Genomic DNA, 144179 nt, shown 5'->3' on the forward strand with positions numbered 1-144179 from the left:
TCTTTTTTAATAGCAATTTAGATTTTATTCTTTTCCTTTTTCTCCCCAAAGCCCCCCAGTACATAGTTGTATATTCTTCGTTGTGAGTCCTTCTAGTTGTGGCATGTGAGACGCTGCCTCAGCGTGGTCTGATGAGCAGTGCCATGTCCGCGCCCAGGATTCAAACCAACGAAACACTGGGCCGCCTGCAGCAGAGCGTGAGAACTTAACCACTCAGCCACGGGGCCAGCCCCAAAAGTCATATATTTTAAGTGAATTTAGTCTTAAAGAAAAACATGTGACATTCAACTTGATAGACTTTGAAATTGCTTAGAATTTCCCACATGAATCTCCACAAACTTCCATCTACTTCTGTTATTCTCCTTTAATGAAAATACTTTATCCTTCAACAACCAGAATTCATGGTAACTTTTTAAACTCTCATTCAAATTTTCTCTTTATTTCTGCTATTATCATCATATTGTTTCCACTGAATTACATTGAAAACACATAAGTTTTAGCAGCAACATCAGATAAAATTGGTATTTGTTTACTATACTCTGTAACATAATCAGTATTCAAAATACTGTTTCTGTGAATAATCTGTTTGATTTTTTTACAAAAATCTTTTTCGAATTTGGAATCCCCCGCTGTTATGAAACACTGAATAAATTAACAGGAAACTGAAATAAACAGTTTAAAAACAATCTTAAAAATAGGTCAATGAAGAAAAACAGATACCTGAAATAATATGAACTCAACATTTCCATTCAAAGATCTTCTCTTAGATAATCACCAGTTTGTTCATCAAAGTTAACATTTTACCAGCGGTGAGCAAGTTTCCCCCATGATTAGAAGCATCTAAAGCTGAGCAGCACTCTGGCATATCTCTAAATTATATGCCATTTATTTAGCAGTCACTGTGTAATTAGTGTGTCTTAATTTGAGTGTTAAAAATGTATTGAGTTTTACATGCGGCATTCATAATTGCAAGATCGATTTGTGGTTAACTGATTTCACTGCTAAGATTTTTGTACCTGGAATATTTATATGCACTTCCAAAAAATTGCCACAGTAGAGAATTTTGTGTTGGCATGTACTTCAATAAAAAGAAATCACTTGTATTTTACGGTGGATTAATATCAAAGCATGCAATATGCAAAACCCATGAAACAATCAATAATGCACTAGAAAGAAATGATTACATAGGCAATCATATATACATGTATATATATTTGTGTGTATACATACATATACACACACACACATGATCATATCAGATTAAAATAACCTATTTAGGAAGAATAAAATCTTTGTTGGAGCTTGATTTGTATTATTCCAAAACCAAGCATTTTAAACTGGTATGACTTTTTTTTTAATATCCTGTTTTATGACCTCCAGGAGTGATGTTTTGAAAATCTTCCTGTATTTTACATCTGTGTTGGCAGAAACATTGAGTCTCATACTCTATGCGAGTTCCTATGCCGCTTAAACTTAAGAATGACACGAGCTTGACCCCTCTCAGAATCAAGCATGAACACGGTTGACTTAGTAGATTGTGTCATGATATATACGTGTTTATTCTTTCACTAAAGTTGATAAACCAATTTTCCAAGGAAAAAAAACAAAAGTTTCAGAGTGCCATTGCTTGGAGTTGCAGGACATTAAGGAGCTATTTAAGAGCATACATCTGGAGCGAACCACAATCTGCTAGAAGAAAGCATAATTAGATACTTAGTTTGGTGTGCAAAATTTTGCATGAATGACCTTGTTAAATTATTTCCTCTTAAATCGAAACAAAAAATGCCGTAAAGACTCATCTCAAAAGTGCAGCTTCAGCAAAGTTGATGTACAGTGCATTTGGGATTTTAAAAGAAGCACTGGGTTACCAATTTGGGCATCAAAGAAGAAAGTATACAGGAACAAAAACCAAAAATTGGAAAAGAAAAGGAAGATTTAACTGGAGAGCTTGAAAACAAAATCAAAACAATAAAAGATGTGTATGAAACAATAAAATATTTAATATTTACCACGAGATATATTTTTAGAAATTGATATAAAATTTGAAAATTAATATAATATATAACTGAAAATTAATATAACACAATGTAATTAACATACTTTACATTGATATACTAGTATAATTTATATGTAAATTAATGTAATTTCAAAACGAAGTGGGAAATCTGGGGAAAATATTAAAAAAGGTATAAATTTCGCAGAGCATTAGTGGTATATATTTAACTGATGGGCTAGTTGCTTTGTCTGCAGACTGGTCTTTCACTCAACGTCACTCACCTTTGCTGAGAAATGTTATTGATTGACCTTCTACCCAAAGAAGCAGTCGTTTAAAGTGAAATTATATTTTCTTTCTGGAATTGCTCCAGAAAGAAAGGCAGAAAGACAGGTAGACACATGTCACAATCTGGCTAATTCTATTTCCATTTCTAAGGGATTTGAAACATGAAATGGAGAGAAAGAAAGAATGAGAGACACAGAGAGAAGGGAGAGAGGGAGGGAGGATGGGAGAGAGCGAGAGAGAAAGGAAGATGAAAAACTGGAGAGAAGGGGAGAGAGAGACAGAGAGAGCAAGAGACAGAGAGAGATCCAGACACATAGAAAGATGAATCAAGAGAAGTCTGTCTTTAGTGCCAATAGAACAACATAATGTACCTCAGTGTCTATTCTGCCAGCTGTACTGAGAAGTAGAAGACACTTCCTGCAGCAAGAGTGAAGAATGCACTGGAAATGCATAGAGAAAAAAATGGAAGAAATGCTGTCTTGATGGCATGTGATACCTAGTTTGCAGTAGATTCTAATACAGTAGCCCCCTCTTATCTGTGGTTTTGCTTTCTATAGTTTTAGTTACCTATAGTCAACCACAGTCAGAAAATATTAAATGGAAAATTCCAGAAATAAACAATTGAAAAATTTTAAATGACACACCATTCTGAGCAGTGTGAAGAAATCTCTGGCCCTTTTGCTCTGTCCTACCTGTGAGATGAGTCACCCCTTGTCCAGCATATCCACGCTGTATACACTACCCAGGCCCTCTCAGTTATCAGATCGACTGACGTGGTGTCAAAGTGCTCGTGTTCAAGTAACCTTTATTTTACTTAATAATGGCCCCAAAGCACAAGAATAGTGATACGCATGATTCAGATATGCCAAAGAGAGGCCATAAAGTGCTTCCTTTAAGTGAAAAGGTGAAAGTTCTCAACTTAAAGAAAGAAGCAAAATCGTTTGCTGAAGTTGCTAAGACCTATGGTAACTTTTAATATAGTGTATTACTATAATTGTTCGATTTAATTATTATTATTTTTAATCTCTCACTGTGCCTAATTTATAAATTAAACTTTATCATATGCATGTTTGTATGTACGTATGTATATGATAAAACATTTTATATATAGGGTTCAGGCATCCACTGGGGGGTCTTAGAACATATCCCCAGAGGATAAGGGGGGACTACTGTATGAATTTTATCCTTGTCTTAAGTTCTTTGAGACACACTAAATTTTTTCAACTTAAGCAAGTTGGGTGGGCTTCTGTTACATGCAACACAAAGAATCCTCATTTTTGTGAAATAAAATTAGGTAAGAGAGAGTGATAATCGTAGAATAAATGTTCTGAAAAGTAATTTAGGAGTAAAGTTTATAGTGAATAAAGCAACACTAAATTAGAAAACACCAAGTAGTTATGATTTAGATATATTCATGTAAATATTTCATATCAAGAGAAATTTTATCTATAGAGGAAGACCCCAGATAGACATTCCTGGCTAAGACAGTAAGCTAGAGTAGACAATTAGGTATGACAATTCAAAACTGTTTAGAATTTATAGTTGTTCATCCATCTCTAATTTACCATAGAGCACTCTTGTAGGTAGAGTCACTGTTGTAAATGATGGGCTGTCAGGAATTGGATTAGTGAGATTTAGCATTTTTCAATCCATTTTCTCATAATGACATCCCATCCACTTGTAATTTCAATCTGCATGTGCTATCTATATTTGTTTTATATTAATGGTCTGGCACAATTTCATGTTGCAATAAAAATCTTTATTGATAACTTCTCCCCAAGAGCTTTTGGATAAGAATGCTATTTTGATTAATAAGAGCTCAGGTCTCTGTTAAATGTCCCTATTAATAATACACTGAAGGTGCTCAAAGGTGAGTGTCGGTAGTTCTTTGGCCAGCACTTGATCTTACACATATCTCTGACCTCCACACGCACAGAGATACACAAACATCAGCTATGCACCAAGACAGCAGTCAAATACCTGTCCTTAGTGAGCAGAGAACAATGCAAAAGGTACATATGCAGTTTAGAAAGAAAATAGAACTTGTTACATGCTGAAGAAAACAGTAAACTACTGACTGGCCATGATTAGAATTTATCAGAGAAGCAATAAGAATAGCTCTTTTATTTTTGCTACAGGTTTGATCTTGGTTAAATAAGTAAAAAAAAAAAAAAGACAATTAATTTAATCTTTCTGCTTGCTTGAAGCTTTGAGGAAGAAAAGCAGTCTAAATGCAAAATTTCATTACTTCTATTGTTTCTATATTTTAGAAGGAAAGAGCAGCAATCTACTCCCACATACCTCAGTTATTCCCCTTTCCTCTCAACATCCATATGTCTTATCCAGGTTGAGTTTATAAAATGTAGCAGAGGATTAATTGATCATTAAATGAATCTAAAAAATATTGTGGGGCTTTCATCATAATTTTTAAACAATTAACATAAATTGATTATCTCTACTACTTGGACTCTTGGCTTGGTTAAAAGTAGTTCATCTTTGCTAAAAATATGTTTTAAGGTGAACTTTACACTCTACCAATATAGCTAACACTGCATCAAATCAAATGTATAAATATATTTCTCATCTTTACTAGTTTTCCCATTTTTTCCTTTCCGTAGGTGTGAATCTTACTGAATGGTAGGCCCCACCTTTGTTCCTTTTGTATGCTTTCCCCAAAGAATTTATGTTACACGAAGCCACTGACTACTGTATCAGTACAGACGACACACATCCTGTTTGGAGCATGCCTCTACTTTTACTCTTCATTATAAAATTAGAGATATTTAATTTGGGGAATTACATAACTCTAAAACTACTTAGAGGCTGTATTCTTTACTTCTTTTAGATTACAAGGGAGTAAATTATGACAAAATAGCTTATCTGATGTGACAAAAGAGAAGCAGAACTAAATGGAAATCTGTGCTCCTGTTCTGTTGCTCATTTTAAATTTGCACATGAAGTTACACTATATCATAAAATAATCCTTTTTATCATCAAATATTTAAAAGCAGTGAGGTGAAATACATTTTTAAATCAAATGTCACCTTTTTAATTCACTCAGTAGTCTAAGATTTATACAATTTTTTGTTGCTTGGAAATTGTTTACCAATATATAGAACTTTTTGATTAATGCAATTGGAACCCATAGTTGAAAATTAAATTGACATTAGAAATAAAAATCACAACAGATTACTTCAAACATCTATAGTAATATCTACTAAAATCTGGATGAAGGAAATACTTTTAGAAAATTAGAGTTTTTTTAAGAATGCATGAAAAATAGAAAATGTAAGAGGTAAGTAAGAAAGGATGAAATGGACGGAATAAGCAACATGATAATTTTCATAAAAGTCCAGGCTGAGAAAATTGCAGGGTGAATTCAAGTTAAAATTTAATCCAGTCTAGGCATAAATGATTTTTATATAGCCAGCATATCACTAATATCAAAGTCTGACAAAAATAAACATTAAAACAGTAAAATTTAGGGGGCCAACCCTGTGTTTGAGTGCTTACGTTTGGCATGCTCTGCTTCAGTGACTTGGGTTTGGTTCCCAGACACAGACCTACACCACTCATTGGTGGCCATGCTGTGGTGGCAACCCACATACAGAATAGAGGAAGATTGGCATGGACGTTAACTCAGGGCAAATCTTCCTCAAGCAAAAAAAAAGTAAAAAATAAATTTAACTTATGGATGTTTGACTTCATAAAATATTAACAAATATAATTCAGCAGTACATTAAAGACAAGTGAGTTCATTCCAGAAAAGTAAGAATAGATTATTCATTCTAAATTCATTAATGCAATTCAACTTATTAATAGAGAAAACAGGCAAATGCCGTAGAGAGGCAGTTCACAAAAGAAAACAACAAAAACAACAAACATTATATAGGAAAAAGAGAGAGATAAGTGGACCTCTCCAGAAATCAATGAAATATGTATCTAAACACTAAAATAACATTTCACCTTCAATTTATTAAAGATTAAATCAATTATAATTAGTGACATTGAGGTTCAAATAAACAAGTACTTTATTTTAACCTTTTTTTAGGACAATTTAATATACATACGTAAATTTTGTGTGCGAAAATTCTCACTGAGCTAACACATGTTCCAATCTTCTATTTTATATGGGATGCCATCACAGTGTGGCTTGACCAGCGGTGCTAGGTCTGTGCCCAGGATCCGAACCTGCAAACCCTGCGCCACCAAAGCAGAGTGTGCAAACTGAACCACTATGCCACCAGGCAGGTGCCTATATATATATATATATTTTTAAAGAGTGTATTTTTTGTTAAGAAATTCTATTGCTAGAAACTTATCCTATGGAAATAATTGTTAATATACTCAAATATTTAACTACAATAATATTGAAAGCATTTTAAAATAATACGATAGAAGATTGGTTAAATAAACAAAATTGATTGCATACTTTATATAATTTAATGATGCTGTTTAAGAATAATATACTAATCATTATAATGTGCTCAGTAAAAAATAAAATCAATTTACAAAGCAATATGCTTCCACGTCTCTTAGGCAAAGGGCTTATAACCCTACACACACACACTCACACACACACACCAATGCTCACACACACAAATGTTGGGAAGAAATTACACATATGTGCATTATTCTGAGAGGAAGGTCTATAAATTTCATCAGATTTTCAAAGGCAATTATAATCTCCAAACATTCAAAAGAATGTTATATAATAATCAGGAAGGTCTTGCAATTTAGAGAGCACTGGTGATTTTAATGTTTTATTAGATGTTTAATTAATTTTATGGTGTTTAAAATTAAGAGTATATTATCACTATTAATGAATAGCTTACATAAACAATGCATACACATTGAAACCAAATAGTTATAAAAATAAACTTTAGACTAATGTTAGAGGCTGTTATAAAAATTCCTTCAGTGCACAATCTTCTTTGTATTCACAAGTAACTTTTTGACATGCCTTAAAAACCTGTTGAAACACATTTACTGATCCTTTTCTTATGAGTTTCCTTGGAAGCATTCCTGATTGTGCTCTGAAAATAATTAACAGAAATTAGTGGTACATGATAGGCCATACAATGTGTTTTAGCCCAGTTCCCCTGAGAAGCAAACACCAAGACACGATTCAATATGTAAGGATTGTGTTAGAGGAACTGGCTATGGGAGAGAAAGTAAGGGGGCTGGACAGGCTGAGAGGGCAATGCAAGTCTGACCTTGAGTGCAAGAGAGGGAAAAAAGTTGGATGGAAACATCCTAGACTCCCGCTCAGTGTAAGGCATGTTTGGCACAGCCTTGGGGAGCCTTCAAGCCAAAGATGGTCATGAGAGAAGATTGGTTTTTACCAGAAGCACATTTGCCTTAGCATCCCTGTTGTATTGAGTCTTGGCTGGGAGCACCCCATGGAGTATGTGTGCCTGCAAAAATGTGGTGAGGGATTTCAAAGTGCAACAGCTGGCTCATCCATTAATTATACCATCAAGGCTGCCACAATTACTATATCTTAATACTTACTCTAAAATTATTTATATAATTTATTATATATTAATTTTCCATTTATTTTCTCATATTTATTTTACATAATTATTTGTTTCTATGTACGCTCATGGTATACATTGTATATATGTATATTACATACACAAATACATAGAAACAAATAATTATTCATATATAAATATATAGTATATACATTCTTCTCAGATACAACATTTACTTAAACTTCTGCCTGAAAACTTCAAAGAACAGTATATCATTATCTATGACTAATTACAGGTTTCAGAATATAACAACATTTTATATACTGTGTAAAGTTCACAATAGATAAAATGGTTACTATCTCACATACTTTAGAAATTCAAATTTTCTAGAAATTAATGATTATAAAGATCAGCAGTATAAGAAATAGGAAAATATGTCCATGTTAGCGTGCAGAATAGTAGTAGATTGGGAGACAAGCTCTTAATTACTAAAAAAATTTAGTGGCATGTAAGTCCATACGAGTTGCAAGTTTCTATTTATTCTTTCTCTAGTTTTGGCATTTCATTTGTAATAAATGTATTCATTTCAATTAACCAAATTTGTTGACACAAATTTCATAACATTGTGTTTTAAACCCCTGTTTTATCAATAATTTTATCCTCCTTCATTCTGTACTTCTGTTCATCAGTCACACCGAAACAGCACATCTTCCTTTCAACTACATTTTCTTGCCCTTCAATTTTTGCTATTGTTTTTGTTTTTTATTTTATTGATTTCTATCTTTATTTCCTCTCTTATTTCTTTGATTTTTATCTCGCTCTTTTTCCAATTTCTTCAGGTGTTTTATTCTTTTTTCTTCTTTTCCGGAGACTGAAAGTTAAGTTTTCTAAATGTTAATTGATATTCACAGTTTTCATGTGATCACTGTATGTTTGCATGTTCACAGACTGGAGTGACCACATAAAAAATTTGTCTAGCTGAACATTGGGGAATACTTTTTGGTCTTTTAAATTAATGGAAGATAGAACATGGTCCATTGATGGCCTTTCCCTGGCCCTTACTCACCCCTCTCAGCTTGTGAGGAGTAAGTCAGAGAAAGTGTACGGCTTTTATGGTAAGTGGGCCTGGATAGTTTTTGATCATCATTGATGCAGTTGAGAGGTCAGTCTGTCCAGTGGATGCTGCGGATAATTAAGATTGATATGAACAGTATTTTTAGCATGCTCAGCATATACAAACCAGCTGACGTGTTCAGACTGTTAACATACTTTCAACGTGTTCAGATATGTTTTGCTATAGGAATAATGAAAATGGAAAAACTCCCCAAGCTAAAATAAAAGAAGTATTAAGTTAATGAATTTAAATTGTCCATATTTTGGGTCTGGGTCTTTATTACATTGTCTAGAAAAAAACCCACTTCTTTTTTGTAACCTGACATTCTTATTTAGGTAGTAAATGCAAATGTCTTTAAAATCAAGAGTTTATTGGTTCAGCTGATGGGAATGCCATTGGCTCAAAAACAACTCAGAAATATTTTATTATTTCTGGCAGTTTTTTCTTAAAACTTATTTCTTAACCTTAACAATTTCCTTCTCATCCTGTGCTTCAAGGAGTCAGCGCAACTGCAGCCTGTCGTTGCCAGGATACATGTGCAGACACTGTCTGATGAAAGAGCAGTGTAACAGCTTGATTTGTCATCAAAATGGAGTCATCTTGAGGGAAAAGTGATTTGGTGAGTGGCAACTAGAATTTGCAAATGCTGATTCTCCTCTAAGTTAACAAAACAAAATTTGTAGCAAGTTGATACCATGAGCACGTGTGTGTGTGTGTGTGTGTGTGTATCTGTATATGGAAATATAGATGTATGGATATGTATTTCTAATTTGAAAGCCACATGAGAAAAAAATGACAATTTATAATTGATATGAGGTTAAGTAGTTGTATTTCCTATATAGAATCAGCAGATAATGAAATCACATTATTTCCAGTATTAGCTTGTCATACCTGCTTAGTCTTATCAAACCAATAGTGTCGTAACAATTGACTTGTTTTTCATAGTTAATAAACATTACCCTTAAAGAATTTCCAGAAGAATCTTAAATAACCTATGATTGCTGAATTCACCATTTGCTATTTCCACATCATTTCCAAAACGAACATCATTTCGAAAGACTATTTACTAAAGAGTGTCTCTAAATGAATTTCAGCATTGTGACCAACCCTACGACAATGCTCTTCGAAATGTCCACTGGTAAGAGTTCTCCAGGAGATGGAGTTCTCTGCAGTCCTAAAAGATAGTTCAAAGACTTGCATAATATTTCTCTGTGGAAGCACGATATTTTTAGAAATTTTTAAATTATTTCCTACTCGATTAACGCTATGCAGAAAAACTTGTATGTAGTAAACTAAAATACCAAAATAGTATTTTCTCATTATAACTTGATTAATTGTGTTGCATAGAATCCTTCTTAATTTTATAGTTATATGCAGTTATTTTTTTACCTATTAACTTTTAATGGAATGAAAGTGATCAAAGATGATTCATAAAGAGGGCTAAAAATGAGAGGGAAAAAGAGATTCAACTTTTCAGTGTACTAGGAAATTAAAATCATAAAGGAGTTGTGACGTGACTTATGGCTCATTTACTGTTTAAAAATTGCAAACATTCTGTAAATTAAATTCCCTCAGTGCTCCACACTCACCATATTTTCAAAAAGGGCAAATATACAGATCTTATCTTTTCTAAGATAGAAAAACTCTTAAAGAAATTTCAAGTTGTAAGAAATTTCTGTGTCAAAATCTTACGTAACATATAGACATTTAATTGAGGATATTAATTTCTGTACTCTAGATGCTGACACATAATCATTTAACATTCATGTCAGTGACAGATATTTATTTCACCCTGCAAGCTATAACATATAAAAATTTAATTATGGATATTCATTTCCTTCTTTTAGCCTTGATATATACCCATTTAACTATCACATCATAGATACATATATTTTCACCAATGCAAGCTGTGAAATGTTAAAATTAAACTGCAGACAGCCATTGCCTTGTTCTAGTTCCAGGCACATAAAAACCAGGCACCAAATTATAGACAAACAGATATTTTACTGTCAGATACTTTTATTAAATGATATTTTCAATCATTAGTAAGTGAATATTTAATCTTTCAAAGGATAACTATAACTATAAATTTATATATGATGAATTATTGAACAAACAAATGAAACAAAAATGATTTAATACATCAAAAATAAAGCTTAAAATAGATTAACTTTTTGTAAAAATGAAGCATGTGTTATAAAATGTCAAGCCATAGACAAAAGCACACAAAGTTAAAACTTCACACCAAAATTCTAATACTTGAAGATAGTCTCTGACAAAATTCACTTATGTTTTAAAGAATATCTCTCTACTGCACATAAAGAGATGCAAAGATAGAGATAGGTAGATGGTAGATAGATAGATAGGTAGATGATAGATGGTAGATAGATAGATAGAAGCAGAGAAACATATAGATATAGAAAAACAAAAAAACTACTGCTTTAGAAAAAAATGATTAAAATGCCATTGAGTTTAAACAAAAAAAATGAAGCTGAAGACAAAGTGCAGAAATTAATGAATTTCAGATAAATCTTGTTTTACACAAGGATATAGTTACTATAAACTCTATTTAAATGTAGAAAACACATCCAAACTGTGTGGCTGCTCATTGGCTCACCAGAGAGCGCGTTATAATTACTGATGCCTGAGTCTCACTTCCATAGGTTCTGATTTAATTGGTCTAAGAGGACGCAGCTGGATTATCAGGAGTTTTAAACGTGATTCTAAAGTGAAGGCAGAGTTGAGAAACACTGCTCTAAAGCAGGGAAAGCTATAGTGAAAATCTGGAGTTACGTAAAGTTAGAAAAAGTTGTAAATCTTGTAATTTTAAACACCTTTCAACAGTATTAAATTATACAACAACATAAAAGAAAAGAAATTAGCAGATTTACCCTTCTATTATTAATTTCTCACCTCCCAAGTATTTTTTTACTTTATTGACTAGGAATGAAATATATGTATATAATCAAAGAATTCCTATAGTTGTTTAATCTTAGTTATTTGAATTGGTTCAATGACACAAAAATCCTTTCAGTATGGTTTCCTCTTCCCCCTTTGCTTTTAATCATATCTTGAATGGCTGAATTTAATTGTTGTTTTCTTTCCATCCTTACATCTATTCATGCAACCATTTATATATTTATCTCATGTATTTATGCTATAGTTTCTTAAGTTAGAGTTCTTGGAAATAAAATTCTTGGTTTACACTGTTTATCAAAACATTGTAGGTTTTACTTTACAGTTTACATTATAACCTTTGAATATTGCTGTAGAGAAATATGAAGTAAACCAGAATTTTTCCTGTTTTGAGTGACCTTTTTTTGCCTGTTCATATGTTCATAAATCTTCTTTCTTCATTAAGGTCTAGAACCTTAATCTCATGATGTTTATAATCATGTTCTTTTTTCTGGTAAATGATACTTCAGTATGACGTGTCTCAAGTATTTATTTCAACCAATGTTTCTTTTTTAATTCCTTGTGTGTTTGTGTCTGTATGTTTCTATTTTGTTTTGCTTTCCATTGTAACCAATTATGCACATAATGAATTTCATTTGTCTTCAATATCTATAATTTTAAAAGAGATTCTTGCTTCTTTGTGAAGCAAAGAATAAGCAAAAGAGCTTGCGTGGAAAACAATAGAGGAATGACAAGCAATAACTCCTTCTACTCAGGCCAATAAGTGGAATTTCCTAGAATCTAAGAAGCTCTCTGAGAGCTTCCTTTGTATTCCCCTATTGCAAGGTAATCATTATCCTGAATATTATGTTAAATTCATTAAATTTCTCTATAGGATTATTATATATATTTTCATTCCTAAGCACTATATAAAAATTAACTATGTAAATAAATTCATTCCAGATATATTCATTTATGATGTTTCTTTTGCTCAAAGTTATGTTTTTGAGATGAAGGTATGCTAACAAATGTACTTTATCTATTGTGTAAATATTTCACATATTTTTAAAATATGTTTACCTCATGATGGACATTCCAATTTTTTCCAAATATTTTAGAAGAAGGCTGTTATAAACTTTCTCACATATATTTTCTGGGCCATGTATATGAATCATTAAGGGTAAACATAACATAATAATATATGATGATGTTCACTTTACTGAGTAATGTCAAATTTTTTAAAACAGTCTTTTAAAATTTTTACTCCCCCAAACAGGAGATAAGAATTACATATATATCATATATCATATATCTTATATATCCTCACCTACATTTTACTTTCTCTAACTTTTTTTTTAACAATCTGGTACATGTAACATAATATAAAATTATGGATTTAGTTTTCCTCTTGGGTTACTAATTTTACTAAAATTATCTTGTTTTGTTTTGATTAAAATACCACAACTTACCTATTTCCATTGCAAAGTAAGTTTGTATGTATGTATGAGTTTGTTGCTAGGTTCTGTATGCTATTGTTTTGGTCATTTTATAGTCCTGTATCATTACCAACTTCGTTAGATTTGTCCTTATATATTTATACTTTTAAACAATTATAAAAGCTGAAAGCAAATAATAAGGCCTTGAATAAAATTATAAGGACTTCAAGTCCTTACCTGAGATGATAGGAAATTATTTGAGGGTTTTACGGAGAGGAATGATAATCTGATTTAAATTTTAAAACAATTTAGAATAGACTAAATCTCTTCTAACTCACAAAAAAGGGAGAATAGAATTACAGGGAGTCAGGGAAGAAGCATGAAAAGTATGGAGTCTGATTTAAAAGTTTTGAAAATAACTCAGACAGAAAAATACAGAATGACTCTTGTTGGTAAAGACAGTGGGATTTTTTTGAAAGAAAAAAATTGAGCATAGTCCCAATTTTTCACTTTTTTTCTTATTTATTTATTTATTGCCTAAGTAATTAGAAATATTAGGTTACCATTTTCTGAGATAAAGGAGAGTCCATGAAGATAAAGTTGAAATGAAGGAAATCTAAGTTTAATTTTGGATCTCTTAAGTACGAGGTGTTTATTTTATATACACATGGCTGTGTTGAGTAATCAGATGTTCAAGTCTGAAGCCTAGTGATAGATGCTGGCTTAAAATATAAATTTGGAAATAACCAGAGAATGAAAGATATTAATGTTCTAGTACTGATGAGGTCAACAAAATAGCAAAAAAAGTACATCTGAAGAGTAGTTTTGGAGCCTGTCAACACTGATAGTTCTAGACATGGAATAGCCATCAGTAGAGACTGAGAAAGAATACTCACAAAGCAAGAGGAGAACCAGGAGTATGTGATCTCCTGGCTGACAAAAAAAAGAAAGTGCTGCAACGGGGAAGGAGGGATCTACTGGGGTCAATGCTGCTAAGTAACATTAAATCTGACAAGTGACCTTTGAATTTGTTAGGACACAGATCATTGATGGTCATCATTACAGCTGTGTTAGTGGAGGCAAAAGCCTGGATGGAGTAAGTACAAGGGAAAACTGAAGAAGAAAAGACAGAGAAAATGTGTGTAAAAAATTCTTTTGAGTAGTAATGTTATAAAGAGGAGGTAAGAAGTTGGATGTAAGCTAATGGGGGAATTAGGATCAAAAGATGCTTTTAGTTTGTCGGTGTTTTTAAACACGGTAGAAATGATCACATGTTTGCTTGCTTATTGAAAGATAAGAATAGAGAAACTCCGAAGATGCAGTAGATAAAGGCAATAACAGAAGGAGTGGTGCCTTTGATTAGTCAAGAAGAGATGGAATCTAGTGTGCAAGTGCAAAGTTTGGCCTTTCCTGGGACTCATCACCATTCATCCACAGTAACACGGGCACAGGCAGAGAATGTGGGTACAGTGCAAGGAGATGAGAGCATGGGAATTTGTAGAAATTGTGTTCTTCTCCCTTCCATTCACTATCTAAAAGAAAACAAGTACTTCAGTTGTAAGTGACAATAGGGGAGGATTTGTATGTATATAAAAAAAATAAAATTATAGTACGCAATCACCTAAGACACTAGAATAGTTAATATTTTCTCAAAATATATGTCTTCTGGGCAATGCTCGGGGTTGTTTGGATGACCACCTCTTCACTCTGTTGCATAGGGAGGGATTCCTGCCCTAAATAGGATGAGAGGGTTGAACATAGAACATCTGACCCTGCATGGACAAGGTTAACAGCAGTTTATTAGTCACTTTTACTCGTAGGCTGGGGGAAGACCAGGAGACATGCGGGCTACACAGGGGTTACACTGAGGAACAGAGTAAACAAGCAGGGGTTGTGGGAGGCTGGCTTTGTAGTAACAAGAGGGTGGGTGACACCTGGTTCCTGCAGGAAGATGTGACTGGCTTGTTTGAATAATTTCATGAACTAGTGGGAAAGTGAAACACATTAGGTTGAGGATGATCTGGCTGATAGTGGAACTAGCTGAGTGGAGAGCCTTTTGCCGATGGATAGAGGGCATATTTGGTGAAAGTGGGTAACTTGTGGCTGAGACTTTGAGGCTCTGTGATGCTCAAAGATGTCAAGATAGCACTAAATATTGAATCTTAATTTTTGGACTTATACCACAATGGCCACAGTGGTTAGCAGTGAATTTAATATCATACTAGTCAAAATATTTGCACACTTTTTGTTCCACCAGCTGTATTTATTTCTCTTATATTGTCATCTTTAAATGCCCATGACTATTCCTTAGACTTTTTAAGAGGAACATTTTATCTAAAATATCTATGAAATTATCTGTAACTTTTTCATTACAGTCTTGTTGTGTTTCTACGGATAATTTTCCCCAAATTCCTTCCTGATTCTTCTCACTCTGCTCATCCCCCGCAGTCCACAAGATGCCTTTGTTTTGATTGGTATCTTTGAAAGAGTTCTATATACTTCATCAAATAGTGTTGGTTTGGAAGGAGGAGGAAGTAGGCTGGGATGGCCCACAACCTCTGCTTTCTCATGTTCTTTCAAACACGTACTTGCCAAGTCTATTATTGCTTTAGGGATACGCCTTCCCCTCAGTTTTTATGATTTTGCAAGTCTATTTTACTCACAGCAATGAGCAATATCATATGTGTCACAGCCGTTTATATAGTAATGGAGCCCATTCACTCAATCACCACACTTTTCACAAAAGGCAAAAGACTAGGGAGAGATAATAGAGACGTTAAGTATAATATAATAAGCATAGAGTCCCCTTCAGTTCCAACTCCTCTATTACCTTGCAGTTTGAATTGAGCCTCTCTGCACCTGGGGAACCTGGTCCATAGCCCTAGGCTCATCCTCCTAATCAAAGGATCAGTGAGAGAAATTTATGTTGGTGAAAATTTCAAGAAAATTAGAATCCTTTTAGAGGCATAGGTCACATATGTTAACTCTTAAGTTGCTGACTCACTTTGGTATAGACACAGTATGTGGCTATGGCAATGTCTTTGCTCCGTCACAAATTGTGTTTTTCCCTTTCTCTCTTTTTTTCATCTGTTCTCATTGGTGTTTATGGAAGAAGAATGGGAAAGGTATTTCTATACTCCTCTCTTTAACTGGAGATGAATTTCTATCTACGGATAAAATTTGTTTTAAATTGTGAATGAAAACAATTTAAGTGGAAACTAAAGGTGGAGAAAGAGTTAAACTTTTTTTAAATGTCTATAACTTTCTAGGTACTGTCAAGAATGGCCCTCAGCAATGTCAGCAAAACTGGCAGAGTAAGGATTTCCAAAATCTCTTCTTCATAAAAGCAATAAGAAAACTGGCAAACATTGTCACAATAAATTATTACATAATGCTAGAAATTCACCAAAGACTTAGAGCAACCCAGGGAGCATTTATTTAAGAAAAACAGCTTAATCTCTGTAAGAAGAGTGAACTTTGTGGTGCTTTAACTTTCAATACTCCCTATGCTTGCTCTCCAGTTCCATGATAGCCTAGGAAACTAACAGGCATTCACAGTGAAAACCAGCACCTGGAAGCCACTGGTGGGAGCAGAACAAGATTAGAGCTCCTTTAAAGCCTCATTCTGAGAGAATTAATAATATTTGACTTTTCTGGTGGGTTCCCTGGAAGACCTCACTTGCAAGGATGTGTGAATTTGACATAACTCCAAGCTTTCCCAGTGTGAAAAGCCTTTTTCTTGGGAAGAAGGGGCATTAAAAACAATTAAAGGTAATTGTTTAACTTTGTGGCTTCCTGAGGTGGTGAATAAAGTTGGAGGAAACAATAGACTAATCAAAATGTTAAAAGGAAAAGTTGGGAAATAAGACATACAGAATGTCTTTGAAAAACTCTGACATATTCCTTGGAATCTGAAAGGCCATACACGTGCATAGGGCTGTGAGCAAGCATGCCCAAGGCTGTGCACAGACTTAAGAAAGGCCTGAGAATGAGGCTCTGCACAAGTAGGAAGTGAAGGTTAAGACATTGTTGTCAATTCCCTGGCTGAGTGTTGGAGGCATGCTCCAGTATATATGTAGAGCCTTTTAGCAAGCTCTGGGGGATTTATTGGTACTAGGCGTTTATGGAAATCTCTGTCCAATAATTATATTACTGTTAAGCTACCCAAGCAGAGACTTCAGGCCACACACAACAAAAAAATACTGACTTTACAAAATTAGATAAGAAAAATTATGGTAATTAAACTATGTATTATTGGCACAAGAATAGACATGTAAATCAATGCAGTAAAATTGAGAGTCTAGAAATAAACCCATATATCCCTGGTCAAGTGATTTTTGACAAGGATGCTAAGAAAATTCTATGGGAGAAAGTACAGTCTTTTTAACAAGTGGTGCTGAAACTGGATATTCACATGCAAAATGAATAATTTGTACCTCTACCTGACATTATATAAAATTTTAACTCAAAATGGATCAAAGAGCTAAAACTATAAAAGCCTTATAAGAAAACCAAAATGTAAATCTTCATAGATGCAAATCTTTAGAACTGTGGAGTGGGCAATGGTTTCTTAGATATGACACTGACACATAAAACACAAGCAACCAAAGAAGAAATAGATAAAGTGGACTTCATAAAAATTAAAAACTTTTTTCCTATGAAGAACATTATCAAGAAAGTAAAAAGACAACTCAAAAAATGGGAGAAATATTTGAAAATCATACATCTCATGAGCATCTAGTATCTTGAATATATACATAATTCTTACAGTTCAACAAGAAAATAACAAATAACTTGATTTTTTTAAATGTACAAAGGATTTGGATAAGAATTTTTCCAAATAAGATGTACCAATGGCAAGTAAACACGTGAAAAGATGCTTAACATCATTAAGAAATTGTAAATCAACAAATAATATATCACTCACAGCCACTAGGTTGGCTATAATGAAAAAAGACATATGATAACAAGTGTTGGAGAGCATGTGGAAAAATTTGAATCCTTACACATTACTGGAGAGAATATAAAATGGATGTCCACCTGGAAAAGAGTTTGACAGTTTCTCCAAAAGTTAAACATAGGGATATCATATGGCACAGCAATTCTACTACTAAATATATACCCAAAGGAATTGAAAGTATATGTTCACTAAATAAAACTTGCATATGAATGTCCACAGCTGCATTATTCATAATTAATAAAATCGGAAACAACCCTAATGTCCATCAACTGGTCAACGAATTAAAAAAGTGTGACATATCCACGCAATGGAATATTTGCCAGCCATAAAAGTGAATGAAGTACTGAAATGTGCTCCAAAACAAGTGAATACTAAGCTAAGTGAAGAAGTCAAACACAAAAGACCACGTTTTATGAGCCATTCTTATGAAATATCCAGAATAAACAAATTCATAAAGACAGAAAACAGATTAGGGATTGCTAGGGGCTGGAAGGAAGATGGAATTGGGAATGATTGCCAATGGATATAGATTTTCTTTTTGTATAATATAAATGTTCTGGAATTAGATAGTGGGGATGGTCACAGAGCCCTGCGACTATACCAAAAACCATTGGACTGTACACTTTAAAAGGCTGAATTTTTACGGCATGTGAATTATATCCTAAATGAACAATAAAATAATGCATCCAGATAAAATCAATGCCTACTAAAACTATGAGGTGAAAGGTTAATGAGGAATTTTTTAATAGATGGATCTGTCTGACAATCTCTGAACATTATTCAAAGTAGGACAGACACTTGACTCTGAGTGACAATGGGCTCTTGGGATTCATAATACTATTTCTTCCCCTTTCATGTATGTTTTAAAATTTCCATAATACAGAAGTTTTATTAAAAAATAAACATAATACTCAGCAGCAATGGGTTAATATTAGTAAGTTCATCTACTGATCTGGGACTCTTTAACTGGAGAAGGCATTACTGATTCAGTAGGAAGATTTGGGGCTTTGAGTCAGAAAGCCCTAGGTCTGAATATGACTCTGTCACGTATAAGCACTATTACCTTGGGCAAGGTACTTACTGTTCTGCATCTGTTTTCCCATCTGTGAACAAGGATAGGATTACCTACTTCAGAAGGGTTTTGGAGGAACAAGTGAAATGTTATATATAAAAGGGTCATCACTTTATAGTGCCTGGCGTAGAATAAATGCTCTATAAATGTCAACTACCTTAAACCTGGCCGTGAAAGCAGTGACCTCTACTGAACCTGATTTCTAAAAAGAAGTTATGTTTGTTTTCAATTCTATGTTAATTCTCACAAAAGAAGGCCAATTAATAGTCATTCCCTAAGTCCTCATGCATCTCCGTACTGTATTCGGGAAACCAAAATATCTAATTCACAATATTTGAAAGTAAATTAATTTCCAATGGTTACAAGTTCTTAAAGGGGCTGCTTGATAAAAGATATGCCTATTTCGAACAAAATCATTGATGGTAAAAATGCCAAGAAGCTTATTTCTGAAGAAGAAAAGCATGCATTTTAAGATACTTGAGAGGAAAGAAATAAAACTCAAACTCTTATATTCATTAACGGTAAACTCAAGACAGATTTTTGCAAATGTGTTCCTGTATGAGATTAGCTCTCTTTCAACTAAATTCCAGACACTATACCTAAACTTTTATAAGCATTCTTACTTTACTTCAACTTCCTTGTTCCCAACTTTGAATCATTTATCACATTGTTTCCAAGAGCCAGGAGCCATTCAGATAGTTTTTATTTTAAAACTATGAATCATTTTCTTACATATAGATTGCATTTCTCACTGTAGAGGATAAAGAGAAGGGACGTGATCCCAAGATTCAAATTGTATAATCTCCTCTTCTTTATGGCTTGCTATTATCTTTGTCAATGATTGTCACTCTATTTTCTTCGTAATCAATAACATACATAGTTTTATATTTCCCAAGTCTTTACAGCTCTATTTCTGTTTATTTTCCTCTAATATTTGACAGAAAGTTGGAATATATTCCTTGTGGAAAAAAGCAGTCTTCAACAATTTTTTATGTGTATACTTTCTTTATCTTTACATATTTGCTAGCAAATGTCATGACTTTTGTGATTTCTCTGAGGAAAAATATTTTCCCTGGTACACTTCTGCTTCTCATATTTTGGGAGCCTAACTGAATAAATCATGGAAGTTCAGCTTATAACTGGGGAAACTAAATTGATTTAAGCATTCCATTAGTCCTTATCCTGACCCTGAAATTACTTAGTAATATAAAATTAAATACACTTAAACTAAATATAGTTTCAAATCAGTTTTCTGTTTATTATAAAATTAATAGAAGCTAATCATAAAAAATGAAATAAAATCATTTAGACTGAAACAACAAAAGAAAATAGAATAAAAGCTACATTTTCCTTACCAACTCCTCAATCTTTTCAACCAGAAATGTGTATGTGTGTTATTTTAAAGCAAAATGCTATATGTATTATTGTACCACCTGCTTTCCATTAACAGCATACTTTAGTGATATTTCCATATCAGGACAGATAGATGTGAATCATTTGCTTTAAAGGCTCTACAGTATTCCAATTTAAAACTGTACTATGATTAATTAGACCTATTTAGATAAGTTTATTTTTATTCACAGATTGATGATATTGAAGACAATGCGACCATAAATATCCTTCGATTTATTTCATGGCAAAGTAGTGTATCTTCTTAGATTGATGGATTGCTAATGTAAACATTATATTTATGTCCAAATCTGCTTCCAAGATGTTTGCCCCAGTTGACAGTAACACCAGCAAAAGTACCAGTATCTGCTTTCTCATATCTTAGCAAACACTTGGTTTTATGAAATGTATGCAAATTTTATTTTACTCTGATAGGTAAAAGTATTTTGGAACTTTATTTCATATATTTTTCAGATTATAAGTGAGATAAAGCATTTTCACATATTTGAGGGATATTTATTTTTATTTTAATTTTGTAATTTTTCTGTGTCCTGCCTATTAATGTCTTTTTCGCATTTTTTCTTTCAGTTATTTTTTTCTAATGGATTTATATAACAACAAAGTTGAAGGAATTAGCCTGTTTTTTCTAGGAGGTATTGCAATTATTCCCTCCAGATTGTCATTTCAATACTGAATTTATTTATCAGATTTCTTTCATATTTGAAGTCTGTTTTTGTTTTTAAATATTTTTTGAGTTGTTTGTGTGCAACTTTTGTCTAATTTATTAAAGCTGTTAGGTCCTATGTAGAATAAATGGCCTTGTTCATTAACGGTTGTTTTAAAAATTAAAAGTTCAGTCAAATTTAATCTTATTACTTTTTTGGCTTCATTTAAAATTTTTTCTGAAATGTTCCTCATTGCAAGAATATTTTTAAATGTTGCCATATTAATTCTGGTACTTCTCTGCTTTAAAAAGAAAGTTTCCAAAGAACTAGATATTTTTCATAAATTACATTACTAAATATGTTTATGTCTATTTCTGTATTCTCCATATTGTTTCATTTAGCTATATGTCTATTCTGTGCAGACACTTCACTGTTTTAATTACTGTGGATTTAGAATAGATTTTAATATTTTCTAATGCTGTTTTGCTTTCATTGTCTTCCTTTTGCACAAGTTACTTGGCTTTTCTCTTGTGCTTATATTTCCAAGTGTGCTAAAGCAGCAGTTGGCAAACTTGAGGACAAAACTTGGAAAATGATCTACCAAGGCAGATTTTTAGGGACCAAAATCCCAGAGAGAAGAAAGCATAGTTGAGTGACCCTGAGATTTAGTACTGCTTTTAACTTTATTTTTTTTAATTAATTTTTTATTGAGGTAACATTATTTTATAACGTTATGTAAATTTCAGGTGTACATCATTATATTTTGATTTCGGTGTAGACTACATCATGTTCATCACCCAAAGACTAATTACCCTCCATCACCTTACCCGTGTGCCCAGTCATCCCTTTCATTCTACCCCCTCTCCTCCGGTAACCACCAATCTAATCTCTGTATCAATCTGTTTGTTTATTGTTGTTGTTTTTATCCCCTATTTATGAGTGAGATCATATGATACTTGAGTTTTTCTTTCTAACATTTCACTTGGCATAATACCCTCAAGGTCCATCCATGTTGTCACAAATAGCAAGATTTCATCTTTTTTTATAGGTGAGTGGTATTCCCTTGTGTATCTATACCACATCTTCTTTATCCATTCATCCCTTAATGGGCCCTTAGGTTTCCAAGTCTTGGTTACTGTGAGCAATGCTGCAATGAACACAGGAGTGCATATATCTTTATGCATTCATGTATTCATGTTCTTTGGATAAATACTCAGCAGTGGAATAGCTGGATCATATGGTAGGTCTATTCTTAATTTTTTGAGGACACTCCAAGCTGTTTTCCATAGTAGCTTCACAAGTTTGCACTCCCACCCGCAGTGTATGACAGTTCTCTTTTCTCCACATCCTCTCCAACACTTTTTGTTTTCTGTCTTGTTAATTATAGCCATTCTGATCGGAGTGAGGTGATATCTTATTGTAGTTTTGATTTCCATTTCCCCAATAAATAGTGATGTTGAACATGTTTCGATGTGAGTGTTGGCCATCTGTATATATTTTATGGAGAAATGTCTGTTCAGATCTTTTTCTAATTTTTTAATTGGGCTGTTTGTATTTTTGTTATTGAGATGTACGAGTTCTTCATATATATTAGATATTAATGCCTTTTCATATATTTGGTTTGAAAATATCTTCTCCCAATTGTTAGGCTGTCTTTTTGTTTTGTCGATGGTTTCCTTTATTGTGCAGAAGATTTTTAGTCTGATGTAGTCCCATTTGTTTATTTTTTCTTTTGTTTCCTTTGCCTGGTCAGACACAGTATTTGAAAATATGCTGCTAAGATCGATGTTGAAGAAGAGACATGATATTCAGAAGATATTCCTAAGACTGATGTCAAAAGATGTACTGCCTACATTTTCTTCTAGAGTTTTATGGTTTCAGGTCATACATTCAAATTCTTAATCCATTTTGTGTTTTTTTTGCATATGGTGTAAGATAACGGTCTACTTTTATGCTTTCGCATGTGGATGTCCAGTTTTCCCCACATCATTTATTGAAGAGACTTTCCTTTCTCCATTGTATGTTCTTGCTCTCTGTCAAAAATTAGCTGTCCATAGATGTGTGAGTTTATTTCTGGTATCTGGATTCTGTTCCATTGATCTGTGTGTCTATTTGTGCCAGTATTATGCTCTTTTGATTACTATAGCTTTGCAGTATATTTTGAAATCAGCAGGTGTGATACATCCAGCTTTGTTCTTTTTTCTCAGGATTGCTTTGTCTAATCGAGGTCTTTTGTTGTTCCATATAAATTTTAGGATTCTCTGTTCTATTTCTGTGAAAAACATCACTGGAACTTAGATAATGAGTGCGTTGAATCTGTAGATTGCTTTAGGAAGTATGGACGTTTTAACCATGTTAATTCTTCCAATCCAAGAGCATGGAATATCTTTCCATTTCTTTGTGTCTTATTCAATTACTATCAACAGTGTTTTATAGTTTTGAGTATACAGGTCTTTCAGCTCTTTGGATAAATTTATTCCTGGGTATTTTATTCTTTTTTTTTGCAATTGTAAATGGGATTATATTCTTAATTTCTCTTTCTGTTAGTTCGTTTTTAGTATATACAAATGCAACTGATTTTTGTATGTTTATTTTGTATCCTGCAACCTTACTATATTCATTTACTATTTCTAAAAGGTTTTTGGTGAATTCTTTAGGGTTTTCTATATATAAAATCATGTCATCTGCAAATAATGAAAGTTCCACTTCTTCCTTTCCAATTTGGATCCATTTTATTTATTTTTCTTGCCTGATTGCTCTGGCTAGGATTTCCAATCCTATGTTAAAAAACAGTAGCAAAAGTGGACATCCCTATCTGGTTCTTGTTCTTACAGGGAGAGATTTCAGCTTTTCTCAGTTTAGTATGATATTAACTGTGGGTTAGTTCATATATGGATGGCCATTATTATCTTGAGATACTTTCCATCTAAACCTATTTTATTCAGAGTTTTTGTCATAACTGGATGTTGCATCTTGTCAAATGCTTCTCTGCATCTATTGAGATAATCATGTGATTTTTATTCTTCATTTTGTTAATGTAGTATATCACATTAATTGATTTGCAAATGTTTAACCATCTCTGCATCCCTGGAATAAATCCCACTTGATCATGGTTTATGATCTTTTTAATGTATTGTATTCGATTTGCTAGTATTTTGGGGGTGATTTTTGCATTAATGTTCATCAGTGATATTGGCCTGTAATTTTCTGTTTCTGTGTTGTCCTTATCTAGTTTTGGTATCAGGGTAATGTTAACCTCATAGAATGAGATAGTAAGCGTCCCTTCCTCTTCAAATTTTAGAAAAGTTTGAGAAGGATAGGTACTAAGTCTTCTTTGAATGTTTGGTGGAATTCTCCAGGGAAGCCATCTGGTCATGGACTTTTATTTTTGCAGAGGTTTTTGATTGCTATTTTGATCTGCTTGCTGGTGATTGGTCAATTCAACTTCTCTATTTCTCCTTGATTCTGTTTTGGAACGTTGTTTGATTCTAGGAATTTATCCATTTCTTCTAGATTATCTAATTTGTTGGCATATAGCTTTTTGTAGTATTCTCTTATAATCTTTTGTATTTCTGAAGTGTCCGTTTTAATTTCTCCTCTTTCATTTCTGATTTTATTTATTAGAGTCTTCTCTCTTTTTTCTTGCTGAGTCTAGCTAAAGGTTTTTCAATTTTGTTTATCTTTTCAAAGAACCACCTCTTAATTTCATTGATTTTTTCTATTTTTTTTTAGTCTCTATTTCGTTTATTTCGGCTTTGATTTTCATTATTTCCATCCTCTACTGATTTTTGGCTTTGTTTGCTCTTCTTTTTTTTGTTCCTTTAGGCACACTCTTAGATTGTTTGAGGTTCTTCTCATTTGTTGAGGTAGGCCTGTATTGCTATAAACTTCCCTCTTGAACCACTTTTGCTGTATCCCATATATTTTAGCATGTTGTATTTTGGATTTCATTTGTCTCCAGGTATTTTTTTATTTATCCTTTGATTTTTTTTATTGACCCAATAATTGCTCAGTAGCATTTTGTTTAATCTCCACATATTTGTGGCTTTTCTTCCTGTAGTTGAATTCTAGTTTCATACCATTGTTGTCAGAAATGATGCCTGGTGTTATTTAAATCTTTTTAAATTTATTGAGGTTTGTTTTGTGGCCTAATATGTGATCTATCCTGGAGAATGCTGCATCTACATTTAAAAAGATTCTGTATTCTGTGCGATTTGGATGGAATGTTCTGTATGTATCTGCTAAGTCCATCTGGACTAATGTGTCCTTTAAGCCCAATGTCTCCTTATTGATCTTCTGTTTGGATGATCTATCCATTGGTGTAAGTGGAATGTTAAAGTCCCCTACTATTATTGTGTTACTGTGTATTTCTCCTTTTATGTCTGTTAATAATTGCTTTATATATTCAGGTGCTCCTATGTTGGGTGCATAGAGATTTACTAGTGTTATATTTTCTTGTTGGATTGTTCCCTTTATTATTATGTAGTGCTCTTCTTTGTCTCTTGTTTCAGTTTTTTTTTTAAGTCTATTTTGTCTGATATAAATATTGCTATCCCAGCTTTCTTTTCATTGTCATTTGCATGGAGTATCTTTTTCTATCCCTTCACTTTCTGTTTGTGAGTGTTTTTAGGTCTGAAGTATGTCTTTTATATGCAGCATATATACAGGTCTTGTATTTTTATCTGATCAGCCATGTCTTTTGATTGGAGCATTTCATCCATTGACATTTTTTTTTCTTTTTCTCCCCAAAGCCCACCAGTACATAGTTGCATATTTTTAGTTGCGGCTCCTTCTAGTTATGGTATGTGGGATGTCACCTCATCATGGCTTGGTGAGTGGTGCCATATCCGTGCCCAGGATCTGAACCAGCAAAATCCTGGGCCACCAAAGTGGAGTTCACACACCTAACCACTTGGCCATGGGACCGGCCCCAGTCCATTGACTTTTAAAGTAGCTACTGATACGTATGTACTTATTGCCATTTTGTTACTTTTTTTCTGGGTGTTTTAATAGTTCTCTGTTCTTTTCTTCTCTTGCTCTCTTCCCTTGTAGTTAAATGGCTTTCTTTAGTATTATGTTTGGGTTCCTTTCACTTAATTTTTTGTGTATTTATTATGGGTTTCTGGTTTGTGATGAGCGTGAAGTTCATATATAATAACCTACATAAATGGCAATCTATATTAAGTTGACGGCCTTTTAAGTTTCTCCTCTTTCTAAAAGCTCCACTCTTTACTCCCATCCTCCCACATTTTATGTTTTTGATATCGTATTTAACCTATCTTCTTGTGTGTGTATCCACTAACCTCTTATCATGGAAACATATAGTTTTAGTACTTCTGTCTTTTGACCATATTAGTTTTACAGGCGATTGATCTGCTACCTTTACTGTATATTTGCCTTTACTGGTGATTTTAATTTTTTTTGATAATTTTCTCCTTATTTGTCATCTTTTCTTTCCATTTAAATACGTCTCTTTAGCATTTCTTGTAAGACTGGTTTCTTGGTGATAAAGTCCTTTAGTTTTGCTTGTCTGGAAAACTAGTTTTTTTCTCCTTCCATTCTGAATGATAACCTTGCCAGGTAGAGCATTCCTGGCTGTAGATTTCTTCTGTTAAGCACTTTAAATATATTGTGCCCCTCCTTTCTAGACTGTACAATTTCTGATGAGAAGTCAGCTGATAGTATTATGTAGTTTTCTTTATATGTAACATGTTGCTTTTCTCTTGCAGCTTTTAGGATTCTCTCTTTGTCCTTAATTCTTGACATTTTATTTATAATGTGTCTTGGTGTAGGCCTCTTTGAGTTCATCTTGTTTGGTGCTCATCTCCTACATATCCAATAATTCAATCCATGGGTGATGTAGCTTTTTAAAAAATTTATTTATTTATTTATTTATTTGTGAGGCAGATTAGCCCTGAGCTAACATCTACTGCTAATCCTCCTCTTTTTGCTGAGGAAGACTGGCCCTGAGCTAGCATCCATGCCCATCTTCCTCCTCTTTATATGTGGGATACCTACCACAGCATGGATTTTGCCAACCAGTGCCATCTCCACACCCGGATCCAAACCAGCAACCCTGGGCTGTCGAAGTGGAACGTGCAAACTTAACCACTGTGCCACTGGGCTGGCCCTGAAAGATTAAATGATTTAATAGAGGAAAAGTCCTTAGTGCTAAACACATAGAAAAGTTCAGTAAGTAAGCTGCTACTATTATGAGGAAAAATAAAAAAATGTGACCATCGCTTAGAGAAACTTGGTAAATTAATTTAATTTAACACAAACTGTTAGAAACAAAAGAGCTAAATTACAAAGTAAATATATTACTCAAAATGTAGATTTATCCTAATAAATATTAGACATCAAAGTGAAATAGAGTAATATCCACAGAGTTTTGAGGTCACCTAAATATAATAGTTATATAGGTCACCTATTAATAGCTCTATTCTAACTAATAGGTCTTTTATGTATGAATGTAGTAGAAATACAGCCTCAGATTACTTTTTAAAAAATCATGTGTACTTTTTCTAAATGGGATGCATGGGGTATGACTTGCTAAAGAACATATTCAAACTCCTACAAAGTAATCAAAACAGAGAACTAGAATTTTTTAAAAATCATACTAATTATTTTTATGAAAATACTTAAATACAAATTACATCATAAATAAAAATGTGCTCTAAACTTGCAAGATTAATAAAAAAAATTAAAAATACATGTAGCAAAAGTAAGAAAACAAATAAGTAAAGAAACAGAAGAAGTCAGCTTATAGAAATAATAATCAGCCAATCTATAATGACATAAAGATTAATGAGCTCTTTAAGATTGGAAACCCTACTCAATTCTTTCATATGCTATTTATCAAGAAGAAATCACTCAATATAAGCAAAGATAAGCAAGGAAAATGTAAGCATAAAATAAGCAGATATTTTAATATCAATATAGAACATACAATAGAATGCAATAGCATCACTTGAAATGAGTGGTGTTGTTTTATTGAAGAAATGTTCAATCCACAATGGAAAGTATTTATTTTCAGTCTCAAGTTATACAAAACATATATCACTAATTACAATGAAGAAGTAGACAGAATCAAAATATAATTGGAATTTCCTGAATGTCTTTCTCATTCTGGATAGATTAGACCCAGGAATAAAAACATAGAGAATATAAATATTTAAACTTCATTTAAAAGATTGATGTCAAAATTCACATCTTATAAATAATAGCTTTCTTTATAAGAACTCATGTAATAATAGTAAATGTTACTATGTATCGGAAAGTTATAAGTAGTGGTCATTTTAGGATAAATGTTTGATGAAGATATAGTTAAAAATGTAATTACGTGTGTGATTGATAAATGAAAGTGAATTTAAAACTTTATGGAACTGTTATAATTTATGGAAGACAAACAATAGGATCATAGCAATATAGATAGAATATGCTTGTGTTCGTGTGTATATGTAAGTCCATATACTTATTTATGTCAGAGGCATTTAAAAAGTATGCACCATTCAACCAGACAATATTATCTTTAGGAATTTGTCCATAATGGAAAAGTTTAAAATTACATAAAAAAATACAAAGATAATTATCACTACAGATTTACAATGGCAGTAAATTAGAAGCAATCTGTGTCCACTTATGTGGTATTTCTTAAATAACTCTCATATAGTCTTATAATGCAACCCATGTAGAAAACAGAGTCAATACGTATTTGAAAATGTAGTAGAGAAAATATCTATCATTGATACCTTTACTTTTGATTTTTAAAATTGCAACTAAAATTGAATAGCTTCTAAGAGACAAAAAGATTAAAATAAACAATAATTTCAAGGATATTATAAGCATTGTCATATATTACTCATGAAAAATAGTTTCAGCCTTATTGCAAGTGGATATAAGTATCTAAATTGCAGATAATTGGAGCATTCCAATTCTTAAAACTTTTTTTCAGTGATTTTTGAACAGATTTGCACTCATATACATACAAGGGTGCCTTTTGAGCATTGTCTAATAGTCAAAAGTAGAAGCAGCCTATTGGACTATCATTTAAGGTTAGTTTAATATTATTTTAAATCCTTACCTTAAAAAAGTATGATTCACTTTAAAATTCATACATATTTAGCTCCATACGTATGAATATGTATTTAGCTTCAAATTCAGATGAATTTAGCTTCATATTTGATCAATAAATGAAAAATATATTGCTAACTAGTATGAGCAGGGGCATGTACCACTAGAGAAAGAAAGAGAGAGAGAGGATATTAGTAAGTTTATGTACCAAAACATTGGTGATGTTTATCTTTGATGTTAGGATTTGGGGTACATTTTTCCTCTCCATCTAAAGTGAAAAATGGCAGAGATTTATAAATATTGCCCTAAAGAAATATTCAGAATAAACAGTTACATTTTTTAAACACAAGAAGGGTAGTAGATCTATATGTATATGCGTTTATATTTATATGTGTATGCATGTGTGTATATATACATATGTGTGAATGTATGTATATGCATGTTATCTATCTATTTTATTTACATATTATAGCTGGAAGGCTTTACCACAAATGTTGAAAGTCATAAATCTTGAAAGAATGAATTGAATATTTTGGTTTTTTTTATTTGTCTGTGATTATATATTCATTCATGGCTTATTTTCATTGTCTAATTTTTTATTAAAATTAATTATTTTTAATTTAAACAACTTAAAATGGAAAATAAATAGCATCTTGACAGACCTCAAAGTGTATTGTATATTCTTATTATTCTCTAAGTGTTAGATATAGAATTATAAGCAAACATCTTTGTAATGTAACAAGTCAAGATAGATAGTGTAAATTGTTTTACAAAAGTATTACCTAGAGTAAAATTATCTTTCTACATAAAATACTGTCCAGGGAGTTTATTTTGTTTTGATATTTTTCCTTAGTTCTCAGTGGAATATAATGTTTATCTTATGAAGAATGAAAAGAGATAGCATTGCAGTAATAGGAAAGTATACAACACATTTTTCTCTTTCCTCCTTTCCGTGCATTAATATTCTTAATACTGCTGATAATCAAATTTGTAAATAATGCCACCAAGTCTAAAGGTAATAATAAAAATAAAAGATGAATCTGAAGGGAGTTCAATGTGTTTAAAATCCATGTAAGTCTCTACCATACATTTAATACCACTTGTTTTATCAGGCCTCATGTTCTTGAACATACATGGGAATAAAATGTATTTTATTGGAAAGCCTGTTCCATTTATTAAAGTTATAGTGATTTATAATTATGAGCAAATCATGATTTTTCATATGCTTTGAATGAAAAAACCAAGCTATGATGAGTTTGGGCATTTCCCCTAAGATTCAACAATTAGTCATGCCTACCTCTAGTTAACATCACCTTTCATAATACATACTCTAATTCTACTTATTTTAGAAAACTACGTTATCATCATCATCATGATCATCCATTTTATTTTGTTGAATGTCTTGTAGTAAATCATGTCTTGTATATGGGCTTATGTGTAAATTTCAGAAAGGGAATGTAAAATAAATAAGATTGAGTTATTTAACCTAGATAGCATATTGGTTAATAAAATACATATGTAAATATGTTACAATTCCCTGTCCAAATGTCCAAATATAGCCTCTGCAAAGAACCACATCTGTAACCCCTCCTTCCCAAGAAAGAAGCTTGAAATGAAAATGAGGGCATAGAGATAACAAATGCAAACATAAAATGAGCCAAAATAGAAACATTAATTTACATAACATAAAAAAGAATTTAAGAAGAAAAGGAGCAAAAAGAGGTATTTGAGAATGACATAAAACTCAGTTTAACTTGCTAAAGTCTTGTCATAGTAGTTGAGTAGTTTAAACTCTAGTTCTGGCACTAAAAATAGTGTATCCTTGACCAATTATTATCCCCTTTAACCTCCATTTTTTACTCTATAAAAAATAAGTACCATAACTCCCTCTTCATTGTAAACTTCAGGGGATTGAATGAATTAATCTGACAAAGAAATTCACAATATGGCAGTTGGCAAATATTAAGCAGTTAATAGATAAACTGTCTATGATAATAATTATTCTATTACATATTATACATTATAATGTATTACCTTTTATTACATAATGCAATGGAGAATAATAGGTAATATATTATATATAACATATCATATACATTATATTGTTTTATGAAAACAAAATTTGCATAAAATATTATAAACCCAATGTATACCAAACAGCATGGCAATAGAATTCTTAAAGGCAAAACTTCTAGAAGTAGACAAAAACTTTATTTTCTCTCCATATTTCTATCTATAAATTGTAGCTGTTTTATTTTATAAACAGAAAAGAATTTGTTCCTGAACATTTATAAAAGATACATGGAATTATATGTACAAAATCCTCAACAACTACTAACAAATTGAATCCAACTCTGTATAAAAATAATTATACACCGTGATTAAGTGGCATTTACCCCATATATGCAAACCTGATTCAACATTCAAATATCAATTAATTTAATTCATCACATCAACAGACTGAAAAAAAATCACATTTTCATATTAATAGATGCAGAAAAAACATTTGGCAAGATCCAACACCCATTCATTATAAAAACTCTTAATAAACTATAAGTAGAGAGAAACTTCTTCAACTTGATAAAGAATATCTACAAAAAACCTACAGCCAACATTATTTTTAATAATAGAAACTTGAAGCTTTCCTACTAACATCAGGTACAAGACATTCTTGACTCTCATCTCTCTTACCACTGCTTTTCAATAATGTACTGGAAGTTCTGGCTAATGCAACAGGAAAAGAAAAGGAGATCAAAGGTATACAGATTAAGAAGGACACATAAAGCTGCCTTTGTTTATAAATGACATGATCATCTATGTGGAAAATCCATAAGAATCAACCGAAAAGCTCCAGGAACTAATAAGTGGAATAGTAAGGTTTCAGAGTACAAGGTTAATGTGCAAAGTCAATTATTTTTCTATATATCATCAATTAACAAGTAGAATTTGAAATTAAAAACACAATACCATTTACATTACCACATCCCCCAAAATACATAAATTATAAATCTAACAAAATATGTACAAGATCTATATGAGGAAAACTGGAAAACTCTGGTGAATGAAATCAAAGAAGCACTGAATAAATGGACAGATATTTCATATTTTTGTATAGAAAAACTCAATATTGTCAAATGTCAGTTCTTCCCAACTTGATCAATAGGTTCAATGCACTTCTAGTCAAAATCTCAGCAAGTTACTTTGTGATATCAATAAAGTGATTCTAAAGTTTTTATAGAGAGGCAAAACCTCAATATAACCAACTCAACATTGGAGGAGAAGAACAAAGTTGGGTTACTGATGGTATCCAACTTCAAGACTTACTATAAAGCTAGAGCACTCAAGACAGTGTGGTATCAGTGAAAAAATACACATATAGATTAATGGAACAGAATAAAGAGCCCAGATACAGACCTCCCATAAATATAGTCAACTGATCTTTAACAAAGGAGCAAAAGCAATAAAATGGATCAAAAATAGTCTCTTTTAAAAATGCTACTGGAACAACTGGACATTCAATGCAAAAAAATGAATCTAGACACAGATCCTATATCCTCAGAAAAATTGACTCAAAATGAATCACAGATACAAATTTAAAAAGCCAAACTATGAAACTCCTAGAAGATAGAGTAGAAAACCTAGATGATCTTGAGTATGACCATAGCTGTTTAGATACAATCCTAAGCAAAAAGTAGTTGATAAATGAGTCTTCATTAAAATTAAAAACTTCTGCACGGCAAAAGACAATGTCAAGACAAGAAGAAGACAAACCACAAACTAGGAGAAAGTATTGCAAAAGACACATCCGATAAAGGACTGTTATACAAAATAAATAATGAACTCTTAAAACTAAACAAGAAGCAAATGCACAATCTGATTTAAAAAAATAAGCCAAAGACTTTAACAGATATCTCATTAAAGAAGTTATACACAAATGGTAAATAGGCGTATGAAAAGATTTTCCACATCTTACATCATCAGGAAAGTACAAGTTAAAACAATGGGATATCACTACACACCTATTAGAATGGCCAAAATCTGAAATACTGTCCACACCAAATACTGTTGATAATGTGGAGCAACAGGAACTCTCATTCATTGTTGGTGGGAATACAAAATGATAGCCACATTAAAAGACAGTTTGATGGTTTCTTACAAAACTAAACATACTCTTACTATACAATCCAGCAATTCCACTACTTGGTTTTTACCCAAAGAAGTTGAAACTTTATGACAGACGGAAACATATATATGGTTGTTTATAGCAGTTCTATTCATAATTACCAAAACTGGGAAGAAATTAAGATGTATTTTGGTAGATGAATAGATAAATATACTGTGGTACAGCCAGACAATGAAATATTATTCAATGGTAAGAAGAACTAAGCAGTCAAGCCATGAAAAGAGATGAAGGAAACTTAAATACATATTACTAAGTGAAAGAATCAAATCTGAAAAGACTACATACTGTATGATTCCAACTATATGACATTTGGTAAAAGGCAAAACTATAGAGACAGTAAAAAGATTAGTGGTTGCCAGAGGTTGGAGGTGTGTGGGAGGAATAAATAGGTGAAAAACAGGATTTTTAGGGCATTAAAAATACTCTGTATGATATCATAATAATGGACGTGTCATCATACACTTGTCCAAACACATGGAATGTAGAATGTACAACATCAAGATTGAACCATAATAATATCATAGTAAACTATGGACTTTGAGTGATTATGATGTGTCAGTTCATCAATTTTAGCAAATATGTCACCTTGGTGGGGGCACGTCAATAATGGTGGAGGATATACATGTGTTGGAGGGGTTATATGGGAAATTTCTGTACCTTTCCCTCCATTTTGATATGAAACTAAAACTGCTAAGAAAAAAGAAGAAGTCTCGTTCTCTCTCTTTCTCATATGTATATATATATATGTATATATATTTAAATATATATATAATAAAGGTAGTAGATCAATCACTTATAAAACAAGCATGGAAGTTAAAAGATAAAAGTAGTAAAATCAACTAAAAAATAGTTAAGGGATGCATAAAATAAAAGTATGTAAAATGTGTAATCAAAAATATAAAACATGAGGGGGGCAGTAAAAAAGTAAAGCTCTGGAATGTGTTCAGATTTAAGCTGCTATCAGCTTAAAACCTACTGCTATTTATATAAAATGCTATGTGTAACCACAAGGAAAAACCTTATAGTAAACACAAAAGAAAAATGAGAAAGGAAAGTTCACTAAATAAAGCCATCAAACCATGAGAAAAAAAATAAAGATAAGAAGGAAGGAACAGAGAAGAGCTACAAAAACAGCCAGAAAACAATCAACAAAATGTCAATAAGTACATAATTATCAATAATTACTTTAAATGTAAATGGACTAAATTTGCCAATTGAAAGACATAGAGTAGCTGAATGGATAAAAACAATAAGATCTATCTATGTGTTGTCTATAACAGACTCACTTCAGAAGTAAAGACTCACATAGATTGGCAGTGAAGGGATAGAAAAAGATATTCCACACCATTGGGAATTAAAAGAAAACTGGAGTAACTATAGTCATTTCAGACAAAATAGACTTTAAACAAAGACTGTAATAAAAGATAGAAGGGCATTAGATAATGAAAAGGAGTCAATCCAGCAAGATGATGCAACATTTATAAATATGCAGCCAACATAGGGGCACCAAAATATTTAAAATAAATATTAACAAACCTAAAGGGGTAAACTGAAAGCAACACAATAACAGTAGGGGACTTTAACACCCCATTTACATCAATAATAGATTATCCAAACAGAAAATCAATAAGGAAACATCAGCCTTAAATGACACTTTAGACCAAATGGACTTAATAGATATATACAAAACATTCCATCCAAAAGTAGCAGAATGCACATTCTTCTCAAGTGCATATGGAACATTCTGCAGAACAGATTACATATTAGGTCACAAAATAAGCTTCAATAAATTCAAGATTGAAATCATGTCAAGAATCTTTTGTGACCACAGTGATATAAAACTAGAAATCAATAATAAGAAGAAAATGGGAATAAAACACAAAAACATGAAAAGCAAACAACATGCTGCTGAGCAACCAATGGATCCTTGAAGAAATCCAAAGAGAAATGAAAAATACCTAGAGGCAAATGAAAACAGAAATATGACATGCCAAAATCTATGGGATACAGCAAAAGTGGTTTAAAGAAGGAAGTTCATAGCAATACAGGCTTACCTCAAAAGACAAGAAAAACCTCAAATAATCAATCTAACATTACACCTAAAGGAACTGGAAAGCCCAAAATTAGCAGAAGAAAAGAAATAACAAAAAAGATCAGAGCAGAAATAAATGATATAGAGACTAAAAAAGCAATAGAAAAGATGAATGAAACTAAGAGGTTATTCTTTGAAAAGATAAAAAAAATCCACAAACCATTTTCTAGATTCACCAAGAAAACAAAGAGAGAGGGTTCAAATAAATAAAATCAGAAATGAAGGAGGAGAAGTTACAATTCATTACACAGAAACAGAAAGGATCGTAAGAGAATACGATGAACAATTATATGCCAACAAACTGGACAACCTAGAAGAAATTGATAAATTCCTAGAAATTTACAATATTCCAAGACTGAATCATGAAGAGAAAGAAAATTTGAATGGAATGATTATGTAAGGAGATTGAAAGAGTAATTAAAAACCTCCCAACAAACAAAAGTCCAAGACCAGACAGCTTCACTGGGGAATCCTATCGAACATTCAAAAAAGATTTAATACTATCCTTCTCAAACTCTTTCAAACAATTGAAGAGGAAGGAAAGCTTCTAAACAATTTCTATGAAGCCAGCATCACCCTAATAACAAAACCAGACAAGGACATCACAGAAAAAAGGAAATTACAGCCCAATATCCTTGATGAACATAGGTGCAAAAATCCGCAACAAAATATTAGCAAACTGAACCCAACAATATATTAAAAGGATCATACACAATGATAAAGTAGGATTTATTCTGGGAATGCAAGGATAGTTCAACATCTACAAATCAACCAACATGATATATCACATTAACAAAATGAAGACTAAAAATCATATGATTATCTCAATGGGTGCAGAAAAAGCATTTGACAAAATTCAATATCCGTTTATGATAAAAGCAAAACAAAGTGCATATAAAGGGAACATACTTCACCATAATAAAGGCCATATTTGACAAGCCCACAGCTAGCATGACTCTCAATGGTGAAAAGCTGAAAGCTTTTCCTCTAAGATCAGGAAGAAGACAAAGATGCCCACCCTCACCACTTTTATTCAACATAATGTTGTAAGTCCTAACCAGAGCAATTAAGTAAGAAAAAGAAATAAAAGATATCCAAATTGGAAAAAAAGAAGTAAAATTGTGACTATTTGCATACGACGAGGCAATATATAGAAAAACCTCAAGGCTCCACCAAAAAAGTTACAACTAATAAATGAATTCACTAAAGTTGCATGATACAAAATCAATATATGGACATTTATGGCATTTTTTATTCACTAATAAAAAACTATCAGAAGGAGAAATTAAGGAAACAATCCCACTTACAATTGCATTCAAAAAAGAATAAAATACCTAGGAATAAATTTAGGAAGTGAAAGACCTGTGCACTGAAAACTGTAAAACACTGATGAAAGAAATTGTAAAAGACACAAATAAAAGAATAGATATTTCATGCTCATGAATTGGAAGAATTAATGTTGTTAAAATGTCCATACTATCCAAAGAAATCTACAGATTCAATGCAATCCCTATCAAAATTCCAACAGCATACTTTACAGAGCTAGAATAAATATTTCTAAAATTTTATGGAACCACAAAAGATCCTGAATAGCCAAAGGAATCTGAAGAAAAAAGAACAAAGCTGGAGGTATCATGGTCTCTGATTTCTAACTTACTACAAAGCTATAGCAATCAAAACAGTATGGTATTGGGACAAAAACAAACACACAGATCAATGGAACAGTATAGACAACCCAGAAATAAATTCACATATATATGGATAATTCATCTACAACAAAGGACCCAAGAACATACAATGGAGAAAGGACAGTCCTTTCAATAAATGATGTTGGGAAAACTGGACAGCCATATGCAAAAGAATGAAACTAGAGCACTGTCTTACACCATACATAAAAATCAACTCCAATGGATTAAAGACTTGAATGTAAGACCCAAAACCATAAAATTTCTGGAAAAGAATAAAGGCAGTAAGATCCTTGATGTCACTTGTAGAGACGTATGTGTGGATCTGACACCAAAAGCAAGGGAAACAACAGCAAAATTAAACAAATGGGACTACATCAAACTAAAAAGTCTCTACACAGTGAAGGAAAGCATCATAAAAATGAAAAGGCAACCTACCGAATGGGAGAAGATATTTGCAAACCGTATATTCAATAAGGGGATAATATCCAAAATATATAAAGAATTCATACAACCCAACAACAACAAAAAACTCAATTAAAAAAATGGACAGAGATTCTGAATAGACATTTTTCCAAGGAATATACAGATGAGCAACAGGCGTATGAAAAGATGTTCAACATCACCAATTATTGGGGAAATGCAAATCAAAACCACAATGAGATATTGCCTCACATAAAAAGACAAGAAGTAAAAAATATTGGTGAGGATGGGGAGAAAAGGAAACCCTCATACACTGTTGGTGGGATTAAAGTATAATTTGTGCAGCCACTATGGAAAATATTATGGAGAGTCCTCAAAAAAATAAGAATAGGAGTGGGCGGAGCAAAATGGCGGGGTGAGCTGACCCGGGATTCTCTCCCCTCCAAAATACAATAAAAGACTGGAAGAACTGAATTTCAGAGAATAAACATAATGCCAGCTCGTTAGAGACCTACTATACCAAGAAGGTGGAGATCATAAACCTTGCAGACAGCCTCGGAGGTGCTGGAACGATAGAAGAGAACATCGCTCCCTCCCCTAGAGTCTGCGATCGCTGCGGCGCGGGTCGGGAAGGAGCGGGGGAGGGGCCGCACGACCGGGGGATCATCCAGGACTTCTGCCGCTTGTTCAGTGGAAACCCAGTGACGGGGGGGAAAGCTTCCACCATGGGGACCCTATAAATCAAGGGCCTTGGGAGACCGGAGAACAGAACTGATCTGAACCCAGACTGGCGCGTGTGAGTAACAGCCCCTCCCTGCCAACAAAGCCAATGGGCGCAGCCATCTTGCCCCAAGGCGGAGAGCTAACACGCCACTCTCGACCCCCATCTAGTGGTGACAGGCTGTAACTGCAACTGAATTCTACCACCATGAGAAAAAACCACTCCTCTACCATCCAGCAATTTATAAAAGCCCCAGACCAGAAGGAAAACAATAAAAACAGAGAATTAAGTCCTGAGGACTTGGAATTAGGTAAACTAAGTGATAATGAATTCAGAGCAGCTGTAATCAAAAAACTCAATGAGGTAGAGAGAAAGATAGAGAAACAAGCCGAGTTCTGGAATTACTTCACAAAAGATATTGAAATCATAAAGAATCAAACAGAATTACTTGAGATGAAAAACACAATGGACCAGATAAAACAGAATACGGATTCCCTGAATGCCCGTGTAGACCACATAGAGGAGCAAATCAGCATAATCGAGGACAGACAGGCTGAATGGTGCCAGACAGAGGAAGAAAGAGAACTAAGAATTAAAAAAAATAAGGAAAATCTCAGAGAGATAATGGATTCAATGAGGAGTAAGAACATAAGGATCATAGGAATTCCTGAGAATATGGAAAAGGAAAATAGAGCAGAAAGTGTGCTTAACGAAATTATTGAAGAGAACTTACCAAATCTAGGGATCAACAGAGAAACGTGTGTAGAGGGGGGTTTTAGATCTCCTAGATTTGTCAATGTAAAAAGACCCACCACAAGGCACATAATAGTAAACTTGGCAAATAAGAATGATAAGGAAAGAATACTCAGGGAAGTAAGAAAAAAAAAGGAGAATAACCTATAAAGGAGCCCCTATCAGACTGTCAGCGGATTTCTCTACAGAAACCCTACAAGCTAGGAGAGAATGGAGTGATATATTCAAAGCTTTAAAGGATAAAAACCTTCAGCCAAGAATACTCTATCTAGCAAGAATTTCCTTCAGATACGAGGGAGAAATTAAATCTTTTCCAGACAAACAAAAGTTAAGGGATTTGTAACTAAAAGCCCTCCATTACAAGAAATCCTCAAGAAGGCTCTCATACTTGAAAAAAGAAAAAAGGTAGAAAGGGGACACAATCCACAGACTAGGGAGACCGATGGATAGAACCAGAACAGGATAGCAAATATTCAACTATAGCATTAGGGTAAAAGTAAGGAAACTACCAAAACAAGGATGATCTTATCACTCTAACTACAAATTAATAAGACGAGTTGGAATAAAAAATGAAAATAATTATTTAGGAGGGGAAGAGCAAAGGGTCTAAATCAGTATTGGTCGAGTAAGTAAGAGACCACCAGAGAATAGACTATATTATACACGAGATTCTAAATACAAACTTCAAGGTAGACACTAAAATAAAGTACAGAACAGAGTCACAAATCATAGATAAGGAAAAATCTAAGAAACCCAGCATAAGAAATTGTAGTATTAAATGGGTAGTCTAAAGCACACAGGAAAAGAAACACAGGAAAACAAGATAATGAGCGACAGATTGACAGCATTAAGTCAACATGCATCAATAATCACTCTCAATGTGAACGGATTGAACTCCCCAATAAAAAGACACAGAGTGGCAAAATGGATTAAAGAACAAGATCCAACAATTTGTTGCCTCCAGGAAACACACCTCAGCCCCAAGGACAAACACAGACTCAGGGTGAAGGGATGGAGGACAATACTTCAAGCAAATAGCAAGGAAAAAAAGGCAGGTGTTGCAATTCTTATATCAGACAAAGTGGATTTCAAAATAAGACAGGTAAAGAGAGACACAGAGGGACAATATATAATGATCAAAGGGACACTTCATCAAGAAGAAATAACGCTTATAAATATCTGTGCACCCAACACAGGAGCACCAAGATTCATAAAGCAACTATTGACAGACCTAAAGGAAGATGTTAAAAACAACACAATAATAGTAGGGGACCTCAACACCCCACTCACATCAATGGACAGATCATCCAGACAGAAAATCAACAAGGAAATAGTGGAGCTGAATGAAAAACTAAAACAATTGGACTTAATAGACATATATAGATCACTTCACCCTGAAGGAGCTGAATACACATTCTTCTCAAGTGCACATGGAACATTCTCTAGGATAGACCATATGTTGGGAAACAAGGCAAGCCTCTACAAATTTAAAAAAATGAAATAATAATAAGCATCTTCTCAGATCATAGTGCTATAAGGCTAGAAATTAATTACAAGAAAAAAGCTGAGAAAGGCACAAAGATGTGGAGACTAAACAACACACTACTGAACAAGCAATGGATCATTGAAGAAATTAAAGAAGAAATAAAAAAATACCTGGAAACAAATGAAAACGATAGCATGCCATACCAACTCATATGGGATACAGCAAAAGCTGTATTAAGAGGAAAATTCATCGCAATACAGGCACATCTTAATAAACAAGAAAAATCCCAAATAAGCAATCTTAAAGCACACCTAACTGAACTAGAGAAAAAAGAACAAATGAAGCCCAGAGTCAGCAGAAGGACAGAAATAATAAAAATCAGAGCAGAAATAAATACTATTGAAACAAAAAAGGCAGTAGAAAGGATAAATGAGACAAGAAGCTGGTTTTTTGAGAAGATAAATAAAATTGACAAACCACTAGCCAGACTTACAAAGAAAAAAAGGGAGAAAGCTCAAATGAACAAAATCAGAAATGAGCGAGGAGAAATAACAACAGACTCTGCAGAAATACAATGGATTATAAGAGAATACTATGAAAAACTATATGCCAACAGAATGGATAACCTAGAGGAAATGGATAAATTCTTGGACTCCTACAATCTCCCAAAGCTCACTCAAGAAGAGGCAGACAATTTGAACAGACTAATCACAAGGAAAGAGATTGAAACAGCAATCAAAAACATCCCAAAGAATAAAACCCCAGGACCAGATGGCTTTCCTGGGGAATTCTACCAAGCTTTCAGAGAGGATTTAATACCTATCCTTTTCAAGCTATTCCAAAAAATTATGGAAGATGGAACACTTCCTAACACATTCTATGAGGCCAACATCACGCTGATACCAAAACCTGACAAGGACACCACGAAATAAGAGAACTACAGGCCAATATCACTGATGAACATAGATGCAAAAATTCTAAACAAAATTTTGGCAACCAGAATTCAGCAATTCATCAAAAGAATCATACATCAGGATCAGGTGGGATTCATACCAGGGACACAGAGATGGTTCAACATCCGCAAATCAATCAACGTGATACACCACATCAACAAACTGAGGAATAAAAACCACATGATCATCTCAATAGATGCAGAGAAGGCATTTGACAAGATCCAACAGCCATTTATGATAAAAACTCTGAACAAAATGGGCATAGAAGGAAACTACCTCAACATAATAAAGGCCATATATGACAAACCCACAGCCAACATCATACTCAATGGGCAAAAACTGAACCCCATCCCCCTGAAAACAGGAATGAAACCAGGATGCCCTCTATCACCACTCTTATTTAACATAGTACTGGAGGTCCTGGCCAGAGCAATCAGGCAAGAAAAAGGAATAAAAGGAATCCAAATAGGGAGGGAAGAAGTGAAACTCTAGGTGTTTGCAGACAACATGATCTTATATATAGAAAACCCCAAAGAATCCATTGGAAAACTGTTAGAAGTAATCAACAACTACAGCAAAGTTGCAGGGTATAAAATCAATTTGCATAAATCAGTAGCATTTCTATACTCCAGTAATGAACCAACAGAAAAAGAACTCAAGAATACAATACCATTCAAAATCGCAACAAAAAGAATAAAATACCTTGGGGTAAATTTCACTAAGGAAGTGAAGGACCTATATAATGAAAATTACAAGGCCTTTTTGAGAGAATTGGTTGACGACATAAGGAGATGGAAAGACATTCCATGTACATGGATTGGAAGAATAAACATAGTTAAAATGTCCATTCTACCTAAAGCAATCTACAGATTCAACGCCATCCCAATCAGAATCCCAGTGACATTCTTTACAGAATTAGAACAAAGAATCCTAAAATTCATATGGGGCAACAAAAGACCCCGAATTGCTAAAGCAATCCTGAGAAAAAAGAACAAAACGGGAGGCATCACAATCCCTGACTTCAAAACATACTACAAAGCTACAGTAATCAAAACAGCATGGTACTGGTACAAAAACAGGTGCACAGATCAATGGAACAGAATTGAAAGCCCAGAAATAAAACCACACATCTATGGACAGCTTATCTTTGACAAAGGAGCTGAGGGCATACAATGGAGAAAAGAAAGTCTTTTCAACAAATGGTGCTGGGAAAACTGGAAAGCCACATGTAAAAGAATGAAAATTGACCATTCTTTTTCACCATTCACCAAAATAAACTCAAAATGGATTAAAGACCTAAAGGTGAGACCTGAAACCATAAGGCTTCTGGAAGAAAACGTAGGCAGTACACTCTGACATCAGTATTAAAAGGATCTTTTCGGACACCATGCCTTCTCAGAGAAGGGAAACAATAGAAAGAATAAACAAATGGGACTTCATCAGATTAAAGAGCTTCTTCAAGGCAAATGAAAACAGGATTGAAACAAAAAAACAACCCACTAACTGGGAAAAAATATTTGCAAGTCATATATCTGACAAAGGCTTAATATCCTTAATATATAAAGAACTCTCACAACTCAACCACAAAACATTAAACAACCCAATCAAAAAATAGGCTGGAGACATGAACAGACATTTCTCCAAAGAAGATATACTGAATGCCAATAGGCATATGAAAAAATGCTCATCATCGCTGATCATCAGGGAAATGCAAATCAAAACTACACTAAGATATCACCTTACACCCATTAGAATGACAAAAATATCTAAAACAAATAGCAACAAATGTTGGAGAGGTTGCGGAGAAAAAGGAACCCTCATACACTGCTGGTGGGAATGCAAACTGGTGCAGCCACTATGGAAAACAGTATGGAGATTCCTCAAAAAACTAAAAATAGAACTACCATACGATCCAGTCATCCCACTACTGGGTATTTATCCAAAGAGCCTGAAGTCAGCAATCCCAAGAGTCCTGTGCACCCCAATGTTTATTGCAGCACTGTTTACAATAGCCAAGACGTGGAAGCAACCTAAGTGCCCATCAACAGACGAATGGATAAAGAAGATGTGGTACATATATATAATGGAATACTACTCAGCTGCAAAACAGAACAAAATCATTCCATTTGCAATAACATGGATGGACCTTGAGAGAATTATGTTAAGTGAAATAAGCCAGCGAGAGAAAGATAATCTGTGTATGACTCCACTCATATGAGGAATTTAAAACTATGGACCAAGAACAGTTTAGTGGATACCAGGGGAAAGGTGGGGTGGGGGGTGGGCACAAAGGGTGAAGTGGTGCACCTACAACATGACTGACAAACATTAATGTACAATTGAAATTTCACAAGATTGTAACCTATCAATAACTCAATAAAAAAAATAAGAATAAAACTGTCATATGACCCAGCTATTCCATTTCTGCATATTTATTGGAAAAATATGAAAATACTAATTCAAAAAGATATATGTACCCCTATGTTCACTGCAGCATTATTTACAACAGCCAAGATGTGGAAACAACCTAAGTATCTATTGATGGATGGATGGATAAAGAAAATGTAAAGTGTGTGTGTGTGCACACACACGTATATATATATATATATATATATATACACACACGGACAATGCAATAGTACTCAACCATAAAAAAGAATGAAATATTGCCATTTGCAACAACATGGATGGACCTTGAATGCATTACACTAAGTGAAATAAGTCAGACAGAGAAAGACAAATACTCATATGTTGAATCTAAAAAGAATAACAAAATATCAAAGAAAAGAAAACATAAACAAACTCATAGATACAGAAACAGATTACCGGTTACTAGAGTAGAAAACGTTTGGGGGGTGGGCAAAATAGGTGAAGGGGGTCAGTGGTATGATGATGGATGATAACTAGACTGTGGTGGTGAGCATTTGGTAGTGTATACAGACATCGGATTATAATGCTGTACACCTTAAACATATAATGATAATGATAATAATAATAAGAGGTAAATAGAACTGAAGAAAACTTCTGACAAATCCAGAGTTATAGTTTAAGACTTCAACAGCATTGAGCAATTGACAGAAAAAGTAGAACAAAAATCAATAAACGTATAAAAGCTTAAACAGTATTACAAACCAATAAAAAATGGCCAAAAGAATTATACCTGCATTTCAAAAATGTAGATATGTGAATGACCAATAAGCCAATGAGAAAACACATATATTTTTAGTTATTAGGGAAATGAAATTAAAATCGTCCTGAGATTCTGATACACAAAAACTAGAATACTAAAATTAGAAAGATTGACAGCAAAAAACAAACAAAAAATATATATATAAAGGAATGTGGAACAACTGGGACATATTTTGCCAGTGGGCATGTAAGACTATACAACTACTATGGACATCTTTCTAGCAATATCTGTTACTATTAACCTTATACTCACTCTGTGATCCAGATCTTTACTTCTATGTATTTCTCTAAGAGAAATTGGAACATGTGTTCACCAAAATATTTGAATAAGAATGTCAAAGCAGTTTAATCATAGTATTAAAAATGGAAACAAGGAATGTCCATCAATAGGAAAATTTATAGTCATGTTACAAAAATACAATGGAACACTCCTCAGTGATTTTTTTAAAAGGGAATGATATAACAGGTACAAACAACAACATAGCTGAACCTCAGAATATTATGCTAAGTGAAAGGAGCCAGACGCAAATAGATAACATGCTTACGAATTCCATTTACATGAAGTTCTAGAATAGGTAAAATTAATCATAACAGTGTTTGTCTCTGTGCTAGAACATGTAGCAGATATTTACTGGGAAGAGACTTAGGAAATTTTTCTGGAGTGTTGGAAATATTCAGTATCTTGACAACAGTGCATATCACGTGGCTATATGGAATTGTCAAAATTCATGTAACTATGCACTTCAGATCTGTATATTTTGTGGCATGTACATTATACCACACTCTACAAAATAGATAAAATGAAAGTATAAACTATGAATGAGAAAATTTTAAAACTTAATGACATTAAATAACAAATCTAAATACTAAATTTCTTAATCACTGTTAAAAAATAGAAATCTCAAAGTAACAAAGGCCACCAGACAAAATTGAAAAATCATACAGCCTACTGTTTTGTTATTATATCCAAGAGAGGCAAGAGTGAAGTAGGAAGTTCAGATAAGATGTTATTAGTTGTTTCCATCTTTAACTTTAAATAATATAAATAAAACCAAGATTGTTTGTTTCCGGAAAGTATGATCCATGTGATTCATAAAACTGTTTGGTGCAAATGCCTTTTAAAGCATAGTACTCTCATATTTTTAAGTTAATATTTCTGGGGCAGCGATATAGTCTGTATTATTCATAGCAATAGAACTTTTGAATGAATTAATTAGTAAAATTTTGTATGACAATTACACTTTTATGAATTAATTATTATAATTTATTCATTAGACTACATCTATTAGACTGACATTTCTGATTCCTCTTTTTTTGCTTTTTATGTTAATTTTTTTTTTTTTTTACATTTCTTTCGTCATGGATTTCACAACAATTTTTGGTTCATAGCAAAATTAACCAAATGATCCTCTGAATTCCCTGACCATTAAATTTTTCTGGTCTTAATTATTTTTTCTTTTTTTTTCAAGATTTTATTTTTTTCCTTTTTCTCCCCAAAGCCGCCAGGTACATAGTTGTATGTTCTTCGTTGTGGGTCCTTCTTGTTGTGGCATGTGGGACGCTGCCCCAGCCTGGCTTGATGAGCAGTGCCATGTCCACGCCCAGGACTCGAAACAACGAAACACTGTGCCGCCTGCAGTGGAGCACGCGAACTTAACCACTCTGCCATGAGGCCAGCCCCCTTAATTTTTTTTTTTACTTAATTATGGTCAAGTATTAGAAATGGACTTTTTCAGTTGAGTATCTCAAGCAGATAAAAATGTGTAAAGCTATCTATCATATAAGAAAACATTGTACTGCTTTATATATTGTTTTAGATTTAGAAAGATCAATAATATGTGAAAATATAAGACATAAAGTGATTAAAACACTGCTGAAGAGATGACGCATATGCTAAGCAAAATACGTCACATGGAGAAAGACGAATGCCATATGATTTCACTCATACGTGGAGGCTAAAACAACAACACTACCACCAAACAAACACATAATACAGAGAACAGATTGGTGGTTACCGGAGGGAGGGAAACGGAGGGGAAGAGCAAAAGGGGTAAAGGGGGACATTTGTACTGTGATGGATAGAAACTAGACTGTTGGTGGTGAAAGTGATGTAGTCTACACAGAAGTCAAAACATAATGATGTTCACCTAAAATTTATATAATGTTATAAACCAATGTGACCTCAATAAAAACAAAACAAAACAAAGGCATGGTTGCCACGTGATTTAGTTTTAAAGGCAATTTTCTCCACCTTATAATTTAGTGACCCATAGGCAGAAGCATGAGAGTATTTGCTGAAATTTTCTGCCGCACAAAATGAGAAGCCTGAAAATGAAGTGAGAAGAGGTAATATAAGTCAGTGTGTTCTGAAGAATAAAGAGCTGGAGATAGAAGAGCAAATGGTTCTCTTGAGAGATAAGATGAAACTGAGGATATTAATATTTAGTGCAATAAACACTCATATTTTGAGAGCGTGAAATATTATAGAATAGGGAGGGAAGACAATTTAGCTTATTATTACAGTGTCAAAAACATATGTAGGATATTAAAGAAATACTTAATGCTTCTATAAAGATAGGTGTTTGGGGTGTATATGAAAGAAAAGCTTTGCTATTATATATTCTTTATAATTTTGTCGTTGGAGGTGATATTGTTGTTGAATGCGTACACAGAAATATCATTCCAGGGAATTACTTTGGAGCAAAAAGAAAAAAAAATACGTATCTATAAAAGCAGTCTTTAAGTCAATTACAATTTTTTATATGACACTAAGTAACACAACTTTTTAAAAACGCAATAGGTAGGTAGTTCAACAAACACATGGCCAATTTACTTTTGATATTTTCCTTTCAGTTTATTAGTCTGTAATTATTTGGTACTGTATATCTCTGATCTTAATATCTAGTTTATAACTAATATGAAATCTAAGAACTTAATCAAATTTACAAAAATTCATTGTATAATTTTTTACTGTCTCCATAGTATTTGTCTTTGTCTGTCTGGCTTATTTTGCTTAGCATACTGTCCTCGAGGTTCATCCATACTGTCACAAATGAAAAAATTTCCCTCTTTCTCATGGCTGAATAATATACCATTATATATATATGCCACATCTTTATCCATTCATCTACCATGACAGTCCATTTTGATTATATTTATATCAAAACAAAATAATTTAACAATCAGAGGAAAAATTAACTAATAGAAAAGATTTTGTCTAGATATAAACTTTAATATAAAATTATAGAAAATAATTGAAAATTATCTGATTACCACATGTTTACAGAATAAATGCACTCTAGCATTTGACTGTGGAAGTGAGTTTTGCGCATCAGAAAATAAAAGATTACAAAATATATTTCTACTTTACAAAAAAATTATTCATTCCATATAGAACATATATTTATCAGGTGTTTATAACTTCATAATCAAATGAAAAAAATCCTCATTTCCACAGACACACCAGTGTCAAGACCATCATTTGTTTATGGTTGCAACAGAATTCCTCCCTCCAGGATTTTTACATCATTCTCTGGCTCAGAAAGTAGAAAACAACATTTTGTTATTTCTTTTTGCTAGCAGTAGTTGTTTGCTTAAATATTTTATTTATACTCCTTGAATGTGACATTTATTTCTTTGATGTATAGCTGAAAAAAATGACTCAGAATGCACTTAGATGGATAGTGAAAATATAGCTTATTTGATAAAATTGTTCCAGTTTTCCTTATGAGCTGAAGCAAGGAGAAAACAAAAATAAGAGTTTGCACTAAGATATTTTCAGGCCAATCTCTTATCTCTTTAGATTCTTAATATGTTTTGGTTAAGTGTTCAGTTTTTGCAATATTCTCTGTAAACTCTTTCTCTTACCCAAAATAGTTTCTATGTTCATAAAGGATGGTGGCTGATTTCAAGGTATCCATGCGACCTCACTGCACAGGAAATTAGAAAGACAGACATACAATCACCTCCATCCTAGTGGATGACAGATGCCAAAGGAGAATAGGTTTGGTCCAGAATCGGAAGCTGAACCAACAGTTAAAGTAATTTGTTCTCTTTTGGAAACATTCTCAGACTTTCAGACCTCATCCCACTCACCGTTCTTCCCCTCGTTGATATCTAAGGGGTAAGGGAGGCTTGCCAATCTCCTTTCTCAATCCCCAAGTCCATTGCCTAGTGATGAGGATGGGAGATAGAGAATGACAAGATTTAGCTTAGTTTATTAATGTCAATCTATCCTCAAAATGTGAATATTTAAATAAGGTTTTTTTGTGCCCAAATGCCTTAGTTTTCATGTCTGTGAGTGTCCTCTTGCTACTGGCTGCTCTAGTCATGACAAAGTCTCTTGATTAAATCCTCATTCTTTATTCTGATGGCATTCATGTCATAACTTTTCACGCTGTTTAAGCGTTTAGCTTGACTATTAGGATAAATTCAGCATTGAGATGGATATGTATATTATGCAGTCTGGGCTCTCTCCGATTTGGTCAGGGCCTATGCCACTCTGGTCAATCTGGTTCCCTTTTACATCTTAGTAGCACTGTGGATACCTCAAAGTCTCAATCATGTTCTCCATCCAGTCCCTGAGAGAGTCCCCCAAGCCCCTTCTGTGGAGTCACCATGATCCTTGCTGTATCAGAGCCCAAGGAGGACTTCTCTCAACTTAGTGTCATAATGCACAGAAATGAAGGCTAGCTTGGGTGGCAAAACAGGCCCTAGCTCTGCCTGATCTTGCTGTTCATGTTTGCATGCATTCTGGGTCCACCCTGTTGATGAAGGGCCACCATTCTGCTGGACGTCCACCAGGCTTTCCAACAGAGTGGAGCAAATAACTCTTCATTATGAGCTTTAAAACTCAGAAATATTATGGCCATGGCATGAATCTTGCTATATTCCTTTCTTATCTCTCTCTTCTTTCCTTACAGGAAACTCTGGGAATGAAGAAGGAGTCTTTCTTTTACTTTTTTTTGTCACCTTGTATGCTTGATTCTTTCTAATTTTTATTGAGATATAATTCACATAATATAAAACTTCACAGAACTTAAATTCACCATTTTAAAGCATAGAATTCAGTAACTTTTAGTATATTCACAAGGTTGTGCAACTATCACCACTATTCAATTCCAGAATATTTTTGTAACCCAAAAAGAAATCCCATAACTACTAGCAGTCACTCCTAACTCCATCTTCCCACTAATCTACTTTCTGTCTCTATGGATCTGTCTACTCCGGACATTTCAGATAAATAGAATCATACAAAACATGGCCTTTTGTGTCTGGCTTCTTTCACGTAGCATAATTTTTCAAAGTTTATCCATATTTTGCATGTTTCACACCCATTAGGAAGGCTATAATTAAAACAATGAAAAATAAATGTTGGAGAAGATGTGGAGAAACTGGATGCCTCCTACTTGGCTGGTGGGAATATAAAGCAGTGTGGCTATTGTAGAAAACAGTTTGGTAACACGCAGTTACCACCTCACCCAGCAATTTTACTCCTTGGTGTATACCCCAATTAACTGAAAACATATTCATGCAAAACTTGCACACACATATCCACTGTAGATTATTCATAAAAGCAAAAAAAGTTGAAACAACTCAATTGTCCACTAACTGATGAATAGATAAATAAAATATGGTCTGGCCATAAAATGGAACATTATTCAGCAACAAAAAGGAATTTAATAATCTTTTTTTAAAAATATTATGTTATGTCCTCTTTTTATTAAGATAATTTTTTCACCCTTTCCTAAAACAAATGATAGATATGGATAAGTAGACACATATTATATTACTAATAAGACATATATAAATCAAGGAATACTTTTGAAAATATTAAATGCTGTGTTTGTTGGAACAATTCTGATTGCCAGTAACAAAAAACCAAACTCAAGGCAGCTTAAAAGACAGAGGAGTTTCACTGACTTACATTGCAGAGGAATTCCAGAATAAATATGGCGATCAGGAAGGTTCGATCAAGTTTCCAGCTTCATTTCACACAGATTCTAATTTTTTTTGTCCTCTTCTGTATGTTAACTTCAAACCCAGCTTCACAGTAAGCTGGCCTTATGTCAGCTGAATGGAGACTCTGTGTCAGAATGAGATTTCTTTATTGATTTAATTTAATAAAAGCTTAGGTTAGCTAATTTAGTTGAATGATATGAGTTAATTTTTGAGAAATTCAGGCAAGCCTAAAACATCTTGTGGAGGAGCAGACAAAATAGCAAGAAAGAGATGAAGAATGTTCACATTCTTATGACATTTTAATAATATTTTTGTGATATGGTCTGAATTTGACCGATTAAAATTGAGGAAAACCAACTGAGACAGAAGTCTTTTCACTACTCTGAGTTGCCTTGGAAATGGAAGTTCTTGTGATAATCACAATAGCTACATGAAAACAAAATATAGAGCAATTAAGATGGAGCAGAAAGGGATCTAGACAGAGCTACTTTGGGGGATGTTGAAAGGAAGAATTTGGAAAGGATGGTGCAGAAACTAAAAGGTAGATCACTGAAAACTTTGGATTGATTATAAAAACATTAAACAAGACTTACGTATTTGAAATTGTTTTTAAATTGTGAACTCAGCCCATTGACTATCCAGCTGACTTTGGTTGAAATTAATGTAAGTAATAAGCTAAATATAAATCTAAGCTGCTTCAGTGTAACAAATCCTAGATGGGATAGAATAGGTAAGGAAACAGCATCTCCATATGAAATTGTCCAGATGAAAACAGAATTTTTTCCTGAAGTTCTTCATAAATGCAAGAGAAAACCCCAAAATATTTTTATGCTTCTTGACCTGCATTAGGTCAATATCCATTCCTCAATCTATTTCTACAGCCAGAAAATGTAATATGTTGATAGTATTAGGTTTACTAATATCAAAATCAATGTATCATTATGACACAGAAGGTGACTGACTTGAAGAATTAGCCAGAACCTCCTACACCCCAAAATCTGGAGTTGTTCCTCCAGGTCTTGGTATAAAGCGTATGTGGAGGAGATTATAAAATGGCCACTAATTACTTTGCATAAAATATTTTTAAATAGTTATCATATACTTGACAATGTAATAGACAGTGCTCATACAATAATGGGCAAAGTCCTCTGTATCAAGTAACTGACAGGCTAATATGAGAGATACGTAAATATTTTTTGTTTTGTTTTATCACATGATTTATTTTCTTTTAATTCTTTTAGTTGAGTTCATAATAGTTTATATCACTGTGAAATTTCAGTTGTACATTATTTGTTGTCTGTCACCACATAGATGTTCCCACTCACCCCCTGTGCCCACCCCCCAGCCCCCTTCCCTGGGTAACCACTGAACTGTTTTCTTTGTCCATGTGCTTGCTTATATTCTACGTATGAGTCAAATCATCTGGTGTTTGTCTTTCTCAGTCTGGCTTATTTTGCTAAGCATAATTCCTTCCAGGTCCATCCTTGTTGTTGCAAATGGGATGGTTCTGTCTTTTTTATGGCTGAGTAGTATTCCATTGTGTGTGTGTGTATGTGTGTGTGTGTGTGTGTGTGTGTGTGTGTGTGTGTATACCACATCTTCTTTATCAAATCATCAGTCGATGGGTACTTGGGTTGTTTCCATGTCTTGGCTATTGTGAACAGTGCTGCAGTGAACATAGGAGTACATATGTTACTTTGGATTGTTGATTTCAAGTTGTTTGGGTAGATACCCAGTAGTGGGATAGCTGGGTCATATGGTAGTTCTATTTTTAGTTTTTTGAGGAATCTCCATACTGCTTTCCATAGTGGTTGCATCAGTTTGCATTCCCACCAGCAGTGTATGAGGGTTCCCTTCTCTCCATATTCTCTCCAACATTTGTTATTTTTAGTCTTAGTGATTATAGCAATTTTAACAGCCATAAAATGTTATCTTAGTGGAGTTTTGATTCACATTTCTCTGCTAATTAGTGATGTTGAACATCTTTCCACACGTTTATTGGCCATCTGTATATCTTCTTTGGAAAAATGTCTGTTTGTATCCTCTGCCCCTTTTTTTTTTTCCTTATTCTCCCCAAAGCCCCCCGGTACATAGTATATTCTTCGTTGTGGGTCCTTCTAGTTGTAGCATGTGGGACGCTGCCTCAGCGTGGCTTGACGAGCAGTGCCATGTCCTCGCCCAGGATTCGAACCAACGAAACACTGGGTTGCCTGCAGCAGAGTGCGCGAACCCAATCACCTGGCCACGGGGCCAGCCCCTTCTCTGCCCCTTTTTTTGATAGGGCTATTTGTTTTTTTGTTGTTCAGTTGTGTGAGTTCCTTATATATTACGGAGATTAACCGCTTATCGGATATATGATCTGCAAAAATTTTCTCCCATTTCTTGGGTTGTCTTTTGACCCTAGTTTCTTTTGATCCTAGTTTATTTTGCCTTGCAGAAAATCTGTAGTCTGATGAACTCCTACTTGTTTATTTTTTCTTTTGTTACCCTCGTCTGAGAAGATCTGGTATTCAAAAGATCCTTTTAAGGTCGATGTCAAAGAATGTGCTGCCTAAATTATCTTCCAGGAGTATTATGGTTTCAAGACTTATCTCCAAGTCTTTGATCCATTTTATTTTTGTGTATTGTGTGAGATATTGATCTACTTTCATTCTTTTGCATGTGGCTCTCCAGTTTTCCCAACACCATTTGTTGAAGAGACTGTTCTCCATTGTATGTTCTTGGCACCTTTGTCGAAGATTAGCTGTGCATATAGTGTGGTTTTATTTCTGGGCTTTGAGTTCTGTTCCATTGGTCTGTGTGCTTGTTTTTGTACCAGTACCATGATATTTTGATTGCTATGGCTTTGTAGTACATTTTGAAGTCAGGGATTGTGATGCCTCTAGCTTTGTTCTTTTTACTCAGCATTGCATTTAAAATTCAGGCTCTTTGGTTGCCCCATATGAATTTTAGGATTCTTTGTTCTGTTTCTGTGAAGAATGTTATTGGGATTTTGATTGGGATTGCATTGAATCAGTAGATTTCTTTGGGTAGTATGGACATTTTAACTATCTTTGTTCTTTCAATCCATGCGTATGGAATCCCTTTCCATCTCTTTATGTCATTATCTATTTCTTTCAGTAACGTCTTATAGTTTTTATTGTATAAGTCCTTCACCTCCTTGGTTAAATTTATTCCTAGGTATTTTATTATTTTAGTTGTGATTGTAAATGAGATTGTATTCCTGAGTTCTCTTTCTGGAAGCTAGTTATTAGAGTACCTAAATGCAACTGATTTTTGTACATTGATTTTGTACCTGGAAACTGTACCATAGTTGTTAATTATTTCTAATAGTTTTCTGATGGATTCTTTAGGATTTTCTATATATAAGATCATGTCATTTGCAAACAGCAAAAGTTTCACTTCTTCACTGCCTATTTGGATTCCTTTTATTCCTTTCTCTTGTCTAATTTCTCTGGCCAAAACCCCCAGTACTGTGTTGAATAAGAGTGGTGAGAGTGGTCATCCTTGTCTTGTTCCTGTTCTCAGAAGGATGGTGTTCAGTTTTTCCCCATTGAGTATGATGTTGGCTGTAGGTTTGTCATATATAGCCTTAATTATTGAGGCAATTTCCTTCTATCCCCATTTTGTTAAGAGTTTTTATCATAAATGGCTGTTGGATCTTGTCAAATGCTTTCTCTACATCTATTGAGATGATCATGTGGTTTTTATTCTTCATTTTGTTAATATGGTGTATCACATTCATTGATTTGCTGATGTTGAACCATCTCTGTGTCCCTGGTATAAATCCCACTTGACCACGATGTATGATCCTTTCGATGTATTGCTGTATTTGGGTTGACAATATTTTGTTGAGGATTTTTGTATCTATGTTCATCAGCAACATTGGCCTGTAGTTTTCCTTTTTTGCGTTGTCCTTGTCAGGCTTTGGTATCACAGTGATGTTGGCCTAGTAGAATGTTTTAGGAAGTGTTCCATCTTCCCTAATTTTTGGAATAGCTTGAGAAGGATAGGTATTAAATCTTCTCTGAAAGTTTGGCACAATTCTCCAGGGAAGCTGTCTGGTCCAGAGCTTTTATTCTTTGGGATGCTTTTGATGACTGTTTGAATCTTTTTCCTTGTGATTGGTCTACTCGGATTCTCTATTTCTTCTTGATTCAGCTTTGGGAGGTTGTAAGAGTCTAAGAATTTATCCATTTCCTCTAGATTGCCCATTTTGTTGGCATATAGTTTTTCGTAGTCTTCTCTTATAATCCGTTGTATTTCTGTGGTATCCATTATTTCTCTTTTGTTCTTTGTAACTCTGGCTAGAAGTTTGTCAGTTTTACTTATCTTCTCAAAGATGAGAGATATGTAAATACGTAATTCAAAATTATGTGAAAAATCATACTCTACCTGAAAGCAGAGTGTCAGGCAAGATACTATGTAAAAGGTGACCTTCATGTACTTTGAAAATGCATAATTATTTATGAGGGAATGTTAGGAAAGGGGCTGGTATTCAAGGCAAGGAGGAAGACCACCTGCAAATAAACTGAGGCATGAAAGAACTTGTGGCTGAGTTATGGGAAATGAGACTCGACAGCGTTCAGGGACAAATCCAATGTAGTCTTGTAGACTAAGGGAATGTAAGTTTTATTACACAAGCTGTGGCAAAACTTTTGCCTAATTAGATGTATAATTTACTATCCATTCTCACATCTGTGTGAAAAATTGTGTATGGGACAAGGAAAAGGGTAGAATAGAGAAAAAGAAGGCTATTTATATGTTAAGTTAAAGACATGTGAAGTATCTAGATGGACAGAATCCAATACTAAAGTTCAGAAAAAGATCTGGACTCTCAACATAGATTTAGTATTCAACCATTGTTTATTAATTATGGGAGCAATTGTTGCAGAATACAATTATATTACTTCGTCAGATTCACATATGCACACCATCACATACACTATTTGGGTCCATTGGATATTCAGCTTGAACCATTCAGAATTTCAGTGTGTAGAGGAGGAATTTAGAGTCAAAATATCTATAAACGCTTAAATATTCATAGAAATTTTCCTCTGGAATTTTTTAAACCAAATGGAAGTTTCAATGTTATTGAAATGAAAGCTTAATACCTAAGATTGTAAGCATTGTGTGTTATTTAAAATATAAAGTACTTATGTGAGTTTAATTGGCTGTAGACTTTTGTTATTTTCTTGATAACAGCATTAGGCCCTAGAAGTACTACTTGTGTACTGTCATTCCACAGAAATAATGATTCCTCTGAAAATTTTAGTTAGGACCATTCTATTTTGATCTATATTTTTGTTACCCTTGGGCCTAGAATTTAAATCTGTTGAATTGCAGTTATTCCATTTCATTGGGGATGCTTAACCATTTTGGCCAGCATTTATATACTATTAATGCCTTACCACAGTTAATTTGCATGTCTATTTTACATTCAATATTAACTCTTTTGGATGTGTGAGATTCTCCTGAAAGAATTCATTGATGTATAATTCATTAGCATTCATTTGGAAGCTCCTGCTCTTAACGGATTCTAGAGGAGATAACTACTAGAATTGAAAGACGGCTTTTTGTATATCTGCTATATTAGGAAATATGCTTTACATTAAAAACTCATCAAATATGCATAGTACCTTATTAAGACCATTATTATTATTTACTGAACAAATATATAGAGTTGACTCCCTCTGAGTGGTACAATATACACATATTCAAGGTATAAGGCTAAGTCCATTGATACCACATTGCAGATGTTTCACTTTATAAAGTGGTATTGTAAATGATTTTGCTGATTAGGGTTTTAAAGAATATAGAAGGGAATTAGGGGGATAATATAAGAAAAAGACTAATGGCCTCATTAAAATCTGTTTTGCAGAAACTGCATGCACTACAATGCACACAGTAGCAACAATTAGTTGAGAGAATGGGCAATGAGTCCTGATTCTCCTACCTCACCAGTAAATTCTGTCAGTATGTAGTTTGTGAGGCATAACATTACCTGCTAATGACTCTATGATACAGTTCACATAGATTTTTACAAGAGGAATCAATAACTTCAGAAAGCATTTAGGTTTTACTCAGATTCCTAAAATGATTAAGTGAGGAGGAAAAAGACATCTATAATTTCATTAAACCTTTGTCTTACTGGAATAATGACTGTTTTATTAAATAAATTTGCCGTGTTTTCCATCCCAAAGAAGAGTTTAACAATTTTTCCAATGATTACATTGTGATGGCTGTCCACATCTCTTTTACTTATTTGTAATGATCACAAATGTATTGCTAAATATATTGCTAAAGGACATAACATCTACAGTGAGCAAGCCATGACGAATATAGCTTCCACTTGGAGGAGATATACTGTAGTTGCATAATACAATTTTAACTACATTTTTCCCCGAGTACACAACGCTGCACTCTATGTTACTGCAAAGTCTTGGTGCACACATTTGCAGTCTTGTGGAACGCCCTTTGCCTGAGCTGTGCTGGCGAATCTTAGGTTTCCTCAGGCTTACTTGCTTCCAACAGAGATTTGACTTAAGATTCTCGAATGGAATTTCAGATGGAGCCAGGCAAAGGAAGTGAAAACTCAATGGTGTAAATTATGTTTTAGCTTTGAATTTGAATTTCTTGACTTTTGCTGGTTTGAATTACAACTTTACTACCAGTTACATGCAGATTTGGCGGCCCCATGTATGATGAATGTATACATGTCTTTAAGTACTTTTAACTGCTTCTGATCCAACTCAGAGTTTACTGCTGTCTTTTTAAAAAATTCATCTGTATTTCTGCTTACACATCCAGCAAAAAAAAACATTTTGTATAGACTAGCTATTCTTTTCTCTATACGTTTTTATAGACTTAATTGGAGTTCAAAGACACCAATATAAACTATTGTCTTAACCATAAATCTTACAGTCTTTTTCACAGCTTTGCACTTTGAAGTTCCACCCTTAAATTTATCTTGTAATGATTGGTGCTTCCTTCATTCAGTTCCCTGGAAATCATTCAGTGAAGCAAATTGCCAACTTCATAATATATTAGCCTTAGTGGGGTACTTTTTAGACATACAGGGGAAAGTGACACATGTCCTTGATTTTACTTATCTAGTTTATGTGATTCATTCATTCACTTATTTATTTCACAATTGTTTATTTGACTAAGTCTATAGTCACTGATGGGTTTGATGTTATGGAGACCACAGAGAGAGCTAGACGTAATCCTCCCCTTTTAGCAGCATGGAATTTTATTGTACTCACTTTAAAGGAAAACTAAAGCATTTGATCATCTTTAATGAAAGCTAAATACTTCCTTTTTCTCAGAAAGTAAATTACCTGATGCTGCTTTCCTAAATCTTTAGAAAATATTAATATCAGTCCACTACTCATTCAGCACATGTTTATTGAGCACTCACCATGTTTTGGCACTTTTCTAAGATCAGGTAAGAAAATGATTAAGAAAAATTCCCTGCTCTATGGACACCTCCTTAGGATCAAACAGAAGTAAAACAAGATGAGACAGCTAAAATATGGTGTGATGGGTGTAAAGGAAGCATAGATAATATGGGATAATGTGGGAGGATCCTCCAACCAAGGCTAGACTTGGTCTGAACTAGACTAGGGTTTTGGACTATTCTAGAATAAATGATACCTAAGTAGAGACCTATATTATAAGTACTAGGTGAATGGGTTCAGAGAAAGGGGCATTTTAGAGAAAGGAAACAGCATGTGCCTTTCACCAGGGTGAAATAGTGGCATGTTTCAATAACTGTAGGTGTTAAATGTGCAAGAACGGATCAGTGAGAGATGAGACGGAAAGGTAAATAGGAGGCAGATCATGCCATATCTGGATGTCAGCAGATAACTAATGGGGTGCCTGTGAAAGACTTTTTAAATAAAGAGCAATCCAATCAAATGTATGTTTTTGGAGGCATCACTCTGTGCACAGTGTAGAAACTGAATTGGGGAGACTGAGTTGGAGGGAGACTGTTGAATAATTCAAATGAAGGATGACAATTACCTGAACTAGTAGAGTTGTTGAAAACCAGAGAACTATTTAGCAAAAGAAATGTATAGAACTTGTTTATCGAAGGGAAAGAAGGAGAGATGGAAGTCAAAGATGACTGCCAGAATTTTGTGTATTTTTTTTTGTTTAGGTGGATGGGATAACCATCAGTGTGCTTGGGAAATACATTGGGAGGAGAAGATTTGTTAGACAAGATAATGAGCTTTCTTTTAGATAGATTAAGTTTAAGGTAGTCATGGGGCATCCAAGTGAAGATGATTAATACATTTAGAGGGAAATGTATAGTCAAAATGTACTGAAATTATGGGCTTAGAAGAAATTTACCAAGGAAAGTCTACATCAGAAGAGAAAAGAAAGGAGTGAGAGAAAAACCATGAAGGACAGAAAGAAGGAACTGCTAGAAAAATGTCAAGTGAAGCAGGAAAACTTAGTTATTATCAAACATGGGTGTGAGAATATTCTAAGAGTTGTCAATGCTGTTGAGAATTTGAGAAAGATAACAATTGAAGAGTCCATTGGATGTAGTAACAACAAAATTACGGTTACCTTGCAAGAACATTTTTAGGAGATGTAGTAGGTATAGTAGCCAAATTCGAAAAGGTGGTTCAGTAAGTGGGAGGTGAGCAGGAAGAAAATGCAAATTTGAATTGACACAACCCTACCTGAGAGTTTGGCTGTTAAGAGAATTAGCAATATAAGAGAAAGTAGAAGTGACTAGAATCACTGGGAGCAATTAGCTTTATGTAAATCCTCCTTCTACTCAATTTCCTTTTCCTCTAGCTGTCTTCTCAGGAGGGATTATCTTTACACATCCTCCAACTAAATATTATCAACAGTAGATCTTCTTTGCCTCCAGGTAGTCTGAAATACAGTAGCGATTAGACGTGTGTTAAAAGATAATCAACTAAGATTGACCCTATCGGTATTTAGAATACTACCTCAGCCACTTTCCCTGAATGGGAATGACAAAGGATCCAGAGAAAATTTGAAGCACTACTCTACTATGAAAATCTAACTGGTTTTGTGTCCCAGAGCTCTATTCTACTATACAAAGGCACTTCCCTAATAGCTAGGCCTTTAGGGCTTGGCCGGAATGTTTTCTAAGCATGTGAAGGATGTCCCTTATGAACACCCCCCACCTCCAATTTCTCTTCTCCTACTCTTCTGTGGCCCTCTCCTTTAAATAAAGCCCCTGTCTTTATTTCTGAGAGTCTCAGCCTTCCATCTTTTCTAGAGATACCCTAACTCTCTCTACAAAAAAATCAAGTTACCTTTTTTCAGTCCTTTCTTCTGTCTTACAATAGCCTAGTCTTAGGTGCCTGCTCATTTCAACTAGTTTCTTTTGGCACTTCAAACAGAAGGGAAGCAGTGCTTACATAACAATGAGAATGGCTCTTCATGGAAATGTTAAGTTCTGGCTCTTCCATGGGAGGGGAAAAATGCTGGAAACTTCCATGTCCTGGGGGAATGTTTTTTCTCCATTTCATATAAGAAATAAAATATAGGTAACATCACTATGAAACATGGCTTTTAATTTATGGGAGCAATACAGAAAATGTCTCTATACCATAATAGAAAAAAGGGCATGAAATAAAAGACCTTATCCTATGTCCCACTGAGAGCTCTGTAGTCTAGGTCAGGTTACTTAAACTTTCTGAAGTCAATTTTTTGATCAGTAAAATAGAGACAGTAATAATGTTTTCCCAGTAGGATAATGATGAGAATGAAGAAGGATAAATTAACATAAAAAATTCCTGCTATATGGTAAACTCTCAATAAATGCTATCCATTATTATTGGTGACTTTTACCCTTAGGAAGAAATAATCTTACTTTCTAATTGTACACTGCTAAAAGGATTTTTACCACATTTTCACCTACACTAGACTTTCAAGCTTCTTTGGGTCAAAAATGGTCAAATATTGATGACTTCATATTGTTTAATCTAATGTCTAAAAATGAATGATGCCACATGCTTGACCATAAGGTGGCAGTGGGGAATGTTTTGAAGGGATATATTCCCATTTTCCTACCATATTTTGGAGGCAGGAGAACTTTTGTCAAAGGAGGACAGAAAAAGATATTTGCTAGTGTGATGAGGATAGTAGCCAATTTCTAAAAAGTTGTTCAGTAAGTAGTTTAAAATATGGTTTCTTTACAATTTAAAAATTATGTTTATGGTTTTATAAAATTAAGCATTAATAAAATTCTTAGTATATAGTAAACTTTATTTCTTGTGCACATCTTTCATGATTTAAACCTCATTATTAGCTAATATTAGTGAATTTCTTAAACATCAATGTAACTTTTCTTGAGCATGTGATCATTTTGATTATACTAAGCCTCATTTTAATAGTGTCCCAGATGGAACTTCCTTTTTTAAGCTTTGGCTTGCAATAAATATTAAATCGAGTACTTATAAACACAAATTTCTAATTGTTCTCTCTTACTGTAGAATAAGCACTCAACTGGGTATAACATTTTAGATATAATTTAATGGAAAATGTAATTTTCAATGCATATTTCTCTGTTGTCACAAGGAAGCAAAATGAAAAATAAAAACTCTCCAGTCAATGACTAAAGTTTTCACTGTGATTTCCCAGGATTAGTTTGAAACCCCCAGTTTATATACCTCAGCTATCAAGAACACTTCTGAAACCGCCTTCTCCTATAGTCCATGACTTTCTGTTCAGAAAACAAACTAATGTTAAAAAATGTCAAGCAAATTTTCAGCTAGAATGTACTATTCTTGGGATGAGAGAACACACAGGAGAAGGAGGACCCTAGAATCAAATTCAAACTCAAGTAAAATTCTATGGGATTATTTAACATTATGCAGAACGTTCTAGCATTCCTCTTTAAGAATAACACAGCATATTTAACAAGAGAAAAAAAAACCTTTTAGCTACTACTTTTAGTCCCTTCTTGACCATCAGCAAATTGGGCTCTAGTTTTCTCTGTTAACTATCCTTATGAAAGAATTTGTAGTATCTCCCTTAATCTTCATGGTTCTGTAACAGAGGGATTCTTACATTGAATACATATTCTGCTGTTCAATTTTTAAATAAAGTAATGCACATTTATTAGGCGCCAATTAGACAAAGAGAAAATGTTATATAACATTGAGAAGAATAGTCTGGAAGAATGGTAGTGCAAGAATAAATGTAACATTTTTTCTCAAACCACAATTCAAAAGTTTGAGTATTATTTAGTGCAATAAAGGTTATGAAAACACATACCTGCCTCTTATGTGGAAACTGGTTTAAGTAAAAATTGCGTAAATAAATAAATAGAGCTTTGAAAGTGTGGCAAAATAATTCCTCACCGAATAAAAATATGGACTAAAATTTGGAGCATTACTAGAGGCCTAGGAGAGCCTTCATGTCTGTCTGCTGGCTGCAAGGGCACAAAGGTCTCAGATGTGTCTAACTCTCAGTGGATAAATCAACCCCAATTTTAAAAAGGATTTTTTTAACCTTAAAAGGTCTATTTCTATGCCACAATAAATGGTTTGGGGATTATCTAACACTTTGGATTATCTGCACCATTAGTGAGGATAATAAAGAGCCGACTGCATTTTGCATTGAAATAGCACGGTCTATTACACTCATGAATAGTCTGAGAATGAAGCAGTGGAAAGTCTTTCTTGCTGCTTTTCTGCACAACAGTTTAATTGACTGCAGCGTGGTTGATGGGTTTTTTAGGTTGTTTACAATTGATGGTACATTCATCACTTATTCAGTGATTAGTTTCAAAATTATCAAAATTGATACAGTGAATAATTATACAGCTATGGTTCAAGAAGCTTTTAATTTCTGTTCTTAAAAACAGTGTGGCATTATTTCACAAATATCTTGTCTTGGGTTCTCTGCTTCAGTTTTCTTGACAAGTACTAGTTGTCATTCTTGCCTTGCTCCCTTTTTCAATGGCGTCAAAAGGAATTATCAAAATACTAATAATTTTCAGGAAATGTATTTCATGTAATGTAAAGGAAACCAATCTCTGTTACCAGAGTTTAAAACTCTGACAGATTGGCAGAAATTCATTTTCCCTAAAAATATTCCAAGCATTTCTGCTTATGGAAATCATAAAACCTTAAATGATTTTTTTTCCCTCTAAACATTACCACATGTCTGAGACTTAAATATCCCTATCAAACTTATGATAAAGATAAAATTCTTTTCTGTTGCTCTCCAAGGCTATTTTTGTTATTTTTCCATGGTCCACGAATCACAATGATGCTGGAGAAAATGGCATTCTTCACTCACTAAATCAGGCATGAATTTGCAATGGTATTTCATGCAAAATGTCTGGCATAGATCATATTACTCTTTCTAATTTTGAAGTTTTAAAAATAACTGTACAGCTTCTTATTTCTTTTAAAAAACCCAAGTACTAGAAAACCTTCAATGGTAATATTAACCACATCCTTTGTCTCAAAATAATAATATTTAATTAGAAATAGCCTTTGATGTTTTTGCTGCATTTATTAATTTACACAGGAAATAATAAAAGCAGAATTTTGATACTCCCATCACTAAAGAGATCTATGTAAATGGCTTTAGGTTGAAATTTTCCCATATAACAAAGTTTATTCATTCATTCGTACATTCTCATGATCAGTTTTTGGGCTTTTTAGTCCACAATATGGCAAGCTCTGTCCTAATCGGTAGGGGTATATTCAGAGAAAGGCAAAATAAAAATTTCCCTTCTCATAGAACTTACATTCTAGTGGAGTAGACAAACAATAAACAATAAACCACTCTGCTTCTGAATTGAACAAAATATCACAATTTAGAGTGGGGATCTCTGATTCATGAGTGACTGCCAGATGATGTAACCCAGAGGGGAGGGAGGAATTAACCTTCCCAGAAATGAATCTTATTCAGTACAAGTTGGAGATGCCTTAAATGGCAGCATGGGGATGTAATTAGCCAAATCCAACTATCAGACGTTCTGAGAAACATGTGAACCCATTTATTCAACAGGGAAATTGTAACACAAAGGGAGAGAGAGAACCTATAGTTTAAACCCATAATTTAAAAGAAGTGTAATAGATATATCAACCAGTTCCAATGCACGAACCTTCTTTGACTCTACTCAAACAAATCAATTGCTAAAAAGTATGACTTAATCAGAGAAACCTGGACACATACTGAGTATTTACTGATAATTTGTGCTCTATTTTTAAATAGTATAATGATGTTTTATTTTAAAGAATTCTTGCATTTTAAAGTGTTTTTGGGTTAAATTACATAGATGCTAGGATTCACTTCAAATTAATGTAATAGTGGATTTCTATTAGGTAAGACAATAGATCAAACAAGATTAGCTATGCTTTGATACTTGCTGAAACTGAATGATAGATATATGAGAGTTTGTTACAATATTTTTCCATTTTAGAATATATATGAGGTTGTTCATAATGAAAACCTTTTTATTTTTTAAGATTAATCCTTATGTTTACCATTTTCATTGGTTCATACATTGGAAATTTCTTTAGTTAGAGTTTATTGACAGTAAATTCTTCGGTTTTTGTCTAAAATTTTTTTCAGTCTCAATCTAAAGATAAATTTGTTCTCTTCGATAATAGTACATGGAAAGGAGAAATGAGAGGGAAATTATCTGCCTCTCAGTAAACAACGCATTAAGAGAAAAAGGGTCACTGAGGCAAGAGAAGATGAACACATTAACATATAGAATAGTGCCCAATGGAGGAATTACTTTCATTTTTCAGGTATTATCCTTTTTGCACATTTTATACAAACATACAAAGTTACTAATTCCGAGTAATTTTACACACAATTTCATCCAAACGTTCAACAGGGACAATTTGATTCTTCCACAAAATTTTCCAGGGAATATAAATCTATTTTTATGAGATTAGAATAGCTTTGAAACCAAATTGAATCCAGACAGATACAGTACAAGGCATCTAGAGTGACATATCTAATTGTGACGTTTCAAGGGGAGGAAATGGGTATATCAAGATAGCTTTTGTCTGTTTCCTCTTCCTCTTCTGAATAAGCCAGCAAGTAGGTAGCATACGTTCTGCTCCTTCTTTCATACTTTTATAGGGGCAGACTCTACTCCTGAAAATTTAGGGGGTAAATTAAAATCAGAACAATATTATAAAGGGTATCTATTTGGAGGTGCAAAATATAAAAATTCTCTTGCAATGGACAATACATGGCTTGACCCTTTAAACTGTAGACTTCAGGCAGTATTTTGTAGTCATGAGCCTGACTTGTATGATTGTACTCTTTGGTTTTTACTGTTAGAATCTGGACATGTAGCATTAGGCATTAAATGCCAGCTAAACAGCATTTTCAAATTGGCAAATCAGTACATTTTATGGCATATTTGGCCATAGGCTAGCAGCTGTTTCAGATAATTGCATGTGTTCAGACCTTAAGTGCTGAACTTAAAAGAACTGAAGATCTCACTTAAGCAAAATCTAACATTGCAGAAAAGATAAAGAGACAATTTATCTCAGTAACTACATAGAGGGCATGATTCCCAGCAGACGTTTGGACCATGGAGACCTCAAAGATTCATGGTTCTCGTTGCAGAATGAACATACACCACTTACTCTGACTTCAGAAAATACGTGGTCCACGGAGGCCAACTTAGCCAAGCAGAAGAGACTTTCCTGGAACATGAATGTGGAACAACATACCTACAGCTACACCTGGAATCACAAGCTTGGCCGAGATGGTATCCTGTCTTATGTCTTTTTAGGTGTGTTGAACAGAACAATATTGACGAGTCTAAAACTGAAGGCAGCTGGGTTTGGGCTGTGCTAATAGCACTAGTGCAGTTTCAGCTTTGAATTCTCAGTGACTGTGTTAGGCAAAGCTCACATCTTACATTTCATTGAGTATGTTGGGTAGGAAACAAAGGTAATTCATACAGGACCTGGTGCCCAGGGCCATCACCACTCCATCCCCAAACACTGAGCCCTTCAAACAAGATCTTTTTGGAGATCTTGTTTGATCTCCAGAGGCTAAGGATTGACTTGTTTTCTAAAAAAAGTGAATGTGGGGCCAGTGGTTTGATTTCTGATTATCATGGACATCTTATTATCTTTTTGAACTCTATAAAAAGCAAGAAATAGAGATACCAAGTTCTAGGTACAATAGAGCTGCTTAGGAAAAATCAGATAAAGTACAAATGCAAATGTGTGTGTGCGCGTGTATCTTACATATTTCACAGGTCATGTTCCCTAGGAATCAGACTCTGAGATAATACCTATGGGAGAGTGAAACAATCATATCTGAGCAGAGGAAAAGGTTGTAAGTGACAACAAATGCCTCAGCCAAGCCCCTAGGGAACTCTGGACCTGGGATAGCTGCACAGAAATATCTTGAATTCTGGGAAGTTTGCTTGCCAAGTCTTTGTACCCTTTGCCTTTATTATACAATTTACATAGCAGAATGGAACATTAAAATTACATATATTATATTACATGTAATTAATGATATATTATTTAAGTAAACAAAGTATGCGTGTGCTTGCTGTGTGTGTGTGTGTTTGTGTGTATGAAGCATCTAGAAACTCCTGAATCAACGAGGAACAGGGAAGCAAAAATTCAAGAATTCTAGAAGACAGAACTGCAAAGAAGAAAGGTAGATAACCTTTATTTCCACTTTAACATTTGCCAAATTTGGTTTAAGAAATCAAGACAAATGGAACATTGGAATATACTCATGCACACATTATGCATATATGATCTTTCAGTTTATGGCAAAGGTGTCGCTGCAATGCAGAAAGGAAGCATGATCTCTTTATTAAATGGTGCTGAGTCAAATGGACATCAATTTGAGGAAAGAGGTGAATGAATGCTGATGGATCCCACTGTTACCTTAGAGAGAAAATATCAATTTGATATGGATTGAAAAATCTAAGTAGGAAAAATAAATCTATAAATCTTTTAGAGGAAAATGTTAAAAAATATATTTCTGTTTTCATGAGCTTTGGAGAGATGAAGAGTTCTTGAAAGGATACAGAATTTTCAACTATAAGAAAATTAATTGGACTACATTAAAGTTAAGAAACCTTATCTATTTTTTTAAAAATTTGAAACATCAAGAGGGCAACCTAAAATTTCCAAGAACATAATGGTAACGCACCAACAATGGAACTGTACTAGAATCTACAAAGAACTCCTACAAATAAATAAGAAAATGGCAGACAACCCACGGAAAAAGAGATAGAAGCCTTGAACTTCACACAAGACAGTTTCCAATGCCCACTTATCTATGAAAAGATGCTCAACTTCCCTATCCATCAAATCAATGAATTATAGCCATAATATAATATTGTAGTATGTTCACATAATGAAATTCTCTATGGCAATGAAAATCAATGATTTGTTATTGCTCTATGTTTCAATACAGACAAAAGAGCACACATTGAGAATGCAACCAAACGCAAAAGAATATCCACTGTAAGATATCACTTACATGAATTTTAAATATATATATATCTTCTAATACATATATCTTCTAATAATGCATATATCATACATTAAATGTAATTAAATATATTATTTATAAAATATAAAATATATTTTAATACAACATTATGTTATATATAATACATTTATAGATAGCTAGATACATATACACACGTACATACGTATGAATGCAGAACCAGAGCTATGAGGCTGGACATATTTGCAAAGAATAATATTATAGGGACTGAATAGTCAGTCTTGAGTACAGAGAGACTTTAGAAGTAATTTAATTAATGTACAATTTAAATCAATTTCAGAACTTCTGGAGGCAATATGAATATTTTCCAACATCACTCCCAGAAATTCCAATGAAACATTGGTCGATGGAGGAGGTGGGATCTCATGAAGGTGGGAACATGCATCCCGAGAGAGATTGCTGATCTCCTCACATAAACAGTAGCCATAGTCTTGCTGACTGTGTGCTGAGTGGTTAAGGAGAGAGATTTAATAAAATAAAATTCCAGGACTGTTGTAGGTGTGTATTTCTTCCCAAATCTTTACTTATATTGTCAAATAGAATGTGCTTAACTTGAGTAAAAGTCTCAATCACACCAAGCATGAAAGGAATAATTTATGCAGATTTTATTGTTGTTGTGTGTATGAATGAATATGTTTCTTACCTTAGAATATGTATAGATTTCTGAAGATATAAACATGGAGGGCCACATAGTAAAATATTGTAAATTACTTCATGTTGAAATTGAGGTTATATCCATAAAAAATGGATCATATGGATCAAATGGAAAAGTGAAAAAGCAAGAAAAAGTTGAGAAAATCATTTATAATATATGTAACTAAGGATTAATATCTTGATTATATAGAGAATTCTTAAAATTCTGTAAGAAAGTCAAGCTTCCTAATAACGAAGTGGGCAAGGAAATTGATAGTCATTCCAAAGAATAGGTAACAAGAATGGACAGTGAAATATTAAATGATGTCTAAAAATCGTTTTAGCAATCTAGAACTGCAAGTGAAAACACAGTACAATACCATTTCATTAAAATTTAAAAACTTAAAGTTAAACAACATCAGTTTAGCCAACTTCAACAATATGGAGCAAGGTGAATTAGTAAATACTACTGAGGTGAGACTATTCATTGATGCAACCATTTGGAAAACCACGTGGAATTATATCATACATGTGAAAAGGTGCTTTCCACCAAATCCACCAAATTCACTCCTAGATAAACACTGTACAGAAACTCTTGTATATGTGCAATATAAGTAAAGGAAAGTCCATATCAGAGTAGTTAGTAATAATAGAACCCTGGACACAACCCAAATGCCCATCAAGACCACATTAGGTAAATAAAGTATAGTCTACCAATTCACAGGAATATTATACTGCAGTAAGAATGTATGCATTATCACTTATTGCAAAACCTGAAATAATCTTATCAATGTAATTTTGATAGCATCAAAAAACAAAAATGGCTAGGAATAAATTTAATGTGTACAGATGGAGAAAACATTAAAAAAACTCTTGATCAAAAGTGGCTTTCTACAAATGGAAACATAAACTATAGTTTTGGATAAGAAGACATAGCATAATTAAGATGTCAATTTTACCTATATTAATTCATAATTTTAATATTACTACAGTTAATAATATCTATGATAATAACAATTTATATACTCTTTCAATGTTTTAGACATGCCTCTATGATTTTATATTAGTGTAATCCTCCAATTAATCCCAAGAGATAGATAGCATTATTGCCTTAACTATTTATTTATATGCAAATTGAGGCACAGAGAAGTGAGATAACTTACTGGAAAGAATAAACGCTGCGATTGAAGTGGAATTTAACTCATAGTCTAATCACAACAATATGAAGTAGACAGACAGCTAATATATAAACTATAAAATGAAGAATTAAGAATATTCAGAAAAACTATGGAAAAAAATGAGTAAAGAGAATGGAATAGCCCTCCCTAAACATATTATAAATCTTCAATAATTGAAATTTGAATCTGGCACATGAACAGACAGAACAAACTGAACAGAATACAAAATCCAGAAACAGACCCAATTATACCCAGTGTTTCAGTATGCAATAAAGGTCTGTCTCAAGTCTATGGGATAAAATTAGACTTTTTAAATAAATGATATTTAGACATCTGGTTAGTCATATGGAAAAGATAAATTTTGTTTCATATTTCATCACATTGTACATCAGCATAAACTCCAAATGGATCAAATCTTAAATTAAAAATATGAAATAATAAAAGAACCAAAAGTAAATATGGGTACATATTTTGGGGGTAAAAAACAAAAAAATTTGGAACAGTATAAGCATTTTTAAAATGCAACACAAAATCTGGCAGTCATAGATTAAAGACTGATAAAGTTTACTACATTAAAAATCTAACAAGCAAAATACTATAAGCAAACAAAAAGATGAATGGTAGATTGGGAAAAATATTGGCAGCTCATCATGGCCACAAGGGCTAATGTCTTAATATACTGGACTCCAAGAAATGAAGAAGAAAAACTCAAAATCCTATAGAAAAAAAGAAGAGAGGATATACATGGACATTCCACAGAGAAAGATAAATGATTCTAAAACATATAAAGTATGCTCACATTCACTTATAGTCAGAAAACTGCAAATTAAACTACACTGAGTTGTCATTTTTCATCTAACAGGTTAGAAGAAACACAAATTTTATAATATACTTGTTGGCAAGATTTTAAGGATACAGACTTTCTCATCAATTTTGAGAGTGAGTGTAAAATGCTACAATGTCTTTGTAGCATATTTTGAAAAAATATACCAAAATTAAAAAGGCATCTATTTACCCGCTTAACCCAACAATCTCACTTCTCAGAATTTATTGTCTGTATACATCTGCAAGTGTGCAAGATAATATTCAAGGCTATTTGTTGCAGAATTATTATTAATGCTGGAGTATTGGTAACAATAACTCATCATTTTTATCATTTCCATCAATTTTATCAACAGGGCATAATTTCTATAAAATATTTATCATGTACAAAGTACAATACTTTATAGCTCCTAAAGGACTGGCATGGAAAGATTCCCCAGAATAACACTGGTGGTGTACATAAGAAATTAACAAAATATTTACAATTGTGCCTCGGAGCTAAATTTAACTTCTCATTTTTGAATCTTGTAAAATATTTCCTTCTTGAATGGTAACTATAAACATAAATTAAAGTTAAATAAGATTTTCTTTTTTTTTTTCCTGAGGAAGATTTACCCTGAGCTAACATCTGTTGCTAATATTCTTGTTTTCGCTTTAGGAAAATTCACCCTTAGCTAACATCTGTGCCAGTCGTCCTCTATTTTGTATGTGGGGCACCACCAACGCATAGCCACTGACAAGTGGCGTAGGTCCACGCCCAGGAACCAAACCCAGGCTGCTGAAGAGGAGCACGCTAAATTTAACCACTAAGCCATGGGGCCAGCCTCCAAGATTTTCATTTTATTGAAAGCATTTGTTTGAAGCCTGTTTGCCTCAAATGAATTTCCACTATAATGACATTTGAAGTTTTAAGATTTTGTATTTTATATGTCCAAATGACCACAATTTCATTTTATTTTGTGACTTTTAAGCTGTATGTGCAAATTAATCAGTCTCAGATTCTTTATTTCCTGATATTATATATAAATGTCGATTTAGATCCATGGTTCACATGCTCGTTATCTAACAGTTGGCTATAATGCTCCATCAAATTTCCTAGTTCTAACCCAAATGATATTATGATTAAAGAATTCATAAAATTTAGCGATGAGCTGAATGGCAATCTATTCTAAGAGCAGGTGGAAGAAAATGATTATAAATAAGTACCGAATTGGAACAAGTATGTAGACATCAACTAAGCCATTCCTTAGGCATAAAACAATTGTAGACTAACTGTTCCTTTAATCAGTGGCAAGCCATGAGTATTTCACTGTTTTGACTGATGAAGGTACTTCTACTACTTGGTTACTTTGCCTAAATCTTTAAGATAAGGCCTTTTTTACTTTAAAATTGAGAAAGATTTAGTTTGATTGCATCACTTTAATTGAAATATAACTATTTTCTCCTTTGGCATACCTATCCAAGGCAAATATTTTCTTGTGTTGTGATTGACATTTGATTATGAACAGATTAGTCAAATCTCTTGCATTACATGTGATATTGGCCTATCCTAAAGATGGAAAATACTGTATTTCTACATTTACATTTTTATAACATATTGTTTTATTTGGGATTTATTTTGATGAGAAATGATGCCCTGTAATTTTTAAGGTATTTTTGCCAACATCAATCATGTACATTTACACGACAACTTAAATTCGCAATGGCTAACACCCAAGGATATCTCTGCTCCTACCAGAATTTTGTAAAGAAAATTATCAGAGTCTGCCTACTGTTAAGGAAGTTCAGTGCAATTATTTCAATAGTAATGCAACCAACCATGTCAATTAAGACTTTGGATTGATGGTAACATTTTATACCTAAACACGAGCCTGGTCTCTTCTTTTTTGTTGATAGAATGCAATGCAAAATTTTGTGTATCAAGTTCTGGCTGTGAAGGGGAATGTATTTAGTCTGTCTTATTACTGTCACAGCTGCAATGCTGAGAGCAGTCAGCTCTTTCTGATAAGCACATCAGCTCTTTATTTCTTACTATACAGGTTCAAATGGTAATCATTTTAAAATTCCGGAATAAAATGCCCATAGATAGGGGGCCTTGCCATCACCCTGGAAAAGCGCCTGCCTCTTAGTATTTGCCTCTTAATTAAAACAGCATCTGAAATAACAGTAGGATGGTGCTGAACGTTCTCTAGGAAACAAATGCTGCAGAGGAGCCTTGGTTCCTGTGGTTAGACAAGCATTATTATTTATTAATTTATGGATTGCAGTGCCGATGTATCAGAGTACTTTACGACAACAGAATCAACAAGATAGCCTTGAAAACATGAAAATCCAAGAAAGTATGCTCTCCTCAAACAAAGAATAGCAGTAATGCCCTTTTGATTTGATAGAGAGAAAACTCTAGAAAACTCTCGAGCTCCTTGACAAATACCACATCCAGAACTTTAAATTCTCAGGGAAATTAAATTGCCTCAGATGACCTTCGATCAATTTTAGAAGAGGGAAAACTATAATGCTTTAAGCCACAGTCCATTTTGAATTAGAACAGTTTATTTTAAGCCTTAATGGTTATATTTCCTACGTCAGTTTTATAAACTTGTCCAATATTTCCATCAGCTTTCTGTAAATGTACCTGTCATTTTTGTCCATATTAAATAAAGACATTTATTTTTTCAACTCAGAGTAAATGTTATCTTTAAATATGAGATAAATAGCATCTTTTGGTTTATGTTTTTAAACATTCTGGATGTATTCAGAACCTAGGGAAAACATAAAGGTGGAAAGAAAGTTATTCTGTTTAAAAAAATCCTAACTAAATCACTGAAAAATAAATAGATTTAATATGAAGTTTGCTTAACTCTGTACGGTAGCTGTAGCTGAAAACAGTCTGTTCTTTTTGTGATATATTGGAGGGTGTAATGACTGTTGTCTCCCCGAAGGCTATTCATGATGTCATGATATATCTTCACTCCCATAGCCTCTAAAACTGCAATCCAGAAAATAAATTATTTCATAATCCAAAAGGAAAAAGCACAGCTATGTTGATTGCCATTGGAAATAAAAGTAGTATTTCACAGAATGGATTAAAATGAAATGTCTATTCAAATTCTATTCCAATACTTCCCTCAGTGAAATTATTAAGACTACATGAAAACAATCCCTATGCTTCAAAAGTTACAGGAGCCCATGACAAGAAGAAGGTGGGGAGGGGGGAAAATGAAAAACAAAAACCCTAGAATTGGATATATTAAAATACCAAACCTTGAAAAATATTGATATTACTTAATAAATATGCTTTGTAGAAAGTTGGCTCAAGATATTTTTTGAGGTACCTTCTTATTGAACAAGCTTGCATAAACAAAATTTGCCATCTTCTTAAGCATTAAAGTCAAAGGTTGTCTTCAGATGCATAGACAGTATACACACCCTTGTTTAACTTTCTGACTTGTGTACCTGCAAAAGGATATTTTGGGAATAAATTGGGGGTAGAAATTGAAAATTGGCAAGCAACAGCAGTATACATTGTTTTTGTTTTTAATTTCATCTTCAGTTTCTTTATTTTAGTCTGATTTTTTAAATGTTAGAAAATAAAAACACTTGATTTGTGTTTTATTTTACTTTGAATTTTGTAATAAACAAAAGTGCCCTAAAAAATTAATTGCATTTTATTTAACAAATATTAATTGTTTTTCTTCGATGTTTAAGCCAACTACTAGACCTAGGGGGAAGAAACAGTCAGATATGGCCATTGACCATTACCCTGAAGCTCATAACAAAGGGAAAATAGCAGTTATAAAATGATGAAATAAGTCTGTCTGCTTCCATTGGTGACAACTGGACAGTCTCTACTTCCGGAGAGTGACACCCATCTTTATGGGAGGAAATTCCCATAGAAAGAAAATAAATCACCTTGGACCAAGTCCTCCAAGAGGATTGGAAAGCAGATCCCTAAAGCATGCCCATTTGAAATAGAAAATATCAATTTTACGGGCAACTGAAGAAGTAGAAAAGTGTATCTACCTGAACTAAAAGTTGGAAAAAAAGATGATTTCAGCTAAGATCAAATTCAGAAAAGTGGAAAGGCCATATGGATTCGCTTAAAAAGCATTGAAATATTCTTGGAGAATGTTGTGCAGGGTCAAGATCAGGGGTGTCCTGGGAGTGAGCAGGCCAGCCTTTGCATGCGTCACACACTTGCTATCAGTGAAACCCTGGGCACACCTCTTAGATAGGTGCTGACCAATCACCTTAACTGTAAAATCATAGTTTTGCAATAAATGACCTCTCAAAGGCCAGTTTTACTCTGAAAAAATCTATTGTTATGACCGCTAATACCTCCTCTCTCCAGAAAAATGAATTTAAAACAACCTTTTAGTTTCCACATACATTCAGGAAAAGAATTTAATGAAGAAAAGTCATATTACAAGTAACTTCTGTACAAATGATTCCAGTACAGGATTATTTGTAACAATTAATAATGGAAATAAACTACATGAGTAGTAATAAGATATTGAATTAATAAATTCTGATAATCCATATCACAGGACTAATATGCAGATATTTGTTACATTTTTCAATATATTTAGGTACAAGGTAAATTTTCATGATAAAATGTTTGATCAAATATATATTTAACTTCTTTTTCTTTTTTTCTTTTTTTTTTTTGAGGAAGATTAGCCCTGAGCTAACTACTGCCAGTCCTCCTCTCTTTTCTGAGGAAGCCTGGCCCTGAGCTAACAGCCGTGCCCATCTTCCTCTACTTTATATGTGGGACACCTACCACAGCATGGCCTGCCAAGCGGTGCCATGTCCACACCTGGGATTGGAACTGGTGAACCCCAGGCTGCCGAGAAGCAGAACGTGCGAACTTAACCGCTGCACCACCGGGCCGGCTCCTTAACTTATTTTTCTTAATACTCTGATCTTAATTTAATTAAATAACTATGTATCTAAATACATATATATTTAAAACTGTAGTTAGATATATGCACCCAAAGACATGTATTTGTGTCAGTAAGAGTATAAGTAGCTAAACACAGATATATTTTCCCACAAAATACATCCAAGAGAGAAATATAAAAAAATGTTCTGTGTTTATCTCTAAAGAAATTATAGGTTTATATTTTTCATTGCCATTTTATGCATTTTTGATTTTTCTACAATAAGTATATATATATATTTATATATATATAAGTATATAAGGTATTATTTTAAATAGAAAGTTATTAATATTTTAGTCATATTTAATGTTTTGAACATTTACTTTATGCAGATACTATACTAAAGGTTTATATGCACTTTTCACAACTAATTCTATGAAATATAAACTATTTTTAATCATCTTTTACAGTAGAATAAAGTGAGGCTTAAGGAGATTGTTTGCATTCACACGGAATAATATCTCTCCTTTTAGAAAGTGGGGTGAAGTGTCAGTGCAAAATATTTGGTCTGTAACAAAAAGTAGAGTAGAATTATATGTAAAATATTAACTAAGGCATTGAGTTTTTCATATTTTCATAACAGTCATTTCTTCTTTAAAAGCCAATTTTGTTGTAACAAGAACAAAGTTCTTCCTGAATCAACTGCAAGAGGGTATAAAAAAATAATTGCTTATCAATATAAGATAGAGAACATTAGAGGGGAAATGATCATTCGTACAAGAAAGAATGGCAGTTGAAGTCCAGTTCTTGTGTTACTGTGTATGATGGATGAGTTAATTCCTCTGACTAATGAACCAAGTCTCTCTCTTGGCCAGAACTAATGAACTAGGATGTTCTGCATACTCAATATTGTAAGGTAACCACTCCTCCGAAATAGACATGGGCCTTGATGACAGCAATCATGTGTTGAATAATGATCATGGCAAACCTTACCTGAAGTCCCTCATTTTTTTTTCCTTAAAAGTGTTTGAAAGATCGTGGATGGAGGGGGTTAATGGGATATAAGTAGGAGACTACTGGCAGTTACCTAGATTCAGAAACTCAAGAGGTTTCTTCATCATTGTGGAGGATCATAATTAAAACCAGGAATGCAACTTGACAATATTATTTATATAATTCGACTATACATTCATAAGCATTTGATCAAGCTTTACTTTTATTATCTCAACTGCATACGATAATCTAATGAGGGTAATATCATATGGGATGCTTTTCTATATGAAGAAGAAAAGTAGAATGGTAGAGTAATCCTGAATGATGAAGTCCCTGGGAAATATGGAACAGGAAGGGACATCAGGACATCTGATGAATGAGACACTATTTGAAGCTCAAACATGATTCACAAACTTTTCTTAGCACTCTCAGGGGGTATTTCAGCATCAAAGACACCTGGACGATGGATATCCCTTTTGTTAGCATTGTGTTCCATTATCCATGCACAATCCATCAATTACAGAACTTACAAAAAACAGGAATAGCCAAAAGAGGATGAGCAATGCTGTCATGCTATAAAACATTTCTTAACTTACTATTGCTTATTTATACTGTCTGAGGTTTCCAGAAAAAAATGGTACCTGCTTTAAATTGTGCCTGAAACTCTTGTGTCAAATTCCAAAAGGCTTCCTCTGTATTTGCATTTGGAAGCATATGGCAGCTAGACAAAAAAAGAAAAAAAATCAAAGAGAATTTAGTACAGACAGTGCAGTCCAGTGAAGTGTTTAGAGCAAGCATTCTCAGTATTGTTTTTCAGCATATGCAAATATCCCTCCCACAGCTGAGAAGATGAAAAGTTACTTAACAAATACATGCAGAACTTGCTATGTGGCAAATATTCTTCTCAACTTTTATACACAATAACTGTTGTAATCCTCACAAAAACTCCTTAAGGTAGCACAAATATTATGCCTATTATACAGATGAGAAAATAAGATACAGACAGAGGTTTAGAAATTTGCCAAGTTACACAGCTGGAAGAGGCTGTTCTGGGTTACAAACCATCAAATCTGCCTTCAAAGTCATTGCTTTTAAATACCAGGCTTGTCTATGTCTCCATAAGTTTAACAATGTCTTAGTCCCATCAAGTACTAACAGAACCACCTGGGTTTCAACCCCAGTTCTACCATTTACTGACAACTACCGGATAAATTGCTTTAGCCTGTCTTAGTCCCAGTTTTCATATGTATAAAACGGAGATCATACCATTGATCTAATTGACTTGTCATGGGGAGAAATGGGGTAATATAGGAACTCTTTTTTTTTTTTAATTTCCTCCTTTTCCTCCAATTTTGGAAGAACTGGGAAAAAGGAAAATAGAATTTTGTCTCTTAGAAAAACGCATCTTGTCCTCTAGATCCTTTTCTATCTCATGTCTAGACCCGCCATGGCTCTTTTTCACTAAGATTATCAGATATTTTCCTTAACTGGATAACTCTTAATACGATGAGCTTGTGAATTTTTCAGAGAGTTGACGGAATAACATCATTCTAGTTACTGCAACGTGGAGTCACTACAGTAAATAAGAATCTATGCAGAAAACTGACACTCTGGGATCAGGACTAAGAAGAGCGTGAGTAGATGGAATTTAAGACGACTTCACTACCACAGATGATCAAACTCTGCACCTGGCCCCTGCGTACTCAGGGCTGATGCCGCAGTTTTTTTGGACATCCTCCTAGAAAAGCTGAGGAGATCAGTCTACATTTGCTCCTACGAGCAATCTGTCCTACTTATATATAAAAGAGAATTACTAAGGAGGTCAAGGCATTAATTCCACCCCCCGCTCCCAGAGATGTCAGGAAGCCTTCAGCTGAGCCATTCATGGACAAATAAGAACATCTTTGACTTTCTATGTCCTTGTCAATTGTCTTTCACTTTTTAGTTTCTTCTCAAGACGTCCCTATTTTCTTAGTAATCAATGAATCTCTCTCATTACAGAGGAAAAGTCCAGGATGGCTGTCTTAGTTTCATCTTGTCTCTATCTTATATTGGCTTTCTGGACCAATTCTCACTTAATTGATTATACATTCTCTACTGTTGATTTAACATTGTGGCTTTTCTTTTAATAAACTAGTTTCTGCAAAATGCTTTTTTAGAAAAATATGTTGCACTAACTTATCTCAATTGTACCCTGGAATTTTAATAATTTTTCTCACACTCACATGAAAGATGGTCTTCTTTATGTGTTCTCCCTCCAGCTTATGTTTCCTATCACTATTCATCTATTTTATTGATGCATTTTCTTCATTATTTCTTAAAGGGAATGCATTCTTGGTCTCTAGCTGATGACATATTTAGGAAATTTATGCTGTTGTTTGCTTTATTGACTTGTGTATTTCTTCTTTCATGCTCAATTGGGTAGTTTTAAAAAAATTATATTCTTACCTTCCCCAATTCTATAGTGTAATATCCTGTTTCAAGAAACACTAGCTCAGCTGACTTATGTATTTCATGAGCCCTGCCCTTTTCCTGATTATTCTCTACTCTTCAAGTAAATCTTGCCTGATCTCTTTGTACACTTACATCTCCTCTCTTTGACATTCTCACTTATAACAATATCACAAATATATCTTTTTTAGATATATATACATATTTCAAATTGATATCAACCGATTTTTAATCTCAGAATTTACATTTGATTACCACTGTTGATTCTTAAAATTAGTAGCTTGAGGTGGCAAAAATCCGCCCTCATTTTGAGGTATGCCTAACTTGCATTTACTTTCTACTGTTAGTTTTCTAGCACTTTTTTTTTTTACCACCTCCCATCTTAAATATTTACAAGTATAATTTCATAAAGTCAAGTCCAAAAATAGCATGAAATCAGATGTGATGAATTTGGCAATTAACACCTGACGTCCAAATATCCAGTCAGCTAGATGTGTACACTCATTCTGGTCATTTAATAGGTATGAACTTCATATGTTTTTGAGGGTCTACTTATTATAAAAGTTATTAATTAGTGAAGGGCAAAGTTGATTCAAATATCAGAATTATTTGGAGACTCTGTCCTGCTTTCAATTATTCACCTAAATAGTCCTTGTTTTCTACTCAAGTATCAAGAAAAGTTCCTTAACTATAATCACAAGGGAACATTTTATTCACTGTGCACCTCCTTAGTGTACGTGTAATCAAGTGTCTCCCTGGAGAAGGTCAGATATATGTGGTTTGCTGTATCAGTGATTTAACCACAATTCTGTAATGAATCATGTTTTACACTGATGCTAATATGTGAATGCCCTATCTTTCAAAAAATATGGCATTGGGAACCATAAAGATTTAAAATTCAAATATTTTGTTTTACTGTTACACTGTATGACTTTCTTTGTAGACTTCATAATTTATTCATTAAAGCAGGTAGCACAGCTGTGAAATAGTCCCTCTGGGGGAGCGCTAAGTTTCTGTTGAAATGGAGGAAATAAGTGTGTTTAATTGATCAATGAATTTATGAGCACTCATCTTTTGTAAAAAATGATGTCAAGGGTAAAAGCAAAAGACAACAACCAGTGCACAAAAACAACTTACAGAGTTTTGTGACTCTATTACCTTTCTGTGATGTAGGCTTTGCTCTTTTGATGAGTAGCTGCTTTGTAGAAAATCCTTATTTTATTCTGGAACAAGCAAATCTTAACTAGATAAACCCAATCATGCCTTGATTGTCTGAAAAATCTACACTTAACATTAACAGGCTTTAATTCTTTCTCCACCAGAGCCTGTAAGAGACAGCTAGGTACTCCTCAGGTAGTTTTTCCTCACCCACCCTTAAATTAATGAACACTGTCTTCTTTAGAAGTCTATAGTAAATTTCATTCTTATTAATATGTCTCTTCTCACCTGTTCTGAAGTTTGGGAGATGTAGTAGCAAAAACAAACAGTATCAAATTAATCATGACAGTAAACATTTTGATCACTTGCTATATGTCAAATCTCTAAGAGTAGATGTTACATATGTGATCAAAATAAAAAAAAATATCTGTTCTTCCAGAATGGATGGTTTTGATATGGACTTTTTTACTTGTCTCAGTCCTCAATGACTTTCTCTTTTCCTTAGTGACTAGGGTAGAAAAGAATCCATTGGTTATGCAATATTTTTTTAAATGAAGTTATTAGGGGAAGGATAATCTGAAGTAATTATTTCTATAACTCTTATTTTCCTAGTGTGTCAACATTATTGCAAGCAATGGCATAGAAGATTCTGGAATAAGAAATTCCCTGAAAATGTTAAACAGATTAGAAAAGTATAAAATCTATAGGATTATAATTTGGAATATTGATTGAGAGAGAGAGGAGGTGAAATAATAGAGTGGTAATCAAAATACAGAGAAAGAAAATACTGTGGGAATTAATAAGTAATTTACAAGAAGAGTAGTAATTTCTAGATATAGCCTTTCGTTATCAATAGAAATATAGAAAAACACCTGAATATTTTTTGAGGTTAATCAGATTGGAGAATGAAGTGAATTTGAGAGAAACAGATTCCCTTTCGAGGTAGGCAAACTATAGCCCATCACCTATTTTTGTGCAGCTTGTAGGTTAAGAATGATATTTGCATTTGTAAATAGTAGAGAAGAAGATTTTGTTACATGTGAAAACTATATGAAATTTAAATCAATTGGCTATATATGTTTGGATTTGTTTCTGGACTCTCAATTCTATTCCATTGGTCTACATGTGTATGCTTTTACTAGTACCACACTGTTTCAATTACTACAGCTTAATAGTAAGTTTGGAAATCAAGCATGTGAGTCCTCCAACATTTTTTTTTAATCATTTTGATTATCCTGGGCTCCTTGTGGTTCCATATGAATGTGAGGTTGGGCTTTTCCATTTCTGGTATAGTTTGCTGGTGCTAGGGTCGGCAATGGGACCCAGTAGGAACAGAATTGTGTGCTTTTTTAAAATTGAGTTCATAGTAGTTTATATCAATGTGAAATTTCAGTCGTACATTATTTCTTGACTGTCACGAGGTATGTGCTCCCCTTCACCTCCTGTGCACAACTCCCACCCTCCTTTCCCTGGTAACCACTGAATTGTTTTCTTTGTCCATGTGTTTGTTTATATTCCACATATGAGTGAAATCACCTGGCGTTTGTCTTTCTTAACCTGTTTTATTTCACAAAGCATTAATTCCCTCCAGGTCCATCCATGTTGCTGCAAATGACATCATTTTGTCTTATTTTATGGCTAAGTAGCATTCTATTATATACATATACCACATCTTGTTTATTCACTCATCGGCTGATGGGCACTTGGGTTGTTTCTATGTCTTGGCTATTGTGAATAGTGCAGTGATGAACATAGGGGTACATATGTTACTTTGGATTGTTGATTTCAAGGAGTTTGGGTAGATACCCAGTAGTGGGATAGCTCGGTCATATGGTAGTTCTATTTTTAGTGTTTTGGGGAATCTCCATACTGCTTTCCATAGTGGCTGCACCAGTTTGCATTCCCACCAGCAGTGTATGAGGTTTCCCTTTTCTCCACAACCTCTCTCACATTTGTTATTTTAGTCTTAGTAATTATACTCATTTTAACAGGCATAAGGTGGTATCAGTGTAGTTTTGATTTGCATTTCCCTGATTAGTGATGTTGAACATCTTTTCACATATTTCTTGGCCACCTGTATATCTTCTTTGGAAAAATGTTTGTTTGTATCCTCTGCCCATTTTTTGATCAGGCTGGTTTTTTTTTTAATTGTTCAGTTGTGTTTGTTCCTTATGTATTATGGAGATTAATCCCTTGTAAGATATATGATTTGCAAATATTTCCTCCCAATTGATGGATTGTCTCTTTGTTTTGACCCCAGTTTCTTTTGCCTTGCAGAAGCTCTTTAGTCTGATGAAGTCTCACTTGTCTATTTTTTCTTCTGTTACACTTGTCAGAGAAGACATGATATTCGAAAATATCCTTTAAAGCTCCATGTCAGAGGATGTACTACCAATATTATCTTCAAGGAGTTTTATGGTTTCAGAACTTATCTTCAAGTCTTTGGTCCATTTTGAGTTTATTTTTGTGTATGGCTTGAGATAATGGTCTACTTTCATTCTTTTGCATGTGACTGTCCAGTTTTCCCAACATTATTTACTGAAGAGACTATCCTTTCTCCCTTGTATGTTCTTGGCATCTTTGGATTAGCTGTCCATAGAAATGCAGTTTTATTTCTGAGATTTCAGTTCTGTTCCATTGATCTGTGTGCCTGTTTTTGTACCAGTACCATGCTGTTTGATCACCATGGCTTTGTAGTACATTTTAAAGTCAGGGATTGTGATGCCTCCAGCTTTGTTCTTTTTTCTCAGTATTGCTTTTTTGTTGTTGTTTTGGAACGTTTTCAATTATGAACCTATGAAAAGGAAAAGAAAAAAGCCAGAAGGCAGAAATTACAATGAGAAATCTGACCAACACTCATTTGGGGCAACGGTTAAGCCACTAAGGTTGATAAAATTATAAAGATTAAAATGTTTGAGCTAGTATTTTATAAAGAGGTTATGTCAACTTTGCCTGAGTGGTTTTTGGGAATGGATGTTATGTCTAGCTGGAAATGCTTCCCCTGGTTAACGGAGTCTTTTTGTTTAATTTAATTTTTATTGAGTTAATGATAGGTTACAATCTTGTGAAATTTCAGTTGTACATTATTGTTTGTCAGTCGTGTTGTAGGTGCATCCCTTCACCCTTTGTGCCCACCCCCCACACCACCTTTCCCCTGGTAACCACTAATCTGTTCTCTTTGTCTATATTTTTAAATTCCTCTCTATCTGGCTTATTTTGCCTAACATAATTCCCTCAAGGTTCATCCATGTTGTTGCAAATGGGATGATTTTGTTCTTTTTTATGGCTGAGTAGTATTCCATTGTATATATATATATATATATATATATATATATATATATATATATACACCACATCTTTATCCACTCGTCTGTTGATGGGCACTTAGGTTGCTTCCACATCTTGGCTATTGTAAATAATGCTGCAATGAACATTGGGGTGCATGGGACTTTTGGAATTGCTGACTTCAAGCTCTTTGGATAGATACCCAGTAGGGGGATAGCTGGATCATATGGTAGTTCTATTTTTGATTTTTTGAGGAATCTCCATACTGTTTTCCATAGTGGCTGCACCAATTTGCATTCCCACCAGCAGTGTATGAGGGTTCCTTTTTCTCCACAACCTCTCCAACATTTGTTAGTATTTGTTTTGGTTGTTTTTGCCATTCTAATGTGTGTAAGGTGATATCTTAGTATAGTTTTGATTTGCATTTCCCTGATGTTCAGCGATGATGAACATTGTTTCATGTGCCTATTGGCCATCGGTATATTTTCTTTGGAGAAATGTCTGTTCATGTCTCCTGCCCTTTTTTTGATCGGGTTGTTTGATTTTTTGTTGTTGAGTTGTGTGAGTTCTTTATATATTATGAATATTAAACCTTTGTCAGATGTATGACTTGAAAATATTTTTTCCCAGTTAGTGGGTTGTTTTTTCTGTTTCAATCATGTTGTCTTTTGCCGTGAAGAAGCTCTTTAGTCTGATGAAGTCCCATTTGTTTATTCTCTCTATTGTTTCCCTTGTCTGAGAAGACATGGTGTCCAAAAAGATCCTGTTAATATTGATGTCAAAGAGTGTACAGCCTACATTTTCTTCTAGAAGCCTTATGGTTTCAGGTCTTACCTTTAGGTCTTTGATCCATTTTGAGTTTATTTTGGGGAATGGTGGAAAAGAATGATCAATTTCATTCTTTTACATGTGGCTTTCCAGTTTTCCCAGCACCATTTGTTGAAAAGACTTTCTTTTCTCCATTGTATGCCCTCAGCTCCTTTGTCGAAGATTAGCTGTCCATAGTTGTGCGGTTTTATTTCTGGGCTTTCAATTCTGTTCCATTGATCTGTGCTCCTATTTTTGTACCAGCACCATGCTGTTTTGATGACTGTAGCTTTGTAGTATGTTTTGAAGTCAGGGATTGTGATGCCTCTAGCTTTGTTCTTTTTTCTCAGGATTGCTTTTGCAGTTCAGGGTCTTTGGTTGCCCCATATGAATTTTAGGATTCTTTGTTCTGTTTCCATGAAGAATGTCATTGGGATTTTGATTGGGATTGCGCTGAATCTGTAAATTGCTTTGGGTAGTATGGACATTTTAACTATGTTTATCCTTCCAACCCGTGTGCATGGAATCTCTTTCCATCTCTTTGTGCCATTATCTATTTCTTTCATATTGTCTTATAGTTTTCATTGTATAAGTCCTTCACCTCCTTAGTTAAATTTATTCCTAGGTGTTTTATTCTTTTTGTTGCAATTGTAACTGGAATTGTATTCTTGAGTTCTCTTTCTCTAAGTTTGTTAATTTAGTATAGAACTGCAACTGATTTTTGTAAGTCAATTTTGTACCCCGCAACTTTACTGTGGTTAATTATTTCTAATAGTTTTCTAATGGATTCTTTAGGGTGTTCTATATATAAGGTCATGTTATCTGCAAACAGCAAGAGTTTCACTTCTTCACTGCCTATTTGGATTCCTTTTATTCCTTTCTCTTGCCTAATTGCTCTGGCCAAAACCCCCAGTGCTATGTTGAATAAGAGTAGAGATAGTGGTCATCCTTGTCTTGTTCCTGTCTCAGAAGGATGGGGTTCAGTTTTTCCCCATTGAGTATGATGTTGGCTGTAGGTTTGTCATATATGGCCTTTATTATTGAGGTAATTTCCTTCTATCCCCATTTTGTTAAGAGTTTTTGTCATAAATAGCTTGGGATCTTCTCAAATTCTTTCTCTGCATCTATTGAGATGATCATGTAGTTTTTATTCCTCAATTTGTTGATGTGGTGTATCAAATTGATTGATCTTCAGATGATGAACCATTCCTGTGTTCCTGGTATAAATTCCACTTGATCGTGATATATGATGCTTTTGATTTATTGCTGAATTCGGGTTGCCAAAATTTTGTTGAGGATTTTTGCTTCAATGTTCATCATCAATATTGGCCTGTAGTTTTCCTTTTTTGTGTTGTCTTTGTCAGGCTTTGGTATTAGAGTGTTGTTGGTCTTGTAGAATTCGTTAGGAAGTGTTCCATCTTCCCTAATTTTTGGAGGAGCTTGAGAAGGATAGATATTAAATCCTCTCTGAAAGTTTGGCAGAATTCTCCAGGGAAGCTGTCTGGTCCTGGGCTTTTATTCTTAAGACGCTTTTGATTACTGTTATCATCAATCTCTTTCTTTGTGATTGGTCTATTCAGATAATCTGTTTCTTCTTGATTCAGCTTTGGGAGGTTGTGAGAGTCTAAGAATTTATCCATTTCCTCTAGGTTATCTATGTTGTTGGCATATAGTTTTCATAGTATTCTCTTATAATCCCTTGTATTTCTGTGGTATCCATTGTTATTTATCCTCTTTCATTTCTAATTTTGTTTATTCGAGCTCTCTCTCTTTTTTTCTTTCTAGGTCTGGCTAGGAGTTTGTCAATTTTGCCTGTCTTCCCAAAGAACCAGTTCTTTGTTTCATTGATCCTTTCTACTGCCTTTATTGTTTCAGTAGCATTTATTTCTGCTCTGATTTTTATTATCTCTCTCCTTCTGCTGACTTTGGGCTCTGTTTTTCTTTTTCTATTTCAATTAGGTATAATTGGAGATTGCTTATTTGAGATTTTTCTGGTTTGTTAAGGTGAGCCTGTATTATAGTGAATTTCCCTCTTAATACTGCTTTTGCTGCATCCCATATGAGTTGGTACAGTATGTTTTCATTTTCGTCTCCAGATATTTTTTATTTCTCTGTTAATTTCTTTAATGATCCATTGCTTGTTCAATAGCATGATGTTTAGTCTCCACATCTTTGTCCCTTTCTCAGCTTTTTCTTGTAATTAATTTCTAGCTTTATAGCATTATGATCAGAAAAGATGCTTATTATTTCAATTTTCTTAAATTTATTGAGGCTTGCCTTGTTTCCCAGCATATGGTCTGTCCTTGTAAATGTTCCATGTGCACTTGAGAAGAATGTCTACACTACTGTTTTTGGATGGAGTGTTCTTTATATGTCTATTAAGTCCAACTGGGTAGCTTTTCATTTAATTCCAGTTTCCTTTTTGATTTTTTGTCTGGATCATCTATACATTGATGTGAGTGGGGTGTTGAGATCCCCCATTATTATCAAGTTATTATTAATATCTTCTTTTAGGTTTGTTAATAGTTGATTTATGAACTTTGGTGCTCCTCTGTTGGGTGCATAGATATGTATAAGTGTTATTTCTTCTTGATGGAGTGTCCCATTGATCATTATAAACTGCCCCTCTTTGTCTCTATTTACCTATCTTATCTTGAAGTCTACTTTGCTAAGTAATGTAACCCCTGCTTCCTTTTGTTTGCCATTAGCTTGGAGTATCATCTTCTTCCATCCCTTCACTCTGAGCCTGTGTTTGTCATTGGAGCTGAGATATGTTTCCTGGGGGCAGCATATTGTTGGGTCTTGTTTTTTATTGTGTCTCGCCACTCTGAGTCTTTCTAGTGGAGAATTTAAGCTATTTACATTTGGGGTGATTATCAATATATGAAGGCTTAATGCTGCCATTTTGCCATCGTTTTCATTATTTTAAACCAATTCAATCTCTTTCCTCCTCCCCTCCTACATTGTTTTTCTCATATCTTATTCTATCTTGTGTTGTGAGTTTGTGGTTAAAATGACAAGATTATCTATGTTTTTGGTGTTTTCCTTCCCTTTATCTTTAATGCTATACTTGAGCATTTTCTATCCTGTTCTGATTCTGTCTACCTATTTATCTCCTCACTCCATACCTTAGCTTTTGTTTGTCTTGGAAAATATTTATTTCTCCATCATATCTGAAGGATATTTTTGCTGGATAGAGTATTCTTGGCTGAAAATTTTTATCTTTCAAAGATTTGAATATGTCATTCCGTTCTCTCCTAGCATGTAGGGTTTCTGCAGAGAAATCTGCTGAAAGCCTGATAGGGGTTCCTTTGTAGTTTATTTCCTTCTACTTTCTTCCTTTAGTATTCTTTCTTTGTCATTCAGTTTTGCCAGTTTTACTACTATATGCCTTGTAGTAGGTCTTTTTACACTGACAAATCTAGGAGATCTGGAAGCTTCTTCCACATGGATTTCCTTCTCTTTCCCTAGGTTTGGGAAGTTCTCTGCTATTATTTCTTTGAACAGTCTCTGCTCCATTTTCCTTCTCTTCTCCTTCATGAATACCTATCATTCTTACGTTGCATTTCCTAATTGAGTTGGATATTTCTCAGAGACTTTCTTCATTTCTTTTTAGTCTTATTTCTCTCTCCTGCTCTGTCTGGAGCATTTCAACATGTCTATCTTTGATTATGCTGATACAATCCTCTATGATGTCCACTCAAGCGTTCAGGGATTCTGTATGTTATTTTATTTCTTCCATTGTGTCTTTCATCTCTAATATTCTGATGGATTCTTCTTTATAGTTTCCATCTCTTTTGTGAAGCAGCTCCTGAACTCATTGAATTGTTTCTCTACATTCTCTTTTACCTCACTGAGTTTTTTTATGATATCTATTTTGAATTCATTGTCATTTAGATTAGAGATGTCTGTGTCCTCTTGACTGAATTCTGGGTACTTGTCGTTTCTCTCTGGTTTGGAGATTTGATATAATTCTTGATATTGCTAGAGGGGGTGGCTCTGTTTTTACACATCCTGGTGTTGTTTGGTCACAGTTACCACCTATTGCCACTGAGTAATGTCAAGTGCCACGTATTCTGAGACATCTGCCTTCAGCCAAGATCCCAGGTGTTGGAGCCATGCTGAGTGGGTAGGAGGATGGGCCCTTTCTCCTGCATGCTCTCGCGGTTTTCTTCCTCTGCTCTTGCTATCTGCTCTCCTGGGGTGTTGGCTTGATAAGGTCACCCCCCATGAAAGCTTTCACCTAAGTAGAGGGCTTCCCTCTTGTCTGAAAGAGCCCTCAGGAGTCCTTGACATTCCTGTGAATGATTTTCCTTCTCCCATTCCTTCCCTCTCAGAGGCCTCTCACAGCCCTGGACCACAGTCCTTAGGGGAGGAAGCAAAGTTTTCTCTTACCCTATTCCACCTCCTCCAAGAGTGGCTACAGCCTCTCTGTCCTCTGTCCTATGGCTGTGTGTGTCTCTCCAACGTTATTTTTGCTGTGTTTGGATGTCCTCTGTTGGAGTATGAATGTTTTTTCATTGTATGTTGAAGGGGAGAGATTACCAGGAAACTTCATGCTGCCATGATGCTGATGTCACTCTCAGAATTGTGTGCATTGATCTAAGTAACCTATTGACATCTCTTCAACCCCTCCCACCACCTATGTGTAAATATGAGTACTCATAAATTGCTTCTTCTGAACCTATGCTTGTACATTTCATTGTTAAATATGTAATATCCAAAGCCCCAGTACATAGTTGTATATCCTACTTATAAGTTGTTCTAGTTCTTCTGTGTTGGATGCTGCCACAGCATGGCTTGATGAGTAGTGCCTAGGCCCACACCTGGGATCTGAACTGGGGGTGAATCCAGGCCTCCGAAGCAGAGTGCATGAACTTAACCATTTAGCCACAGAGCCAGCCCCCAACAATTATTCTAATGAGCTTGCCCCCAGAAATTGTATATTGTTCTGCTACAAACACTTGCCTAGAGAATCTGATGGAGTTGGAAGTTCTTTTCTCAACCACATGCTGTTCAAAAAATTATCCGTCTTGCCAGTATTAGGGGTCAGTATAAAAGAACTTCAGAGTATCTCTCTCTCCCATTGTCATGTATGGGACTTAGTGTTACATCCTCAGAATGGTTGGAGAGCCAGGGGAGCTGATCATGTGCAGGGGGGCAGAAGTAGGAATAATTTTTTCACTTAAACCATAGTTCCAATAACCGAGACACAGTCTTTAAAATCTTATATCTAAATACTGACAGGTAATATGATGTAAAATGTTCCTTTGAGATAGTTTTTCAATTTTGTGTCAGAGGGAGGAGAGTGCTAGACGGCTTAAGAAAGGGCTTCTGCCTCGATGGTGCAATTAGTGAGAAGTCTCCACACATGGGTTTTGGTTTTCACTTGCAAAGACAGTTTTTTCTTTTTATAAAAAATATTTTTATAGTTATTTTCATAGGAAGGTTGAGGATGGTATACTATGCATGATTAGGTTGCTGACATAATAAATAAAAAGTACATAAATATTTTATTTTTTTCTTGAGGGCAGAAAGTAACATATGAAACATAAATATTCCTATTAAATTAGTTAGTAGACATTTTAGGAATGTTAAAATGGTTGAACAAAACATTAATTAATTTAATTAATTTTGGCTATTTATATGTAAGGAAATTACCAAGTACTAAGATTATGAAGAATAATCAATTTATTAGCAATATTTTTATCTTGAATTATAACATTATAGTCTGTTGAAAATTAAACTTAGAAATCATTAAAAAAAATACATCAAGGGGCTTTAGAAATATCTTTATCCTGAGGAAATTCTGAAAGGAAAAAAGGGAAGATTATTTCTTTTACTTGATTCCAAGTAATTAGCAATTTAAGTAGCTGAAATGAGAGCAGGTATGAAGAAAGATGGAGGTTTGCATACATATTACTGAGAAAAATATGTGATTTAAAAGTGTATGTTAGAGAAGTCACAAAAATGTTGATTTGGAGGATTATATTCTTGCTTTTCTTACTGACATAGATAAGAGGTATAATCAAAGATAAAGTTATCATAATCAAATAATTAGATAAGATTATTCTATCACTCAAAATACCTAGTTTTTATCTAAAGCTCAAATTGTAAGTAATTTTCTTCTTAAATTATATTGCTAAAATGATTTTAGACAGATATTACAAATTTGATTTATTCCATTGTAAATTTAAATATGTCAATTCATCCTTATAGTGATTGCTTATAGTTGAAATGTCCAATACTAACTTTTGGTCTGAAATTAACATCAAGCATTACATAACTTTGTTCCCTGAGTGAGCATAATTAAAGAATAGAATAAACCTAGGCATGAAATTCTTATCACCCTAAAGACATCGCCCCACCCTGATGTTATCTCTTGCATATGTTTCTTTTTAAAGAGGAAATTGTATTATATTTTGCAATGAAGGGAAGAGTTGGCAAATAAATAATGGCTAAGAATAAATCGTAAATTTTACTCCATCTTTTTGATTAAAATACAAATTGGAGAACATATAATGTTTTGACCCCCTCTCCCCCTAGAGCTAAGGAAGTTGAGAACACTTGAAAAAGAAGCATATATGTAGAATTGTCAGTGACTACTGCTTACTAGGGAGCAGGTAAATCCCAAGATAAAAACTGATATTGTCTATACCTAATAACCAGACATCCATTCATGCATTTCTATTTGTAATGTTCTATATCTATTTGATAATCCAGAGAATCTATTTAGTTAATTTTGATTGTCTATATAGTTGTCAATATAGCAACAACTCGGGATGAGAACAAAAGCAAAGGCACAGAGGAAACTTGGGTCTAACCGTAATCATGACAAGCTTTGCTTGTCGTGGGAAAGGTGGAGATGAAATCTTAGGAGAAGATGGAATCATACTCGATAAGCACATGTGTATAAGTCTGCAATTTCACCAGCAAAACCTCTTACCAAGATTTGTCTTCTTCACCTGGTCTAATGTTTGGCTCTTTAAAAATTGAAATAGTACATAAAGAATTTTGGATTTACAATTTTCTAGGAATCTGAAATTTAATTTACCAAATAGTTAGGAATTAGTCTATAGGGATTCTGCTGTTCTTTTGGGGTGTGGTTGAGTCATTTTCAGATGTTCTCAGAAGAACTGAGCAACCATGTCATGGACCCTTCTTTTGAATTTCCCAGGACCCAAGTCATACCAGTCAAACCACTTGCTCTTTACTAATATTTATACCACAAACATATCAACCAAAGTGGAGTTTAACAAACACCATATCATCTAGAAAAGAATCTCTCCTATCAGAGTAATTTAGGTTTTTTTAGAGAATTGTGCCCTATCATTTGTTCGTTGGCCAAAGGAAGTCTTCCTCCGTAGCACTGAAATAGATTCTGTCTCATTCCTGCATACCTGTCCATTCCACATGGTGTGTCTCTCGTAGTCATTCAATGAACTTCAGGTCACTCTGCCAAATCAAGATTTTCATGAAAACCATGATTTTTGATAGGACTTGCATATAATTTATAGACAAATTTAGGATTAATTTATATCTCCCTATTATTTATAATTCTCCATCTTTGAATATGGCTTATGTTTTCATTTCTCAATGCCTTCTTTTACGTCCTTAATGAAAGTTTTATAATTTTCTCAATGAATATTGTACACGTTTCCTAAGTAATTTTCAATTTATATTGGTATTTAAAATGGGATTTTTAAAATTAACTTTGCTACTTTATGTTTCTAGCATATGTAATGCTATTGAATCCTGTGTAGGAGTCATATTGTTTAGTTTGCTCAAAATGTTTTGGATTTTTGGTTTATTTATTTAATCACTGAATAATAAAAATTTGGTATCTTTTTATTTCAACTTTTAAACCTCTTTTTGGTTTACCCTGTATTATTTTACTATCTATGATTTTTATAAATATTTTTCTATTCAATATTTATAAGTAATTCAATAAATCTCAATTTCTATCTGTTTCACTACTAAATATGATGAATGGATAGAATTTAGAAAATTGCTATTATCAGTTAAGAAAGTTCTCTTGTGGCTTTAGTGTATTAACACACATTGTCAAGAAAGAGTGTTTGGATTTAGCAATTTTTACAACTTTTGACGGTTTTTAAGGCTACTTTACTTTGTTAAAATAGTTGCCATAAACTCTGATTTTTGATTGTAAGCATTTATGCAATCATGGGATCAATTCTCGGTCATAATAGGTTTCCTCCTTTTTTTACCAACTTTCTCTCATTGATGATAACATGACTTTATATTCTTGTGCTTGAAATGATCTCTAATAAAGCCAAAGAGCACTTTCTTATGTTAAATGTCTGGACTTTTTCATGAACAACTCCAAATATATAATTCAACAGGAATTTTCAATTTTTCAATTGTGTGAAAAATCTTATGTCAATTCTTGTCTTTGTGGGGGTTCTGCCATTCTTTTTCAATAAACCTGTTTAGTAAAGGCCCGGAGAGTGAATATTTTAACTTCGAGAGCCATTTGTTTCATGTCTCAACTACTCAAGTCGACCATTGCAGTACAAATGTAACCATAGAGAGTACACTAAGTAAGTATGACTGTGTTCCAATAAAACCTTGTTATGGACACTGAAAGAAGCATTGACAGAACTGAAGGAAGAAACAGACAATTCTTCAATAATAGTTGTAGATTTCAATACCACACTTTCAATAACGAAAAGAAGATCAAGACAGAACATCAAAAGGAAATAGGGACCTCATCAACACTATAAACCAACTATACTTAACAGATATACAGAACACTTCATACAATAAGAGAAAAAAATATATTCATCTCAAGGGTGCATGCAACATTTTTCAGAATAGATCATATGTTAGGCCATATAAAATTCTCATTATATTTTAAAAGATTGAAGGCATATAAAGTATGTTTTATGATCACAATGGAATGAAAGAAATCAACAATAGAAGGAAAATTGGAAAATATGTGGAAATTAAACAAGATAGTCTTAAAATCAATGAGTCAGAGAAGAAATCACTAGAGAAATTAGAAAGTACTTGGAGATGAATGACAACAAAACCACAACACACCAAAACTTCTGGGATGCAATGAAAGCAGTGCTCAGAGAGAAAAGTGTAGCTGTAAATGCCTACATTAAAAAGAAAGAAATATCTCAAATCAATAACTTAATTTTATACCTTAAGGAACTAGAAAAAAAGTGGCAAACTAAACCCAAAGCAAGTAGAAGGAAGGAGATAATAAAGGTTAGAGTAGAGATAAACAAAATAGAGAATAGAAAAACAATAGAAAGAATTAATAAAACCAAATGTTGGTTTTTGGAAAAGATAAACAAAATTGATAAACCCTTAGACTGAAGCAAAAAAGAGAGAATACACAGTAACTAAATCAGAAATAAATACAAGTTCATTAGTATTGATCTTGAAAAAACTATGACAAATTGTATGTCAAAGAAATTAGATAATCTAGATGAAATATAAAAATTCCTAGAAACACATAAATTACCAAATCTGACTCAAATGAAAAAATCTAAAGACATCTATAACAAGTAAACAAATTAAGTAATCAAAAATCTCCCAACAAAGGCAAGCCCGGGACCAGATGGCTTCACTGAGTGGTGAAGTCTACCAAACCATAAAAATGAATTAATACCAATGCTACTCAAACTCTTCCAAAAGAGAAGAGGAGGTAAGACTCCAAACACATTCTACAAAGCCCGTACTACTCTGATACACAAGATACCGCAAGAAAAAAACTATAATCAATATATATTAATATAGATACAACAGTCTTCAACAAAATAATAGCAAATCAAATTCAACAGTACATTGAAAGAATGGTACATCCTGAACAAGTACAATTTATCTCAGGAACGCAAGGGTAGTTCAATATAAGAAAACAATCAATGCAGCACACCACATTAAAAGAACAAAGGGGAAAATCATATGACCATCTCAACAGATGGAGAAAAAGGATTCAAGCAAATTCAACACAGTTTCATTATAAAAAGCATTCAACAAACTAGGAATAGAGGGAGCTTCCTTAACATGATACAGAGCATTTATCAAAAAGTCACAGCTAATGTCACTCTCAATTGTGAAAGACTGAAAACTTTCCTTCCTAAGATCAGGAACAAGAAGAAGATGACCACTTTCACTACTGCTATTCCACATTATATTGGAAGTCTACCGAGAAAAAATAGTCAAGTAAAAGAAATAAACAGGGTCCACATTGGAAAGAGAGAAAGACAGCTATTTTTACTCTCAGATAACATGAGTTTATATACAGAGCATCCTAAACTACCTCCCCCTACAACCAACACACACCCAAGCATACACGCAAACTGCTAGAGCTAATAATCAAATTCAGCAAAGTTGCAGGGTCAATTGTTTTTCTAGACACTATCAATGAAAAACTGAAAAGGAAATAAAGATTAAAAACAACATTCATAAGAAACTGCAAGAGGTCTTGGGTAAAGAAAGCAATATTGACATGAAAAACAAATGACTTACGCTTCTTGATTTCAAAGTTTACTGAAAAGCTACTGAAATCAAAGCAGTGTGGTATTGGTGTAAGCATACATAAAGACTAGTAGAATAAAAGCGAGAGTCAAAAAACAAATTCAGACATCTATGGTCAATTGATTTTCAACAAGAGAGTGAAGACTATCCATTGGGGAAGGAATTGTCTCTTCCAAAAAATTGGTGCTGGGACAACTGAGTAATCACATGCAAAAGAAAAAATTGGATCTCTATCTCACCCCATATTAAAAAAATTAACTCAAAATTAATCAACATTGTGAATATAACAGCTAAAATTATAAAACTATTAGAAGAAAAGATAGGGATAAATCTTTATGACCTAGATTTTGGCAATGGATTGTTAGATTTGACACCAAAACCATAAGAAACCAAAGAAAAAAATATATAAATTGAATTTCATAAAAAGTAAAATTTTTGTACATCAAAGGACATTATGAAGAAAGTGAAAAGATAACTGACAGAATGGGAGAAACTATTTTCAAATTGTGTATCTGACAAAAGTTTAGTATTCAGAATATATAAAAAACTCTTACAACTCGTCAACAGAAAGACAACCCTACTGAAAAATGTGTGTAAGACCTGGACAGATATTTCTCTAAAAAAGATCTACAAATGGCCAATAAGCACAGGAAAAAAATGTTTAAGATCATAGGTCATTATGGAAATGCACATCAAAACCACAATGAGATATCACTTTTCACCCTCTGTGGTGGCTTTAAACAAAAAGCAGAACATGACAAGCATGGGCAAGGATGTGGAGAAATAGCAATCCCAGTACATTCCTGGTGGGAATGTAAAATGGAACAGCCTCTGTGGAAAACATTTTGGTGGTTTCTCCAAAAGTTAAACATAGAAATAACATATCACACAGCAATTCCACTCCAAGATTAATACCCAAGAGAAATGAAAACATATGTTCACACTGAAACTTGTACAGGAATATTTACAGCAGTATTATTCACAATAGCCAAAATATGGAAACAATGATCATCAATTGATGATTGGATAAGCAAATTGTGGCATACATTTGTGGTTATCCCATTATCAGAACAAACCACCAGGTATAAAAAGAAATAACAATCAGTATACAGATTAACACAGTATGAGAGAATACTATACTCATACAAATCTAATAGCTTGTGAAATACTTGTAAAATGTAAATGAAAACATTTTAACTTGTCAATAGCCAATTATTTAAGGAAAAGAAATAAAAGAAGAAAAACGATCTCGAAGAACATCCAGACACATATAAATTAGTGAATTACTTTAAACTTAAATAACATTTTATTATATTACTTTAAATTACATACACTCTTTATTTTATAAAGGATATTTAATGACTAAAACCTGACACAGATTCCTGACATAGGAAATAATTCCATGAGCAAATCTTACATACAAATATATGCAAAAAAATTTATTCCAAATCATATTATAATATCCCATAATTTATAAAAGAATTATTATAGTCATGCAATAAATAGTATTCTCTCATTAATTAAATTAATAAATTGTCTATTAATTAAAATAAAATATAGCAACCATATATATTATCCCATACACACTATTGGACATTTTCATTCATTTGTCTCAAATCTTATGATTTGTCTCCAGTGTGAACTTGTGACTTTCAGGATACTTTGCAAAAAGTTGTGTAATTTTATGATTATTTTCATGTAGGTTGTCTACATTCACTATTAATAACATTCCATGAAACAATATTGATTTAATTTCTGTTTTTATTTATTTTTGCTTTAATAGTAATGCTGTTAACTTTTTAATATTTGTTGTGTCTGGTCAACTTACTGAATATTCAGTATATCCTATTATCTTTGTAATGTGATCATTTCTCTTTTTTTATTGTTATTCAATTGTATCAAAGATAGAATGATATGTCTGTCTCCTTATAATGATTGAATTCTATAATTCTATTTTCTATTACTGAATAGTTTGTATTTCCAGAATAATGTTATGTAATATACAGATAATATGAATTACGATGCTTGATGGTTATGTGAATGCCTCTATTGTTTCACTATTTATTTCTGAATTTAAGATGGACATACTTCTTTTCTCAGTTTATCTATACTCTGTGCAGTTTATTCAATAATTTTTCAGAATTTTCTAAATTAATTTTGTGCTTTATTGAACTTTATGGAAATTGCAGTGGTTTAAGTAAGTATGTGATTTTTTTTTTAATATGCTAGCTGCTGCATAAAGCAAACCGGAACATTTCAGGAGATTTGTATACCGGAGGCTTATGTTTCCCTCTCGCAGTAGTCCAATACGGGTTTCCTTGTTCGGCAGGCAGCTTTCTCCACACGGTGAATCAACGATCCAGTATCCTTGCACTGTATTCTCTTATCATTCATTAGGACCTCCTTTTAACTGAAATCGTGCTTTGGTGCTCTACGTCACTTCCACTCCCATGCTTTTCGAAAGAAATAGCCACATAGTCCTACCTACATTCAAAGGAGGTAGGAACCAGGTAGGACTGGAAGATGCAGTCCCAGGATAGATAGCATCTCCTCAGCCTCGACTTTTTATCTAGAAGTAGGAACGTGAAAAACTAACAGTTATCACAGCAAGACTAACCACCTATAATTGCTGAGACTACTTAGTTTAGCATCAGACTCATTCTTATCTTAATCCCTCTTTCAAGTAAAACATAACACAGTGGTACTTGAATACAGTATAAGCACACTTTGTCTGCTCTTTCTGTATTGATAATACTTTGTGAGGTTTTCAGTGCCAGAACAAGGACAAACAATTAAGATACAAATATTTTTAGCTAATATTAAATGCAGTTGATGTTGATTAAAAAGTAACATATTTGGTTTTTGACTGACATAATGCACTTATATGTTATTCATTTTATATAAACTGACTGCTGGTTCACCCTCGGTGTTTATAAATTTTCATCAGACTCAGATTCAAGAAGTATTCAGAATTTTTTAGATAAAAAAACAATGCCTATTTGTTATAAGCCAAAGTTTTGAGTGAGTAAAATCACTGCATCATTGCGATTACTTTCTCTGTTGTAACAGACCAGGAAGATTGGCCACGTATATTTGCATATAGATAAACTAAATAATTTCAGGCATCTCTATGAGTCTATTGTGAAGACAGAGGTAAAATGAAGCAAGCAGTTAGACTGGCAGACTTACCTTTGAGAATATAAGACCCACCACTAAGATATTTAAACAAAATAGTGGTCATCAAACTTGTGACACAATCACCTGACAGGCTTATCAACAGCAGGTGGTCTGAAAAATATAGACTTTGGTGAAATTTATAAAGTTTACTTTTTTTCAATATCCCAAAGGGCAAATTTGCCCTGGGTATTCTGTGACTGCAGTGGTGATCCATTTAAGATCTTGGTCTTAAATTACTGCTTGTACCTGGTTATAAGAGCAAATTACTTTCATAAAAGGGAGCATGAAGATTGAAGAAAACACAGTATGACAGTTTTTTAATAATTACAACCCTAAGCCCCTTGATACGTGATTATTGGTATTTAAGCCTTGAGTTTAGGAGGACCTGGATGATTCATTTCTCAAGAAAGAAAGGGAAATGAAATAGCAAGTTAGTGAGACATTTAAGTGACCACAAGGTGTTCACACATTTTCTAGCACTGGAGGGAAACTGAAATAAATACTCCTATCTCTTTCTTGGCTTAAAGTAAGTAAAGTAGACATTCTATGGAGTCTAATACTGATACTGACAGGGGAGAGAGAAATGGAGAAAGCTGTAGTAGTCAATGAAGTTATCATAAAGAAGGATGGAAAAGATAAGTGGGTAAAATTTGCAAGAAAAAGGGAATTCTATTGATTTCACTTCTTCAAAGATGTAGATGAAGGAATAATCATGGTGTATTGCCGGATTACTTTCCGTCTAAATTACGTTGTAGGAAGAATAGAGCTCTGGACAGAATGGAGGATAAGTTTAGATCTGTAGAAGAGTGTCAAATTTTAAAAAGTTCTTTTATTGCATTTGAATTTTTATTGTGAAAATGACTAATATGCATATTAATTGCAAAAATTGTGAAAAATATGAGTAATACAAGTGGTAAGATAAAAATCATTCATAGTCACATCAGAAATAAATAGCCTATGTTCACATTAATAGGTACTGCTTCCTAATAGCGTTTTATTTTTATCTATTTATAATAACAGTGGGATCACATTGTGTGTGTGTGTGTATGTGTGTGTGTGTGTGTCTGTGTGAATCATATTGTGGGAATTTTCACATATAACATTTTTGAAATAACAATTTTTCTTTTGAAAACACTACTCAATTGCCAAGTAGCGTTATATATTACGCCAACGTTGGTCAAGTTTCCCAATGTTAGCAACTATCAATGGCTTTTTTTTTACCTTTTCTTCATCTCCTTTCTCTTTCCTTCATTCCTTCTCTTTCTCTCCACTTCTTTCCTCCATCCCTCCTTCCCTTGCATCCTTCTTCCCATCCTGTTCTTCCTTCCTTCCTTCCTTCTGGCTTATGTATATAATGTTAAAAGGATTATCCCACAATTTATCTATTTTTGTATTTATTTGGATAGTCCTTGGAAAATAATTACTAGGCAAGACCCCTTTGGCTAAAGAAGAGCTTATGAAACAGTAGACTGACAGTGGCATATAGGATGAGTTGGAGAGAGTAAGGGTCCAGAGTTAGGAATATAAACTGAGGTCTGGGAAGCCCCAACTAGGGGTAAATGTTGTCTTGGTTCTCCTTTCCCCTTCCCCTGGATAGTCTCTCTCATTTTTTCTCCCCATTTAATTTTAGGCTTTTAATATTTTTAAGAGGAGTGTAGGGACATCTACACAAAGAAAAGTAATAAGAAAAACTACAAAAACTTAGAGCAAATAATAATAATAATAAAACCACTCAATTCAAAGGACTGGAGTTGTACATGCGCTAGGGCAGTTCCAGGGGACCACAAAATATTTTTTATTTCCCAATATGTAGTCAGAATCTAAAACTGATTCAATTTATATTGTTGCTTCCTTTTTTTCTTAAAGAGAGCATTTTCAGTTAAAATGGTCCTTCCTTAGAACACCTAAAATGAATCATATAGTTCTCCAAAAGAAAACAAATGTAAAAATCTTAAATTATGAGAATAATTGTACTTTCACTAAACGTTCACAAACACAGGTATAAAACATCCATCATCTAAGATTCTGTGTCTCTAATTAATTCTGTGCTATTAACATAGTAACCCTGTTTTGTAAGAGTAGAATGAAAAATAATATTTGTAAAAGTGTTCTTTGTGATGCTCAGACTCCTGTGATTTTTATCAGGCCTAACAAAACATCATTGCCTTAAAGAGATCCATGTGTAGAAATTCCACACCTCAAATATATTGTGCATTTTGGATCAGTTGTCTGTATCTCTTTCATGCTAAACCAATAATCAATTCTGACATTTGAGTAACTTTACACAGTTCTTTCAACCAAGATTATTATTGAAAAATGTTTTGTACAGGCATCCTCAATTCTTTGTCTAACCCAACTTAATTTTCTATTACTTTAGCTACTATATTAAAGTACCAACCCAGGTAACCAAAATGAATATGCCATTTTGATCAAAAGACTTATAAATTGGTAGAAGAATAGACAAGCTGTCAATGGCATTTCTCGCCTAAGGAAATTGGCATTTGGAAATATGAATAAGTAACCTTTCTCTTAGTCTACAGTTGGGTAGTGATTTTATAGTGTCATTTTCCTGAGACTTTGACATATTTATTTGCATTTGTAACTTTTGCTTTCAAATTCTTTCATTGTTGAATTTTTTCCTCCTACATATTACAGGTAGTACTAAGCTGTCTCTAAATACAAAAGACACTCTTTTCTCTTAGAACCTCCTCTTTCATCACTCCAGTATTTGATTCTTATAAAATTTGCATTTATTTGAAAATCTATGGCATAGAAAAACTTTAGTATCTAAAAGCAGGTTTGCTAGCTTATGACAAGTGTTCAAGATCAGGCTTATCATTTGTTCATTCATTTTTTAGTAGTGTGGAATCAGGACTTGGGGCAAATACATTTAAAATTTCCAAGTACAATGCATTATTTTTTCAATTAGAAGAGCTCCTTGTTTTCTTTGTTCTTTTTTACTGAAAACGGTGTATATGTATATAAGGTGTGCAACATAGTAATCTCATATACATATACAAAGTTAAATGATTACTACAGTTAAGCTAATTAACGTATCCTCATCACATAATTACCATTTTTTGTGTGTGTGATGAGTGGACTTGAAATCTACTCTCTTCGAATATTTCCAGTGTTTGGTACAGTATTCTTAAGTAAAGTCATCATGGCTGCAGATTAGACATCTAGACTTATTCATCCCCCATAACTACAAATTTGTACATCTTTTACTAATATATCTCCATTTCCCCCAGGCTCCCAGCTACTGGTTAACCACTGTTCTACTATCTACTTCTATGAACTCAATTTTTTTTTAATTCTACATGGAAATGAGAGCATAAAGTATTTGTCTTTCTCTGTCTGGCTTATTTTATTTAGCATAATGTCCTCCAGGTTCATCCACGTTGTCATAAATGGGAGAATTTGCTTCTTGCTCATGGCTGAATAATATTCCTATATATATATATATATCACATCAACTTTATCCATTCATACATCCAGAGACACTTAGGTTGTTTCCATATCTTGGCTATTGTGAATAACTCTGCAATGAACATGAGAGTACAGATATTTTTTTGAGATACTGATTTTGTTTCCTTCAAATATATAACCAGAAGTGGGATTGCTGGGTCATATGGTAGTTCTATTTCTAATTTTTTAAGGAGTTCCCACACTGTTTTCCATAATATCTGTACTAACTTACATTCCCACCAGCAGTATACAAGGGTTCTCTTTTACCTATCTCTTAGCCAACACTTGCTACCTTTTGTCTTTTTGATAACAACCATTCTAACAGGTAGGTGATATTGTGGTTTTGATTTGCATTTTCCTGATGATGGCTGATATTGAGCACCTTTTCATATAGCTATTGGCCCTTTGTATGTCTCCTTTTGAGAAATGTCTATTTAGGTTCTTTGTCCATTTATAATTAGGTTATTTGTTTTCTTGCTATTCAGTTATTCGATTGCTTACATATTTTGGGTATTAATCACTTATCAGATGAATGGTTTGCAAACATCTTGTCCCACTCCTAATGTTTTCTATTCAAGCCATTGATTGTTTCCTCCGCTGTAGAAAAGCTTTTTAGTTTCATACAATCTCATCTGTCTATTTTTGCTTTCGTTGCCTGTGCTTTTTGGGGTCATATCCAAAAAATCATTGCCCAGATCAATGCCAAGAAGCTTTTTATGTAAGTTTTCTTCTAATAGTTTTATGGCTTCAGGTCTTATGCTTAAGTCTTTAATGCATTTTGAGTTGACTTTTATGTAGAGAGTGAAATACAGGTCCAATTTTATCCTTATGCATGTGGAAAATCAGTAACAGAAGGAAGATTGGAAAATTCATAAATATGTGGAAATTAAACAACACACTTCTAAACAAGTAATGGGGTGAAGAAGAACTCAAAAGGGAAATCTGAAAATATCTTGAGACAAATGAAAATAGAAACAAACATACCAAAACTTATGGGATGCAGCAAAAGCAGTTCTAAGAGGGAAGTTTACAGTGATAAATGCCTACATTAAGGAAAAGAAAGACCGCAAATAAGCAACCTAATTTCACATCCCCAGAAACTGGGAAAAAGAAGAACAAATTAAGCCCAAGTTAGTAGAAGGAAGGAAATAATACAGATCAGAGCAGAAGTAAATGAAATAGAACCTAGAAAAACAGTAGAAAAGAGCAGTTAAACAAGAATTGGCTTTTCAAAAAGATAAGCAAAATTGAGAAACTTTTAGCTAGACTAAGGAAAAAGGAAAGAAGACTCAAATAAATAAAATTAGAAATAAAAAAGAGACATTACGACTTATACCACAGAAATACAGAGAATGACAAGAGACTACAGTGGACAAATTATGCCAACAAATTGGATATTCTAGAAGAAATGGATACATTTCTAAAAATATACAACTTACCAGTCTATATCATGAAGATATAGAAAATCTGAGAGATCTGTAATGAGTAAGGAGATTGAATTGGTAATCAAAAACCTCTCAACAGATAAAAGCCCAGAACAGTTGGCTTCACTGGTGAATTCTACCAAACATTTAAAGGAGAATTAATATTAATCTTTCTCAAGCTCTACCAAAAAAATTAAGAAGGAAGGAGTATTTCCAAATTCATTTTGTGAGGTCAGGGCTATCCTCATACCAAAACCAGATAGGGACACTATAAGAAAAGAAAATTATAGGCCAATATCCCAGTGAGCATAGATGCAAAAATTCTCAAAAAATACTAGCAAACAGAATTCAACAGCACATTAAAGGTATCATATACCATGGTCAAGTAGGATTTATCCCTGGGATGCAAGGATGTTTCAACATATGCAAATCAATAAATGTGATACACCATATTAACAAAATGAAGCATAAAAATCATATGATCATCTCAATATATGTAGAAAAAGCATTTGATAAAATTCAATTCTTTCATGAATTCAATTTCTTTCATGATAAAAGCTCTCAACAAATAAGGTATAGAAAAGATGTACCTCAACATAATAAAGGCCATATATGACAAGCCCACAGCTAACATCATACTCAATGGTGAAAAGTTAAATGTCCTTCCTCTAAGAAAATGAATAAGAAAAGGATGCCCACTCTTACCACGTCTATTCAACTTAGTACTGGAAGTCCTAGCCATAGCAATTAGGCAAGGGAAAAAGAAATAAAAGCTACCCAAATAGGAAAGGAAAAAGTAAAAATATTTGTTAAAATTAATCCACAAATTCAGAATACAAAATCAACATACAAAAAGCAGTTGCATTTCTATACACTAACAGCGAATTACCCGAAAAAGAAATTAAGAAAATAATCCCATTTATAGTAACATCAAAAAATACGTAAAACTCTTAGGAAGGAATTTAACCAAGAAGTTGAAAGATCTGTACACTGAACACTATAAAACTTTTTAAAAGGTAATTGGAGAAGATACAAATAAGTGGAAAAATATCCCATGTTCATGGATTGGAAGAATTAATATTGTTAAAATGTCTGTATTACCCAAAGTGATCTACAGATTAAGTGCAATCCCTATCCAAATTTCAATGGCTTTTTTTCACAGAAATAAAACAAAAATCCTAAAATTCATATGGAGCCACAAAAGATCCCAAACAGCCAAAGCAATCTTGAGCAAAAAAATACCAAGTTGGAGGCATCATACTACCTGATTTCAAAACATACTAAAAAGCTATAATAATAAAAATAAATGGCATAAAAATAGACATATAGACCGGTGGAACAGAAAAGAGAGCCTAGAAATAAAACCACGTGTTTATGGTCAATTGATCTTCGACAAAGATGCCAAGAACACACAATGAGTAAAGCAGTCTCCTCAATAAATGATGCTGGGAAAAGCTGCTTTTTTTCTTTCTATTTTCATTATATCTTTTTTACGGCAAGCGTAAATCTTCTGAGGATATGATGTTAGTTTAACTGATTCTTCCTTACAATTCAATTTGCTTCACTAAATAGTAAGAAGCATGATTTGGATACTTAGAGTAATAAAGAAGAGTTCACATTCCAGGTTTCCACTTCTACATGTGTGACTTGGGGAAAAAGATCTCACTTCATGTTGTGTCAATATTTCCTATTACGGATTTTGGTAACAATAAATTTTTTTTTGCGGGGGTATCAAAACAATCCTTACATTGTGTTTTCAGACTCAGGTAGAAAAGTACCACCAATGAGTTATACGTTGGCCTCTATTACTAAGAATGAGGCTTAAAAGTTGAACTTTATATCTTTCTTTCTGACAGCGGTAGCCCCACACTATTGCCTCAGTTCATGCTGCTTTCTTTCTACTAAACAAAGCTATTTAAAACCATTTTTCTCAGTGCTTCCTATTTTACATAATATCTAATGTTGTTTCTTTATTAATTCAATTAAACAAAATCATTGTGCCCCTACTGTACACAATGCAGTGTTGGATGTTGGGAATACAAAGATGAATAAGAATGTGAATGGGAAGATGTATATGCAACAAAATTCAGCCATCAACTATCCCATTTCTGCAGTTCCTTTCTCTATTTCTTATCTTGACTCCAACCCTCCATCCAAAAAACAAACAAACAATCAAATTCACTCACTTTGCAGCCAGAATTTTTGTCAAATCCTTGACTGGTCTGCAAATGAACTTCAGGATAAATTCCAAGTTTCGAGCCATGAGTATGTAGGGCTCTGTTGGGCACAGGCCCTGTTTCTGCCTCCATCTTCATCTGCTCATACTTCATGCTTCACAATTTCCACCCTCAAATACAAAATGCTTATCATTTCCATTCACTTTATCTTTTTTATGCCTGTTTGCTCATGTTCTCTCTCCCCAAGAAACCCACTTTCTACCTTTTTTTGGTATTATTATTCTCCCCTTAGGTCAGGAGACTTGTCCTCCAGGCATCCTTTGTTACTTTTTGCCTGTGACTTCATAGCACTCTTGCATATATCTATCCTAACATTAATAACTACAGAGAAATTGTTTGTTGGTGTTTCTGCCCATCTCTCTGTACCTAAGCTTCTTGAGGGATGGAATCATTCCTTCATTTTTTTTTTCAGTCCTGACCTCTAGCTCAGTGCTGACAAACTGTGTTTGTAAAGGGACAGATAGTACGTATTTTCGGCTTTATGGGCCACACGATCTCCCTCACAACTTCTCAGCTCTGCTGTTGTAGCATCAAAGCAGCCATAGGCAATAAGTAAATGAATGAACATGGTTGTGTTCCAATAAAACTTTGCTTACTGAAACAGGTTCACTGGCCTTACGCTGCTGGCCCTTCCTGTAGTGTGGTGCTAATAATATAGTGCCAAATAAATGTTGAGTGAGTGAAGCAATGAATGAATGTCTGATTTTTTCCTGTGCTTAAATTCTAAATGGGTAAAATGCCTAGTACTCTGTTCCTTCTGCAAGGGCCCTGTACTATGGTACCCTGTTCCATAGTGATTAGTGTCTTGCCCTGGAATCCGGAGAACTATTTGCTGCAATTTCACTTCTTAACGAGCTTGCTTAATACCTGCTGCCTAAATGAGTTTTCTCTTGCACATTCCCTGTTTTTCTGTTGATGCTCTGTCTTTATGCTATGAAATCCCATTGTCTCTCTATTGCCAGCATCCTGTCTTTAGCAATGTCTGCATATCTCCTCTGGGCCAGGGACTGTGAAGCAAGGATGAATCAGACACGGGCTCTCTCTCCCCCAAGGCCACGTGTGTCACGTAGAATTGCAATCACATGCAAGGAATGGGAAAACATATTCCATTGACTTAAACAATCAAGGCTTTTTTTTTTTTCTCCAACATCAGTAACATCACATTCCAGGATTTGTGGCAGCTCAATGATGCTTTTAATTCTGTTGTATTCTCTGTAGGTAAGGCCTTTGTCCTCATGTTCACAACGTAGCTGCTGAATATCTAGGCATCATACCCGCTTCCCAGGTAGCAGGAAGAGAGAAAGAGACAAGAACACCAGCTTATTTGCACTGGTGTCAGGTCTATATCACACCACCATTCCTAACTGAAATGCAGATTGAGAAATAGTGGCAACACCATTCCGACTTCTACAGCAGAAGACACCTGGGACATAGGGCTGCAAGGATATTGAGTGAATTTCCCTGAACTGTGTGCCACATCATGCTACCTCTGTATACTGATTTGTAAAGCTAGATGTTTTATTACACTGCAAATAGGTCTAAAATCTGCAGCTTTGGCCAAATAATTTTCAGAATTTTCTTAAACATCGTAAAATTTAATGTTAAATTAGGGCTAGTCTGTCATCATGTAAATTTAATGTTAAATGAGGACTCTTTTGTGTGCAAATTATCATTTTGTTTATCTAGTGCTCACTCTCTCTTACTACCTTCACTATACGACCTTTTCACATTGAAACAATTTTTTCCTATTCTATCAAAATATTAGCACATTTTTGTTATAAAATTCTACATGTAGAAAAGTATAATATATGTTCTAATATTTGATATTTGAAGAGCAATTTATATTTTCAAAGTACTTTAAAATCACATATCCATTAATCTTATTTGAATATTATATTGACCCACTTTTTCTTTCATTGTGAATAAAAGGCTTTTAGTAGAGACCTGCAGTAATTGAATGTTATAGTTAAGGAGATGAAATATCTCACATTCATTTCTCCATAATGAAATCTCCATGCCTTCATATCTAAAAATGCATTGCTGAAGAAAATAATTTGGTTGTAATTCCACAGTTCATAGACAGATTGCATTAGACCTGCCACAAAAAAATCGTCTGCTTTGTGGTAATAATTATTATTAATTATCAATATTTCAAAATAATGGGAATACAGTGATGAAATATATGTCATCACATAACCCACTATTGAAAAATAACATGGTAAGGAGAAAGCAGAAGAAGCTAAAGGGCAAAGGGAAGTTTTATTCTCTTTTGGAACTAGAACACCACCTTTCCTATGACCCTGCAGAGATGTTTTAACATCTCTCCCTTAATGTTTTTATTTTTGCTCTTTAGCGATGTATATATAAATAATTTAATGTTTAGAAAGGAATTATCATATGAAGAACGATATATAAATAACTTACTTTAATTTCAAGAAGGTTATCAAGGATGCTTAAGATTTGCTATGAAAAGCTCAATCACAATTTATAAGGAATCCATTTAATTAGTAAAAATGAAATTACATATTCAAGAGAGATAGCAAGTTTTCAAATTGTTTCTTACAGCAACAAAGATAGCATTATTTATTATAGCCTGCTTCAATCCTTAAACCTACAAATAATATACAATTATACATGATATATTCAGAGTTCCCTTCCTTCAGTAGTAAGATGTAAAAAAAAAATACTTTCCCTCTTTCAATCTCTTCTCCCTCGTTCCTTCTGGCTTACCTTTTATTATAGAGTTACCCCATGACACCCCAAAATTGAGCTCTTGCCTAAATGAAATTTAATATCTGCAAATGAGGTCTCAGATTGCCCTTTTAGGTTATTGCAATCTTAATAAGAGATTAAATATTGAAGTAACACTTATTGGAGTTGACATGAACCTCCACTATTTTTATCTCTTTTTTTATCTTAATGCAATTTTATACTTACAGAAAAATTGCACAAATAGTGCAGAGTGTTCCTGTCTTCATTTTACCAGATTATTCTTATGCCAGGGTGTGGATAATAATAGTACAATTATCCAAACTAAGAAATTAACATTCATACAACTTTATTATCTAAATTAAAGACTTAATTAGGTTTCTCCTGATATATCATTAATATCTTTTTGATGTTGCTGTTCCAGGATCCCACCCCATGAGCTCCTATTACACTTAGTTGCTATCGTCAGTCTCCTTCAATCTGTGACCGTTTCTCAGTCTTTCGTTCCTTTCTTTAGTGGCCTTGACACTTCTGACGAGTATTGGTCAATTCTTTTTCAGACTATCCGTTAACTCTTGTTTGTCTAATATATTTCTTTTTTATTGAGATACAGTTGACATATAACACTGCGTAAGTTCAAGGTGTACAACGTGTTGATTCAATACAGTTATGTCTTGCAATATGATTACCACAGTATCATTTGCTAACCCTTCTATCACGTCACATAATTATCATTTTCTTTATGGTGAGGGCATTTAAGATCTAGTCTCTGAGCAACTTTGAGGTATATAGTACAGTATTATTGACTGTAACCAAAATGCATGCATTCGTTCTCCAGAACTTATTCATCTTCTAACAGAGAAGGACAAATACTGTATGACATCACTTATACGTGCAATCTAAAAACAGTGAACTTGCAGAAACAGAGAGTGAACCATGGTCATGAGGGGCTTGGAGGTGGGGGTATGAGGGAGTTGTCTAACATTTTCTTATGATTAGATTAAGATTATGTATTCATTGGTGAGGCTGCCACAGAAGTGATGTCCCTCTACTATTGCATCATTTCTGGGAGTGTATGATGTTAATACATCTTTTTACTGGTGATTTTAACCTTGATCACTTGAATAAGGTGGTATCTGCCAGATATTTGACTGTAAAGTTACTACTTTCCCCCTTTTTCATTAATAAATGTATTGTGAGAGGTATTTTGAAACCATGCAAATACCCTGTTTCACTTCTACCCACTATTTTAGTATCCATCAGTGAGTCTTGCCTGCAACAATTATCATCATGGTGTTCTAATGATTATTTTCTTTTTCTTTCATTTCTTTTACATTTATTAATCGGAATTCTTTATAATGAAGAACTGTTTTTCTTCTCCCCATTTCTTTCTTTCTTCATTTAATAATTTGTTTATATCAGTATGGACTCATGAATTTATATTTTATTCTATGGGGTTTTTTTCAATACCTTTGTTATTTTGTTCCTTCCAGTTTTCCAACTTTGGCTATTGGGAGCTCTTTTGCAATGGTTCCTCTGCCCTTTTGACCTGCTCCTATCATTTTCTGAGCATTTTCTAGCTTCACAAAAGGCTCCAAGATCTCTTATGTTTCCTCTGCTCTCGTCTTGGAATAAACCATTTCTCCAAAGATCCAGGTGCCTTTTATTGGGGAATAGTATCAAGAATGCAACATGTATGTTCTGAGAGTTCCCATTGTTACAAAGGTGTAACTTATAGGCCCTCTCAACAAATGGAGCTTGGAAATATATGTATGTATATTAACCCATGTATACGCAGGTATCTGTATTTGTTTCTGAATCTATCTGCCTGTATATCTATTTTAAAACCATAAGTTCACATTGATACTTCCATTAAATGCAGTATTACATCACTCATTCTAGCCCTCCTCCTTTCCTTATTCCTTCTTTCCCCAATAATAAGAAACCCAACTCACATGATCTAAGATATATTTACTTATTTGGTCAACAGTAGTATATACTTAACAGAGTTTCAGAATTCTAATCCTCATTCCACTGAGAAACAAATGTACACATCCTTAAACCACTCTTAATAGAACATTTTATCAGGTGAGAGCAGTTAATTTACTTTTGGTATTACGACTTCAAAATAATCCCCAAACACTCATTAAATGTGTAGGGAAATAAAAATTTTCTGTTGTTTCTTTGTTTTGCTATTTTCAAATAATGCACTCTATTTTCAGGGCTAGAGTTTCATGTAAAGCTAATTGTATTCCTGTGTGTCACATATTTTGATATAAGTGCATATTTCCCCTATAGATTTTCCAGCAGAGAGAGGAAAGTGGGCTTCATGTATCTCATTACATGACTCCTCTGCACGTGCCAACTTAGCCACCACGCTAGAGCAGATGTGCCCCTGAAGAATTTCAGTGAACCGTCATGCTCACTCCATGGAAAAGTCTGGACAGATGAGTACATCTTAGCCTCTCAAGCACAATGGAGTATAGATGTACAAATTATTGCCATTATTATAATTGCACTGCTATGCCATATTGAATGACTTCAGTGAATTAGCATTACATTATAAAGGCTATCTTAGAAAGTGTGTGAATAACCTATTACATTTTTAGAGAATAAATGAAAATGAAAGGAATAGGCAATTTTAAACTAAAAATGCAGTGGATGCAAGTTTTATTGATTTTTTGCTCATTTCACTTATGAAAGGTCAATTTTATATCAGCTTCTAAAAAAAGTAGTTGTTGGCACTTTTCTGGGCAAGACATAGATTAGTGAAAATTCCCTATTCTAACAGTGTCTTTGTAGCACATTTTTTTTACCTTCTCATAATACACTAGCATGAAAATCTAGTTTTCAGCCATATTTGTATTTGGTTGAAATTGCAGTTCTCTCACAGACAAGGAGGTGTAACAAGAAAATAAATGTAGTGGGAGAAAGCCATAGATTCTCAAACATATGCAAGACAAGATGGCAGGAATTAGTGACCAGTTACATATACAAATAAAGACTTTGCTGTTTTGTCTCATAATATTTTGTTCCCCAACATGTACAGTTATTTTTGTATTCCAATATGTTTTAAGCACCATTGCCAGCTCTCTCTCTTAAAACTGATAAAACAGAGGATAATTCACTGATCCTTCAACTCTGACACAAAAATACTTCCCGAGAGTCTCAAAAACTGGAAAGAAAATGTTAAATCAAATTTGTCAATTAAGCTTTAGCTTCAATCATGTGTGGAGAAACACAGAAATCATTACTTTTCTAAACCAGAAAAATAATATCAGGCTTAATATTAACCCAGCATATTTGGTTATTTAAAATCCTTGAAGAAATTATTATTTAGAGAGCCAAGTTTTCCAGATATTAAAGCGTATGCATTTTGTTACTTAAACTTTTATTGATCTTTATAATTTTGAATTGAAGTCACCCTAAAATAGTCTCATCTAAATATATTACTAATTCAAAGATAGGATATAAAACATAATCTCAACTTTATCCCTCCTAATTTGTTTAAAAGTGTTTATTAAGTCCTTACTCTGTGGCAGGTACCTCTCTTGGAGGGGGTAGGGGGTGGACGAGGGATGTTTTCCAGTCCAGAGTGTGGAATCTAGAAGCATTCCTCTAAGGTGATTCTGAGCAATATCAGTCTATCAAGATGCTTGCACAGTTAGAGGGAATTCTTTGCTGGCTGCATTCAGGCAGTTAGTAAACTCTGACTTTAGCAAAGGCCATCATATGTGAGGCTACCAGCTTAAGCAGACAATGCCAGAGGGGCTGGTGGACACAAACTATGGCATCATATCATAAGGGCCCCTGAGGCCCTTTGAAGGTCACGAGTTTGTAACTGAGGAAGGTAAATTCAGAAATGGCCCAAACCAAGAGACGGATTACAGGTAAATTTGGAGGAGAGCTGGAGAGGAGGAAGCAGTGCATATGAGGATGAAGACAACATAAGATGATAACAACAAAGAAAATTTCTTTGTGTCTCAGAATCTGGGGAAAGAAAAATGTTTTCAAGCAGGCAATACCTGGTTCACAGAGTTTCTGTTTGTGTTATTGTTATTTCATTAAAAATAATGAAAATACTATTTGCTAATACTTATATAGCGCCTGCTCCATACCAGACATTGTTCTGGGAGCACTACAACTCACACTGCAAGGACTATATAGAAAATTAATGTTATTATCCTTATTTTACAGGGGCACAAAAGATACACAAAAAGATTGAGTAACTTGCAAAGGTCATAGGATTAGCAAGTGGTTGAACTGGGATTCAAACCCGCGTGGTCTGGCTCTAGTTTTTTCTCTTTCCCGCTGTGACATACTACTTCTCAAATATTGAATCAAATGTTACCCTTTTCTTCTGTTTAAAAGGGATGGCTGTAACTTAACGCTGTTCCCTCTGTCAGAAGTGCTGAAAAGGTTGGTTGTGCTGTGTGGGGCATTATGAAGGGTTTTTCAATAGGTACGGTCCTTGTTAGGAGAAATCTCCCAAAAAACTATTTTCATAAGATAAATATGAATACACATTTATGATGATGTCTTTCTTTCTTCCCTCCTTTCCTTCCTTCCTCCTTTATTTCTTCCTTCCTTTTTTTCTTTCTTTCTTCCTCAGACAACCTTTGCCTTTGGTTTTAACTATTTTTGTGGTATTCTACCAATAATATTAATATAGGAATAATAAATATGTGTCAATGATATAGTCAGACATTAAACTTACTACTACTGGATGCTTCCAAAAAGGTTTTTGTGTATGTGACAGATTTAAAAAACTGAATGATTTACCAACAAACTCTCAAAGCCAAAAAAGCACAGATCTGAAAGCTACTTCAGTTTGTCTAAAAATGGAACTTGGAGAGTCTGTTCAGTTCTGGATTGAGCCCGTATTAGTGATTCCTTCCACAACATTGACCATAATTCCTACCTTTATTGTGATCTATTTAAAGATCAATATAAATTTATTTCTCTTTCGAGTTATCTGCATTTTACCATTCTTCGTGTGTGTGTGTTAGCACTTAAAAGTGATGGATTAAATCTCTTCTAAGGATTAGCATGCACAACGGGACTATTCAAATACTATGTCAGTTTGAAATTTGTGATGCTTAAATCATTGAATTTCTGATTTTTCGCTAAGAGATCAAGAATCTATTTTCTGCTCAGTTCATTCATTTTTATTTGCAGCCAGCCTATACCTAAGTCTTGGTCAAAATCATTTACTAACAACCTAGGTAATTCAGTAAAAAGAATTATAATACAATTTTAGATAAAAATTCACTCTTAAAATGAAATTTCTTCTCTCTGCTTAGTGTAGACTAAATATTACCCAAATCTTTCCTCCCTGATTGATTCCTCCCTGCATAGATGCAGCAGAGACATGGGAAAAAGACCTTCTAACAGGGCTGAGACATTTTGATCCACTTCAGCTGTGCTCTGCCTCGTCTCACGAGTTAGAAAATCAATGGCATATCAGCTTAGTAGTCACTGATCCATGAGGTAATTGCACCTTCTAATATCTTCAGCATAAAGCTTCTGAAATGGGCAAAGCCAATGACCAGAGGGTAAAACACATTGTTTTTCTCAATTTTGTCATTAAATTGAGAAATAATCATCTCAGTCTATATTTCTAAAGGAAAAATAATATTGCCTCAGAGGTGTAAAGCTACTATTAAATACACTTTTATCATATTAAGATTATTATACTTCCAAACAACCGGCTTTCTTGTGCTACAGATTCTATTTACCTGCAAAACGTATATGTAGTCTTCTAACCTAACTCATTAAAAAGCACTCTGAATTTCAATATGGAGAACTGGGCACTTCATTTTATAGTTAAACATTGTAGGAAATTATCCCCAATGCTTTTGTTATGCTGCTTAGAGACATCTCAACGAACTAGATAAGAATTCTTCTTTAGGAAAGAGATGTGGGCTTAAGTAAATACTAAACAAATTGAGTATTAACACACAGGGAGAAAGTAAGATTGATGATCTGACAAAACATTAATTAAAAGAAGGAATATTGCCAAGATTTTCTTGTATAATTCAATTCCACATAATTCAAAGGCAAAATTAATTTACTGTTTCTCATTTGACAACAAAGAAAGAGCTTTCTATTGATTATTTTTTTAAATGTGTGCACACATGACATGGTAAAGCTCTATAATCAGAAACATAGTTGTTTAACCTCAGAGGTTTGCATTTAAATTCCAGAACTCCACAGAGACAACAGAACATTTCTTTGAAATGAAATGAGTTTGCATTTATTTCTGCAGGTTTCTAGGCATACACAAACATCAAATACCAATTTCGGTATTAATTAAAGGAAATAACCCTAAAACATTTGGCAATTTTTACTTTGAGCAGTTGCCAGTTTGCAAAGCCCAACATATGCTGAATATTTTATACACAAATGATTTATTATAAAATTTACCAATGATGGCTAACACTGTTTTTAAAGTTTATTTGCCCAAGTATCAATAGTTTTAAAGATTAAATGCCATTATGTATTATAATGCTGAGTATACTTACTAATTTAATCTTAAGAAGCTTCTTTAAACTTATTTAGTGTCACTGCCATTTCAAAAATGTGATTTCCAAATAATTTCCTCTTGAAGATTTCATGCAATTGTTGTTTGAAAATATTTAATTCTTCCATTTGATGAGGTAGGGGGATGAGTTTTTGTTCCAAATGTTTAATTAAATGTCTAGCGTTAAAGTGATGCCAAAGTGAACACTCCTTAGACTTATAAATATATAGAAACAGAAATCTGTTTGCAGTTGAAGTCTGAATTTTCAACGATAATTGATTCTGAGATACTGGTTGTATTGGTTTTAATAGCATTGATGTTGCTTAGAAGATGTAACATCATGGCAAAACAGTGAACTGTAGGTTTTCTACCCTGGGAATATTGTTCCTAGAAAGAGAATGTTTGAATGGAAAACTGACTTTGAAAACTTAATTGATTTGATTCCACCAGGAATCAGAACTGAGGCATAAACTTAGGGGCTATTAGTTTATTATGAGGTAGAATATCAGGGAAGCAGAAATAAGAGAGAAGGAATGAAACAAGGAAGAAGGAAGTCAATAAGATTATGTGGTACTAAGCTGCTACCACTTGGAACCAAGCAAAAATGATCATGTGCTCTCAGGGGACTCTTCTGAGAGGTTACAGAATTTCTGGTCCCAAGGAAGTCTGTGGCGAGGCAGGGAAGGAAGAAGGAAGAGAAAGCATTCAACCATGAACTTTCCTGGTCTAAACCAGGGGATGTTTGCTTCCACAAGGTGTTAACTCCACAGCACTTATTTTCTTCCACAAGCATGGGCTCTGACTAGGTCCTAAGAAGTCACAAGCTTCTGTGTCAAAAAGAAAGCTTTAGGACGTGACCCCATGGAGGGACGCACCCTAGCACCCAGGCAAGGTGCGGTTGTGCTGTGCTTACCTGTGGTTACAGAGTTGGCCCTTACAGTGGTTACCGAACCAAAAGAGTGGCCAAAGCTGGAGATAGGTGAGAGCAAGAGAAACTGAAGTGGCATATAAGGGGTGTTTGAAACAAAAGCAAACTTCTTCATTCACACTTGAATGGTAGTTTACAATTTAAGGTCAATTCATTAACCTGTACATCTATTCAAAAGTGTGGCACTAGCCATCTGTGTAGCAACAATATCTGAGTAAACACCTTAAAGCCAATTATTTACAAGGTATTTCATTTTCTTTATGGTGCTAATATTTGTTTAACTAGTGAAGATAATGATCTACCTTTACAAGTAGTTGTATACTTCACTAATAAGATATTTCTGAGCTATTAGACATTTTAACATTGAAATAACATTAGATTTCATAAGTCTGATGTTACAGACCATTTAAAATCACTTTGAAATTTTGAATGATGAAAATCTTTCAACCGTGTTTTTATAAAATGTAAATTTGTTTTCTTTATTTTCTAGGAAAGAAGAAGTTTTTATTCAAAATGATATTTATACTTTCACACTATTTATGCACAATAAAATCTATGGATAAGGAATAGTTATTTATGAAATTTAAAATAAAGTTGATTTTTAAGGGGAATTGTCATTCTTTGCAGAGAACATGAGAATAAGGAAATAGTAAGGAGAATAAGTAAATAAATAAATAAATTTACTTCTTAGTCTCCACTTTGTATGCCAACTACTCATCTATATCAATTTCAGAAATGGCATAGACTTATCATTTACATTATGATAATCTAAATTTATATTTTGTTTTGACTTCCTTCAGAACTTAAAATTTTCTTCACATTTTTCAGTAGTGATTATATATACTTTAATTCATATATATTTTATTCAAATATTATTTATTAATTATTATTTATTATTATTATCCCTTATATTTTATATAATGTTTATATTTAAGTTTGGAAAGGACACATTAAGGGAGCCTAATTGGACTTCCTTCCTCTCCTTCATGAAAATTGAAGCTTAAAATATAGACAGCAAATCAAACATAAATGAGAAAAGCACATGACAATCTTTTAGTATTTTAAATTTTCTCATTGTTCACCAAATTTTTCTGGCCAGATTCACATTTTCTAAGATCTTATTGATGACTAATTTTATTTTTCTTAAAGGGACTATCTTCTGGCCAAGCTGATTTCTGCTAAATAATTTCAGAGCTCAAGAAGTAAGGATCAAACATCATTGAAGCAAAGCACTTATTTGGCAAGATAATTTCAGCGCAGAGAAACTCTAAAACTCAGAAGAGGAATTTAAACATGTTAAATATAGACAGTAAATAATTTAGATAATTTAAAATTCTTGAAGTAGGTAGACTGGAAAAAACAAAGATGATAAATTTAGGTCAAATCTCTATAAAATAGCACAAATAAATGGCTTTCTGGATCTTAGTTGATGTTCCTAATTTATTTATACTTTGGAGAATATTTTCTTTTTAAAAGATCTTGTTACATTTTTTTTCCCTCTCCAAAGCCCCAGCATAGTTGTATATCCAGGCCTTCTAGTTCTTCTATGTGGGACGCCACCACAGCATGGCTTGATGAGCGGTGTGTAGGTCTATGCCCAAGATCTAAAATGGCGAACCCTGGGCTGCCAAAGCGGAGCACTTGAACTTAACCACTATGCCACCAGCCCAGCCCCTATTTTGGAGAATCTTAAAGGAAAGATAAACCATAGCTGCATTTACATGTATTTGAATATCCTACTTATATAAGTAAACTCTACAAAAATAAGTTTATTTGAACTCTAGAAAAAATACTAAATCTAATAATTTGTCTACATTAAATTTCAAATATTATTTTAGATTACTTAAACCCCAGCTATCAATTTGCTCTGTTAGAATCTTTCAAACTTCAGGTCATTCACATAACTTTAAAAATATTAAATATTAATAAAATGTAATAATTCATCAAAACTGATAAAATCGTATTTACTAAATTGCTTTTGATTTTACATAATTTACCCTCCTCTGTGATATGTTTTAATACACTTTCCAAACATTCCTTGAAGTATCTTACTGACTAAATACTATATGAAATAGACTAATGTTCTACAAAGATAATTAATGACAAAATGGCAATCTGTGCAGTTTATAGAACTAAAGACTCCAAACTAGGCTTCTCAAAGAGGACAATGATTAAAGGAAATGATATTATTAATTTGGACTCTTCTCTAATTTGGTCAAAATTTTATTTTAAACTGATGATTTCCAATTGCTTCTGTTTAAAGAAACAACAAAAAATTCAAGCAGATGCACGCTGCTGTTGTGGCAAATTCCCAAATGCTTAGTTTCCAACATGCTAAAGGAATAAACGAGAATCGTTGATACAGCCCAAATGAATCACACTAGTGGTTTAATCTGGCAGTAGAGCTATTTAGAGCTGGAGCAAAGGGGATTCCTTAGTTTGGGTATCATCTGACGGTTGGGAAAACTATCTCTTCTAAACACAACCCTGTTGTACTGACAGTAATAATACAAGTTCTAATGACAAATTGTCTAAATTTGAGAATGCTATTTAAAGGCTGTAGGCTTGTTTTCATAAAATGAGTGTAAACAAATGAAATATATTTCTTGTTCTGTTGGAAGTTTAAAATTGAAAGCATTCAAAATATGTTAAGCAATCTAAATTATAACGTGTTTTACAAAGCCCGTAGCACCTACGGGGAAAGAATGTACCTGGATTCACAGCTAACATGAGATTTGCAATACAAAATAAGTTAACAAGGAAACCATTGACATAAGCCCCAGGGTAAGGCTATTTGCTGAAACAAAAGAATACACATAATAATTCTAAAGAAGGACTCTGCAACTACAAAGAAAGTATATTTAAAAGAAAATTATAACTTACAGTAATGCTGTCACTTGACACAAAATATTTTCATCAGATTTGGCACGTCACGTGTCATAACAGTATGTGAAAAAGAAAGATGTTCATCATTGAAATGATTTAACTCCTATTCAATCTGAGTAAAAAGAGCTTGAGAGTTTTCTAGTAGTTCTATGATTTCTCACACCTAAAATGTAACCATGGGACATTTGTTATTAATTACTAGCTCTACCACAATCACATTTCTCATTAGTTGGGAAATGAATCTCATCAAATCAGTATTAGAGTCAATGACATTTAATCCTTTGCTAGTAATCTGGCTTTTTGAATTTGTTTTCAAAACATGATGCCCTTCTTAAATATGTGCTTAAATTTATATTTAATATTAAATTTATATTTAAGAACATATTTAATATTATGGTAAACTATTTTGTACTTTATATATTGTTAAGGAGTATATTTTGTTAATTAAAGATTCTAATGGGGGCCAGCCCGGTGGCACAGGAGTTCTGTGTGCGCATTCCCCTTCATTGACCCAGGGTTCACTGGTTTGGATCCTGGGTGCAGACATGGCACCGCTTTGCAAGCCATGCTGTGGCAGGCGTCCCACATATAAAATAGAGGAAGATGGGCACAAATTTTAGCTCAGGGCCCAACTTCCTCAGGAAAAAAGAAAAAAAGATTCTATTGAGTACTCAATGTTACAGTGCTAGACTGGTAGATGATGGATACAAATAAAAAATTGTATAAACACCCTAAATTATACCCCTGCCACTTTCTCAACAATGGGGGAAAAAACGATAACTGTTTCACCCATTTTTCTCAGTGATTGTTCAATGACCTTGTTTAGCAGTTTCAAGTGTAATGCATCAATATATTATCAATTTTGAGAATTGCTGTTTGTGTCTTAGAACATATTTTGGTTATAAATTATTTTATTTTTATTTATGCCTGTGACCAAATTCATTCTTTTGGCAACATTCTGCATAGTAATAATCATAGAATATGATATATTAAGTATACAACATTCATTAGTTCATTTAAACAAAACATTTAATAATGTTTTGTGTAGCATTAGTCTGCTGAAGAATTTATATTACTGATGGCATGTAATGTTAAAATAAGCAGTATAAGTCACATTATCATTAAGAAATGTATTAACAATAATTCAATGAAAGTGTTTGTAAGCAAAACTGTAGAGCTGCCTGTTGCATCGGTGGTCATTTAGCACAATGAACTCAACTGAAAGTGACAATCAAGCCTTTATTTACTTACTGAGACAGTGCAGGCAAGAGGCAAAAGAGAAAGCTGCCAACTTGCCAGTGTTCCATCTTCCCCCAAGGAATGATATAGTCCAATGACTGGATGACATGAGTGAAGATGCAAAGGAAAATACCTCAGTTGAAGTCCCCCAAAAAAGAGATCTTTTTTTTTTTTAAAGATTTTTATTTTTTTCCTTTTTCTCCCCAAAGACCCCTGGTACATAGTTGTATATTCTTCACTGTGGGTCCTTCTAGTTGTGGCATGTGGGACGCCACCTCAACGTGGTTTGATGAGCAGTGCCATGTCCACGCCCAGGATTCGAACCAACGAAACATTGAGCCGCCTGCAGTGGAGTGCGAGAACTTAACCACTCAGCCACGGGGTCAGCCCCCCAAAAAAGAGATCTTTGCAAAGTCTCAGCCAAAAAAGAGACCTCCAGTAGGAGGTTCCCAGGGTAGGAATATAGATGTGCACGTGAGCATGGCTAGCCTAGGAGCGCTGAGTCCTTGGCGGCTGCAGCTCCCTTGGAAAATTGCATATGCTGAGTATACTCCTAGTCTGGTGAGGTGAGAGCAGCTCCCCTTCATGAGGCCTGCCAGGAAAAGCCTCTTGATTGCCTACAGTTCTGCCTGAAAGATCACATATGGATTTTGGCTTAGAGATGGACTTCTTAAAAGGAAGTTTCTTTTCTTAATGACAAAGCATAATCCAGTTTACCCATACTATGAACCCATTAAAAGCTACAGTTACAAAATTTTATGTTAATATTAAACTATATTTTTTTCTGATAATCCCACAATTTGTAATCCATCTAAAATACCTGGCTTAGAAGGAACACTATTTGTTTACCACTCCTATTGTTCAGAAATTTTTCACCTTATAATGACAAATTCATGAAGAGAACCCAGAAAGTCACTTCTCCAGCTTTGCTTACAGTTATCATGTAAGCATACGACCTAGACTTCTCTGACTTTTTAGATTCTCACTTCACTGGAGTGAAAAAGCTCCACCTATGTCTTCTGTCATTATAGATGTCAGATACACTGAGAAAACCCTCCTTCTAAAACTAAAATATTGGATGAAAATATTTACAAAAATGTGGAGCCAGCCCAGCTGTGGGCATAGTGGTTAAGTTCCCATGCTCCGCCTTGGTGGCTCAGTGTTCACTGACTCAGATCCCAGGCACCGATCTACACACCACTCATCAAGCCATGTTGTGGTGGCATCCCACATGCGAAATAGAGGGAGATTGGCAACAGATGTTAGCTCAGGGCCAATCTTCCTCACACACACACACAGAAAAAACAAAATTAAAAACATAAATTAAAATGAAGTGTTGACTGGACAAGAAAATAAAAAAATCTCAAAAGCCAAAAATCAGTTCAGAGTTTGAAAAGTTAAGATAGAAAGAAAGAGACACACTGAGAAAAAGAGATAGAAAGGGAGGGAGGGAGGGAGGGAGGAAGAAAAGAAGCAAGGAAGGAAGAAAGAGAAAAAGAAGGAAAGAAGGAAAAGAAAAAAACTATGCAAACCAGTTTTAGCTCTTTGGATAACTGCTCAAGTCAAACTCAAGTTTCTCTCTCTCTCTCTTTTCCTCTCTCTTTCTCATTTCATTAATATTTTTGCATATGTTGAGTGTTCACAATTTTAGGATTGTTATATGATACTCTGGTTTTACCCTTGTATCACTGACAAATGTCCCTAATTTTAATAACGCTTCTAGTCTTCAAGTCAGCTTTGCCTGATGTTGGCATATGGAACCAACTTGTCTGTGTTTAGTGTTTGCATAGTAGACAATATTGTTCAAAATTGTGTTGACAAACATCAAATATATTTGAATAAATCAAACAGAAAAGTTATAAGTCCTCCACGTGAAAACTAAAACAGACTTGCTCGGGAAAATTAAAGGAAACCTAAATAAATGGAGGAATATATGTTCATGAATTCTCAGACTTCCTATTATAAAGATGGCAATTCTCTTCACATTAATATAGCATATATAACATGCAATTTCAACATAATCCCTTTATTTTTCTTTTGCAGTAATTGTTTATGAGATTATAAACTTCACATGGCCACACAAAGACTCCAGAATAGTCAAGGGAATCTTTAAGAAAAAGACAGTGCTGGAGGGCTTACACCACCATATGGTAAGACATATTCTAAAACTATAGTAATTAGAGCTGTGTGGCATTTATTTAATTTATTTAATCAAATGGAACTATATTAACATTCCACAAGTAATAACATGTAAATTTGATTGGTACAAAATATTTAAGCCACGACATGACTTTCTCCTAGAAGTTTATGTAGTTTGTCCTTAGTAAATGAGAAAATATTTCGTTTAGCGGTATGCTTTAACCATTTTAAATATTGGTCTTGGTACAGTTTTATAAAACTACATATATTTTGCTTCATCAGACTTTCTCCTTAGAAAATAAAATAATCATAAGTCAAAATCTGCAAAACAAATAAGCAATGTAATAAACATATAGTGACCAGACAATATACGATGAACAAAGACTTTACATCAGGGAGTATAGTGGTTCCTCAAGAAAAAAACTGTTAACGTAGTACCCCGGTAAGGTGGATTAGTGGAAAGCGCCATGAAGCATCACTTTACGTCCCACAAAGAATTTAGTAAAATTCCATAGCTATTAATGTCAACAAAACCCCACAATAACATCAGCATATAAATACAATTTCTCAACCTAGTAAAGAGTACTTCTCAGAAACATAGAGCTAACAAGGATGCGTGGAATTAGGTATGCCTAAGCTGTGACTCGGTATATCAGTTGCATATTCCTCTCCGAAAAGAGAGTGTTCTACGTGTGCAGTCCTGGAGGAATCCATGAGAGTTACGAGCCAGGCACGCCAGGCTGTGTGCCAACATTATCTTTAATGGTGCCCAGTTATTTTATTCACTCTTTCACTAATTTATTCTCATTAATTCAATGAATACTTACTAAGAATCTACTTTTTGCCATTTATTGCAGTAAGTATGGGGTGCAGATAAAAGATGTCAGATATAGAGCTTGCTTTCTAAAAGCTTTTAAAATTATCTTTCTATATATTTGTGTTTTGTCAGTGCATATTTATGTGTACATCGTCTGTATTCAAACGCATTTTTATCAAGTGAATTGCCTGTGATAATTTTAACACTCCTGAGTATGAGTGTGTGTGTGTCTTTGTATGTGTGTGTTATAGGTAGATAAGAGGAAGGCGGTGGGAATAATTTAATTGAATTAACATCCAAATCTAAAATGAAAATGACCCATCTAAACCATAAATGTGGGTGTTTATCTTTAAAAAATTTACCGAATAATTATTCTCATATGTTTATAACTAATGAAATTCACCAAGGGAACAGATGAAAATGTGTTGTAAAATACAGTAAGTGTGTAAACTTTATTTGGATAAATTTTATTTGAAACAGACACTTGGCTTCTGAAGTTGAATAAAATAATTCAACATTTTCTCATTACGACCACAAAGATAATATGTATGTTAAATTTAACAGTACTTCCAGAATGCACAAAGTACAAAATTTCTTAGGATTGTATGCTTATAATTATTACTTTATCAATCTGTCCCTTTGGGTGAATATTTTAACTTAATTTTGACCAAATTAAATGCCAGAAATAATATATTATATTTCATATGTTACTACCTACTAAAATCATAATGCTGATTTATTGCTGTGATCTCCTATTTAAAGCATGAACAAAAACTATTAAACTCTCATTCCAGAAGGGAAATTTTTATTATTAACAGATGCATTCTAACTGGGGAGTCTCATGCTGCTATGAAATATGAGTCTTCACGATGCATTTATTCATTACATGTGTAAAGAGCCCAGGAGGTGGTTCAGCTCTGGGTCCAGCCTCTATTCTTGGCTCCTGTTGTCATCAGCTCCCTGAGTGACTCTGCTCCTTGTCCCCCGTGACCTGCCCATTGTTCTACTTCTTCCCGTGTAAACACTGTTTTACCAGTGCAGATGAGCATTCTCTCCTCCTCCCTACTTGGCTCTAATAAAATCTCCATTTTTCACAAACAGGAGGACCTTCATTTTTCCCGCCTCATTTTTCAAGTACCAAATCATGGCATTTCAAATTTTAAGTAAACAAAAAGTCCAATTTTTCATAGTGACAGCAACTGCACTGATGTGTGAACCTGAAACACCAAATGACTTATTCCTGATGATATTTGAAGAAGCCCCTTGTATTTTTAAAACATGTCAGAATGATTTGTTTTGGCATTGCATGTAGCCCTTGTTTATGTAAGCTCTTAATAGGCTGTGTTTCATTATCCGGGGTGTAGGTCCTTGTTATAAATTAGATCTCATGTGCTAAAACCTCCTCATTAGAGGTTCAAAGGACAGATAATGCCATGTACTCCACACTTAAATAAATCTCAGAAGCCTTCAGGCTGCCTAATTGACTCACTGAAATCCTGGAAGCAGTAGAAACAACGACAAACATGAAACTTCTATTATTATTATTTTTTCTCTAGCCTTTAGAGTGAACTGTAGTACAAGTATGTCTAGACAATCTCCAAGATGGACAGAACCTGTTTTCTTGTCTGGATATCCTGAGAGAGAAAAATAAGTGTCACAGCAATTGCCTTTTCATTTTTGCTCCAGTCACAGAACCATAGGGATGTGTTTTGAGAAGAAAGTACTTGTAGCCGTCAACATAGTGCTCTGCCCATCCCTCGCTGCCTCCTGTGAGTGGACAATGATAAATGAAAAGGGCTGTAGGAAGCAAGTGTTCGCTTCAGATCTGAGCTTTCTACCTTTCAAGAGTGATTTGCTAGGACCCATGGCTTAAAGGGTGCCAAAAAATACTCATCATTATTTTTTCCCATGACTGTGCTGGAGCCTAGGGATATAGTTCAGTGGTTAAAAGGGTAAGATGTGGAGTAAGAATGCAAAATTGTGAAATCCTCCTTTACTCTTTGTTTTCCCTGTGGAACTTAGGGAAGGGGTGGCTCTTGAGCCCTAATTGAATGTTTGCATTGATGTGTAATTGACATAAAATAACTGCACATACATAAAGTATGCGCTTTCTCATGCATTGACATATTTAGCCACCTCTGAATCCATCACAGGCAAGATAGTGAACATATTCATCACATCCAAAAGCTTCTTTAGGTTGCATTATAATTCCTCTCCCTTGGCCCCCTCTGCCTCTCTGCCGCTGTCCCAGGCAACCACTGATGTGCTTTCAGTTACTATAGATTAGTTCATATTTTCTGAAATTCTATATAAATGGAATTAGACAAAAATATAAAAGATACTCAAAAGGTACAAATTCATATATTTTGGGGGGCTCTGGCTTCTTTCACTAAACATAATTATTTCAAGAACTTTTCCGTGTTGTTTTATGTATTGTTTGTTCCTTTATATTGTTGAATAGGGTTCCGTTGTTTGGATATGTCACAATTCGTTTATCTAGTCTCCTGTTGATAAATATTTGGGCTGTTTCAAGTTTTTAGCTATATTACAGATAAAGCTAGTAAGAACATTCCTGTACAAGCCTTTCCAACATCATTCCTTTTTTTCTATGGTGTTAATTAAACACCTAGGATTAGAGTGGCTGGGTTATACGGTAGATGTATGCTTAACATTTTTAGAAACTGCCTCACTGTTTTCCAAAGTAGTAATAATATTTTACATTTTTACCAGAAAAATCTGAGAGTTCCAGTTTCTCCACATCTTTGTCAACATTTTTATTGTCAGCTATTTAATTGTAGCCCCTCTAACGTGTGCAATTGTACTCCATTGCCATGTTGCTATGCATTTTCCTAGGGTCTAGTGAAGTGGAGCATCTTTTCATGTGTTCTTTTCATCTGTTTATCTTCTTTAGCGAAGTGTCTGTTCTAATCTTTTGCTCATTTCTTATTCGGTTGTGAATGTTCTTATTAGATTTTGACATGATATATTTTAGATATAAATCCATTATCAGATACATACTTAGCAAATATTTTTCTCCCAGTTTGTGCTGTGGCTTTTCCTTCATTTAACAGTGTCTTGCAAAGAATTTCTAAGTTTTGATACGTTACAATTGATCATTTTTTAATGGCTGTTGGTTTTAAAATCATATCTAAAAATGTCTTTCAAGGAGAATTTTTTAATTTTAACAAGTTACAATTCATCATTTTTTTTTATGGATTCTGGTTTTAGGATCACATCTAAGAAGGGTTTGCCTAACCCAAACTTCTAGAATAATATGGATTTACATTTACATCTTTGATTTATTTCGAGTAAATGTTTGTATGTGGTCTCAACAGCAATTTAAGTTCATTATTTGTATGTGGATATTCCATTGTTTCAGTATGATTTGTTGAAAGATCATCCATTTTACACTGAATTGCCTTGCCAACTTTCTTGAAAATCGTATTCTGACAGTTGTCAATATATGTCATATATATATGGGTTTATTTCTGGAGTCTACATTTATAATTTGATTCCCTTAATGACAATATAAAACTTTAGAATAAATTACATAGTAAGTAAACCTTTATAATGTAGCTCCATACTAAGTCTTAAAGTCAGATATTATTAGTCCTCCCAGTTTGTTCTTATTTTTTAAAGTTGTTTTGGCTTTTGTCAGTCTTTTGTATTTCTATATGAATTTTTACTTGGCAATTTCTTTTTTAAAAAAAACTACTGGGATTTTATAGAATCTATATATCAACTTTGGGGAATTGATGTCTTAAAGATATTGAGTCTTCAGATTCATAAACCAGCTATATCTTCCCATTTGTTTAGGTTTTTAATTCCTCAGCAATGTTTCATAATTTTCTGTGAACAGAACAGGTTTTGGATACCTTTTGTCATATCTATCCCTAAATATTTCATACTTTTGTTGCTATTACTAATGGCATTGATTTCTTTAAAATTATATTAAATTTTTCTTTGTTAGTATATAGAAATAAAAGTTCTTATCTTGAAATCTAGCTAAATTCACTTGCTAGTTCTGGTTGCTTTTTTTCTAGACTTTACCAGATTTTCTGCATAGGTGATCATTTCATCTGTACGCAAAGACAATTTCACTTTTTCCCTTCCAATATGTAGGTCTTTTATTTATTTTTCTTGCTTTTTAATTTTTTTTGGCTCTATCTTGAACTCCTAGGACAATGTTAAATACAAGTAGTGAGAGTGGATGCTCATGTCTTAATCCTGATTTTAGGTGGAAAGCATTCAGTGTTCCATAATTAAGTACAATATCAGCTGTACTTTTTCATAATGACATTATCAGGTTAACGAAGTTTCCTTCTATTCCTAGTTTGCTGAGAGTTTTATCAGGAATGATTATTGGACTTTGTCAAATGATTTCTCTGGGTCTATTGGGATGATAATATGGTTTTTAAAATATTTTTGTCTATTAATGTGATGAGTTACATTAACTTATTTTTATAATGTTAAACCACCTCTAAAATACCGAGATAAACTCAACTAGGTCATGATGTTTTACCCTTGTGAGATATTGTTGGATTTGAACATTTGTTTAGGATTTTTGTGTCTAAAGTCACGAGGGATATTTTGTAATGCTTTTTTTCTTTTCTTCTGGAATGTGTTTGCATGATTTTAATATCAGGATAATGTTGGCTTCAGAGAATTCTTCAATCTTCTGAAAGAGCTTGGGCAGAATTGGTATTATTTTCTTAAATGTTTGTTAAAAATTACCAGTGAATCCATTTGAGCCTGCAGTTCTTTTTGGGGTTAGTTTCTAACTAAAAATTCAATTTCTTTAAATTACATAGTGCTATTCAGGTGATCTATGTACTGTTGAGTGAACTTTGGTGGTTTATTTCAAGGAATGTGCCCATTTCATGTAAATTGTCAAATTTATTAGCATTACATTGTTCACAATACTCCGTTATTGTCCTTTTAATATCTGTGCCTGTAGAGTGATGTCAACATCCTCATTCCTCATTGTGTTAATATTTGTCCTCTCTCACTTTTTCCTGATGAGTCTGACTAGAGCAAGTGTTGGCAAATGTTTTTCTGTAAAGAATCAGATAGTGAATGTTTTAGGCCATGGCCCACATCAAGTCTTTGTTGCTGCTTTTCTTTATTGTGGTAAAAAACACCTAGCATGAAATCTTCCCTCTTAAAAAACTTTTGAGTCTACAGTATAGTATTATTAGTATATGCACATTGTTGTACAGAAGATATCTAGTACTTTTTTATCATTCATGACTAATACTCTATGCCCATCGAATAGCAACTCTTCATTGCCACTCTTCTCAGCCCCTACAAACCACCATTTTACTTGCCACTTCTATGAGTTTGACCACGTTAGCTTCCTCCTGTAATTGGAATCATGCAGTATTTGTCTTTTTGTGACTGGCTTATTTTACTTAATGTAACATTCTCAAGATTCATCCATGTTGTAGCATATGGCAGAAATAAAGAAAAAAAAATGGTTCAAAAAGGGGCAAATAATTTGAATAGGCATTCTTCCAAAGAAGACATACACATTCCCAACAGCTATAAGAAAAGATGCTCCACATCACTAATCATCAGGGAAATGCAACTCAAAACCACAATGAGACCTCACCTTACTCCTGTTAAAATTGCCATTATCAAAAAAATAGAAAGTAACGAAAGCTGGCCAGGATGTGGAGAAATTGAAACACTTGTGCACTATTTGTGGAAACATAAAATGCTGCAGCCATTATGGAAAACAGTATAGCAGTTCCTCAAAAGATTAAAAGTAGAATTATCGCATGATCCAGCAATCCCACATCTGAGTCTTTATCCAAAATAATTGAAAACAGGATCTCGAAGAGATATTAGCACTCCTATGTCCATTTCAGCATTGTCTGCAACAGCCAAGAGGTGGAAAAAATCTAAAGTCCATCGACAGATGAATAGTTAAATTGTGGTACATCCATCCAATGGAATATTATTCATTCAACCTTAAAAAGGGAGGAAAATCCTTGTTTTTGTTTTTTAACAACCCTTCAAAAAAAAACTCAGAGCACACAGGCCGTACAAAAACAGACTGAGGGCCAAATTTGGCCCACAACCAGTATTTGCCCAGCTAGTTGGCCCAAATTTTATCAATTTGTTGATTTTCTCAAAGTTCCACCTTTTAGTTCATTGGTTTTTCTCTATCATTTTTCCTTTTTCTACTGCATTAAAATTGACTCTGATTTTTCATATTTTCTTTCTTCCACTATTCTCAATTTAATTTTCTTGTCACTTTCTGGTTTCTTTCTTTACTTCTTCTTCTTCTTCTTCTTTTTTTTGGTGAGGAAGATTTGCTCGGAGCTAACATCTGTACCACCCTTCCTCCACTTTGTATGTGGCATGCCTCAGCAGCGAGGCTGATGAGCTGTGTAGGTCTGTGCCCTGGATCTGAACTGGCAAACTTGGACTGCCAAAGTGGAGCAAGTAGACTCAAACCTCTCAGCCATGGGGCCAGCCCCGAGTTTCTTAATGTAAAAGCTGAGTTTATTTCTAATAAAGGCATTTATTGGTGTAGTATTCCTCCTAAAAACTGCTCTAGTGGCACCCCACACATTTAATATGCCATGGAATGTGGTCTACCTTCATAAATGTTCCCTGTGCCCTTGAAAGAATGCTGTTGTTTGGGATGTTGAATAAATGTCAGGTGGGTCATGTTGGTTAATAGTGTTGGTAATCTTGTATATCCTTCCTGACTTTCTGACTACTTGTTCCATGAATTGATAAGATAGGGGTTTTGATTTATTCATGTATCATTACAAATTTGTCTACTACTTCTTACAGTTCTATCTGACTTTTTTTTCATGTATTCTGAAATCCTATGATTAGTTGCATATTTAGAATTGTACATCCTGTGGGTGAATTCATCTCTTTCTCATTATGGAATGATCTTCTTTATCCTTTGTAATATTCTTTACTCCAAAATCTACTTTGTATGATACCTACTTTGTATTTGTGTGTATGTATGAATATACCCTTTCTGGCTTTTTTATTGTATATCAATTTTCCATCCTCTTACTTTAAACTTATTTGTGTCTTGATATTTAAAGTAGATTCCTGTAAACAACATATAGATGAGTCTTGCTTTTGTACCTAAACTGACACACTCTGCCTCTTAATTGGAAGGTTTTGGCCATTTATTTTTAATGTGATTATTAATCTGGGCAGTCTTGAATCTATCATCTTGCTATTTGTTTTTTATTTGTCCCTTCTATGTTGTGTTACATTTTTCCTCTTTTCCTGCCTTTTTATTAGGTGAGCTTTTTTTTATATAAGCTTGTTTTCCTTTTCTACAGCTTGCTAACCATAGCTATTTGTTTTGTTATTTTAGTGGTTACTTTACAGTTTTTATTATACAACCTTAACACTACTATTTACCCTCATGTGGTATTATGCCACAGCATATAAAGTATAGAAACCTTAAAATACTCCCATTTCTCGACTTACTGTCTTTCCAGTATTCTTTCATATATTTTACTTATACATGTTGTAAACCCTCACAATGCAGTGTTATATTCATTTAAATAGGCAGTTATCTTTTAAAGAGATTTATATAAATTTTTTTAACAGTCAAATATTTACAATGCGGTTTCTATTCTGGTGCTCTTCATGGTTTTGTGTGTACCCATATTTTCATCTGGTGTTATTTTCCTTCTACCTGAAGGGCATCTTTTAAACTTTCTTGTAGTGCATATCTGTTTGTAATGAACATTTTCAATCAGGTCTAATAGCCTCAAGGTCATTTTCTTTGAAGAAATTTTAAATGATATTGTGTTGTATCCACGTGATTGTATGCAGTAATACAATTTTCTTCTCTGTGATGATCTTGTATCCTGTGACTTTTCTAAACTCTCTTATTAATTCTTGGAATAGATATATATTTCCGAGAATTTTCTATATAGACAACTGCAAATTATGTCATCTTCCTTTCCTATCTGAATGCCTTTTATTTCTTCTTCTTGCCTTATTGTTCAGGTTAGAAATTCCAGTACTATGTTGGAAAAGAGTAGTAAAAGAGGATATCTTTGCCTTGTTCTCAGTCTTAAGAGAAAACATTCATCGTTTTGCCATTAAATGTGATGTGGCTGTAGAGATTTAATGGAGATGTTTTTTATCAGATAGAAGAGGTTCTCTATTCCTATTATGCTGAGTTTTTATCATAAATGGCATTGGATTTTGTCCAATGCTTTTTTTGTGTCAACTGATCATATTATTATGTCAACTGATCATTTTCTCTTTTAGCTTATTGCTATTATGGATTATATTGATATTGTACATTAATTGCTGAATGTTGAACCAGTCTCACATATTCGGAGTAAATCCCAATTTTCCTTGCTGTAAAATTAATTAATTTACATATTTTTAAAATTTGACTTACTAATATTTTGTTGAGGATTTTTTTATCTAAGTTCCTGAGAGATATTAGCGTGGAGTTTTCTTTTCTTCTGCAAGCTTTGTCTGACTGTCTCACTTTTGAAAAGTATTTAAGCATGGTATAGAGTTCTAGCTTGATAGTTTTTTGTTTTGTTTTGTTGTTGCTGTTTTTCAATAGTTTGAAGATGTTACACTACACTCTTTTTGTTTGCATTATTACTAATGAAAAAGTTGCTGTCATCATTACCTTTGTTACTGCGTATGCAGCTTTTCCCTCCCTGTGCATACATTTAAGATGTGCCCTTATTTCTGATTTTAAGCATTTTAATTACTATGTGCTTTGGTTTAGTGTTTTCATATTTCTTGTGCTGGGTTCATTGACCTTGAATCTGTACATTTACTTTTTTTTCCGCAAATTTGGTAAATTTCAACCTCTATTTTTCAAATATTTTTCTTTCTCATCCCTCTCTCTCTTCTTTGGGAACTCCAGTTATGTGTATATTAGACTGTTCACTGGTACTCTGTTCTTTTTTTTTGCTTTTGGTGAGGAAGATGGGCCCTCAGCTAACATTGGCCACCAATCTTCCTCCTTTTGCTTGAGGAAGATTGTCCCTGAGCTAACATTTGTGCCAGTCTTCCTCTATTTTGTATGTGGAACACCACCACAGCATGGGTTGATAAGCAGTGTGTCCACGCTTGGGATCTGAACCTGCGAAACTTGGGCAGCCGAAGTGGGGCGCATAAACTCAACCACTATGCCACTGGGCTGGTGCCTCTGTTCATTTTTTGTAATTCTTTTTTCCCATCTGTGTTCCGTATTGGATAGTTTATCCTACTAAGTTCCTTTCTTTTGCCATGTCGAATCTGCTATTAATTGTATTCAATATATCTTTCATCTGAGACATTGTACAGTTTATTTCTAAAAGTTCCGTTTGGATCTTTTATATCTTCCTTATCTCTGCTTAACTGTGTAAACATATTTAATGCAGTTGTAATAACTGTTTTTGTATCCTTGTTTTCTAATTATTACATCTGTGTTAATTCTGGATCCACTATAGTTAATTGACTTTTCTCTTCATAATGGGTCATATTTACTGCTTCTGCACATGCCTGGTAACATTTTATTGACTGAAACATTGTTAATTTTACCTTGTAGGCCCTGAATATCTTTGCATTCCTATAAAAATTCTTGAGCTTTCTTAAGGGGCACAGTTAAATTACTTGGGAACTGTGATACTCTTGGGTCTTGATTTCCTGATTTGTTTAGTGAAGTCAAGCAGCATTTATTCTCCTTTTTGATACAAAATGCTTCTGAGTACTTTTCCTTGAATGATGACTTTCCTACTCTGGCTGGAGAATAGCATCAGTTATAATTCCCTTTAGTCCATTTGATGGTGTTTCCCAGCCTTAGTTTCTTCACACACATGCACTGATCAGGACTCTACTAGACACCTTTTGCAGATCTTCCGGTTATGTCTATGTGTAGCTCTCTTCTTTCTGGTTCTCTGTCCTTCAAACACTAGTTGTCTTGATCTCCCTTGACTCTAAGCTCTGTCTCTTTCTCTCTTCAATTCCATGCTCTGCCTGGGCTCCCCTTCCTGCATCACATTTGCTGTACTGTCTAAAGGCCGTAATCTGGTACAATTTTAGTGGTCTCATCATTTGTTTTCTCTCTTTCAGAAATCACTGTCTTTGATGTCTAGTGTTTTGAAAAACATTATTTCATATACCTTTTCTGTTTTTTTTGGTTGTTTCAGAAGGGAGGGTAAATCCCTGTTATTCCCTGTTATTCCATTTCTTGAGGCAGAAGTCCTTCTTCACTTCTTAATACCTATTTGACCTTGAGCAAGGATACCACTTTCATGATAATAGTTTCTGTTTCACAAATATTATGAAACAGTGCAAGCAAGAATATTATATATTAAAACTGTGTTACACAAGGCGTGGAGTAAAATATAGGCTCACTATTATGATTTTATTATTTAATTACATCAGAAAATTCCAAAAAGTGTTAGCATTTCCTTTTATATAACATCAATAGAGTATAAGTCAGAATTAAGAATTTTTGAGAAGAATTATGATAATTTAAGCATCTTATTCTCTCAAAAGTTTGTGAGGGTTTTAAGACACTCTACTGGGAGGCAAGTAAATTTAATAAAATGATTAGAGGGCAATCAATATTATATAAATTTAAAATGTTCATAATTGGTGAGCCAGAAATTCTAATCAGAGCATAATTTCTAAATTAAACCATCAGAAATGACCAAAGAGATGTATGTGTAAAGATGTCAGATGTTGCCATTTATAATATGGTCTTTCTACTTTTCTCTAGTTGTTTAAAGTAGGGGTCTGTGTAAATAAACTATGGCCCCTTACTTATATGGAATACTCTGTAGCCATTAAAAATCATATTCAATGACATGGAACATCTGTGTATTATGTAGTAAGTGAAAAACAAGTTATAAATTTTGATTATGGTAAAATTTCTCATTGTATGCCTAATGGTCTAATTGTGGTTAGTTTGATTTTCCTTCATTGTATTTTATATTTTGCCATATTTCACTAATTTTTATATATTATTTCTGTGATCAGAAACTGAAAGCTAAATTTCATGCCAATGTTATTGTGAAAAAATAGAACATCAATGTTTTTAGTATTCTGATGTTGTGTTTTATTTGATAATAAATTTCTACTCAGGGATATTTCATTAAGATATTTTCATGCTGATAAATTCATATTTTATAACTCTAAAGAGTTGGCTATAAAGGGAGACAACTAGTTAAAGTATCTATGACAAATGGGCAAGTAGTTTTTTCCTTTTCATTTAAAAATGCATCAAAATTTGAGTTACCAATAATTGAGCAAATTCTTCAACGTAAAGCAAAGAATCTATTGATGTTTTAGGAGAAATACTAAGGCTAGTAGTCACATGACTGAGTGACAATAACATGCTCTAGAGTGGAAAGGCTTAACATCAAGTCATAGCCCTGGCTCTCATCTCCTGGGTGACAAGAGCAAGTTGCTTAGCTTTACCCAACCTATGCTTCCTCATTTGTACATTGGGATATGTCTGCATTCTAGTTCTGTGGATTAAACTAATACAGCAAAACCTTTGACTTAGAGAATATTCTTGATACATGGTAAGTATTATTATTAAAGGATCTGAACTGTCTCTGTCATTGTGTTTGAGTCAATATTTTTCAGACCATTTGTATCAGTCAGAGTTTCCAGAGAAAAAGAGCCAATTTTATATATATATATATATATATATATAAAAACACATAGGTGTTATATGTGTATATATACATACACACATAAATACATATGTGTGCATGTTTATATCAGAGAAAAGAGATTTATTGTGAGGAATTGGTCCACTTGATTGTGGGGACTGCACAGTGAGATCTGAAATCTGTGCAACAGGCTAGCGAGAAGATAGAGAGAGATCTCCATCCAGCTAGTCTCCAACTGCTCCGGCCCCCAGATGTGTAAGTCACTGTCTGAGATACCTCGAACCAGAACCTTACAGGTGAATCCTATCTAGAACTATGGAGAGACGTTATATCTATCTTTCAAGGCTCATTGCTGTAGAAACATCCTTTAAAAAGCATATGGAACGAAGATGCCAATGCCTCTTGCTTGGAAGATGGGCAGAAGTGCAAGAGACATAGAGAATTGTCTCCCAACATACTCTTCCAAATTTCTGATCCACAGACACTGTGAGAGATAATAAAGTGGTATTTTAAGTCATTAAGTTTTTGGGTGATTTTTAGGCTACAGTAATAAAGGAAATACTACCTTTTGATGCAGAGGTCTTAACAACTATAATTAACATGGATACATTTATCAAAATATTAGCTATCAACTAACACTAAGGACCTGAAAGAGTATAACAAAAGAAGAGTTAACTTTTGAGGAGAAGATGGAACTAAAGAAGTTTAAAAATTATTTAGAACCCAGGGCATATCCAAAATAGAATATTACCTTAGCATATCACAAGTAATTACCAAGTACAATGGAAATGGGAAGAAAAGAAATCAAATCATCTATGACACAGAAATCCATGGCAAATGAATCAAATTCCACTGAGCTATGGCTGCTGTAATCAAAGACCTTATGTTTTAAAAAACATAAATTTATTCTATTACAATTCTAGAGGCCAGAAGTCCAAAATCAGTACCACTGGGCTGAAATCAAGTTTTAGCAGGACCGGATTCCCTCCAGAGCCTCTAGAGCAGAATCCATTTCTTGCCTCTTCCAGAGTCTGGTGACTGCTAACATTCCTTGGCTTGTGGCCTTGTCGTTAACATCTCTGCCTCCCTGTTAAACAACCTTAACCTTTCCTTTTGTATGTAATCTTCCCCTGCCCCCTCTCATAAATACATGTAATAGTATTTAGAGCCCATCTGGATAATCCAGGATAATTTCCCTGTCTCAAGATCCTCAATTTAATCATATCTGCATAGACCCTTTTTCAATATAAGGTAAGATTTACAGATTCCACGTATTAGGATCTGATATCTTTGGGAGTCATTATTCCCCCTACTGCATACATTTATATTCATCAGCGATTGCAATGAAAATGCTGCAAAACAAACAGAACCCAAATCTCTACCATGTTTTAACTAATTCCATCTGAGTTCAGCTGGGTTAGGGTGACACAGGATTTATTGCCTTCAGGTATGCCCCATTTGTCTATATAAAAAATGGTGACAACCCCCTGGCCAGGCCTCTTTCCCGGCACAGTTAGAAAACACAACTGCTTGTGTTTGTATTAAGAAAGGATACTTTTCAGGAGAAATTGAACTACTCTATAGATAAGACACATAGAAATAGTGTTTTGGTGTCTCCAATGAAAAACACAGCTGTTCAGCCAATTGTTAAGTATTAAGGCCATCAGTCAATATACAGAAATGTAGGGGAACAGAATTTGCTACCCCAAATTCTGTCTCTTTGACTTCATTATTTTTGAGAAGAAAAGAGACAGGAAGAAACTTTGACCTTCCCCTTAAATGTCTAAAAGTCTTTAAGATGGAAAGCATGTTCCAGAAAGGACCTATCACCACAGATAACTATAGTACTATAGTATGATATGAATTAAGTGTGGTAGACAGGGAGGAATCTAGTGGAGCCCCTTGGATCAAAGTCTTCTCCACATCCCATTGTCTTGACAAGGCATGGCAAACATTTGTTTACCAAACATTTGCTTTTCCATCTCCATATGAATTGCCTTCCTCCCCTCTGAGGTCCCAAACCACTACCCGCAACATCCTCCTTCATCTTGAGCTGAGGATGGTATTTAAGGTGGTAGCTTGGCCATTTTGGGAGATTTTCAGTTTACCTGGTTTTCTCCCATGTATACATGTTATTAGATTTGTTTGACTTTTTCCTGTTATTCTGTCTTATGTCAATTTAATTCTTAGATCAGCTAGAAGAACAAAGAAGGGTGGAGGAATTCCCACCCCCCACACTACTCATACAAAGCTTCTAATATTTTAGAATTTTATTTTAAAAAATGAATAGACACATCAGTATAACAACATACCACTCTAGTGAGGGATGTTGATAGTGGGGGAGATTGTTCATGTGTGGGGACAGAAAGCATATGGGAACTCTCTACTTTCTGTTCAGTTTTGCTGTGAATCTAAAACTGCTCTAAAAACAAAGTTTATTAATTAAAAAAAGAATAGGCCCCCAAGAATCTCTAGTTATCTGAATAAAGTCTTAATGCAAGGGAGACATGAAGAAGGAAAGGAGATCAGATGAAATAAAGACAACTTAAAAACTATAAGTAATATCTTCACAGAGATTTTTTTAAAAATCCTGTATCTATGAAAGTATAAATGTTATTTTTAACAAGGAACAACTAGAAAGAAATAAGAAGCTCATGGAAATTTAAAATAATATAGCTCTGTTTGATAAAAATCAATCAAATTTTAGAAGATAAAGTAAAATAAAATTTTCACAAAATAGAAGACAAATGCAAATACAAGTTCAGTTTGTAAAATTCAATATTTGCTACAGCATTTCCAGAATGAGAGAATAGGGGGAAAAAATCTAGCAAAAGAAACTAATAAAAAGGAAACATTCCAATATAGGGCATTATTTTTTTAGATTGAAAAGACCTATCAAGTGCTTCACAGAACAAATAGAAAAAAGAAAAATGTCCTAATGGGCTTATTGAGTGCAACCCCCAGAATAGAGAGGTTAGAAAAGAATATATCTTGAGGATCATTGAAAGAGAGAGAAGAATAGTCTTAGATAACATGTCTAAATCTTTCTGAAGGGCTAGATGTTTCTTCCTGTGAAAGATGCTTTGTCCCTTGAACTTAGATTAGAGCATATTCTTACAAAAAAAAAAATCACTTCTAACATCCAGGTTCCAAATGACAAGGCAGCAACAAACCACGCTGTAATAGGTAGAAAGTCCTCACTGAAGAATGAAACCCCCTGGTCTGCACATAAGTCAAGGGCAGTGTAAATCTTCCTGAGAAGCTGTGAGACAGGGGAGAGATCCCTTCAGAGAAGAGGACTTTGATTGTCATTCAGATCAGTGTCAGGCCACACGGAGAAAACCACCAAAGATGACGTCACTGATGCTAACAAATGGAACCTTATCTATAGTGAAGTACTTCAGTATCTCAAGCAACTAATTGTTCCTGCTTAGTATCTTTTGAAACCTTCCTGTCCCATGGAATGAATGGTTGACAAGTTAGGAAGAGTGTGTGTTTCACTTGCCATAAAATATCATTGCCTTTCAATATAATGATAAAAATTGCATATGTACTATATTGACCTGATTGATAACTAGGAAGCTCTCCTCTAGATTCTTACTGTAGAGACATAAGAATAGCTATATTTTTTACAGACAGAATTCTAATGTGGTTTTTTTTCCCCTTTCTTGCTGCTCTTCACATACCTATTAATTGAATGAGCCAGATAAGCAAAAGAAATGGCACATTACAAACAAACAAATCACTCCACTCATTATGAAAATTCCAAATTTAGAATATGTTCTCTGAAAAGGAGATCGATTAAGGCCAACAGTATCAATTATAGTGAAAAAAATGTTTTTAACAGAGTTCATTCTTTGAGGACTTTAAACACGTGATGTTTTAAATGGGGAGTATTGACAACTTTTAAAAAATTGTCCTAGTGTGGCAGATAAGCATAGTGGGGTGTTTCTTCCATATTTTATTCATTCATTCACAATATTTATTAACCTTCTTTAAGGTGCCAGTCACTGTGCTAGGAGGTGGCTTCTAAGCTTTGTCGCACTTTCAAAAAATCAAAAAGATGAAAATATTTAAAAAGATTGCTGCACTTTTTTTTTTAACCCCAATGACAAAGTTTGGTGATCACTTCCTTTTTGAGAAAATGAAGAGCAAGAAGTTTGGGCTTTCAATAGGCCTCTACCATCTCCCAAAAGAAACATAACATACTGTGAATGAAGGTTTTAAATGAAGGCTTCAGATCATTTTTAGTTTGGTTTTGAAAGTGAGGTGCCTTTTGAAAGGATTTTATTTTTTTATTCCTAGGAAAAGCTGTAGTAGCAGAGAATAATACAGAGAGACTTACTGAAGTTGAAAGCTATAATAATATTACTTTTACTAGTTTACTTTTTTTTCTTAGTCTGAATGATTCAAAAGGAAAATCAGTGTGTTGGACTCTAACGTAGTTAATGCAAATGCATGACCAGATTTCTTAGAAATCTAACACAGGAATCATAAAACTTCATGGGCATTGCACACATTTAGAATCTGAGGTCATAATTTTGTTTCAAAAGAAACTATAGGCACAACTTTCTTTTCCATCTACAGAATTTAAAAAGGAAAATGAGTGAATGAGAAATAAATAATTTAAAAATAAAATGAATTTACTTAACTAGGGAAAAAAACATCTGTTAGTCTTTGAAAATGTAAGAGATTCTGGAATTCCAAGTCAGCGTTGAATCAAGGACCCATAAATAACCATCTACATCCCAGCCTGAAGAGCAGTGGTTTACTAGCATCATTGAATTTATTCTCTTGAAGGAAGAAGCAGGAGACGAAATGAAACAAAGCTTCTTAATAATCTAATTTCCATTTGAGCTATTACATTTGCTGTTTTCTCAACGTCTCTCATGTCATGTATGTAAAAGACTTGTCTTCAATACACTCTGAAAGAATAAGGGATATTTACACAATAATGTAAATAATATAGATGAAAACAGAAGAAAGGATCTTGTGTGGTGACACATGTGAGTTACAATTTTATAAAATCCTAAAGTAATACATACATTGTAAATTATAGCTATTTTCTCATTTTCTGATGAAAAGAGTCTTTTTAAAAGAAGACTTTCTGTACTTTTTCATTTAAGAACTGATTGCAAAACTATAAAGAAGACATATCATGTTCTATTTATATAAATTTTCTTAGATTCTTAGCTTTCTCTATAGAGTTAGAAATAACATCTTAAAAACTGTTAGTAAGAATTTAATATACATAATTTCACTTTGAAAATGATTCTAACAAAATATGTAACACTTGAAATATATTTTTACTTCCACCAATAAGTTTGTGGAGGAGAAAAATAATCTCAAACTGAGGTGGTATATTACCAAAAATAAATCTGTAGTTAATCTTACTTGTCTAAGAAACTGAACTGAATCCTAGTAGTTTGTATTGGTATATTAAAATGGCTATTAGTCTATTAATTCATTTAGTCAATAACCGTTGAAAACAAATTCTGTTTACTATGCCAAGCTCTGATAAAATGTGGTCTCTTATTTTCAAAAATTCACCAATTATTGGGAAAGACAGAAAACTGTATTTTAAGTTGACGATTGCTGTGATAAGTATGGTCATGTATTCATAAGAAAGAGGGAACATACGAAAATAAACACTCATAACTATCTGAATTTCTTTTTTGCTGTCACCTAAAATCAAAAGAATTACCTTTAATCAATTTTTCTGAATCTTAACTTTCTCATCTAAACTGGAGTTTCAGCAAGTGGAAGAGAAAAATACAAATGAGGTCATCTAGTATTAAAATCATTCTACAAACTCTTTCTTGGGAAACCAAAACTTCATTGCAATTGAATTACTTTTTTCAATGGCTTTTTATGGTCTTCATCAAACTTATGTTGCTGTTTGATTTCTCAACCCAGGGTCTTTTTTCTAATGATAGACTTATACTCAGGTTGAATTGAATAATAGTGTTATAATCTTTTGTTTTTTCTTTTGAGGAAGATTAGCCCTGAGCTAACTGTTGCCAGTCCTCCTCTTTTTGCTGAGGAAGGCTGGCCCCGAGCTAACATCTGTGCCCATCTTCCTCTACTTTATATGTGGGATGTCTACCACAGCATGGTGTGCCAAGCAGTGCCATGTCAGCACCTGGGATCCGAACCAGCAAACCCGGGGCCACTGAAGCATGTGCACCTAACCGCTGTGCCACTGGGCTGGCCCCATGTTATAAGCTTTTTAACCTATAGATTATTATTTTTTTTTAAAGATTGGCACCTGAGCTAACTGTTGCCAATCTTCTTTTTTTTCCTGCTTTTTCTCCCCAAAGCCCCCCAGTACATAGTTGTATATTCTAGTTGTGGGTCCTTCTAGTTGTGGCATGTGAGATGCTGCCACAATGTGACCTAATGAGCAGTGCCATGTCTGTGCCCAGGATCCAAACCAGGGAAACCCTGGGCCACTGAAGTGGAGCATGCAATTTTAACCACTCGGCCATGGGGCCAACCCCTATAGATTATTTAAAAATATTAAAATGGTAAGATTTTTTCTCTTCACTTGCTCTTTCCATTGTCCTTATTTTTTTTTTCTTCTAATTCTCCTTCTCCTTCTTGTTCTCTCTCTTTTTCTCCTTCTTCCCCCCCACCCCCCCGCTCCAGAGCGGCAAAGGATACATAAAAGGGACCCAAAAAAAAGTGATGAAGAAATTGGAGAGTAAACTCACTAGGAAAAGGTAGATGACATAAAATCACTACCACAGAGATCATTTTTACCCCAAATACTAAATAGTTGCTTTTCTATGCTGGCTAGTGTCTAAGATTTCTTTTTCATTGATACTTCACAAAAATCAAAGTACATATTTTCAAAGCTGGATTGAGTATTAGAAATTTACATAAGTCTTTCATTTTATAGATGACGAAGGAGAGGCTCCAAAAATATAAATGATTTTCTGAGTCTCAAAGTGCGGCCCAGGCTTCAAGAGCTCACCCCTAAAAGTCACACCTCTTTATTAGAGATGACGTGGAGGCAAAGAAGTGAGGGGTAGATGACAAGTCCAGAGCAGACCATTAGAATACCCAAATTCTGCTAACTAAACATTTCTTTACATATTCAAGTTTTCGTCTGTCTATACGGCTATGCATAAAAAATTTAAATAGGTAAATACTGAAATATTTGGAAGTGTAGAATAAAAATATTCATATGGTCAGATAAATTTCGTTTCTCTCTGAGCTGCAAACAGTTCTCTTTCAGTAATCTCATATTTTATAAATATAGATTGAGATGAAGACATTTTCTGAACTTGATCACTTTGTGTTTTAGACAATTTTAAACTCTAATCCCAAAGCTAATCATTCTCCTTTATACCTTCCTTCTAGAGAAATGTTTATGGTGGCTACTTTCCTGTTTAAAACAAAAAACTAAACTAAGCATTTACCTATTTTAATTTTCAGCAGTAGTTTTGATTTTTTTTTTGAACTTCCAGGTAGGTCACCTCAATTTCACCTAGTTTCTTTGAAACTCTTTCTCAACTCTCTTTCTGATAGGTTTTTAATGTACTTTAATTTGGGTATTTTTCTAAGATTGAAAACAAGGTAAGTGGCCAAGACAGGAGCAGAAGAGAAATTTGCCAGAACAGGCTTCAGAGTGACTTACTAAGGACAGAGCTGACCCCTTCTCAACTTTTCCAAATCCTCTTGTTACTGTAGAGACCCTAAAGGCAAGTAATATCATTTCACAGTTGCTAATCCAGCCTTTAGAAATAGGTTGAAGAGTGCATATGACATGTCATCTCAGTCCGGCTCTAATGGAACTTGCAGAAGCACACAGGCAAGATTCCCACGGAGATAAGCATCTCATGGCAGATTGGCTAACAGGGCCTCAGACCAGCTGATACCTCCCTTGTTTAACTCTCACTAGGATCAGCCATTAGAACCCCAGCTTTGCATGCTTAAAAGATGGCACATGATTAAAATAATGACAAAATTCATCCCTGTCTTAAAGAAATTTTCTACCTCTTCTTCTGGTTTGATTGTGTGCTTACACATAGTACTGTTTTCCATTTTGAAAAATGAAAGTTTTAGTGGTTTCCGTAGAATAAGAGCTGTCGAAATGCAGACAAAAGAGGTATGCACTTTGTTCTTTTCTTTCAGTTTTAAAAATATATCTTTATATGCGAGGGCAGATCCAAGTTTGGGGTCCTGAAAGTCAAACAATTTGGCAACCCCTTTTTAGAAAAAGAAGACAAAGATTAAAAGTGTAATTGCATAAGAAACTGAATATCCAGTTAGAATGAGAAAATGGAAGCCTTAGCAGGGACTCATGAAAGGAACAAGCCACAAAGTTTAATTTTCATGAGCTTCCTAGTTAACCCATCTCTATTTGGCTGATTATATTGTCCCTTGGCAAAAAGCCATGAATAGTGTGTATATTTTATCATATGTTTCACAGTCCTTAAGCCCTTATTTAATGGAAGTACTCCTTTTAAAATCTTAAAAGTATTAGCGTCCTTAAACTTATTCATTTTATAATGCCGTATGAGATACCAAAGAGCCTAAATAGCTTTATTAATAGTCACGTTTTCCACTATAGAACCTACTTAAAGTGGTAATTAACATGAACCAAAAAAAAATAAAGACATACTAGTGTATTTATTTTGTCAGGAAAGTAAACACAATTGTGCTGACAATTTTTCAACACACATACTTCCTTTTCATTTTTAGAATAAGCAGAAACAGAAATTATTTTTCTCCTTAGATGTGTAGGCTCATCTCACAGTTATTAGCAAGGTAAAATAAAGGATGCCTGCTTTTGCTTAAAAAGAAATCTGGAATACTTGACAGTTTCATGCTCAAATCCGAAAGTATGGTCAAGAATTTTCCCGAGTGCTGAGACATATTATTCACCAATGAGGGATCAAAATTATTTATTACCTTGAGATTTCAGTTGTAGAGAAATAAATAATGCAATCAGGACTCTATGTAACAAGGATTTTCTATACCACTACAACTCCAAAGTTTTACTATTAAAAACGTAAAGGAGTTAATCATGTTGAAAAAAATCAATCCTGTGTTTTAAAGATATAGAGATTTTTTTAAGCTATAGTCTTCTTTGGGGACTATTGTCACCTCCCCTAAAGTAAATTATAAAGTATTTCACATCACTTTAAAAGATATCAATGTAACGAAAATATTGTCATGGTACGTTTATTGTAAGCATTAAAAAAATTACTTCCCAGATAGTTTTTAGATGTTTGTATGGTGAGGTTTTTTTCCTCCAAATGTACTCAAAGAATCACCTGCATCATAATTACGGGATCGCTTGCTAAACTGGTGGTGCCAAGATCTGCTTCCAACCCAGCTAACTAGAATCTTCCAAGGGTGGGTTCCATGTATTTACATTTTTTAATTAAGATGTCCAGGGAATTGTTTTGCACGCTGAAGTTTATGAATCACCATGAAAACTATAATCTTACTGCATTTATTAATAAACACTTAATATAATTATTTCCTATTTCTTACTTTTGGCTACAAATATTGAAATGTGAAAGTAACCTTAGTTTAAAAAAGAAATTACCAAAGTGCTACAGATATTTGCCAAGGCGCTATCTTTCTATTCTTATATACCTCATGGGTAATTTTAAGATTCTTTATCACTCATGTATTTCTATATAGAACCTAACAATCACATTAAGCTTACTTAATTTTTTTGAGAGGTGTGACAAACATTTACTTAATATTAATGACTCAAATATTATGAAATCCCATAGTTTCTAATTAAGTATAATTAACTTAATAATTTTACCATAAGCAAGCTAGTGTCATGACTTCTAGACAAAGCAGAGTTAAGACATAATATTTGACAAAATCTGCCAAGTTTTGAAAAGATAAATTTAACTATGTAATTTAGGAAAAAAAGTAGGTTTTGAGTCAATTTATGTGAAACATTAGTTTATTTACCCCGCAATCAACCACGAAGATATGCATTAGAGAGCTATTGCAAACCTCTCCAGGCATGTTCAAAGCTACCTGCAAATAATGTAAGATTCATAGAATTCGAGCAGAAATATATTTCCTTACCTATCCACGTATTGTTAATCTAACCATCTTCTCTGTTTCCCGTTTCTCCCTTGATACTATTAGAGTAAATGTAGAAGAAAGATAAAAGTGACCTAAAGTTTATTTGATCACAAATATACATAGATCTAAAACATGGAGAGATCAGTGACATCCAGATGAGGCTGTGGTTCACGTCCCAAGAGGGAGAAGTAGCATCAAATGCTTTTTGACAATTTTAGCCCACTGTATTCTGTTCTATCCCAGACTCTGGACACCCTTCCTTGGCCAGAGTGACTGCTTCTAGAAAGTAATTTTGGATTGAATTAGAGCTTTCTGAGACAGACAAAACATACTTTACAGTAGGCAAATTGAATTTCTCTGGTTCAGTGACTTGCTGTGCCACGGTGCCTCTCAAGAAGATTTTCACATTATTGAGAGCTGGTAGATTTCCTTGTAAAATAGCCACAGGCAGCACATACATACTATGCGGCTGAGTCTTTGTCTGCCATTTCCCTCGGAAAAATTTCTATCTTTTCTTCACACACATACAAAACTATTTAAATGAAGCATAGAAAGACAACATAAACTATTGTCTCTGTCTTTGAAAAGAGTATGTTTCAAGTGGTTACTAATTCATGAAGAGGTCTCAAAGGAAAAGCTTAGCTGAGTACCTGGTATTGTGGAAATTCAAAGGATCTTTAATGGAGTGAAATGGAAGGGATATTTACTTATCTCATATACAACTACGAATGGAGAATTGGAAATATTTGCAATGATTTAATTAGGAATACTGTGTGGTACCAGCCGTTGGAGATATCTATTTATCCTAACAGTTTGCAAAGAAATGAGCCTCTTCTTTTTAATTTTCCCTTTTGGAACATTCCTAAAAATTATAGGCTGACTTAAC

This window comes from Equus quagga, chromosome 7 (assembly GCF_021613505.1).
Source record: "Equus quagga isolate Etosha38 chromosome 7, UCLA_HA_Equagga_1.0, whole genome shotgun sequence".
Taxonomy (NCBI): domain Eukaryota; kingdom Metazoa; phylum Chordata; class Mammalia; order Perissodactyla; family Equidae; genus Equus; species Equus quagga.